General features: G+C 49.1%; 6 protein-coding genes and 4 pseudogenes across 7 annotated transcripts in view; 6 read left to right on the forward strand and 4 right to left on the reverse strand.

Moving 5' to 3' along the window:
* Positions 1 to 1,695, reverse strand: part of NANOG (Nanog homeobox) — a 4,305-nt gene extending 2,610 nt beyond the window's left edge. Inside the window, exon 1 of the mRNA XM_040978969.1 lies at positions 1,555 to 1,695. Coding sequence (XP_040834903.1) covers positions 1,555 to 1,648 — 94 coding nt within the window. The 5' untranslated portion in view covers positions 1,649 to 1,695. The remainder of the gene's footprint in view (positions 1 to 1,554) is intronic.
* Positions 1,696 to 10,249: 8,554 nt separating this feature from the next.
* LOC121155590 lies at positions 10,250 to 10,554 on the forward strand (annotated as a pseudogene).
* A 17,577-nt stretch (positions 10,555 to 28,131) lies between these two features.
* Positions 28,132 to 33,136, forward strand: GDF3 (growth differentiation factor 3). The gene is made up of 2 exons (XM_040978970.1): positions 28,132 to 28,399; positions 32,307 to 33,136. The coding sequence occupies exons 1-2, from the start codon at positions 28,132 to 28,134 to the stop codon at positions 33,134 to 33,136; spliced, it is 1,098 nt and encodes a 365-aa protein (XP_040834904.1).
* A 3,160-nt stretch (positions 33,137 to 36,296) lies between these two features.
* Positions 36,297 to 45,006, forward strand: APOBEC1 (apolipoprotein B mRNA editing enzyme catalytic subunit 1). The gene is made up of 5 exons (XM_040978854.1): positions 36,297 to 36,327; positions 39,261 to 39,288; positions 41,451 to 41,845; positions 42,940 to 43,058; positions 44,415 to 45,006. The coding sequence occupies exons 1-5, from the start codon at positions 36,312 to 36,314 to the stop codon at positions 44,451 to 44,453; spliced, it is 597 nt and encodes a 198-aa protein (XP_040834788.1). The 5' UTR covers positions 36,297 to 36,311; the 3' UTR covers positions 44,454 to 45,006.
* On the reverse strand, positions 37,641 to 38,360 carry LOC121155530 (annotated as a pseudogene).
* Positions 44,749 to 48,877, forward strand: LOC121155541 (annotated as a pseudogene).
* Positions 48,878 to 49,463: 586 nt separating this feature from the next.
* Positions 49,464 to 57,959, forward strand: LOC121155479 (C->U-editing enzyme APOBEC-1-like). The gene is made up of 5 exons (XM_040978852.1): positions 49,464 to 49,731; positions 52,252 to 52,279; positions 54,025 to 54,419; positions 55,860 to 55,978; positions 56,966 to 57,959. The coding sequence occupies exons 1-5, from the start codon at positions 49,716 to 49,718 to the stop codon at positions 57,101 to 57,103; spliced, it is 696 nt and encodes a 231-aa protein (XP_040834786.1). The 5' UTR covers positions 49,464 to 49,715; the 3' UTR covers positions 57,104 to 57,959.
* LOC121155481 lies at positions 57,310 to 57,959 on the forward strand (annotated as a pseudogene).
* A 9,825-nt stretch (positions 57,960 to 67,784) lies between these two features.
* On the reverse strand, positions 67,785 to 78,321 carry AICDA (activation induced cytidine deaminase). Its single transcript, XM_040979030.1, has 5 exons — positions 78,238 to 78,321; positions 72,729 to 72,876; positions 69,812 to 70,082; positions 69,429 to 69,544; positions 67,785 to 68,694 (listed from the first exon to the last, which is right to left on the reverse strand). Exons 1-5 carry the CDS (start codon positions 78,261 to 78,263, stop codon positions 68,641 to 68,643), a joined length of 615 nt encoding a protein of 204 aa, XP_040834964.1. The 5' UTR covers positions 78,264 to 78,321; the 3' UTR covers positions 67,785 to 68,640.
* Positions 78,322 to 90,944: 12,623 nt separating this feature from the next.
* On the reverse strand, positions 90,945 to 105,857 carry MFAP5 (microfibril associated protein 5). Of its 2 annotated transcripts, XM_040978855.1 has the most exons (10): positions 105,720 to 105,857; positions 105,143 to 105,202; positions 104,481 to 104,516; positions 101,028 to 101,078; positions 100,722 to 100,754; positions 100,318 to 100,353; positions 97,402 to 97,431; positions 95,555 to 95,642; positions 94,957 to 95,030; positions 90,945 to 93,002 (listed from the first exon to the last, which is right to left on the reverse strand). In XM_040978855.1, the coding sequence occupies exons 2-10, from the start codon at positions 105,198 to 105,200 to the stop codon at positions 92,890 to 92,892; spliced, it is 519 nt and encodes a 172-aa protein (XP_040834789.1). In that variant the 5' UTR covers positions 105,201 to 105,202; positions 105,720 to 105,857; the 3' UTR covers positions 90,945 to 92,889. The 2 variants fall into 2 exon arrangements, with proteins under 2 accessions (XP_040834789.1, XP_040834790.1); XM_040978856.1 differs by lacking the exon at positions 100,318 to 100,353 and having other exon boundaries at positions 105,720 to 105,854.
* Positions 105,858 to 140,442: the final 34,585 nt, after the last annotated feature.

Below are 140,442 nucleotides of genomic sequence, written 5' to 3' on the forward strand. Positions count from 1 at the left end.
CTTCCCAGGCTGTGACCCAATTCACTACCACTGCCTTGATGCCACAGAGCCTGAAGCTGTAGCCGAGCAGCCACCTCGCCACCAGAGCCCAAACACTAGAAGCTGTAGGAATTGTGAACGAATCCCTGCTCTGACTGTGAACTTCATCGCCAAAGTTACTCCTCCAGCGGCTGAAAGGAGTAGCTGGCTACACCCCTCGAGCACTGGACACGGCACACGAAGACTTAATACCCAAATACGCACCAGATTTGCTCACACCCACAGACTCACCTCAAGTGAACTTCCACACGCCTCCTGTGCAACACTGGAATAGCACTGCAAAAGCTTTCACACAAACTTTGAAAAAAATCAAGATGAGGTGAAAGTGGCTGTTCACACAGGCCAAGTAAGAACTGTGTACCCCTAACTCCCTCTCCACAGCCTACTTTTAAATTGTATAGTCCTACCTTACAAAAATGCAGCTTTTAAACCTTTGTGTGTGTGTGTGTCATAACTATTGAAAATGGTAAGTTGCTCCTTTTAAAAGGAGCTACTGGGCCCGTCGCACTAGCCTAGGGGCTAAAGTTCTTGCCTTGATTGCGCCAGGATCCCTTATGGGTACCGGTTCATGTCCCAGTGGCCCTGCTTCCTATCCAGCTCCCTGCCTGTGGCCTGGGAAAGCAGTCGAGGACGGCCCAAAGCCTTGGGTCCCTGCACCCGCGTGGGAGACCCGGAAGCTCCTGGCTTCAGACCAGCACAGCTCTGGCTATTGCGGTCACTTGGGAAGTGAATCAACGGACAGAAGATCTTCCTCTCTGCCTCTCCTTCTTCTTCTCTGTATATCTAACTTTCCAATAAAAACAAATAAATCTTGAAAATAAAATAAAATGTTTACCTACTGACAAGCTGATTTTCAAAAAATGATGTCTCATTGGCCGGCTAGGTGTTCCCGAGCTTGCCTTACACCCTGCAGCCCATGGAGGTACTGGTGGTACATGTTCTGAAGCCAAGAAAAACTCCAGGTTCGAATCCTACCCATCTCCTGTTTGTTAACAGGTTAAACTTTCTGGAATAATTTTTACCATAAAATCGGGTCAACACGTCCCCTGGCTGGCTCAGGAACCCACACTGCCCAGTCTAGCACCCACCGGCCTCCAAAACAAGCAACTGCAATGTAATGTAATGTATTCATTACATTGATTTGCTGTGCCATTTTCGGCAAATCTGCAAGGTGTCATGGTGGCTCTCTGGGCAAATGAGTAGCAGTAATTGTTTTCACTAGGTTGAGATCTAAAGAAATCCACCCATGTGATCGTCCCAAGATTCCGGAACGCCCTGGTTCTTCAAAGACCCCACCCAAGTCCCCAGAGCCACACTCCCTCAGGCCGCAACTTCTGAGGGCAAACATCACGGAAAGGGTGCGCGCCAGCAAGTTCGGATGGGTAGGGGGGCGTCGAGGGGCTTCCTAGCGAGCACCTGCTCTCGCGAGGGGGCCGTGGCTGCTCAAGAGACCTCGTCACCGTCTTCCTCTCCCTCCCTTCCGGAACTGGCTAACCCAGGACTGTATGCTCTTACCGGGGTCTGTGTGGGGCGTCCCGGCCGATGGCATTCCCAAGGGTGGATGGTTTTGTTCAGGTCCAGGGCTAGCAGGGGTAGGTGAAGAGCCCATCGCATCGGGTCCTTCCAAGGCTGGTAGTCTTTGTGGACAAGCTGCAGCCACACTCATGTTGCTTAAACAGGAGGGTCAAAAACTCAAACAGCTCTCTGTAAGGAAGACCAAGACTTTAGGAAGTGAATTAATCAGATGAAAGATCTTGGAAAAATAGAAAGCTTTCCAGAGGTAAAACTAGCAGAAAATGCCAGGAAAAAGTGTGAAGGCCTTACACAGCAGCACAGGCCGACAGCTCCAAGGCGACGAAAGGGATGCAACTTCCACAACTTCAGCCTGCGCATTTATATGATGGGCTCACCCTTGACCAGCCCCTCCAGGCAGCCTCCCACCCCCACAACACACCCTGGTGAATTTTTAGTTAATCTCGTCTGCCAGCCTTCCCTAGGCCATTGTGATGCAAAAGGAGTTGCTCAGACTAGCTGGGAGAACAGACTACCTGAGCTGGGGAGTCTGCAGACACAAATAACCACTGCCGCCAAATACCAGTGGGCCAACACTTTTGCCACCTTTCAACCCAGGCCACAGCACTGACGTGGAGAAATTCCAACCAGCTCCTTTTCCTCTCTCTCTTGCCCCGAGGTCATGAGGGCTAAGAGTTGATTGGGGATGAAAAACAACGCACTGTCAACTTCCACCTTGGTCACTAAATGCTTTGTAGTTTTCAGAAAGACTGTGGATTGAAAAAAAATGAAGGAAAAAAAAATAGAAAAAACAGGGAATAAGGTTATGGAAGATTTTAAATTAGTTTTTGGAAAAAAAAATAAAGCAAAAACAAAAATAAAAATTGCTTCTGTAGAAGTTACTGAATAGACTCTTGGTGGAACTAATTTAGAGCTAATGTCTCAGTTTCTTTACCCACGTACGGGGGCAAAAGGAACTACACTGTTGGGATATTCAGAATCTGCAAACGGGGACTGTTAGTAGAAATTTTACTTTCTGTAACCTAAACCAACTGGATTCTCATTTCTGTGTTGCTCGGCCTTTTGGCTAAGGCCAACCGCAATTCTCATTTTTCTGTGGTCTCTGCGTCGGAGGCACGCTCCTCGGAGGAGGCGTTGGGTCTCCCGTCTGTCCCTCAGCCCCAGGCAGGCAGCATTTTTTCCCCCTGTGCTCTGGTCGTTTGGTGAACATTTCCCCCTCGGGCCCGGCAGGGTTGTCCTGTCCTCCAACGTCGCTGCATCCTCACTGCACCCACTTGGAGTCCCGGGAGTGACGAGCGTGCGTTTCCCGGAGAGACACCCGGGGAGCTGGGCTTCAGCACTGGTGCTCGTGGACAACGACAGCGACCCACAAGTCTCCATTTTTCCCCCTAGTCTAACGTTCCAAAAACCGTATATTTCTTACTCTTTCCAGTGTTGCTCAAAACCACAGTGAGGGGAGGAGTTTAGGACCCTTAAAAGCCACAGAGGAGGGGAGGAGGAGGGACAGGGAGACAGCAGAACTGAGCTCGCGTAGGATGCGACTCTTGAAGCGGGGGCGGGGGGAGGGCGCGCAGCAAAGTGCAGACTGCCAGCCAGCGGTCTGGGAAGTCAGGGCTGTCAAAGGCACCAGGAACCCCAAGTTCGCTAAACAGCAGGAACCCGGAGTTGTGTCCTTTGCTCAAGGGAATCTTTTGCATAAGCAAAGTCTGGAGCTGCTTCCCCCATCCCTCCCCCCACCCCATCTGAGTCCTTTTGTGCTCAGGGTGCGGCCCCCGGAGGAGCCAGGACCCGAGGGGAGGGGGCTGGCAGCCCGCCCACGGCCTCACTACATTCTTTGCTTGGGAGAACCATTTGAATAAGGATGAGAAGGTGGCGTGAGTGGTTGAAGACTTTGGGTTTGCTGCAAAGGGGACTTTGTGGGAGTGGAGGAGGGGAGCACGGAAACCAGCTCACCATCTCCAGGTCCCAAAGGATTGGAAAGGTTTAAAAAAAAAAAAAAAACACGCTGTGCACTGGGTGCCAAGTGTGAGCTGGGGGAAGACCTCCTGTCACATTGAAGGAAAAATACGGACAAAACAGGCAAGGAAATAGAGAATAGTTTGGGCAAAGGAAGCGCCAAGGTATGAGAAAAAAAAAAAAATAGGGTTTCAGCAAACCCCGTGCCAGAAAACAGGGCACACTTGGTATAGCTCACAGTGCAAGTCCCCTAAAGTTACCTGCAGCTCAGTGCCTGGCCCTGCCACAGCTGAACCTGTGACAAGGCACAACCAGCCAGAACTCTGAGTCCTGGCGCTTCCAGGTCCCCCCAGCCTGCCGTTGCCTGCGAGCTGCAGGGCGGACGCCGTGGGGTCTCTGTATTGCAATAGGTCTGGCAGGTTGTGAAAGGCGGCAGCGACACAGTTTATTGCAAAGAGGAACTGCTGAATGTGACGGAGCTGCAGGGTGTTTTGAACCAGTCATAGCCAGACACAGGAGCTGACTGTTGCCACAGGCAGCGGCTGAAGCGGCGGCAGTGGAGCCCTGCGGCGGGCAGTCAGCTCTAGGCAGCTGGGATGGATTCCCGCCACTCTGTTCCCTTTACTGAGAGTGGTGCCCTGTGGTGCCCTGTGTAGTGTGTATTAGGTTTGAGTCAATACAGCTTCCAGGCGAAAGCAGGGTGGTGAAGTTTGGCAAGAACCAGAACTTGTTTTTTTGTTTTGTTTTTAGATTTATTTATTTATTTAAAAGATTTATTTATTTTTATTGCAAAGTCAGATATACAGAGAGGAGGAGACACAGAAAGATCTTCCGTCCGATGATTCACTCCCCAACTGACCACAACAGTTGCTGCTGCACCTACCTGAAACCAGAAGCCAGGAGCCTTTCTGGGTCCCCACACGGGTACCAGGTCCCAAGGCCTTGGGCCGTCCTCCACTGCTTTTCCAGGCCACTAGCAGGGAGCTGGATGGGAAGTGGGGCTGCCAGGGTTAGAACCGGCGCCCATATGGGATCTGGGCGTGTTCAAGGTGAGGACTTTAGCTACTAGGCTACGGTACCAGGCCCTCTTCCACTGCTTTCTAAACGCCTGTCCCTTGAGGAAGCATTTGATTATCACCTGATCCAGAACTCAGGATACCAACAAAATGTCAGAAATGATTATTCTTTTTAGGAACACATGCTTCATTCTTATCTGAATGCCTGTGTCAAAAGAGCTGACAATTCGAGATGGCCTGCAGCTCCTGGGAAAGAGGAAGTTCACACTTAGCATATGGGTCCTCCTACTTAACCTGTATCCCAAGGCTGTCTTCATGTTCACACATATTTTATCACTTGCATTTTTGATGTTAGTCCTGTTCTCCCGGCCTGAACCCTCACCTTCTTATAATCTAGCACCAATGTATTGATCAGAATGACTTTTTGAAAGATAACTACGTCACACAATTCTGTTGGAAATCTTTACTTAGTCTTCTTGTTTAGGGTCAAGGTCACTGGCAAGAGCCCTCCTTCCCCCTTGGCTGGCTTCTCTCCTGGGATGTCGCCCACCTCCCCGTGGAACCTGCAACAGGCCGGAAGGCTCCCACCTGGGGCCTCTCCTTTGTCTGTCTGTGGTCTGCCCGGAGTCTCCCTGCTTCCAGCCTTGAATCCTGCGGATCCCTCCTCTTGTCCCAGTCATTTTTAGGTAAGCGTCATTGACGGCCTTGTCTTCTCCCACTAGGACAAAAGCTCGGGGAAGGAGATGATTTGGACTCCGTCCCTTTAGTGTCCCGTCACCAGCCCTAAGAGAACGCCCATGCTCTGACATCATCAGACTGGCGTCATTACTCTGGCAGCTATACGGGACCTAGTCCATTTCACCGCAGTCGCCGAGTGGGAACCTTCGGTGCTTGCGACCTCGAATATGTTTTCAAAGTTCTTCGGTGATTCTTTCTGTTTGACAGCTACTAAAACTCCGGGACACATGCCTCGCCTGCCCCTTTCGCCTCCATATTTCTTCCGCCCTGCACGAAGGGGGCCTAGGAGTGGATTTTCCAATAAATCCGTTACAACTATGGACAACTTACTTGCTGGTGTTACTCCATGAGCAGGTGGGCGGTCGGCGGTCATCATCTAACACTGTTCTAGAACAAAACCAGGCAAATCAGGGTAGTCATTTCTTGATCAACGAACACAGTAAAATGAGATCTGGAATTTGGTAAGCTAATAGAGGTTACACATCAATATTTTCTCAATTCAAATATTAAGATATATGTAATGCTTATGGAGATTCATATAAATATTAGCGTTTTCATGTAGTATGTGGGGTTTTTTTTATTGGATATGTAGCAGAGAGCAAGTTCCTCCATCCATTGGTTCCTCCTCAAACGAGCCTAATGGTTGGAGTTGAGCCATTCCGAGCCTGAAGCCAAGAGCCAGGAGCTTCTTCCTGGTCTCCCACATGGGTGCAGGGTCCCATGACTAGCTTGCTGGTGCTTGGAGGAGAAGGATAAGCCAGCTGAGCCAGCACACTGTCCCCTCCCCAGGTTCTCTGTTACTCCACTTTTCAATTATGCAAAATCTTTACAAAATGGTATGAGTGCGGACCTGGCACAGTAGCCTAGTAAAGTCCTCTCTTCAATGTGCTAGGATCCCATAAGGTCACCGGTTCATGTCCCGGCAGCCGTAGTTCCAGGCCTTAACACAGATGGCTTTACCATTGCAACAGCATTAGCCGCTTTGACTCTGTATGTGTGTGTGTTTAGATTCCTGGCTCAATAACCCCTCAAGGACGTCCTTGTACAACCTCTGGTGATGCTATTCAACGTGCAATCGCACTTCCCAGCAACATCAGCATCAGCTGGAAGCTTGTTAGAAATGCAGATTAGTAGGCTGGGTCTATTCCAGGCCTATTGATAAGAATCTCTGGGTTTTGTGTGAAGAATCTTATTTTTAGGGGAGCTGAGCTGTGGCTCACAGCTGGCACGGGCATCCTCTGTGGGCACTGGTTCGTGTCCCGGCAGCTGCACTTCCCATCCTGCTTACGGCCTGGGAAAGCAGCAGATGGTCCAAAGCCATGGGACTCTGCACCCATGTGGGAGACCTGGAGGAAGTTCCTGGCTCTGGGCCGCTGTGGCATCGGTGTATGGAAGCTCTTTGTCTCAGCCTGTCCTTCTTTCTGTAAATCTGACATGCCTTTCCAATAAAAATCAACACATCTTTAAAAAAAAAAAAAACAACAGAATCTGATTTTTTACACCCTAAAGTTGAAGAAGCTGTGTTCAACAAAACTGCATAGCAGTAGAAACATTTTCAAAACATACGTACTATATTAACGAGCCGGCTCCAATAGCTAAAATACGGACTTCTAGAACTAGAAGTGTGCGTGGTCTCAGTTAAGTCTAAGAAGTCTCAACTGAACAAAAAGGAAGAAAAGTTTAAGAACCGAAGTTTTGGACTTGTGGTTTGGTTTTCCGTATGTCAAAGCTTTAAATATTAATGACTGCTTCATTCAGCGTACTCAGTCACAGTGGAGAGTTCGGGACAAAACCTTCAAACTCAGTGGCAAAAACAAACCCGTCCTCACTGCAGCCGAGCCCGCGGCGAACCAGCCGCTCACCGGCGAACCAGCCGCTCACCGCGCCTCTTTTTCCACCCCACCCCCAGGGCATCTTTGACCCAATGTAAAAACAGATTTCTTTTTTCCTCCCAGTTAATCCTGGCCTCCCCAGGGGGCAAGGAACACGGAGCGCGGCTACCTCAGTTCCAAAGCTGCAGAACTGCCTAGCCTGGGAGGACACTGCGGGTGGCACAGGACGTGGACTGCCATTGTCCTTCCAAGGAGCTGCTGTGGCTCCTACTGCAGTGTTTGGGAGACAAAGGAGGGACAGAGAGCACCTTGGGCTAAATCCTTGACCTTTGCTGCTAAAGAACTGTGGACCCGGTCCGGAGCTGTAGCCTAGTGGCAGGGTACCAGTTTGTGTCACAGAGGCCCTGTTTCCCGTTCAGCTCCCTGCCTGTGGCCTGGGAAAGCAGTCCAGGATGGCCCAAAGCCTTGGGACTCTGCACTCATGTGGGAGACCTGGAGGAAGTTCCTGGCTCCTGGCTTCGGATTGGCTCAGCTTCAGCTGTTGCGCTCACTTGGGGAGTGAATCATCAGATAGAAGATCTTCCTCTCTGTCTCTCCTCCTCTCTGTATATGTGCTTTCCAATAAAAATAAATCTTTAAAAATTGTCAGAATGTAAAGAAAATTAGTGTTAAAAAAAGGAACTACAGACCCTAATACCCTGACCCAGCTGCACGCATACAAGGGTTATAGCAATTGCCACAAAGTTGGCGAAAGAGTGGCAGGAGTCACTAGCCCACTGGAGTAAACGCAAAATTCAACAAGTCCGACCAACAGCTTACTGGATTTAGTTAGTTAGTTAAAATGTGTGGGTTTTTTTAAAGATTTATTTATTTTTATTGTAAAGTCAGATATACAGAGAAGGAAGAGACAGAGAGGATGATCTTCCATCTGATGACTCTCCCCAAGTGACCGCAACGGCCAGAGCTGAGTCAATGCGAAGCCAGTAGCCAGGAGCCAGGAGCTTCTTCCAGGTCTCCCACCTGAGTGCAGGAAAATAAAGATTTGGTCCATCCTTGATCACTTTCCCAAGCCTAATCAAGTAGGGAGCTGGATGGAAGTGGAGCATCCATGTACAGACTTGTGCCCGTATGCGATCCTGGTGTGTTTAAGGTGAAGATTTAAGCCACTAGGGTACCGTGCCAGGCCCACAGCATAGATTTTTTTTTAATCGAATAGGTAACTATGCTGGCACACTGGTATAGTTAACATATTAGGCATTAGCCAGGCTGACTGCCAGCCACGGGCTGCCCTTTCCCTGGCACTGTAACACTTGTCTAGGCACAAGACACCTTAGCCAGTTTGCTACAGCTGAATTTCTCTCTGAACCGCCCTGTCCGGGCTTCCTTGCTTTGCTAGTACGGCACCATGGCCTGGCTCACGGAAGCCCCCAGAAGTCACTTCACACTTGTCAAACATGCCTTGGTGGCATTGGCCACTGTTTTGCTACGTGCCTAGAACCGCTTCCCTGGGCAATCCGAAAGCCCTGGTGCTGGAGCCTGCGTGCCTGGATTCATTTAGAGGCGTCGTTACAGACAAGGATTGAGACAGAGAGAGAAGAAATGGATCCCGAAAGGACAGGACCAAAGCCAGGAGCTTGGGTCTCCCACGTAGCTGCTCAATACGTACGCAGCTGTATCATCTTCCCAGAATATTAAAGGGAACAATATCAGAAGTGGAGCAACTGGGACTTGAACCAGTGCTCATGAGACGCCGGCACTGTGAACAGCAGCTTAACTTGCTGCACCACAAAGCTGGCAGTAACAGTTTTTTTTTTTTTCTTATTCTACTTAATTATGTGAGATATGAAGTGACAGGGAGATAGAGATTTCTGTCAGAGGGGGAGCGGGAGAGACCAGGCTCAATCCAGGAATCCAATCGTCCTGGTCTCCCACGTGGGCGGCAGGCATGCAGGTGCTCCGGCCATCCTGTGCCGCCTGCCCAGGGCCGTTGGCAGGAAGCTGGATCGGCAGGGATGTACCAGGGACTTGAAGCGGTGCTCTCCCAACAGTGTGTTAGTCTGCTTCCTCACTGGCCCCCGACGGAAGCATTGCAGATGGTTTCTTGGTTGTCTTGTAAAATTTTATTGACACGCAAGTATGGTCTCTCAAAAGTTAGTGTTTAGATTTAACATATATGACTATGCAGTTAATCTGCAACAATTTCCATTGAGATGCCAAGATGGTTATCCTAAAGCACGTTTAAAATGCTCCAAGAGGCAAGGAAATGATGGAGGTGGGAAAGGTGCAAGAACGCTCCAGACTCGATCGCACTGGTATTTTATTAGAGTTTCTCACTGTACCAATAACAGGATAAAACACTGGGAGAAACAGAGCCTAGCCTGTTCGCCAGGTTAACATGGCATTACCCATTTGTGCCTCAGGCCTTCCCCGTGGCCCCTGGGCACCCCGCAACATGGTCCTCCAGGGGCGGGGCTCCGTCTATTCGTCCAAGCACTACAAGGGTGCGTTGGCGCCACCTGTTGACCACGGGTGACTGCTGCGGTGGCTTCTCCTACGCAAAGCGTCGCTCAGTCCAAGTTACAACGGGAGGAAGTGCTTAGATCTTACAGCTGTGCACGGCCTTGCGTCTCGACGCGCGCCTGTTTCTTGCAGGGAATCCTCTCCTGCGAAGGGGCAACGGCTTTCGTTTCTTTACCAGCCTCGATTTCCTGCATAACAACAACCAGTGGAGATAACACATAAAAAGATGTACATAAATAACCTGCAAAATGTTTTTATAGTCTAGCACAATTAAAAACTTTGGGAAAGGGCACAAGCCTAGCAATTAGGTTGCCTTCCTTTCTTGTACTTCCCACCCACCATTTATTTGTGAAACAGCTACAGGCGCGGAGAAGCAGTGAGCTCTTCCACCTGTTGGCTCACGCCCCCACTGGCTGTGACAGCCGAAGCCGGTCGGGCCCGAAGCCGGTCAGGCCCGAAGCCAGGCTCCCTCAGAGCTTCCTTGGAGTCTTACAAGTGGCTGCAGCCCGCCCAAGCACTTGTGCTAAACTGTGCTGTTTTCCCAGGCCATTAGCAGGGAGCTAGATCAGAAGTGAAAACAGCCTCTCAGCCAGGCCTCAGGTCCAAGCTGCCATCATGGACACCAGTTGGGTTTAGCCCATCAAGCTTGCCAGGTTCCCCAAGGTGCTGGGCAGGACCACTTCCCAGGGACAGTGCACGCAGGTGCGCGTGGAATTCATGGATGACACGAGCCACTGCATCATCCACAAGGTGAAAGGCCCCGTGCAGGAGGGCGACATGCTCACCCTGCCGGAGTGGGGGCGGGAGGCTCGGAGGCTGCGCTGAGCTGATGCCTGGCCCAGGAGGACATCCCACCAGCCCCGCGCCCCCGGAATGGCCTGCAATTGGTAAATAAAAGCGTTTGTATTGTAAAGAAAAAAAAAAAACCCAGCCAGGATTCTAACTAGCACCCATATGGGATGCGGGTGCCACAGTTAGAGGCCTGAATTGCTCTGGCTGTCTCATGTTGGAGCGCATCCCATTAGCGATGGCTCCATAACCGGGTTCCTGCCACTTGGGGGAGATCTAGTTCCTTCTGGCAGTAACTGTGGGCACTCAGGGAGTGAACCAGTGGAAGCAAGTGTTTCTTCTCTCAAATACATTTTAGTATGTTGGTATTAGAGTGGGTGGTTTGCAGGGCGATGAAGTCCCCTCTTGGACACCAACACTCTCTATGGAAGTGTCCGCATCAAATCCTAGCTGTTCTGCTCCGGAGCACCCTGCAAGGCTGAAAGCGTCCCCTCAAGCACTTGGCTCCCTGGAACTCACAGGGGAGACCCAGGCTCTTGGGTGCTAGCGTTGGCCTGGCTCAGGCCTGGCTTTGCAAGCATTTGGCAAGAGAACCAGTGGACTGACGAGCTCTGTCTCTATCTTTCAAACAGAATGAAAAAAAAAAATAAGCAAATATATATATATATATAAGGATTTTTATTGGAAACTCAGATTAATAGAAGGAAAGACACAGAGAAAGATCTTCTATCCTCTGGCTCACTCCCAAAAGGGCCACAAAGGCCAGAGCTGAGCAGATCCGAAACTAGGAGCCAGGAGCCTCTTCTGGGTCTCCGATGCAGGTACAGAGTCCCAAGGCCATCCTTGACTGCTTTCCCAGGCCACAAGCAGGGAGCTGGAAGGGAAGTGGAGCAGCCAGGACACAAACTGGCGCCCATACGGGATCCCAGCAGATCCAAGGTGAGGACTTGAGGCATTAGGCCACTGTGCTAGGTCCAGCAAAAAAAAAAAAAAAAAATTTAAGTTACTATTATTTTAATTTTAATGATATGAGGCTGTTCAGGTAACTAGAGAGGGAAGATAACCAGTAAATCTGTGTAGCCTCTAAGCAACAAAAGACAATTTTTAATAAAAATGTGATGTCTGACCTTGTAACGCATATGGAACTACTGTCTCCAAAAGCCAATGTCTTCCTGTGTCTTTCCTTACAACTTACAAAATGTTTTATATGCAAACGGAGTCTTACCTGTGTTTTTTCTTATAACGCTGCTCAGACATTTCTTTGTTGTATTTCTTCCTCTTTTCATGAAACCATTTAATTATCTGCAAAAACAAAGAAAAAAAAAAAAGAGATGTGGAGACGTTGCAGGCCGGAGTTAGGACATTGCTTTGAGGAACCGTTCACACGTGGCTATCAGGAAGAGAAAGCCGCTCACCTGTTCCTGTGTCATGTTAAACTCAAAGGACAGCGATAAGATGTCTGTCAGAGCGGGGCGTCTGGCTGACTTAAACGTTGCCCAGAGACTGCTCATGAGAGATCTGCTGACGAATCTGGAGTTTGGATCCGGCGCCTCATCTTCCGGCTGCCCTGGGCGCTCCTGCTCCGCTAGCGCCTCTTCCGTCTTTGCTTCCGCTCCTCCTCCTCTCCAGGTCTCTTCTCTCTGTCTCTCCTCTTCGCTGACATTCCTTTGTGGTTGCTCGGGATCCCAATCCCACCGTGCGGCCGGCTGTACTGGGAGGGCAGGATCTGTGGGATTAAAAGCAAGCGGCCGCTCAGTCAGACTTTCAGATCATGGTCAACACGGCAGTGGAAAAACACATCTGGTTTTCATAAGGGCCATGTCATACAAGGAATCGAGGAGATAAAGTCATCCAAATGGCACGCATATGGGATCCTGGTACATGCAAGGCAAGGATTTAGCTGTTGAGCCTCGAACCAGGCATGTCAATGAAAATGTTCACGAAAGGGACAGATCAAAGATGATTTACTTTTGGGTATAAGAATTCATACTAAGGAAGGAAAAAGCGTTAGCTGTTGAAATAAATCCATCTCCATGAAATGTTAACTAACTGATCAGGGCCTGGTGCGGTGGCCAGCGGCTGAAGTCCTTGCCTAGAACACACCGGGATCCCGTATGGGCAGCAGTTCTAATCCCAGCAGCTCCACTTCCCATCCAACTCCCTGCTTGTGGCCTGGGAAAGCAGTGGAGGATGGCCCAAAGCCTTGGGAGCCTGCATCCACGTGGGAGACCTGCAAGAAACTCTGGGATTCTGGCTTCAGATTGGCTCAGCTCCAGCCGGTGCTGTCACTTTGGGGGTGAACCACCGGATGCAAGATCTTCCTCCTTGTCTTCACTCCTCTTTGTATATCTGCCTTTCCAATACAAGCAAATAAATCTCTAAGGAATTAATAGATAAAAAAAAGAAGTTCTTCCAGTGTTTGCTGTGACACAGCATGTTAAGCTGCTCTGAGATAGCTTCCAATCCAGCACCCTGCTAGCATACCCGGAGGGCAGCAAAGGGTGGTCAGGATACTTGGGTCCCTCCCAACCGCTCGGAAGACCCCGAGGGAGCTAAATGCGCCCACTCCAGCTGCTGCCAGCATTTAGGGAGAGAACCAATGATGGCAGATCTCTCTCCTATTTGCCTCAGCCATTCTCTCTCTTTTTTAAGATTTATTTATTTTTATTGGAAAGTCAGATATACAGAGAGGAGGAGAGACAGAGAGTAAGGTCTTCTGTTTGATGATTCACTCCCCAACTGACCACAAGGGCCGGTGCTGCGCCCATCTGAAGCCAGCAGCCAGGAACCTCCTCCAGGTCTCCCACGCGGATGCAGTAAATTCAAATGCACCTATTTTTTAAAATGTTGTAGGATTCAAATTTATGGAATTCACGTCTCATCACAGATTTTCTGTTTTCTATCTTACTGATATCAGCAATGCAAACATGTGTAGATTTTACCATGGCAGGAAAAGTAAAACCCTTTCTTTGAGTTCCTTCTTTGCAGCTCCTGCCTCTGCTCTCCCTTCCTTCCGCAGTGAAACTCCTCCAGGAGCTGAATCCCGGGTGCTGGGAGTGTTGGTGTCAGCTGTTTAGACGTCACAGCTCTTAAGAGTGCCAGGATTCAGCCCGGTGCAGTGGCCTTGCGGCTAAAATCCTCTCCTTGAACGCCCAGGATCCCATATGGGCGCAGGTTCTATTCCCAGCAGCTCCACTTCCCATCCAGCTCACTGCTTGTGGTCTGAGAAAGCAGTGGAGGACGGCCCAAAGCCTTGGGGCCCTGCACCCGTGTGGGAGGCCTGGGGGAGGCTCCTGGCTCCTGGCTTTGGATTGGCAGCACCGGCAGTTGGGGTCATTTAAATCTTTGAAAAAAAAAAAAGTGCCAGGATTCAGGCTTAGTCTGCAAGTCTTGACTTTCCCTCCTGCTAAAGCTAAAGATTGGAGGACTCAGATCCCTACCATGCGCATGGCACCAGTTCCTGGCTCTGGTCAGTCCAGTCCCAGCCCCGACTGTGGTGGTGGGCAGGGAGAGTCAAACAGGAGACTTCTCCCTGCCATTCAATACATAAATGAAATACATAAATGAAAACAAACACAAAACACATTGCTTGCTGTTGCCCGTGGGGCTTTTCCTCCCTGGCTCTCCCTGGAATTGGCTCTAATCAGGCTTCCACATTCACATCAGCCACCCTAACATTGACAAACACACATTCCATCCCACTTACCCGAATCAAGGCTGTCTGAAGTTTCAGGAACGCTCTCCATCTGGAAATGCTGGCTGCTTCCGGCTTCTGGAACCATCCTCCCTGCTGCCAGGCCGCAGCTCCTGCTGCTCACGCCTCTGCCTGGGGCTTCCCATGACTGCAGGCTAACCCCCAGGACCTTTATACCCTTCCCAACCCAGGTAACCCCATCACATGCCTTTAAGCTGGGATCACCTCCTGAATGGATTAGTTACCACCCAGCTGACTCCATAGGCTAGACTGCCTATCCCGTTACAGAGTCATCCCGGGTCCTGCTCCATCTCCAGGCTTCTCCTCGACCAATGCCAACTCCACCGGCCGAGCAGTCAACATCCTTGACTAACCTTTTTCCTATAGATTTTCCAATCTTAGTATTCTACCAATTCTTGCTAATTTTTATTTTTTTCTTATTATTTTTTAAAGATTTATTTTAATTTTTATTGGAAAGGTGGATATACAGAGAGGAGAGACAGAGAGGAAGATCTTCCATCCGATGATTCACTCCCCAGGTGGCCGCAACGGCCAGAGCTGAGCTGATTAGAAGCCAGGAGCCTGGAGCTTATTTTGGGTCTCCACACAGGTGCAGGGTCTCAAGGCTTTGGGCCGTCCTCCACTGCTTTCCCAGGCCACAAGCAGGGAGCTGGATGGAAAGTGGAGCTGTTGGGATTAGAACCTGCGCCCATATGGGATCCAGGCACATTCAAGGCGAGGACTTTAACTACTAGGCCATGCCGCTGGGCCCTGCATGATTAATCTTAAAATCATTCAGTCAGGGTCCAGAGCCAGAGATGGAGCCAGGACCTGAATATTGGTCTCTCAGGGTGTGCAGCAGCAGAAAGCTGAAGTCCAGGGCCCGGGCCAGAAGTTGGAGCATCTAAACCGTGTCCTAAATGTTAGACTAATGTCAGCCACTAGGCCCAACACAATAGCCTCGTGGCTAAATCCTTGCCTTGCATGCGCTGTTGGGATCCCATATGCGTGTCAGTTCATATCCTGGTTGTTCCACGTCTCATCCAGTTCCCTGCTTGTGGCTTGGAAAAGCAATTAGGGCCTGGTGCGGTAGCCTAGTGGCTAAAGTCTATGCACATGCTAGGATCACATATGGGGGTCGGGTCGTGTCCTGATGGCCCCGCTTCCCATCCAGCTCCCTGCCTGTGGCCTGGGAAAGAAGTTGAGGATGGCCCAAAGCCTTGGGACCCTGTACTTGCGTGGGAGACCCAAAATAAGTTCCTGGCTCCTGGCTCAGCTCTGGCCGTTGCGCTCACTTGGGGAGTGAATCATCGGATGGAAAATCTTCCTTTCTGTCTCTCCTGCTCTCTGTATGTCTGACTTTGCAATAAAAAATAAAAAAAGATTCACTGACCACCAGGGAAGGAATACATCAACTGAATATATAACATAACTTAGTTGGCATTTATTGCATGGAACTTTGGTCACGTGCTCTCCTTCCCCATGTCGCAGAAACGAAGCGGGGAGCTGCAGAGGAAGACGGGACGAAGCTGAAGCGGGGGTCGCTTCGGCCCTTGGTTGGGGGGATGGCTAAACATATCGCTGGTACCGCAGTGCACTCGCTGCCTCGGGGGCCTGCCTTCCGGGTTGTAACCTGTGACCAGGCTCAAAGCAAGCGCTGCCCTCCCCCGGTTGCCATGGCAACCGTCATTCACTAATTTTCTTGTGGCATGTGAAAATTTATTTTTGTATATCTTATAGTGAGGTATGGCACTCCTCCCCTCCCCCCCCGGGTGTTCTCTCCTGCCCACCGGTGCCGCTCACGGCTCACCTAGCATCACCTGGAACCTGGGCGGGGGTGGCATTGCACTGCTGTGGGACCACTCCCCTCCAAAACCCCCTAAAGGATCATGCTAAGGAGGGCTCGCCGCTCTGTCCGTGCTTCCAGTGCGCTGGCGCTCCGGCTCTCCCCAGCACCTGCCTGCTCTCCCGCTTCCCACGGACAGACTGACAGCGAGCCCCTGAGCGCGGCCCCGTGCGTCTGTATTCCTCATCCGCTGTTCACTGCGTGGGGGGGGACAATGAAGACGTGAATCCTAAGCTGCTTTGTATTTCTGGTTTGTGTGCTGTCAGGAGTGGCGAGGCCTAGTGGTGATGGAATGTGGGCAGAGAAGCCAGGGAGAGGTGAATGTCTGCAGTTTTGGAAGTGTGTCCAGGTTGTTCATTGCATGGCTCTTAGGATAACTTACATTGCTGGGGAAGCTGGGACATCGGTCTCCCACTTAACGGATGGACTTGAGGGTCATGACCATTTCTTCCTCCTGGGGTTTCAATGCAGTGGATTGCCATATGGATTCGTGATTTGCTATTTCTAGTGGGCCATAATATCACCAAACTTGATTAAGAAAGACTCCTTAATGCACTTTACACTTGTCCGGTGTGATCTCTCGCGCACCCCGCAACGGTCTGCATAGCAGTTTTTAAAAATCCAGTTTTGGGGCCTGGCGGCGTGGCCTAGCAGTAAAGTCCTCGCCTTGAATGCGCTGGGATCCCATATGGGCCCCGGTTCTAATCCCGGCAGCTCCACTTCCAATCGAGCTCCCTGCTTGTGGCCTGGGAAAGCAGTAGGACATGGCCAAAACCCTTGGGACCCTGCACCTGCGTGGGAGACCAAGAGGCTCCTGGCTTCGATTCAGCTCAGCTCCGGCCATTGCGGCCGCCTGGGGATTAAACCAGTGGACAGAAGATTCTCCTCTCTTTTCTTTCTCTGTATATCTGACTTTCCAAAAATAAATAAATACATAAATAAACCTTAAACAAATGAAATGGCACATCAAATTTTATTGCAATCAAAACATTTCAAGACCAAGCTATCTTATTCCCCAAATCATGCAAACAAATGCTTGGACAATGTGCACACTGTAGAGAATTACTGGCAAAGGCAGTATTAAAGGGATTATCCCTCGATGGCCTCTTCATCAGATGACAGTTCCACCTTTGGATGTTCTAACGGCTCCTCCCCTTCACCACCACAGCAGAATGGGCAGCTACCTTCCAGCGGGTCACCCTAGGAGAAAACAGGAAAATAAAAACAATTGACCTCAGACTTGCAGCAGGGTAAGCATCTCGTGGGTACAAATCCTGCCCGGTCTACTTTCAGTCTATTTCCCCACTAGCAGGGCCCGAGATGGCCCACGGACTTGGGTCCCTGCCATCTTTGTCAGAAACCTCGTTATCGTCCCAGGCCCCAAGCCCAGCGCGAGCTACTGGAACCATTTTAGGCAGCAAACCAGATGGAAGATCTGTTTTTCTCCTTTTAGCTCAAATTCTCTAAAGCTCAAAAATCAACTCCCTTTGTCCTCCAGTACCCACCGTCCGTCTCAGGCCAAAGAAAAACCACCAGATACCCACCCACACTTGTGAAGCAAGGCCTTTACCACTTTTTAAAAAATTATTTGTGGGAGAAAAAAAATCAGGAAGTTTAGCCTTTGATGTTAAAATCGTCCCCTCCCCTGCAGACCTGAGCACACACACCGCACCCAAGGCCAGGAACTCACCACGGTGCAGCATTTTCTCAGGGCATCCACTGGTGCACGCGACTTGAACTTGTATGTTAGTAACGCCAAACTCATCGGACCGTTCCTTAGCGAATATGTTTGCTCCGAATATGTTCGCTCCGGAGGGTCAAGCTGAAGAGTCTTCAGATCCAATGACAGCAACTCTGGAGGGGGTTGCAGACAAAGTTCAACAACTTATTCTTCCCTCACTTACCCGAACACTCATACAGCATCCATCCACCCATCCATCCATCCAATCAGCCAGTCACAGTTCGCTATCTCCTTACCTTATGCCAAAGTTACATTATAAACTAAACTCCTTGGGACTTGCACACATGCAAAGTAAAAATCTGTTTGCAACTTCTCAAAACGCTAAAGCAGACTCAATAAAGATTGAAGGGGTGCAGCGCGGTAGCCTAGTGGCTAAAGTCCTTGCCTTGCATTCTCTGGGATCCCATATGGCTGCTGGTCCTAATCCTGGTGGCCCTACTTCCCACCCAGCTCCCTGTTTGTGGCTTGAGAAAGCAGGGGAGGATGGCCCAAAGCCTTGGGAGCCTGCACTTGCGTGGGTGACCTGGAAGAGGCTCCTGGCTTTGGATTGGCTCAGCTCCAGCCCTTGCGGCCGCTTGGGGACGGAAATCATTGGGTGGAAGATCTTTCTCTGTACGTTCAGCTTTCTTATAAAAATAGTGCCCGTGCAGGACACGGGGTATCCCAGGCAAGGAAGTTAGCAGCTGGGATACTGTGCCGGGCCCACTGCATACAATTTCTGAGCAAGCAGCCCTCCTAGCCACCTTCAACTGCTTAACTTGCACAACAGCCATCACCTGGCTCTTACAAACCACCGGGGAAAAAGCCTGTGGCCGGCGCCAGCAACCATCCCAAAGGGTTACAGCTGGCTTGAAAGCCAAGCTCCAACTTTTAAATTCAACCGCAGTTTTTGGTGATTATTATTGCAAAGTCAGATATACAGACAGGAGGCGAGATGGGAAGTGGGGCTGCCAGGATTAGAACCGGTGCTCATGGGATCCCGGAACATTCAAGGTGAGGACTTTAGCCGCTAGGCCCGCTAGCCAGACCCTCAATTGAACTGCAGTTGAACTTCTTGGTATTTGTTCCTGACCTAACAGGACACTTGGAAGAGTACATGGAGGGCCCGGCGTCCCGCAAGGATACTGGTACGTATTCTGGCAGACCCTGCTTCGCATCCAGCTCCCTGCCTGTGGCCTGGGAAAGCAGTGGACAAGGGCCCAAAGCCTGCACCCGCGTGGGAGACCTGGAAGAAGTCCTGGCTCCGGATCGGCTCAGCAGCCTCGGGTTTTGCAGCCAGTGAAGGTGTGAGACAAGTTAGACTGGGTAGTAGGCTGCTAGGGTATTCTGGGTCCCCAAGTCATCTTTCCTCAAATAAAGTATTTTCCCACCATGTCTAGGATTCACCAGAGCACGTCTCTTCCAAGGGACATGGGGTTGATATTAGCATATCAATTCCCCATCTGAAGCGTCAGCCATTATCTCCATTGTGTGGGAGGGCCGCAGGCTGATATCCTTATCAAAGTAGGACTCATGCCCAAGGCCAGGAATGTCCAATGGCTGACACCAGCCTGGTCTTTTGCCCCAAAGCCAGATAGCAGGGGGACCAGGGATTTCCTTTTGTCCTTGGAGAGCCCATTTGAAGTCAACCTTTAGAAGGCGTGTTCCCCACCACTAATAGGGGTCTTTTTCTCCACTTCTCCTCCTGCCACTATGGCAGGGGGTAAGGGTCCTTTCCATCTCAGAGCCCCCTCCCGTCACTGGGACGGGAATCTCCTTTCTCAACATTTCTAATAAATCTTGCTTTAAAACTAAACTGTGTCAGGCCCAGCGCGATGGCGCAGTGGTTAAGGTCCTCGCCTTATGGACGCCGGTTCTAATCCCGGCAGTCCCACTTCCCATCCAGCTCCCTGCCTGTGGCCTGGGAAAGCAGTCGAGAACGGCCCAAAGCTTTGGGATCCTGCACCCGCATGGGAGACCTGGAAGAGGCTCCTGGCTTCGGACTGGCTCAGCTCCAGCGGTTGTGGCCGCCTGGGGAGTGAATCATCGGACAGAAGATCTTCCTCTCCGTCTCTCCTCTCTGTATATCTACCTTTCCAATAAAAATAAAATAAATCTTAAAAAAAAAAATTGAAGTCCACGCGTTGTTGCTTCATGGTGCGCATTTTCCATGACTGCTCGCAGGTGCCCTGATCAATGGCCGGTGGAGGAGACACTGGCCCAGGAGCCTCGGCATCCTGACCTCAAAACGTGTTACACAACACAGACCAGAGACAACAATACAGCAGCTTTCCACCGCCAACCCCTGCTTTCGCTCAGACCCCACTGCAGGAAACTACAGACTCGGCCCTTCCCCGAGAGTCGGTGCGAAATGAAGTCGGGCCTCGACTTCCCCACCAACACCTCTCCAACCCAGAAACGCACGGAGTGTACCTGGCTCGTCAGTGCGGTCTCGCTCAGGTTTCCCGAAAGACTGTGGGTTGCATTCTGACTTGGAGTCCGACGACGGCTCCATAGCAGGTGCGTGGGTCTCGAGCAGAGCAGGGCTGGAGTCCATGGCGACACTTGAGCAAGCCCAAAAGGCACTGAGCCACCCAAGGAGAGGTGAGAGCGGCAGCTGCGGGCGCCGAGGAGGAATGAAAGCTCAGGTCTCCCGCGCTTCCTTTATAAACTCGCTACAAGCTATTTGGATGTTAACGATCCAATGCCTACAGCTGGGTGGGGATGGGTTGGGCCAAAAGTACAAATAAATCTTGAAAAAAAAAAAAAAAAGCAGAAGGATAATAGCCGTTTGATACAGCTCCACCTCTCGAATGTGAAAATTCGATCTGTGCTTTTGTCTGGTTTCCTCGCCTTTGCGTTTAGTTCACGCAGCCTTTGTGAGCACTTGAAATTACCCTCCTCAATTGCTGGCACCTTCCCCCCTCCCCGCAAAGTCCTAGCTGTGTGTTGAGGCAGACAGCCCTCAGGTTCGCCACAGCTGAGCTGCTGCGGGGGACGGCAGGTCGCCAGCTGCCCCGAGTCATTTACCCTTTCCCGATGGCTCCTTTCATTTAAAACTATGCAATACTCAAAAGTGATGCGACGTGGGAATTTGTTTTGTAGTTTATTTGGTTTGTGTTTTTGATAAAAGCCAAGGAACACCAACAAGCTGGCAGGTGAGTATTCTGCCCTGGTGAAGGCAGAGGCAGCCCTGCCTCGTGGCGCTGGAACATTCCAGGGCTTGTTTTCGCTCTTCCCGCGAGATGGGAGAGCGAATATCAACCCGAGGGACAGGGACGTATAGGATTAACAGGCAAGACAGAGAAAAGCACAAAATAGGTTGATGAGAAACTAAGGGAATTGGATGTGGCGGGTAGAGCTTAAACATCAGAGAGTATTCCAGAAAGTTCATCAAAATTGGATTAAGATAACAGCATTTTGGGACCAAAAATGTGGAATCTAAGCCTCTAATGCGTCTTTTAAAAGTGCAGTAAAGGTGTTATAAAGCAACCGCATGGATTGCAAATGTTTTTTGCAACAAAATCTACCTATAATTTTATTTTCTATGAAATTCCTAGCCATAGAAATAGTAATTCCTAGAAATGTCAATTTCTTAGATGCTGTATGGGTCATCGCCTTAGGGATGTTTTTGTCCCTTCCGGAGGACAAAGTAAATCAAGTGTGAGAAGATGGAATACAGAGCAAAAAAGAAAAAAAAAAATCCTTGGGAAAATGGCCAAGGTCAAATCAACGTTTTCTGCATATGCAGGACAAAACTTCCCACCTAAGCCAAAGTCACATTTCCAAGAAATGCAACCCTCAGGACAGCCTGTTTTCCAACACAATGAAGGAGGGGCAAGGTTTTTGAAGGAATGGAATGACCATCTTTTCACCCTCAATCTCCTGCATACTGACCCACCTGCTTCAGTCAGTTGAACGGCTTATCTTTAGATAGGCTAGAGAAAGGATAGCCATTGCTACGCATTCCAACCATAGGAAATGGATCTTCAGGCCAGTTCCACCCTCTATTTATTGGAAATCTGCTCAAATTGGATTGAAATTTTGTCCAGACAAATCTGAAGCTTCTGGGGGCGCCTTTCTGCTGGATGCAAAGATCTAGGTCTGGGGGGGGGGGTGGCAGATCACAGCTGCAAACCCCCTCTAGTTTATCCAGTTTGGCTCTGGCAAGGCGACTGCAGGCCGGACTTCAATCTATAGCAGGCTGGGTTTTTTTTCTCCCTAAACATTTATTCATTGTCATTGAAAAGGCAGATTTGCAGAGACAAAGAGGGACAAAGATTCCAGACCCTGACCCAGATGGCTCCAATGGACAGAGCTGAGCTGATCCGAAGTCAGAAACCAGGAGCCTCTTCTTAGGCTCCCACATGGGTGCTAGGGTCCCAAGGCTTGGGACCATCTCTCTACTGCTTGCTCAGTCCACAGCTAAGCCATTACACTGGGCCCAAGGCTGGATGTACTGGTTAGACACCTGAAGGGTTCACTTCCCATCCAGCGCCCTATTAGCACAGCTGGGGAAACAGTACCACATGGCCTCGGTGCTTGGGCTGTGCACCGATGTAGAAGACCTGGAGAAAGCTCTGGGCTCCTGACTTTGGCCTGGTCCAGCTCTGGGCTCCTGACTTTGGCCTGGTCCAGCTCTGGCCACTGCAGCCTTTTGGGTAAGTAAGCAGATGGGAGATGCTTTCTGTCTCTGCTACCTCCATAACTTTGCCTTTCCAATGTGCGAAAAATAAAAATTATTCTTAAAAAAAAAATAGGTATATTTCAGCTAAATCTAGTGCTCATCTTTAAAATTCTTGCCAGTCAGGGCCAGTGTTGTGGTGTAGTGGTAAAAGCTGTTGGCTTTTTTGCTGGCTCTTATGCTGGCTTCTGCTGCTCTACTTCTGATCCAGCTCCCTGCTGGTGTACCTGGGAAAGCAGTGGAAGAAAGTTGAAAGGATGGGTATGATTAACTGGTTCATCTTCTGCCTGTAAGTGCCAGCATGCCATACAGGCTCCACGTCTTATCCAGCTCTCTGCTTGGTCTGTGTGGAAGACCCGGAAGAAGCTCCTGGCTTCTGATAAATTCAGTTGCAGCCATTGTAGTCACTTGAGGAGTCAACAATCAGATGGAAGATCTTTCTGTCTCTTGGTAAATCTGCCTTTCCAATGAATGAATTCCTTTTTTTTTTTTTGAGTTGAAATCAAAATGGAGCAAACAGGGCCTGGCAAGGTAGCCTAGTGACTATAGTCCTCACCTTGAACATACCAGGATCCCAAGTGGGTACTGATTCTAATCCCGATGGCCCCACTTCCCATCCGGTTCCCTGCCTGTGGCCTGGGAAAGCAGTGGAAGAAGGCCCAAAGCTTTGGGACCCTGCACCTGCGTGGGAGATCCTAGGGAAGACATCTGGCTCCTGGCTACAGATTGGTCCAGCCCAGCTGTTGCAGACACTTGGGAAGTGAACCGTAGGATGGATGTTCTTCCTCTCTGCCTCTCTTCCTCTCTGTATGTTAGCCTTTACAATTAAAAAAAGGAAAATGGCCACAGAAAGAAAGGTTAGGTCTTCTGAAACATTTCTGGGACATAACTTGACCTTTGCCCCAACCTTGGGTTCTTGGAAAGTCCCTAAAGGGGAGAGTGCTTATCACAACATGGGTTCTCAGCAAGGGCGGTAACCGATAACTTTTCCTTTGACAGCTCAGGAACTAAGTGGATTGACCCAAGTTGTTTTCTGTCAATAGAATTGGAAGGACCTGTTTGCCCGGTTCCTTTGTTCCCTATCAGGTCGGCTGTGATTGATGGGATGAAGTACATGATGCATAAACCGGGTATCTGGGATCCTCAGTTGATTGGATTGTACGTACAGTTGACTAATGTAAGTGTGGTTGAAAGATTCGCATATCATGTGCCAGTGCTCTCTTGGTGGATTGGATGGCTTTTGTTTAGGAATGTCTGGTCAGGACTGCTCCCCTCTGTGGTGACATGGGACAGTCTACCAGCCAGAGAATGAAGATTCCTGAGCTTTTACGTGTCTGCCTTTGACTTGTTTCTGGGATAGATCTGGTCAACTTGTAATACCCACTACAAACCTGGTTTTTGTGGGGCTCAGGGGCAAAGGGGTCTCTAAGTCAATAAGATGGTGACCAACAGTCAAGGTCACTGGGTTACAGGTGGTGAGCAAGATGGCAGCCAAGGGCAGAGCCCTGGGCATGAACCAGGGCTCAAGTCATTTCAAAGAAAGACTGATTGACCAGAAGAAGTCCTCGCCTTGAACACACCGGGATCCTATATGGGCACTGGTTCTAATCCCAGCAGCTCTACTTCCCATCCTGGAAGAAGTTTCTGGCTCCTGGCTTCGGATCGGCATAGCATCGGCCATTGTGTTCACTTGGGGAGTGAATCATCGGATGGAAGACATACAGAGTGGAGGAGAGACAGAGAAAAAGATCTTCCATCCAATGATTCACTCCCCAAGTGAGCACAACTTCTTCCAGGTCTCCCACGCGGGTGCAGGGTCCCAAGGCTTTGGGCCGTCCTCCACTGCTTTCCCAGGCCACCAGCAGGGAGCTGGATAGGAAGTGGGGCTGCCGGGATTAGAACCGGCGTCCATATGGGATCCTGGGCGCGTTCAAGGCGAGGACTTTAGCCGCCGAGCCCTAAATAAATAAATCTTTTTTTTTTTTAAGATTTATTTTTATTATTTTTTTTATTGGAAAGGCGGATATACAGAGAGGAGAGACAGAGAGGAAGATCTTCCATCCGATGATTCACTCCCCAAGTGAGCGCAATGGCCAATGCTATGCCAGTCCGAAGCCAGGAGCCTCTTCCAGGCCTCCCACATGGGTGCAGGGTCCCAAGGCTTTGGGCCGTCCTCGACTGCTTTCCCGGGCCACAGGCAGGGAGCTGGAAGGGAAGCAGGGCTGCCGGGATAGAACCGGCGCCCATACAGGATCCCGGGCGTGCAAGGTGAGGACCTTAACCACTGCGCCACCGCGCCGGGCCCTAAATAAATAAATCTTTAAAAAAAAAAAAAGATGCCAGACTCTATGCTTGGTGCATGCTTGCAATGAAGGAATCATGGCTGAATTTGAACTGTAATACTGCAACAAGGTGGAGGAATCCATGATGGGGGCGAGTACGGGGAGGAATTGAGGAGCTGTGAGATGGAGTTTTGAGGCCAGTGGTCCAGACCCTGTCTGCTGGCATGCCCAGGTCTGCAGTCTAAATTTCTTTAAAAAAAATAGCACCTATGTTGGCACACTGGTATAGTAAACACGTGTTTGGCATTAACGAGACCAGAATGCCTGGCAGCTATGGCTGTTTTCCTCCCAACAGTTGAACACTGATCTAGGCACAGCCAGCCTAGGGAGATGCCTACTGCTGGGGTGGGGATTTTTTCAGTTCAGTTCATGAATGCAACCCAAATGCTTGAAACAAGGCTTGGCATAAATAATGAGTGAATGATGAACATGTTAGACGATGCATCAACAGCAACAAAAACAGTCTTGTGGTATAGTGGGTAAAGCTGCCTCCTGCAATCGCCGTCTCCCAGCATTCCAAATGGGCGTCAGTTCGCCTGTGACCGGCTGCTCTCCTTTCAATCCGGCTCCCTGCCAAGGAGCTGCGGAAGCAGCAGAAAATGGTCCCTGCTAGCGTCAGGGAGACCTGGAGGAAGTTTCTGACTAGCCTGTATGAAGTGCTGGCTGCTGTAACCATCTGCGGATTGAACCAGTGCACGAGTGACCGTGCGCTCTTTCTCGCTCTCTCTCTCTCTGGCTTTTAAACAAATAAATAGATAGATAAGTAAGCCCTTTATAATTTTTTTTTTAATTAAAGAAGTCATAGGGCCTGCTGCAGTAGCCTAGTGGTAGCCTAGCAGATAAAGTCCTTGTCTTGTCTTGCACACACTGGAATCTCATATGGCCGCAGGTTCCAATCCTGGCAGCTCTGCTTCCCCTCCAGCTCCCTACTGTGGCCTGGGAAGGCAGTCCAGGACGGCTCCTTTCTCCTGGCTTTGGATCGGCTCAGCTCTGGCTGTTGTGGGCACTTGGGGAGTGAACCAGTGGATGAGAGATCTTCCTCTCTGTTTCCCTTCTCTCCATAAATCTGACTTTCCAATAAAACAAATAAGTCTAAAACAACAACGAAGCAAAATGGAACAGAACATGACTGGCTGGCGTTTTGATTGATGGGGACGGGGATGGGTTAAGGCCAGCAATCGCCTCCGATTGGGAGGTTCTGGCATAGTTCAGAAAACAGACTGTCTCCGAGGAAGGCCGACTTAGTGGGGGAGGGCAGGAGGGGTCTGGCTCTCAAAGACGGAGTCAATAGAATGACTGTGAGCTGAACATACAGTATGCAAGAGACGGCTAGGGGCGGGTCCCAGGCGTTGCCCCAGAAGGGATGAGTTCATGTCAGCTGGGTCAGGCCAACAAGGCGCAGTGATGACGGTACAAGTGGTCAGGGTAGGGCAGAGGCCGCAGGTCAGGAGTGCCATTTGGGGCAATAATAAAGGTTATGTTTTTGTTTCTTTTCACGTGTTCGTCTGTTGCATCCAAACCGAGTGTCTTCCCAGGAAGTGGAGCCCAGACAACTCTGCAAAGTTTATGCAGGAGGCAGGTAAGCAACCGGCGGGGTCAGCTCTCCCGCCCTTCCCTTCAGCGTGACTCCAGCTGAGCCTTACAAGGGTTTTTTTTTTTTAAGATTTATTTTATTTTTATTGGAAAGGCGGATATACAGAGAGGAGGAGAGACAGAGAGGAAGATCTTCCCTCTGATGATTCACTCCCCAGGCGGCCATGACGGCTGGAGCTGAGCCAATCCAAAGCCAGGAGCCTCTTCCAGGTCTCCCACGCGGGTGCAGGGTCCCAAGGCTTTGGGCCGTCCTCCAGGCAGGGAGCTGGATGGGAAGTGGAGCAGCTAGGTCTAGAACCAGTGCCTATATGGGATCCTGGTGTGGGCAAGCGAGGACTTTGCACTAGGCTACCGCGGCGGGCGCAGCAGAAGCTTTCTTAGTGAGCTTGCAGCTTGGTACATCCTGTCCTTGGCATTGCGTTTGCATTATTGCATGGGATCCCCAAGGAGCTCATCAACATATGCTTGAACCTCCCTTCACAGCCAGCAGCTTGCCCAGGACCATGTAGCTGCCATGGTAGCATCACAATCGAAACCTTTTAGAGTGACTTCTGCTTTGAATTCAGAAATGTCAAATGAGGGCCCAGCGTGGTAGCCTAGTGGCTGAAGCCCTCACCGTGCAGGTGCCGGGATCCCAAATGGACGCCAGCTCTAATCCTGGTGGCCCCGCTTCCCATCCAGCTCCCTGCCTGCTTGTGGCCTGGGAAAGCAGTCAAGGACGGTCCAAAGCCTTGGGACCCTGCACTCACATGGGAGACCTGGAAAAGGCTCCTGGCTCCTGGCTTCAGATTAGCTCAGCTCCAGCCATTGCAGCTGCTTGGGGAGTGAACCATCGGATGGAAGATCTTCCTCTCTGTCTCTCCTCCTCTCTGTATATTCACCTCTTCAATAAAAATAAATAAATCTTTTTTGAAAAAATGCTGTGAAGTAGTGTCACATGTGGAAACTATGTTTTGGAGAACTTTGAAAATCACTTTTGTTGGTAAACAAGCACATTAGTCCTTTGCGATGTAACGTGGAGTAGCTGGCCAGAAACAAGCATCAGCTCCAGGGAGGATCTGAGGTCCCCAGCTTTGCAGGAGCCCCTGACGCTTCTCAGGTTCCCCCACCCACCCATGCTGCGGGTCCCCCTGGGGAAGGTCTCCCTGAACCTTGGGGCTGTGTCCGCTGGGAAACCCCGCCGCCTGCTGTGTGGCAGACACTGAGCTGATCTCTTGCAACACGACACTGCATCGCACACGCCGTGCATGTTAGGTCCATTTTTATTCTGTGCAGGGAACAGACATTTAGGAAAAGTTACGGAGTACGCCCAGAGCCATTCAAAAGCAATGGAAGTAGAATTGACCCAATCACTGGACTCGCGACTTCAGGAAGGGCCAAGTGAGATGAATGAAATTTAGTTGCTTTTAGAGCCGAAAATAGATGAGGAAAAACCTCCTAGTTAAGTTTTCTCAAACAAAACAAAACAAAAAACACAAAAAGCCCACAAAATTCTCTCCCTTTGGTTTTGTTTTCCCATATTGTTGTGGATATAACCTGCTAGAAATCTTAGCCCAAAAATTATGTAAACTCGTTCGTGACACATGACAAACTTCAGATGGTTGTAGAATTTACAGGGCTGCCTTGCTGGATTTTTTTTTTTTTTTTTTCTGGAAAAGTAGTGTGGGGTTAAAAAAAGTCTTCTGGCATCCAATGACTTTGCAGGAGCGGGGAAGGGCGCGGTTCGCACTTGATTACATCAGATAAAAGAGCGGCACCTGACTGCAGGTGGATTGCAGGCACGGCTCGCTGCCGCCCAGCCTGCCCGGCTGCTCACACCTCTCCCCGCCATGGATCCTTCCCTGTCAGTCCTGGCTCTCGGCGGCCTGTTAACTCTGGCCTTGGCACAGACATTCCAATTTCAGGAAGATGCGTTTCTCCGGTTTCTGGGTTTGGACAAGACGCCTTCGCCCCTGAAGCTCCAACGCGTGCCTTATATCTTGAAGAAAATTGTCCAGGATCGAGAGGCCGCCGCCGCCAATGAGGTCACCCAAGACTTGTGCTACCTGCGGGAGCTGGGTGTCCCTGGGAACCTCATTCGACTTCTGGCAGACCACGGTAAGCAGGAGATGGGGGGCTTGCAGAGAGAACGCGGGAGGCACGCGGTGTGAAGTGAGCAAAGGACCCGAGCTGTCGCCTCCCTTTTGCTGACATTTTCAAGGATGACTTTGTCTCCCGTCATCCGGCCTGCTAGGAAGGCAAGTGTTCTTGACAATATTTTAATAGCCAGGAAATTAATCGGTAACCTTTGGAAGTCCTATAGCGCCTCGTCAAACGACTCAAACCTTTTTTTTTTTTTTTTTGCGTCACCTGATTGGTGCTTCTGTTTGGATGACAGGATTAAGGACGGATTAGCGCTCCGTCTCCCACTTTTTGACCCACAATACACATATCCTGTGCCCTTTGGGATGCTGAGCAAAGCACGAGAAATGTTGAACTGTGCCCAGGAGTCTCTGCTTATCTCTCTACACCGCCCCACTATTTTTCTGGGGGGAAAAAAGCACTTATTCCGATTCCTGAATAGCAACCTGTAACACAATGGAGCTTCAAAAGTTGGCAGAAAAGTTGAGATAATTTTCAAAATCTATGCCTAGCTCCCCTCACCCATCTTGAACTTTCTGAAGTCTTCCCCAGTGGGTGCCTGCAATGTTTTCCCAAACTGACCACCCACCACATCTCCCAGGGCCTCCATTAAAAGTAGCTTTTTCCTGCCCCTCACTTTCGCACCTAATTCGTATTTAAATCCAAGGATAGGCGTGGAGTATCTGCATTTCTATACAGTCTCCCAGGTAGTTCAGGTGCAAAAGCTAGAGCCAAGGTTAGTTAGTTTTAGAGCTAGCAGAGAGGTTCTTGAATATTTATTCATTCAAGAAGCATTTATTGGATGCCTACCTGGGCCTTGGGAATCCACGGGCTGAGTTTAAAAACAAAGGCAGACAAATAGATTACTTTCTGGCCTTGGGCCGAGTGCCGGCTGGTGATGGAGTCCTGGGCTTGGGGAAGGGACTGGAGAACAAATTCCTGGAGGAAGGGTGAGGGAGAGGCCAATGAAAGGACTTTCCTTGGAGAAAGAAGTGAGCTAAGAAGAAAATCTGGAGAACACATCCTCTCCTTCCTGTGGGAAGGACTTGGATTTTTTTTCCCTGACAATCCTAACTCCTGGAGAGAGTCCAGCAAAAAGACTTAATCTCACCACTGTGGCCTTCGAGAAAAAGCACCATCAATAACGATGTCGATTCTTTTGTAGTTTTTTCTCTTAGGTTGTAGCCTGTACATTTGTAACGTTTTTAACAGTTGCGTAATGTTGTCTTGATGTGTTACACCTACTGTGGCTGATGCCCTGTTATGGCACACAGGTGTAAAATGAAGTGTTGCTTTGTGGACCCCTAACCCCACTTTATTCTACCAGGTTTTAATTTCATTGGAAAGGCAGATGTGCAGAAAGAAGGAGAGACAGAGAGGAAGGTCTTCTGTCTGATGACTTACTCCCCAAGTGATCACAAGGCCAAAGCTGAGCCAATCCGAAGCCAGGAGCTAGGAACTTCCTCCAGGTCTTCCCCCGCGGGTGCAGGGTCCCAACTGCTTTCCGTCCTCGACTGCTTTCCCAGGCCACAGGCAGGGAGCTGGAAGAGAAGTAGAGCAGCTGGGACACAAACCCATGCTCATATGGGATGCCACACTTGGAGGTGGAAGGTTATTCAGTTAAGCCATCATGCCGGCCTGTACTGGGGATTCTTTTTCTGAATGATTTGTAAAGATTCTGTCAGCTGAAACAACTCCTTATAATCTTGGATTTTAACTCTTGTAACATTACGAGTATTTGTAGTTTTATTTTGTAGTTTCAATTTTGCTAAGTTCTTTGCTTCTTTTTTTTTTTTTTAAGAATGATTTATTTTTATTGGAAAGTCAGATATACAGAGAGGAGGAGAGGCAGAGAGGAAGGTCTTCCATCTGATGATTCACTCCCCAAGTGACTGCAATGGCCGGAGCTGCACTGATCCACAGCCAGGAGCCAGGAGCCCTTCTCTGCTTCTAGATTTTCATGCTGACAATCCTGCCCATCTTTTCCTTTGGCTTTTGAGTTTTCGTTTTGTCTAAGAAATGTGATTTAGGGCCCTGCGTGGTGGCCTAGCGGCTAAAGTCCTCTCTTTGAATGCACCGGGATCCCATATGGGCGCCGGTTCTAATCCCGGCAGCTCCACTTCCCATCCAGCTCCCTGCTTGTGGCCTGGGAAAGCAGTGGAGGATGGCCCAAAGCTTTGGGATTCTGCACCTTCATGGAGACCCGGAGGAAGCTGCTGGATCCTGGTTTCGGACTGACTCAGCTCTGGCCATTGTGGCCACTTGAGGAGCGAATCAGCAGATGGAAGATCTTCCCTGTCTCTCCTTCTGTATAGCTGACTTTCCAATAAAAATAAGCAAATTTAAAAAAAAATTACATATTATCTCAGCTGTAGGCAGCTGCCTAGGTTTTCTTGTACTAGGCTAGTGTTACACAGCTGGAAGAATAGCAGCAAATAGCTGGTGGGCAATTTGGGCTGGTTAATGCCAAATTTGTGTTAACTATCCCAGTGTGCCAGCATAGTTGTTATTTTTAAAAAAGCATCTATAGTCTATGACACTGTATTCATCCATATGCAATATGATACTTGATAATATAATAATATAATAAGTATATAATCTGATAATAAATAATGTGATAGGCTTGTAACTGTTACAATTTCAGAGTGACAAAAGTAGGGATGCTCTTTTAGATATTTGGAACTAGGTAATGAAAATATTTGTGCATTTCATTGGCAACAATGTCACGGACCCTACAGGGGAAGGAAAATGTGACTCTTCCTCTCTTAGGAAATCTAGCAGCAGCAGTCATCCACGGAGAGACGGACAACAAGGGAAAGGCTCAGTGGGTTATTTAATCGAAGGCTTCTCTGATGAGGGAAACTTTAGAAACAAAGGCCCGGGTGGGGAACATCATCTGTTTTGATGCTTAGGTTCCGTGAAGAAGGGGCAGGTGTATGGAAATGTGGTTGGACCCAAGGACATGGCCAACCGGTCATAGACCAAGGGGAAGGCCAGCCCGCTCTGTGCAGACCTCCACGCGCTCTTGTGTTGCATTCCTCCTCCCTGCCCCCGAGCTGTGGGCTGGGACCCTTCCGCATTGGGGGTGTTCCAGGGAACCTGGGCTGACCTTTCTGGGTTTTGTGGCTGTCTGCTTTCTGGGGCCCACGTTGGGGAAGAGGCTTTGTGGGTTGTGTGACTCACTGTGGAGGAGAATGACAGGCAGGGGACCGTCCAGCAGTCCCTGTGTGTGAGATCTTCCAGTGCCCTCCAGGTCCAAGTTCTCTGTCCCTGCCAGGACACCATTTGGGGGGCATCTTCTGGAGAGCCCCAGGAGTGCTGACGTATTACTGAGATCTGTTTATAACTGAAATTCATGGGCTCTTTAATTCCTCCAAAGGGCCAGCACTGTGGTACAGTGGGTAAACACCCTTGCCTGCAGCATCAGCATCGCGTATGGGCGCTGGTTCAAGTCCTGGCTGCTCCGCTTCCCATCTAGCTCCCTGCTTGTGGTACGAGAAAGCAATAGGGAATAGCCCACAGCCTTGGGAACCTGCAGTTGTCTGGGAGACCCAGAGAAGTTCCTGGCTCTCGGCTTCTGATCGGCTCAGCTCCAGCCATCTTGGCCATTTAGGGAATGAATCAGTGGATGGAAATCTTTCTCTCTGTCTTTCCTTCTCTCTGGAAATCTTCCTTTCCAATAAAAACAGATCTTCCCAAATGACAGGATCTTGCCACTCGATACTCCTCCACACTTACTCAAGTATATGGACTTTTAATGCTTACATTATATAGGTGGATGTGAATTAAACACAGCATCACGCTTGCTCTTGGCCAGAAGGCCGAGAGGCGATGATTAATCACAGCATCAATGTGATACTCACACGTCTCTTTTCCCTTTCAGGTTTCTATTTTTACTCCAATAAAATATCCCAAGACAATGTTTGTCTGCAAAAGGCTCTCTTCTTTAACCTGTCTGCCGTGCATGAAAAGGAGCAGCTCACCATGGCCCAGCTGGGCCTGGACTTGGGGCCCAACTCATATTTCCACCTGGGCCCCGCCCTGGAGTTGTCTCTGTCTATGGTTCAGGAGCCTTACAGGTGGGGCCGGTCCACACCTAAGCCCGGTAGAAGCCTAGCCTTGCAGTCAGTGCCGTGGCCTCAGGGGACCCTCCGCTTCAACCTGCTGGATGTGGCCCAGCACTGGAAGAACAACCCCGGGAAGAACTTGGGCTTGCTTCTGGAGATACTGGTCAAGGACGACAGGGATTCCGGGGTTCACGTTCCCCTGGAGGACACCTGTGCCAGACTGAGACGGTCGCTTCACGCTTCCCTGCTTGTGGTGACCCTCGATCCTCAGCAGTGCCACCTCCCTCCCCGACAAAGGCGGGCAGCCATCCCCGTCCCCAGTCCTTCCTGCAGGAACCTCTGCCACCGCCACCAGCTGTTCATCCACTTCCGGGACCTGGGCTGGCATAAGTGGATCATTGCGCCCAAGGGGTTCATGGCAAATTACTGCCATGGGGACTGTCCTTTCTCACTGACCACCTCCCTCAACAGCTCCAGCTATGCCTTCATGCAAGCTCTGATGCACACAGTGGACCCGCAGGTGCCCCAAGCCGTCTGCATCCCCACCAAGCTGTCTCCCATTTCCATGCTGTACCAGGACAACGATGACAACGTCATCCTTCGCCATTATGAAGACATGGTAGTTGATGAATGCGGGTGTGGGTAGGATGTCAAAATTTGGAGAAGAAGGAGTGCTCTTGATGGCAAATCTTCTAATAAAACAACCTAGATGGCTTCTGGCTTCTTAGATCTGGAGTGTCGATTCGCCATAATTAATGGTGACCCTGGTAGAGAGCAGGTGCAGCAGTGGTTAATGGAAGTCCTACATTATGTCATTTCCCTACTCCAGCTTCCTGCTAATGTGAACGCTAGGGGGCAGCAGAGGATGCTTGGGTAGCTGGACTGCCTCCTACGGTGAGATCCAAATATTCTACCTCTTCTGTTGGGAGAGACAACTAAAATAATCATTTAGTTTCTCCTCTAATTCCAGTTGTCATCGCCTTAATCATCCTACTATTGCCTGGATTATTTTTATGATTTTTTTTATCCAGATTTGTTTATTCATTTGAAAGGCAGAGTTCAGAGGGGACACACACACAGAGGGAGAGAGATTCCATTCGTTGATTCATTCCCCCAGTGACTGCAGGGACCAGGCCTGGGCCAGGCTGAATCCACAAGCCAGGAACTTCATCCGTGTCTCCCACATGGTGCAGGGGTCCCAGGGCATGGGCCATCCTCTGCTGCCTTTCCAGCACGTTGATTAACGGGAGCTGGATGCAAGCCAGCACCCATGTGACATACCACTGTCACAGGCAGTGGCAAAGCTCATCATATGACAATGCTGACTTGAGCTTTGTTTTTTAACGATTTATTTTTCTTGGGCCTGGTGCGATAGTGTAGTGGTTAAGGTCCTCGCCTTGCACGCCCGGGATCCCATATGGGCTCTGGTTCTAATCCCGGTGGCCCCACTTCCCATACAGCTCCCTGCCTGTAGCCTGGGAAAGCAGTCGAGGACAGCCCAAAGCTTTGGGACCCTGCTCCCATGTGGGAGACCCAGAAGAGCTCCTGGCTTTGGATGGGCTCAGCTCCAACCGTTGCAGCCGCTTGGGGAGTGAACCATTGGAAGGAAGATCTGTCTCTCTGTGTCTCCTCCTCTCTGTATATCTGACTTACATTTCATACTAAGCTCATGTGTATGGCCCAGGAGGCTTTGAGGGTCAGAGTTCTGGGGCTCTAGCTTCGAGACCCTAAGGGGAGACTTGGGTCTTGAGAAGGTGACCTCAAATCGGAAGTGCATGTTGAGCCTTATGAATGTAAGGCTGGAACGTGATCCAAAGTTCAGGCAACAGAGGATCAGTGGCAGAAGGGAAGCAGAGCACTTACTTCTTTCAAGGAAGAGTAAAAAAAGTGGAGGAGTACTTGGGCATTTCCTTATCTGAGGCTTCTAGGAGGAAGAGAGAGCACAAAGCATCTGTGTGGCGACTCCCTGACTCACAGTTCCAGGCACAGTGCCGCTCCCATGTCAAACAGGGAGTAAGTGCTGAAGACTTGGCAGGTTACAGTGAGCAAAGGGCCACGACCCTGGTGTGGCGCGTGAAGCTACTGCCTGCCGTGCCAGCGGGCTGAAACGGCATCGAGTCCTGGCTTGCTCTATTTATTTATTTTTTTTGAAAGTCAGCTATACGGAGAGGAGGAGAGACAGAGGAAGATCTTCCATCTGATGATTCACTCCCCAAATGATACAAAGGGAGAGGAGACGCAGATCTTGTATCCACTGCTTCACTCCCCAAACGCCCAAAAGGGCAGAACTGGAGCAATGTGAAGCCAGGAGCGAAGAACTTTTTCCAAGTGTCTCACGTGGGTTTCTCCACAGCTTCCCCAGGAGCATTAGCAGGAAGCTGGATCTGAAATGGAGCAGCCGGGACATGAGCTGCTGCCCATATGGGCACCCACTGGCACCAGTGTGAGCTGGATAGTGGGGCTGGTTGGGTTGAACTAGGCTTCAATGCCCATTGACATGTATGAGAACTGAATGGGATGTGGGACAGACTGGAGCAGTCTGCTGTATATACTGGCAAGCATGGGAACCAGGGCAAGGATTGGGCCTGGTGTGGGTTATTGCGGGTCACTCCAATTGGGCTGCAGCTCCCACTGGTTTGTGTAAGGGCCGAGTGTGTGGTGGGCGGGATTGGGCTGGGCTCCAACACCCATTGGCTCGTGTAGAAGATAGGGCTGGGGCAGAACTAATCCAGCAATTACAACCACCAGTATATGCATAAGCTGGTTGGGGCAACAGACTGTGCTGGCCCCTGTACTGGCAAGCACACAAGAATCAGGTCTGCGATCACCTCAGACGAAGTTTCTTTGGGAATTTTCCCATCTGAACTGCTGAACTCAGAACCCCAAGCATGAAGAGAAGTGCAGGTTCCATGGTCTGACCGGGGAATGCATGTGTCAGAGCCGAGCCTCCTCAGTGGCTCAGACAGAGCAGTGGACAGCATATCCAGGTGCACAGGCAGGATATGGCAGTACACTGGACCCTGCAGAGGACACCTGGTACCATGACAGAGCTAATCACACAACTACCCCAGCCAAGTGATGGCAGTGAATACCTGGGCAAACGGAGACTCCAGAGTGGACTATGCCAGCCAGCGGTTTCTGGAGAGATTTCACCGTGCTTGGAATGGCAAGATCGGCAGCAATTCAGAACTGCTGACAGTTGAAGCTGCTTCAGCATGCCCTCGGAGCATGCCCCACATCGGGGACCCTGGGGTAGTTGGGAGGCTGGGTGTGGCTTCTCTCCTAGTCTCCCTCCTTCCACTAGATACAGAAAGGAAAAAACAGAATGTGGAAACAATGGTCTTACCCATTTTCTTGAAGCCCTTGACCCTTTGTACCCTAATCAACTATGCAAAGATCATCAAAATAATTAATAATAAGAATAAATTAATAATTATAGAAAAAAGTTGGCAAAAAACAGAAGCAAAAATATCTTTAAAAAGTAAAATAAAAAATAATGCTTTTTCAATTCTGATGTCACCATAGACAGGATTTGGAACTTGGCATTCCCAGGGATCTACTGTACAGGCTTCCTGTTGCTGATACCATCAGCCTGTGATCGCCACTGATGGAGATCGCACACTTTCCTTGAGTTCTGCTAGCTGTCTGCACGGCTCGGATACCCGCTTCTGTTGCCTGATAGTCAGGAATGAGTCAGTCTCGTTCCTTAGCCTCGTGGAAGCAGTTGATAAGGGCCACACCCAAGAAACAAAGTCCAGGCGCCTGCTGGGAGATGCCAGCACGACTGCAGCTCCCGAGGAAGGAGCCCGGAGACGCACGGCATGGCTTCAGAGAGAGGTAAACTCGACCTGCTGCATGGTTTGGTGTTCTAGAACAGTGTCTGTGTGTGTCTGTGCGTGTGCCCTGCTTACGCTTGGGCCTTTGGGCATTTCCCAACTTTCCTATCACTAATCAGCATTAATGATAATATCATTAAACAAACTGTATGACGATGGCAAAGGATTCATATTTGTAAATAATGTTGACTACCTGAGTGCTTATCATACCAAAATAAGTAAAGGCACAGCAGCTAAAATTGAAGTGGTTGCACAGGAACAGTGTGCTAATTGGTAATTCATCTGAACAGGATTAATTGACTGGGTATTGTAAAGTTATTTAGTGTTAGAAAAATGAATGAGAGAAAGGGGAATGCTTGAAGCCATGGAAGGAAGTGACTTTAGTTAAGGTGGAGTTTGAACTGATCCTAAAGGAAGGGTAGAATTTATGTTCATCAAGAGGAGCAGGCAATGGAGGGCTCCTTTCCCTGAGGCCCTATGTATTACAAACCTTCATAAAATCACGCAGCTGGGGCTCAGTGCTGGGATCCTCTGTAGCATCAGTTTGTGTGCCGACTGCCTCACTTCCCATCCAGCTCCCTGCCTGTGGCCTGGGAAAGCAGCTGAAGACTATCCAAAGCCTTGGGCACCGTGCGCTTTTATGGGAGACCCAGAAGAAGCTCCTGGCTCCTGGCTTTAAGATCAACTCAGTTCTGGCCTTTACAGCCATTTTGGGAATAACCAACAGATGAAGGATCTTCCTCTCTGTCTCTCCTCTTTGTAAATTTGCCTTTCTAGTAAGAAAAAACCTTAAAAAAAAAGAAAAGCCACACAGGTATAGGTGCACACCACTTTAGGAGTGTGTGTTTAGTTATTCTGGGAGGTTCGTAAGAGTTAATTTGCATTTCCCTCTCAAACACCTCTTTTTACCATTCAAACATTTATTAAGCAGCAAAGGATACAAAGGTGATTTACAGTTAAAGAGATTGGCCATATGCACATGTAATAGAAAGCAATGTGCAAAGTTCACTGAGTGAGTGATCATTGCTCTGCCGTTGTCCACGCCCACAATGATGGACGTATGACTGTGTATAGGGGAACACGGTGAGGGGCAGGGAATTGGGGAGGGGATGAGGGAAATGTCACGATCTATGGAGCTGTATCATAACATGATGATGATGATAATAATAAAACCGGCAGCTGCTTCCAGCCTAGAAGGGGCAGCTCATGAAAGGGGGCTGGGCTGGGAAGAGAAGGCTTGGGAGTGCATTGCTGACGCTGCTCAGAAGCCACCATATTTGTTTCTCCTTTCCTCTCCCAATCTTTGGGCTTAATTTACCAGGGGTGCCCAGGACTGTTCAATTCGCTTTTTTTAGACTTGCATGTATTTTCTTTTGCTTTAATGTCTTCTACAGAACTGGGTCCTTCTGGTGTCTTTGGAGTTTTTTTCTGTTTTTTTTTTTTTGTATTTCAATGATTCTTGCCCTTTTGATCTTGGTGTCGATGGTTTGGAGTTTTCTCCATTCTGGTTTGATTTCTGCGCATCCTTGGCTGGCGTAGCTCGTACAGATGTCTTCACTGGAGTTTTTTCTTCATCTTCCTCATCAGCAAGCTTTATTTTTTTTCTGGGGCACCTGGCTGCCACTGTTAGGAGCACATCGCTTTCCAGACATGGTTAGTAACTTCACATCCTCCTCCTCTTCCTCCACAGCTGCTAAGTGTTGTCCACTAACGTGCACAGGTTCCAACCACACTTCAGTCTCAGGACCACAGGTGTTGTTATGTCAAAGCCCCCAGGGAAACTGTTGGCTGTGCAGACGTCTTCAAGGCTGCCAGTGTGGCTTGAATTGAACTGCCCTCATCACGCCTGCCTCTGCTTTACCAATGTGCAGCTCGTCCCTGGCACCGGCATCCGAGCTGACCATTCTCAAACAGGACCGGTGCTCATCTGCATCACTGTCCACTTCACAGCGATGATCTTTGTCAGCCTTTAGTTCCCAACCGAGGAGATAGCCCTGGGTCCTCGGGGGGGCTCATGTCCATCGAATCTTCCATGGGAAGTGGGATGAACTTGGGTGGGAGAGAAGGCAGACAGAGAGAGGACGCCCACTGCTGCAAAGAACAGCCGCACAGGATGGAATCACGCCAGGGAAATGCCTCTTTTTCAAAAATAGATCTTTAAAAAATATATGAAAGGTAGAACTAAAGATGGATCTTCACTTCCCTCACTGGCACATTGGCCAGAGCTGGGCCAGGCCGAAGCCAGATGCCGGGTACTCCGTCTGGGTCTCCCAAGGAGGCCAAGGACTTGGCCCACTTCGTGTTGCTTTTCCAGGTGCATTGGCAGAGAGCTGGATTGGAAGTGGGCAGCTGGAACCTGAGCTGGCGCTCATAGAGCAGACCAGGGTACCAGGAAGCAGCGTTACCCACTGTGCCACAACACCCGTCACCTCAAATACTTTTCTAAAAAAGATTTATTTATTTTTATTGGAAAGTCATATATACAGAGAGGAGGAGAGACAGAGAGGAAGATCTTCTATCCATTGATTCACTCCCCAAGTAACCGCAATGACTAGTGCTTTTGGGTCTTCCATGTGGGTGCAGGGTCCCAAGGCTTTGGGCCGTCCTCCACTGCTTTCCCAGGCCACAGGCAGGGAGCTGGAAGGGAAGTGGAGCAGCTGGATTACTCCCATAGGAGATCCTGGTGCAAACAAGGCGAGAGTTTTAGCCACTAGGCTGCTGTGCCAGGCGAGGAATTGAATCTCTTTAAAAAAAAGTTTTAGCATAGTTTTGCTTTATTGCAACAAACTAATCAAATACAATTAACATGAGATAACTTTCTAACTTTAGAAAGTTTTCTATTGTGATTGCAGGGTTGAAGCTATTGAATACCTTTTTTTAAAAAAATACACTTGTATTTGGGTGTTATTTGACATGTCACGTTTTGGTCAACAGGTCCTTCACACGGCGATGAAACACTGAGGTAAGCAGGGCACGCCAGCAGTTCCAACAGAATCCGTCCGGAATCGATGGGGATTTAGAGGCTGCAGGATGAAAGTCTGTGGTGTGGCTTCTTTTTTTTGGTTTCTCATTCCTTCTTACTTTTGCCTATTCCAATTTCATTCTCTTTTACTATTTCCTGTGTGTTCGCTGTTGCATCCTTTGGTTAAGCGCTAACTTGACTCAGATCTTGTCCGTTTCTTGTCCCGTTAAGTCATGTATTTTTTATAGCGTTGAGTGAGAAGTCCAGGGAACTGTTTAGTTACTCCAATTTCATCTTCCTCTGTTGTGCTATCTGGGCATTTTCCAGGCTTCCTAGCGCCAGAAGATCCTGTCAAGAAACGTATTATCACATGAGGGGTGGCAGGGCTGGTCTGAATCATATCTGAGTAATACCCACGAACACGAGTGGAGATCTAGAGGTAATTAACCTGTGCCTTCTCTATAGTCTAGAGGAACCCTTGAGAACATCTTGAGTTTCCCTGAAGTCGTGCTTTCAGACATGCAGAATTAAGTACAATGAGGCCTTTGAGAACAATTTTTAAAAAGATTTACTTATTTTTATTGGAAAGGCAGAATACAGAGAGGAGGAGAGACAGAGAGGAAGATCTTCCATCCGATGATTCACTCCCAAAGTAGCTGCAATGGCTGGAGCTGAGTCAATCTGAAGCCAGGAGCCTTGAGCCTCTTTCGGGTCTCCCACGCGGGTTTATGGTCCCAAGGCTTTGGGCCATCCTGCACAACTTCCCAGGCCACAAGCAGGCAGCTGGATGAGAAGCAGGGCTTCTGGAATTAGAACTGGCTCCCATATGGGATCCCAGTGCTTTCAAGGCGAGGGCTTTAGCTGCTAGGCTAATGTGCCAGGCTCTGATTTTTCAATCTTTTTGTTATTTGTTTATGAGAAAGAGAAATACAGACAGCCCCCTCTGCTGGCTCACTCCCCATACATGCCCACAAAGGCTGGCGTTGAGCCTGCTAAAGCCAGGAGTTAGAAACTGAATCCAGATCTTGTAGGTGAGTGACAGAGACGCAACTGCTTGAGCCATGAGCTGCTGCCTCCCAAGTTTGCATTGGCAGGAAGCTGGAGGCAGGAGCCAGAGCTTGGGCCCAACCCAAACAATCTAATCAGGGAAGTGAGCACCTTTCACTTTTGCTTTAGTTTTAACGTACTTATGGATTGATTTTGGAAGGCAGAGTTTCACAAAGAGAGAGGAACAGACAGAGAAATAGTGAGTGATCTCACCTGCTGGTTCTTGACCCATTTGGCCACAACAGCTAGTGCCAGCCAAGGCCGAATCCGGAAGCTGCAAGCTGCTTCTAGGTCTGTGTGTGGGTGCCAGTGGCCATCTTCTACTGCTTCCCGTTTCATTAGCAGGAAGCAGCAGAATAGGCGCAGTCGGGATTATAACCTGGTGCCCACATGGGAAATGGTGTCACAGGCCGCAGCTTAACCCAACGCAGTCCCACAATGGACCTTCCACACGGGGGCCTCTTAAACACTAGGTCAATTGCCTGCTCCTGTTTTTTCAGACTTTAACTTCAGCAGCTTGTAGCAAATTTAAGCTTCAACACTTGAGAAAATGCACTGAAGATGCAAAAAGCTAAAGAGCTTGGCTCCTCCATAGATGAGTTATAAAATAAAAAGATGAGACACAAAGCGAGAGTGTAGTCACCAGAGAGCATGAGTGAGAAATAAAACCTTCAACACATGTAAAAGGAATGATCCTTTGGGTCTGTGGGCGCCGGTTCTAATCCTGGCAGCCCCACTTCCGATCAGCTCCCTGCTTGTTGCCTGGGGAAGCAGCTGAGGATGGCCCAAGGCCTTGGGACGCTGCACCCACCTGGGAGACCTGAAAGAGGCTCAGGGCTCCTGACTTCAGATTGACTCAGCTCCAGCCACTACAGCCACCTGGGGAGTGAATCATCAGATGGATGATCTTCCTCCCTGTCTCTCCTCCTCTCTGTTTATCTGACTGTCCAATAAAAATAGATCTTTAAAGAAAAGAAAAAAAGAAAGCGATCATTTACATAGACCTCCCCTAAGAAGTCATGTGTCCGAGGTGACTCAGAGCAGAGGGAAACGGGACACGATGTCTCAGCTCCTTCTAGAAGGCAAAGCCGCATGAGGATACTCATACATTACAGGAGGAGAATCGAACCCTGGGACTTTGTGGAAACCTTTAATCCCAGAGCCCTCCGTAAAGAGACCTACCTACTCTATGAAATCCGGTGGACAAGCAGCAAGATCTGGCGAAACTCCAACAGAAACACCACCCACCACGCAGAGGTTAATTTTATAGAGAAGCACACTTCTGAAGGACGCATCCGCCCACGCACCAGCTGCTGCATCACCTGGTTCTTGTCCTGGAGTCCCTGCTGGGAATGTGCCAGGGTCATTAAGGAATTTCTAAGTCAACACCCAAGGGTGACACTGGTTATTTATGCAGCCCGGCTCTTTTATCACATGGATCCCCAGAACCGGCAAGGACTCAGAGATCTGGTCGCCAGTGGTGTCACAATCAAGATCATGGGCATGGCAGGTAATGTCAACAATGAGGTCATGGTCATGTGCTTCCTGGTGAGGAGACGGCGTATGGTGGCCTGGAAATCTCAGAAATGGAAGTCCAAAGTAGGAAGGAATGTCCCCCAAACACAGCTTATTTCTCCCCTCCTTTTGTAAGGATTTATTTTGTTATTTTAAAAATTTATTTGGAAGTCTGAATGACAGAGAAGAGACATAAACATAAAGAAGGATTTTCCCGTCTGTTGGCCGATTCCTGAGATGGCTGCACTAGCCAAGTCTGAGCAAAGCAGCATGGGCTCAAGTGCTTGTTCTGCTTTCCCAGCTGCATTAACAATGGCTTGTGTTAATGGAACAGCTGGGTCTTGATGAAAGCTTATATCTTATCATGATGTTGCAGGGATGGCTTAACTTGCTGGCACTCATTGCTTGTCCCTTCTTTCTCCATTCTTACTGCCAGAGCTCTCGGCCATGTTCACAGGCACTAAATGTGTCTGTTTAGGGAGTCTAGTTCATCTTTCCCAACAAAAAGATCAAAGCCATTACATAGCGTTTATGAAAGGACATGAAAAGTTTTGTGAGGGGATGTGCTGGGGAGTGGGAGTTGAGTGTGGCTCCTCTGCTTGCAACCAGCCCTTGTTAATGCATCCTGCGAGCAGAGGGTGCTGCTCAGGTGCTCAGATCCTTGCCATCCCGAGGGAGACCTGGATGGAGTGCCAGGTTGCTGGCTGTGGCCTGGCCCAACCCTGACCGTTCTAGGCATTTGGGGAGGGAATCAGCAGACGGAAGAGAATTTGTTGTTCTGTTTCTGTGTTGCTTTGCCTTTCAAGTAAATGAAAATAAAAGAATAAACTGTTAAAAAAAAAAAGTTTTGTGGAACAATGGAATTACAGGATAATTTCAGTTTTTTTGTATAAAATTGAAACTTATGCATAACTTTTCTCCAGAAAGCTTCAATGAAGACCCTTCTAGTGTCTAGATTTCAAATTGATTTGCACCCAAATACGTTTATTTTATAGTCCATGATGCTTTTGACATATCGTTGTACTTTAAAGTCTATTCCAGTAATTGATCATTGTTTTTGCTGAATGAACAAAAATTCTTTTTCCTTAGAGTACCGTTACTGCTGGGAGCAATTTGTCAACTACCCACCAGGGGAAGAAGGTTTCTGGCCAAGGTACACACCTGGCCCCATGATGATGTGTGCCCTGGAACTACTGTGCATAATTGAAGTAAGTTCTCTAGAGGACAGACGTCTGATGTAAAAGCAAGTGTGCTTCTTCAAACTTCTCATCATCTCTTTGCTACTTACTTTGAGATTTAGCTATTTCACTAATTCATTCTTCTTAAGATAACATGAATAGGGCCCGGCGCGGTGGCGCAAGTGGTTAAGTCCTCGCCTTGCACGCCCGGGATCCCATATGGGCGCTGGTTCTAATCCCGGCGGCCCCGCTTCCCTTCCAGCTCCCTGCCTGTGGCCTGGGAAGGCAGTCGAGGACGGCCCAAAGCTTTGGGAACCTGCACCCGTGTGGGAGACCCGGAAGAGGCTCCTGGCTTCGGATTGGCTTAGTATCGGCCTGTTGCGCTCACTTGGGGAGTGAATCATCGGACGGAGGATCTTCCTCTCTGTCTCTCCTCTCTGTATATCCGCCTTTCCAATAAAAAAATAATAAAAATAAATCTTTAAAAAAAAAAGATAACATGAATAACAGATGAGTAAGTGGAGAGCAAGTGCTCTAAGATACATTTGGACCCATGTAAATTCTACTTTTCATTATTGTTACTGTGCCACCTACTGGCCTTGCAGAGTTTAAATGGTTCTTCTTTCCCGTATTGGTCTATTTCATCTAAATAAAGACAATGTAGATGTCTCCTTTGGATGCCTCTTGACATTGGTCTTCCAGTTCACATATTTATTTAATATATTTTAAAAATGATCTACTTACATGTTGAAAGGAAGATTTTAATGGGAGTGGATGGAAGTTGGAAAAAGTGAGAGAAAATGTTCCACTCACTGGTTCATTCCCCAATTGGCTGTAATGTAAGGGACAGAGCAGGTTGAAGCTGGGAGCCTGGAATGTCACCCAGGTCTCCCACATGGGTGCAGGAGCCCAGGGACTTAGGCCATTTTCTGCTGGGCCAGACTGAATCAGGAGTCTGGAATTCCCTCTGGGTCTCCCATGTGAGTGCAGGCTAAGGACTCGGGCCATCTCTCACTGCTTTCCCAGGCTCATGAGCAGGGAGCAGGATCAGAACCAGAATGGCCATAACTGAGCTGGTGCCCCTATGGGATGCTGGCATCGCAGGAGGGCGCTAGCCTCCTGCACCACAAAGCCGGCCTTGTGGCACAGCCAGTTAAACAGGCATTCTACATGAGTGACAGCTGGAATCTTCACTGCTCCGTCTGATCCACTTGGAGCAGAGCTGGGACTGCAGCCCAAGGATTGCAGTATGAGATGTGGCATGTCACAATCCTTGAACTAAAGGCCGGCTGAAATGACATTTCAAAGCGTTCATTGCAATAAGTTGGTTTTAATATAGTCATTGTAAGGATTAAGTATAATTTTGTGCGTTTTTTTTTTTTCTAGAATCTCCCACCCTGTTTAAAGGTTTCAAAGAGTCATTAAAATCAGCTTGCATTTTTCAACCTTACTCTTCAAAACTGCCATTACCAAAGGATTCCACCTGACTTCCTTTTAGCTCTAGGACTGATACGGCCTTTTGTGGTTTGGAGATGAATAGAATGATTCTTTCTGTTCACACTATTTCAAGAACAAACCACTCATTGCCAAGTGCATGTTCTTAAGAATCTAGAAATTGGAGTTGCTGGGATCAGTTGGTCCAAGTCTTCCGAGCACCTCCAATGGAAGGACAGTCACCAAGGATTTGGCAACAAGGCCCAAAAGGTCGTTGTCCAAGACAATGAATGTTGACATGGACAGAGTTGATGTTGAAAATCGGATGGAACTGAGGGAAAGTCATGGCCTATTAATCAAGTGTCACAAGTTCTACATACACTCGAAGATCTCTCTGCAAGAGCAGATGCAGTTAAGGAAGAAAATCTGAAGATCAAAATCAAAAAACCATGTTCTTCTTGGACAACAGATAGAAGACCTCATGTCAGATTCTAGTATATTTCAAGTAACGGAAACAAACAGAAAGAGAAATAAAGGGATTAATTTAGCCCACTTCCTCTCCTGGCATGAACAACATCCTTGCCTGATTAGCACACGCCATTCTGGTTCTTACTGTTGGGAGCTACAACCCAGCCATGCCTGGCATCTCTGCAGACCAGCTCTCATAGGGCTCAGTGGGTACAGAGACCCAGCCCAGCCTGTCCTACACCCACCCTGGCTCTTGTGAGCACCAACAGGCACTGGAAGATAGCCCAGGCTAGCATACCCCAGACTTATTGCACACCATGCCGAGGGATATCGCAGTCATGTGCAGCCCTGTTTGTTGCCTCCATTACAGCTCTCACTCACTAGTAGGAACCACAGCCCAGCTAACACATCCCCTTAGCCACCTGACCAAATCTGCTCCCAGCCACACATCTTGTGCATGCCAGTTATTTCTCTGACCCTGCTTGGCATAATCCATCACCTGGCTTGGTCTTTGCCATCAGATGCTGAAGCCTGGCCTGACCTGACCCACTCTTAATCCCAACTCTCACCTAGTCTTTCCCAGCTTATCCCCATCCCCCATCCCTGGCTTTCATTCCAATCAGCAGGTGTGATAGCCTAGCCTACACATGCCAGTGTGTTATTTTTGGTCTGGTGCTTCCTATCTGCCCTCCCATTGCCACTACACACCCAATGACAAGTACAGCAGCTCTGCCCAGCATGACTAACACCATGCCTACTTGCATACTCATCAGTAGGAGCTATGGCCCACCAGGGCCACTCCCAGACCAAGTTCCCCCACCAGGCCAGCTCCCAGACCCAGATCTCACGCATGCCAGTGGGTACTAGGCCCTTACCTATAGAGCCTGCCCCATTTGTTTTGATCTTTGTGTGTGCTGGTGGATGTTACAGCCTGGCCCTCCATATACCTTCTTCTTGGGTGCTCCTGTGGGTGCTACAACCTGGTCCAGCCCAGCCTGTTCCCAATCCCAGTGCCCATGAGTGTTGATGTGTTTGATTGTTCTTGCCTTAGCGCAGCCCATCAGCACTTCCAGTCTCAAGGAAACCAGCTGGAATGGCAGTCCCACAGGGTGAACCTACCTATGCCCCTCAGAACCTCCTCCCAGACCCTGTTTTGTGCATGCTGGTTAGTGTCATGAGCCAGCTACATGTGGTTTATCCCTGTCCCAACACACTCACCAGCAGGTACTGTGGTTGAACCCAGGCGAGCAGGCTCCCCAGTCATGGCTTTCGTGTGTGGTGGTAGATGGTGGTTGATACCAATAAATCCAGCTCAGGTCTCTCATGTGGGAAGATGTATTGATTTGGCCCTGAAAGATCCTTTGGTTTCCATCCTCCAAACCACATAGTGTCATCCCTCTTAAATGGCTACTGAAGGTGCGGTAGCCAGGTTGGTGGCAGAAGTCACTCCTCATCTGTCATGCTCTCCCCTCTCACACATCTCCAGACCCGCTTCACTGAGCAATCCACAGTCCTCCATGCTCATGAGTGTGGAAATCCCCTAGCCTAGCTCTCAGTGGTGTGTCCTGCCCCTTTAGGCTCCTTCTTACCTGCCAGCTCAGGTGTGGTCCCCAGATCCCATTTGCCGGCAGGCCAGCATCTGACCCCCCAGATATTTTTTAAAAAATAAGAAGAATTAAAAACTAAAATAAGAATAAATGTGTAGCTATGTTTGCACACTGGTATAGTCAACACTATTTGTCAGGAGCCAGGTCCAGAAGGCCTGCCTGTTGGTAGATGCTCTTGTAGCAGTGAAACACTTGGCTAGGAGCAATGCAACCTAGGCAGGTGCCTGCAGCTGGGGCCTTATTTATCCTTTGACAATAAAAATTATAAAGACTTCTTTATTTTTATTTGAAATGTAATTTTTTATAGGGGAAGAGAGAGAGAAGGTGAGATCCTTCACCCATTGGTTCACTCCTCAAAAGGCCACAATGGCTGGAACTGGACCAAAGGCACGAGTCAGGAGTTTTATTATTTTTTTAGAATTTATTTACTTTTATTGGAAAGGCAGATCAGATTTCCAAGAGAAGGAGAGACAGAGAGAGAGACTTTTTATTCGCTGGTTTACTCCCCAAATTCTGCAATGGTTAGAGCTGAGCCAATTGAAGCCAAGAGCCTGGAGCTTCTTCCAGGTCTCCCAAGTGGGTGCAGGATCCCAATGCTTTAGGCTGTCCTTTCCAGGGCACAAGCAGGAAGCTGGATGGGAAGTTGGGCAATCAGGATGTGAACTAGCACCCGTATGGAATCCTTTGCACTGGCAATGTGAGCATTTAGTTGGTGAGCCTTTGCCCCAGGGCCCAGGAGCTTCTTTAAAGTTTCACATGTGGGCATTAGGGACCCAAACACCAAGACCATCTTTTGATGGTTTTTCCGGGAACATTAGTAGGGAAGTGGATTGGAAGTGGATCAGCTGGAACTACCATATGTGATGTGAGTGCTTCAGACAGGGGTCTAATCTGTCATACCACAATGCCAGTCCTTGTATTAGCTGTTTCTCTTCCTCCTCACAAATATGTCACAAGCTGTGATTATGGCTGCCCTTCAACCTATTCCTGGCTCTGCAGCTATATTCACTCTTCTGAAACTCAAATGTTTTTTCCTGCAGGGTTTACTTGTCTATTTATGAGAGTTCCTCTTCCCCTGCTATATTCTTTAAAGGCCTGGAGCTGGGCCAGGCTGAAGGCAGGATTCAGGAGCTTCACCTGGGTCTCCCAGGTGGATGATACGGGTCCATGCACTCGGCTTTTCTTCATTGCTTTCCCAGTCACATTAGCAGAGAACTGGATTAAAAGTGGAGTGGCTGGGATTTGAACCGGTGCACCAGTATGGGATGATACAGCTGGCACAATGCTGGGAGATTATTCACATGCTGTAAAACGTGCCATTTTCAAGTGTACAATTCAGTGCTTTGTAAAGTAGTGTTTACAAAATATGAAACCACTGGGCGTGGTAGTCTAGTGACTAATGTGCTTGCCTTGCATGTGTCAGGATCCCATGTGGGCATTGGCTCCTGACCCAGGTGCCTCACTTCCCTTCCAGCTCCCTGCCTGTAGCTTGGGAAAGCAATCAAAATGGCCCAGAGCCTTGGGATACTGCACCCATGTGGGAGACCTGGAAGATGCTTCTGGTTCCTGGCTTTCAGATTGGCTTAGCTTTGGCTATTGCTACCACTTGGGGAGTGAATCAGCAAATGGAATATCTTTCTCTCTGTCTCTCCTTCTCTCTGTAAATCTGACTTTCCAATAAAAACAAGTACATCTTAAAAACCACCACAACAACAATAAAACAAAATATGAAACTAACTCCAACATCTAATTCCAGAACATTTCATCACCCTAAAAATAACCCCCCTTAGCCCCATTCCATATCTCTTTGCACTACTGTCCCCTCCTCAGTCTCTGGATCTGGGACTTGAACCCATGACCACATAAGATGCTGGCATTAGAAGCAGCTGTTTAACACATTTTGTTCTATAATGCCAGCCTGTGTGTATACACATTTTTCAGAATTCATACATGTCCAGGCCCAGGACACTGACGTAAAGCAAGCAGTTACATTGAGCAGTTCACTACCTTTGACCTCCTTAACAAATAATGTCTTGGTAGTCTACAGATCTCAATGCTCCAAGCTTTCTTAAACCAAAGAGAAGATGGCATGCAATACTCCTACAATTCTAGTGACGTAAAACCCCAAATTGCACAGTGCCTTAACTACTGGCACATGTGCCTCTTGTGAGTACAGCTCATGGAGCTTCCTGCTTCTGTGTGGGACCAGTTACCGTAAGGTGCATAATGCAAGATGGGGGGACTTGCAGTTCTGGAAGTCAGCAGGACCAAATGGGCCTCAGTGATGCAATGTCAAGGTGTCGTCAGGGGAGTGCTCTTTCTGTGTGTCCTAGGGCGTAGCCCACTTCCTCGCATTGGTCACCTTCTAAGGCCCTTCTTCCTCGAGTCATGGGCTCTTCGGAGCCAGCAAGCATACTGCCTCGTCTCAGTCTCAAATCGGAAGTGCATGTTGAGCCTTATGAATGTAAGGCTGGAACGTGATCCAAAGTTCAGGCAACAGAGGATCAGTGGCAGAAGGGAAGCAGAGCACTTACTTCTTTCAAGGAAGAGTAAAAAAAAGTGGAGGAGTACTTGGGCATTTCCTTATCTGAGGCTTCTAGGAGGAAGAGAGAGCACAAAGCATCTGTGTGGCGACTCCCTGACTCACAGTTCCAGGCACAGTGCCGCTCCCATGTCAAACAGGGTTTGGGGGCAAAGAGCAAAATGAGCGGAAGTAAGTGCTGGAGACTTGGCAGGTTACAGTGCAAATGTTTAGTTTAATTTCTTCTCACTTTTGTGCTTCCCTTCTGGTTACAAGAGCTGAAGCTGTCAGTTGATGACAGCGAACACTTTCAGTTTCGTTTCCTCTCACTTAGTGCTTCTCACGTCATTACGAAGGACGGTTGGTCACCCTTGCCTTCATACTTAAAGGAAGTGAGAGGGGCCAGTACTGTGTTTGTAGCGGGTGAAGCTGCTGACTGCTATACCAGCATCCTAGAACGGCAGCATTTCGAGTCCTGGCTTGCTCCACTTCTGATCCACTACTCTGCTAATGTGTCTGGGGAAACAGTAAAAAATATTGTTTCCAGGCCCAAATTCCACGCACATAGAAGACCCAGAAGAAGTTCCTGGTTCCTGGTTTCAGATTAGCCCAGCCATCACTGCCACAGCACTCTAAGAAGGAGCCCAGACACACAGAATGGCTTCGGAGCAAGGTAGAGTTGATTTGGGACCTGGCAGGTTTGGTGTTCTAGAACAGTGTGCTTGTGCGTGTGTGCATGCTCTGCTTATGCTTGGGCATTTGGGGCATTTCCCAACTTTTCTATGATTAATTGGTATTAACTAACTGGCATTAGCAAACTGTATGAGGATAGCAAAATATTTATATTTGTAAATAATTTTGACTACCTGAGTGCTTATCGTGCCAAAATAAATAAAAACACAACAGTTAAAATTGAAGTGAATGTACCTTCTGGTAGACTTGTGGCCTTGTGGCTAAAGTCCTTGCTTTGCATGCGCCGGGATCCCATATGGGTACCAGCTTGTGTCTCCGTAGCCCTGCTTCCCATCCAGCTCTCTGCCTGTGGCTTGGGAAAGCAGTGGAGGACGGCCCAAAACCTTGGGACCCTGCACCTGCATGGGAGAGCTGGAGGAGGCTCCAGGCTCCTGGCTTTGGATCAGCTCATCGCTGATCATTGTGTCCACCTTGTAAGTGAACCAGCTCTCACTTGTTCTCCCTGCATTGAGTTTTGTTTTAAATCATAAATTCATTGCATTTTTGATGATGTTTGCATAGTTGAGAGGGATGCATGCCTGTGTTGATCTCCCGTTAGGTTGGGGTGGTCAAAGAAAGGGAGAAAGTGAATGAGAAAATTGCCTGCAATCTCCTTTTTTTCTTTCTGTATCTGAGAAAAGTGGGAAGGGAAGGAGAGAGGGCCATTGTTAGCAACTCAACTGCATCAGTACCCAGGCATGGGGGAAGACCATCCGATGGCATGCCAGGGTCTGCCATGCAGAGCATGTTCTGAGGATACTGCATAAGTGGTTTTGGTAGTTCTGAGGTGCTGTTGATTTCATTACTCCAAGGTTGAGGAGATCCCGCCAAGGTCCATTGGCTGACATAGTCCACCTTAGAGTCTCGATTTGTACAGATACGAATAGGTCCTTCTCAGGCTTCAATGAACCAGTTGTCATGTCCCCCATGAGCATCTGGGAATACCATTCACTACACAGGCTCAGCAGCAGAGCAGACCCGGTTTTGACACACGAATGACATGGTCATCAGACCTCAGATCTTGTGTTATTATCTGTGGTTGGAGTTCTGAGTCCAGTGATGCAGTTAAGAGCTTGCCCAAAGAAACCTCACCAGAGGTGACCCCAACCTGATTCCTGTGTGTGCTGGCCAGTGTGGGATTCAGTTTAGGCCATCACCCACATTGACCTATACACACACTGGTGCTTGCATTCTTTTGGTCAGTTCTGTCTCTGTCCTCATCTCTTAGGCAAACCAATGGATGCTGCGGCCCAGACCAACCCTGTCCATCACACACACAGCCCTCATGTACACCAGTGGGAACTGTAGTTAATCAGAGAGACCCCAATCACCCCGACTAGACCTACCCACAGGCTTGATTCTTGTTCATACGCAGCAGACTGGTCCAGTTTATCCCACAACCCATTCAGCTCTCATACACATCAGTGGGCATTGGTGCCTAGTTGAACCCCACCAATCCCACTATCCAGCCCACATTCATGTCGGTGGGTGCCAACACCTGTCTAGCTTCTCTAGGCCTGCCCCCAGCCCTGCTTGTATATTGCTCACCATTGTGAGTTGCAGCCCATGAGAAAGGTGCTCATGGTTTCCCTACTGGGTCCATTCCCATCCCTGGATCTTGTACTTTCCAGGTGGTTCTACAGTCTACTATGAAAGGACTTGCTCCCAGTCCCAGCAATTGCCAGCTGATGCTGAGGCAAAGCCTGCCCAGCCAACATTTACTCTGGCTCATGCCTTCACTAGGTGATATGGTTGCTTAGCCCAGCCTGGCTCTCCTCTAACTCAGCTCACATGCAAGCTTTCCCAGGTCACAAGCAGGGAGCTGGAAGGGAAGTAGAACAGTTAGAGTACAAATCAGCATCCATACAGGATCCTGGTGCATGAAAGGCTAGGATTTAGCCAGTAGACTCCCAGGCTGGGCCTGGAATTGAACCTGTGAACACATAAGGTTTTTTTGTTTTTTTTTTTTAAGATTTATTTATTTATTGGAAAGGCAGATATACAGAGAGGAAGATCTTCCGTCTGATGATTCACTCCCCAACTGACCGTGATGGCCGGTGCTTCGCCGATCCAAAGCTAGGAGTCAGGAGCTCTTCTGGGTCTTCCACTTGGGTGCAGGATCCCAAGGTTTTGGATCATTCTCACCTGCTTTCCCAGGCCACAAGCAGGGAGCTGGATGGAAAGTGGGGCAACCGGGATTAGAACCAGCACCCATGTGGGATCCTGGCGCATTCAAGGCAAGGACTTTAACCATTACACTATTGCACCGGGCCCTGAAAGCCTAAGTTTTAACATAAATTGTCCTCATTGCAATGAGCTGATCGAATACAATTAACCTATGAGACAATGGCCTAACTCCATTTTCTGTTGTGATTGGCAGATTGGTAGCTATTGAGCATCTTGCTCTTTGCAAATAAGTTGTATTTGGGTTTTATTTGACATACCATTTTTTGTTCAACAGGTTCTTCACAAATGGATGCCACTTTGGGGTAAGAATGACACTCTCCTGGTGCCAGCTTAATTCCATCCTGAATTGGTGGGTGTGGACAACTGTAGGATGACAGTCTGATGTGTCTCCTTCCTTTGGTTTCTCGTTCTTTCTTAATTTTACCTTTTCCAATATCATTCTCTGTTATTAAGCACTGTCTTGCATTCTAACTTGCCTCCCAGTTATTGTCTGTTTCTGGTCTCACTTAAATAATCACACATTTTTGTAACTTTGAGTGAAAAATCCAGGGAACCGTTTTGTTACTCTGATTTCATCTTCCTCTGTTGTTCTATCTGGGCATTTTCCAGGCTTCCTATCCCAGAAGGGTGGCAGGGCTGGTCTGAATCATAACTGAGTGTGATACCCATGAGAATGAGTGGAGACACTAGGGCTACATGAAGGTTATACCTTGTCTATACTGTGGAGGAACCCTTGAGCACATCCTTGAGTTTCCCTGAAGCCATGCCTTTCAGACATGCAGAATGGGTGTAATGAGGCCTCTGAGAACAGCTTGGGCTGCTTCTGTGACAGTAGAGTATACAGGTTTCTAATATAGAAGAATCTGGAGAACAAATCACTGATTTTTCATGCTTTTATTATAAGACAGAGAAATAGGGAGAGCCCTCTCTGCTGCCTCACTCCCCATACATGCCCACAAAGGCTGGCATTGAGCCTGCCAAAGCCAGGAGTTAGAAATTGAATCCAGATCTTGTAGGTGAGTGACAGAGACGCAGCTGCTTGAGCCGTGAGCTGCTGCCTCCCAAGTTTGCATTGGCAGGAAGCTGGAGGCAGGAGCCAGAGCTTGGGACCCAACCCAAACAATCTAATCAGGGAAGTGAGCACCTTTCACTTTTGCTTTAGTTTTAACGTACTTATGGATTAATTTTGAAAGGCAGAGTTTCAGAATAGGAGCAGTCTGTAATATAACCTGTTGCCCACATGGGAAATGGTGTCACAGACCACAGCTTAACCCAATGCAGTCCCACAATGGATCTTACACACGGGGGATTGGGGGCTCTTTTTTTTTTTTTTTTTTAAGATTTATTTGTTTTTATTGGAAAGGCAGATCTACCATCCGATGGTTCACTACCCAAGTGGCTACAACTGCTGGAGTTGATTCAATCTGAAGCCAGGAGCTTCGTCTGGGTCTCCCACGCAGGAACAGGGTCCCAAGGCTTTGGGCCATCCTTGACTGCATCCACAGGCCACAGGCAGGGAGCTGGATGGGCAGTGTGGCTGCTGGGATTAGAACTGTCGCCCATATGGGATTCCAGTGTGTTCAACGCAAGGACTATAACCACTATGCTATCACGCCGGGTCCTCATGGTGGGCTTCTAAAGCACTAGGTCAACCACCTGCCCCGTTTTCTCAGACGTTAACTACAGAAGCTTGTAGCAAATTTAAGCTTCAACACTTGAGAAAATGCACTGAAGGACCATAATGGTAACAATTAGAGCACAGAACCTCCAAGGCAAGATAGACAAGTTAGAAAATAGGAAGACTGAAATATAAAACTACAGTGTGTAGTCACCAGAGAGCTTGAGTGGAGAAGAAAAACATTTTCATTACTTACTGTGAAAGAAACTGATCATTCACATATGCCTCCCCAGGGACCCAGGAGACATAGCTTAGAAACAAAGACTTCCTAAGAAGTCATGTGTGCGAGGTGTCTCACAGGGAAACGAGACACGATGTCTCAGCTCCTTCTAGAAGGCAAAGCCGCATGAGGATACTCATACATTACAGGAGGAGAATCGAACCCCGGGACTTTGTGGAAACCTTTAATCCCAGAGCCCTCCGTAAGGAGACCTACCTGCTCTATGAAATCCGGTGGACAAGCAGCAAGATCTGGCGAAACTCCAACAGAAACACCACCCACCACGCAGAGGTTAATTTTATAGAGAAGCACACTTCTGAAGGACGCATCCGCCCACGCACCAGCTGCTGCATCACCTGGTTCTTGTCCTGGAGTCCCTGCTGGGAATGTGCCAGGGTCATTAAGGAATTTCTAAGTCAACACCCAAAAGTGAAACTTGTTATTAATGCAGCCCGGCTCTTCCATCACACGGATCCCCAGAACCGGCAAGGACTCAGAGATCTGGTTGCCAGCGGTGTCACAATCAAGATCATGGGCATGTCAGGTAATGTCAACAATGAGGTCATGGTCATGTGCTTCTTGGTGAGGAGATGGCGTATGGTGGCCTGGAAATCTCAGAAATGGAAGTCCAAAGTAGGAAGGAATGTCCCCCAAACACAGCTTATTTCTCCCCTCCTTTTGTAAGGATTTATTTTGTTATTTTAAAAATTTATTTGGAAGTCTGAATGACAGAGAACACACACACGCATAAAAACACAGAGAAAGGCTTTTCCATCTATGGACTGATTCCTGAAACAGTTGCAATACCAAGTCTGAGCAAAGCACCGTAGACCCAAGTATTTGGGCCATCTTCTACTGCTTTCCCAGCTTCATTAACAGGGATTTGGGTAAATGGAATAGTTGGGATTTGAACCAGGGCTTATATGTGATGCTAGCACTGCAGGTGGTGTCTTAACCTGTTGGTCTGCAGTGCTGGTTCCTTTCTCGATTCATATTACCAGGGCTCTTGGGCATCTCCTCCTGGATGGATTCAAGGAGTCTGATTTATCACCCACAGCAAATAGGTCAAAAATATTACATAGCGTTTATGAAAGGAAATGAAAAGTTTTGTGAGGGGATGTGCTGGGGAGTGGGAGTTGAGTATGGCTCCTCTGCTTGCAACCAGCTTCTTGTTAATGCATCCTGCGAGCAGAGGGTGCTGCTCAGGTATTCAGATCCTTGCCATCCCGAGGGAGACCTGGATGGAGTGCCAGGTTGCTGGCTGTGGCCTGGCCCAACCCTGACCGTTCTAGGCATTTGGGGAGGGAATCAGCAGACAGAAGAGAATTTGTTGTTCTGTTTCTGTGTTGCTTTGCCTTTCAAGTAAATGAAAATAAAAGAATGAACTGTTAAAAAAAGTTTTGTGGAGGGCCCAGCGCGGTGGCGCAAGTGGTTAAAAGGTCCTCGCCTTGCACGCCCGGGATCCCATATGGGCGCCGGTTCTAATCCCGGCAGCCCCGCTTCCCTTCCAGCTCCCTGCCTGTGGCCTGGGAAAGCAGTCGAGGACGGCCCAAAGCTTTGGGAACCTGCACCCGCGTGGGAGACCCGGAAGAGGCTCCTGGCTTCGGATCGGCATAGTATCGGCCTGTTGCGCTCACTTGGGGAGTGAATCATCGGACGGAAGACCTTCCTCTCTGTCTCTCCTCTCTGTATATCCGCCTTTCCAATGAAAAAATAATAAAAATAAATCTTTATAAAAAAGTTTTGTGGAACAATGGAATTACAGGATAATTTCAGTTTCTTGTAAAAAATGGAAACTTATGCATAATTTTTCTCCAGAAAGCTTCAGTGAAGACCCTTCTAGTGTCTAGATTTCAAATTGATTTGCACCCAAATACGTTTATTTTATAGTCCATGACGCTTTTGACATATCGTTGTACTTTAAAGTCTATTCCAGTAATTGATCATTGTTTTTGCTGAATGAACAAAAATTCTTTTTCCTTAGAGTACTGTTACTGCTGGGAGCAATTCGTCAACTACCTACCAGGGGAAGAAGCTTTCTGGCCAAGGTACACACCTGATCCCATGATGATGTTTGCCCTGGAACTCCAGTGTATAATTCTAGTAAGTTTCTGTGATACACAATGAAGTGTGTTCTTCAAGCTTCTCTCCTCACTATCTCTTTCCATTTATATTGAGATTGAACTATTTTACTAACTCATTCTTCTTAAGAAATCATGAAAGTAGCAGGTGACTGAGTGACAGAGAAAATGCAGTCAGGTGCATAAAGCTCTACATTTTCATTATTGTTACTGTGCCGCCTACTGGCCTTGCAGAGTTTAAATGGTTCTTCTTTCCCGTATTGGTATATTTCATCTAAATAAAGACAATGTAGATGTCTCCTTTGGATGCCTCTTGACATTGGTCTTCCAGTTCACATATTTATTTAATATATTTTAAAAATGATCTACTTACATGTTGAAAGGAAGATTTCAATGGGAGTGGATGGAAGTTGGAAAAAGTGAGAGAAAATGTTCCACTCACTGGTTCATTCCCCAATTGGCTGTAATGTAAGGGACAGAGCAGGTTGAAGCTGGGAGCCTGGAATGTCACCCAGGTCTCCCACATGGGTGCAGGAGCCCAAGGACTTAGGCCATCTTCTGCTGGGCCAGACTGAATCAGGAGTCTGGAATTCATTCTGGGTCTCCCATGTGAGTGCAGGCTAAGGACTCGGGCCATCTCTCACTGCTTTCCCAGGCTCATGAGCAGGGAGCAGGATCAGAACCAGAACAGCCATAACTGAGCTGGTGCCCCTATGGGATGCTGGCATCGCAGGAGGGGGCTAGCCTCCTGCACCACAAAGCCGGCCTTGTGGCACAGCCAGTTAAACAAGCATTCTACATGAGTGACAGCTGGAATCTTCACTGCTCTGTCTGATCCACTTGGAGCAGAGCTGGGACTGCAACCCAAGGATTGCAGTATGAGATGTGGCATATCACAATCCTTGAACCAAAGGCCGGCTGAAATGACATTTCAAAGCGTTCATTGCAATAATTTGGTTTTAATATATTCATTGTAAGGATTAAGTATAATTTTGTGTTTTTTTTCTAGAATCTCCCACCCTGCTTAAAGATTTCAAACAGTCATCAAAATCAGCCTGCATTTTTCAACCTTACTCTTCAAAATTGCCATTATGAAGCCTTCTACCTTTTAGCTCTAGGACTGTTAACGGTTTTTTGTCGTAATTGATGATGAATAGAATGATTCTTTCTGTTCACACTATTTCAAGAACAAACTACGTACGGAAGAATGTAGAAATTGGAGTTGCTGGGATCAGTTGGTCCAAGTCTGCTGGGCTGAGCATGCTTCTGACCCCTCCCTCTCCTGGCACAGCAAACGGAAGGACAGTCATCGAGAATTTGGTATCCAAGGCCCTATAGGTCGTTATCTAGAAAATGAATGTTAACAGGAATTCTGTTGATGCTCCAAATCAGGTGGGACTAGTGGAAAATCATGGCCTGTTATTCAAGTGTCACAAGTCCAACACACACTCGAAGATCTCTCTGCAAGAGCGGATGCAGTTAAGGAAGAAAATCTGAAGCTACAATCAAAATTTGTTGTTCTTCTTGGACAATAAATAGAAGATTTCATGTCAGATTCTAGTATACTTCAAATAATTGATACAAGAAACCAAACAAATTAAGGGATTAATATCCCTTCTGTTTCATGATGTTGCTGACTTGTTTTTTTGTTTTTTTGTTTTTTTTTATAAAACATCAATAGACTGCAAAACTTCCAGTGCTTGTTTTCACGGCTTCACTGAATGTTTATGAAGATAATGTCAGATTTAGACATAATTTTCTGCTTAAGATTCTACACGTTGTGTATTAGTCTATGAAAAGTGTGAATGAATTCTAGAGACTTTATAACCTGACTTGCATAGATTATGACACTTGAAGATGAATGCTTTATTGAATTTACCTTCGTGCATAGGCTTAGTGCTGTCTTGTGTTATAGGCTTGGTAAGATACCCAAGAAAGATGTGCCATTTTGTGAAAAAGTGACCAAATCATGTGTTGAATACACAGCTTTATGTCCCTGTCTACCACGTGGTGTCTCCTCTCCACTTGCCTCTTCCTTCCCATTTCTTTCCCCAAAGAAAAGTTTTATGTTTACAAAAAGTGTTATTATTAATCTTCTTGGTAACAATGAGAGTTCTAAGTGCTGACACCTAACCAAAACACACTATTTTTTCAGCTAGGATTTGCCGTTTGTGATAATTAGTAGAGAAGAGAGCATTGCTGGTTTCTCTTGAATGAATCAAAATCAGATGCAAGCTGTAAGAAAGAAAAAGGATTTTTGCTTGAAAGTCAATTGTCAAAGGTATAAAAATTGCTTTGCACAAGAGAATCTGCTTGGTATCCTTAAAGAGTTCTAGTCACATCTGTGTTTAGAAATAGAAAACCTTAACGAAAAATAAACTAGGGTACAGAACTACTAGGAAAACAGTGGTAAATCACCTTCAGCAGGTTTCACCGCAGCCATGTTGCTTGTGTTGCAGAACAGAGGTTTGGGGCGTGTCTATGAAGATGGATTGTCTCACCTCACATCACCCACCGCTGGAAGGAAACAGTCACGCAGAGTTTGGTTTTGAGGTTGATTTGTAGTTCCCAGCAGGCCAAATCCCTTGAGTGTATCAGTAGCAGAATCATGAACACACTGGGGTGTTTTACACGTGGACTGGTTGATGATCTTGCTCAGTGTTTCACCCCACTTGTTCCTCCAGAATTTTGTAAGCTTACCTTGGTTTTCAGAGTTCGTCATCCTTTAAAAATTTTTAAAAATTTAGTTTGTAGTTTGGTAAGGGAATGATCATTTTCTGAAGCAATAAAATATTCTGGGACAAGAGACCAATGCATATAGCTTATGATTATTAGGTCGCTTTTAATGATGGAATAATCTGTGTTGCTAAAGGTTTCATGAATTATGAATTAGCTGCATGATAGCTATACTGCAAACATTGTGCATCCCTTTGGTGATCTGTAATTGACAAATATTTAGGTTGTGTTCGAGTTCTGCTTTGCTGTTTAATAAAAAGTTGTTTTGGTAAAACAAAAGGAATCTAGAAATTTGCACAAGCAGCAATACCACGGATTGTGTTATCTTTGACCATGTCCCATCTTACCTTAACATTTTGTTACTAAAAACAATAGTAAATATACTGGTAAGTTTTATTTTAGGTGGAGTCTATGTAAGTCACAGCCACGTGGCTGTGCCGGGGGAGCCCATGCCAGGCCAGGCTTCCTGCTGGGGATCACAGCTGGCCATCCATGGCTGCTGGGCAGGGGGAGGGTCCTGGGCTTGTGGGCAGCCAGAGCACCAACTGGCACTGCTTGGCTCTCCAGCAGCCCCACGGTGAGCTCTGGGGTCTTGGGCTATGGAATTGCTCCATAAGGACATCTATGGGTAACGCCACCGTACATGTTAAGTGAGGGAAATCCCGAGGGACACCCAAGGACAAGGCCACTGTACTTGCAGGTGAGCAAGGGGTTTGCAGAGGAGATACCTAAAGATCTTTATGGGTCAGATTGGTGCATCAACCACATGGGAGTCCCAGATTGGGCTTCTAAGCATGCAACATGGCTGACCACCACACACCAGCCCATACGAAGGCTAGGGCTGGGAGCCTGTCTAGCAGGGATAGTTCCCAGTATCTGACAAATGAGTGTGTCGAATCAGGGGATGGGTCACATTAGATTGAGCCATGACAGGAACCAGCACACGAGAGAACCAGGTCAGGGTGGATTCTGTGGGGTATATGTGGGCCCGACCGTATGGAAGTATAAATCTTGCTGGTTAGCTTGAGTTGGGATAGTGATCTGCTGAGCTAGGCATACCATGGAACTCACTGACACGGGTACTGCGGCTGGAAACAGGTGGGCAGGTCCAGGCTGCAGCACCCTCAGGAGCACCTAAAAGCAGGGTACGGGTGGGCTGGGCCACACCAGCTCGTACAAAGGCCAGGACAAATGGGGTAGGCCATGTCCAGTAAGGGTCAAGCACCTGCTAGCATGCATGAGCTCTGGGTCTGGGAGTGGACTGAGCTGCAGAACCTGGGAAACTCCCCTAGTAGGTCATAGCTACCACTGATGAGCACGTGTTCCAGGCCTGGATATTGGGCAGACTGCAGTCTAGCCCTGCCCAGTATGTTCCCATCCCTGACTTTCATGCAAACAAGGTGGTGTTATAATTTAGCCCAGCATAGCCTGTAGTCCATCTTGGCTCCTGCACACGCCAGGGTGCTATGGTTTGTTCCGGCATTGCCCAGTCCGTCCCCTCCAGAACCAACCCACAACTTTCCAGCAGGTGGAACAGCCTTGCTTGGCCTGGTCCCCACCCAGGCCTGACTCACATGCTCAACAGCAGAACCTTAACCCACCAAGGGAGTTTCCCAAGTTTCCCCACCAGACCCACTCCCAGACTCAGATTTCACGTGTGCCAGTGACTGCTGGACTCTTACCTGGCACTGTCTGTCCCCTCTGCCTCAGTCTTTGTGTATGCTGGTGGATGTTGCAACACAGCCCGCCACACACACTATTCTTGTGTGTGCCCACGGGCACAGCAGCCTGAACCCATGTGGCCTGCTTCCAATCCCAGTACCATGAGTGTTGAGAGGTTCCGTGATCATGCCTAGTTCTGCCCAATGCCACCCCAAGTCTTAGGCAAACCAGTTGGGTATTGCAGTTCTACAAACTGATCCCACATATGGCCCACAGAATCTGCTTGTTCTCTCTTGTGCTGGTTAGTGTCATGACCCAACCCGATGCTACCCATGTCCTGTTCCAACACTCGCTGTGATCTAGCCCTGCTGGGTAGGCCCCCAGCCTTAGCTTTCGTGTGTGCTAGTGGGTGGTAGTCAGTGGTGGTGGATGCTAACTAGCCCAACTCGGGTCTGCCACCTGAGTGGGTGCTTCAGTCTGACCCAGAAAGGTCCTCCAAGCCACCCGGTCTCAGCCCCCTCACTTACCTGCAAGAACAGAGGCCTTGTCTGTGGAGATACCCCACAAGTCATTCCTGTAACGTACTCCCTCGAGTGGTCCTCCCTCCCACACATCCTGCATTCCCTCTCCTGAGCAATCCACAACCCCTGCATCCCAGAGTGCATGTGTTCCCCAACCCGGTCTTCCCAAGCTCCGTCTTCTGGTGGGGTGATATGCTCCCTGGAGCTCCGTCCTCCAGGAACCCAAGCCCCTAGGCTGGTCCCCTGACCTCTCGGTTAAGCATGCTGACCTGGGACCTTACCCCTCTGCCCGTCTATGATACAAGTGCGTGCATGAGACACCAGGCCTGGCCTACCTTCACACCACACTGGCATGGGGCCTTTCCCTCCCCTTCCCCCAGCTGCCCTTGGGACCAAATCACCTACTGGATCTCAGGTCTGCTAAAACAGCCTTGAGTGCAAGTCTTTAGACCCCAGAGATCATGGAACGGAGTGAAGCCTCAGCAGCTCTGTCTCCCAAAATAAAGTCATTCTTAAAGAACTTTGGCTTCTTTTTTTAATTTGTAAAGATTTATTGGAAGCAATATAGAACAACTAAATAGTTAATTCCATGTTTTTTCTGTCCTGTCCACAGCACAGAGCCTTACCCCTCCAGAACCCCCAAGGACGGCTTGCTTGTCGGGATGACCTTGGGAACTCTCCCAAGTCACTTTCCCATGAGGCATTCCAAGGATGACATGACCACGTGCTCTAGTGGGAACACACGCATCCTCCAGCTGTGTTCAGGAAGGATACAGAAGAGCGAGAAGAGCTGTGATCCAGCTGCAGAGAGTACCCATTCTACTGCCAGATTTGAAAGCATCATGCACTAAGAACCTTCTCTGCTCTCCCCAGCAGCAAGGAAGGCGAGCAGGGCATGAAAGGGCCCAGCCTCACAGCTTCCCCGGGTGGACAGCAAGGGCTTCAGCCTGTCTTTTAGCTCATCTACCCTTTACTCAGGTCCTCTGCCGAAACCAGGCCTCACATCGGGCTTCCCACCTGCTTCCCATCCGCAGCTAACCCACAGTGTTTGGGTCCACACTTTGTTGGTCTTGCATAGCATTGTCAGCATCTGTGGCTCCCGGGGGAGCCCTGTTCTCTCTTGACAATGCAGGGGGGCCTTGGCTATGGACACGCTCACCTCTGCTCTGGTATGTGCCATTCTAACTAGACCTCCCTGCGGTGCCAGGGACCAACCAACCCCGCCCCTCTGTGCCTATGAAACTGTGTGCCTTTCATTCCCCCACCCCAGCCTCTGGGACCCATTCGGGTCTGGAGTCCGCAGGTGGCGATGGGGCAGTCTTTCTGTGGTGCTCCCCCTGCTGTCAACTCCACTGAACTTTGCAAAGGTGTACACAGGGACCCTAACACCACCCGGGAGCCAATCCATGCTCACAGCTGTGTTTTTTATTCATGAGAAACATTTGCAAAAGCCTCAAGAAGAGAAAAATCTAAGGTGGAGATCAGCGTGGGGACCCCTCCTTTCGACCTGCTCCAAGTTAGGCTACAGGTGGGACGGGGCGGGGAGGCACTTTTTGGCAGCTGATGCTGTGATTGGCTGCTGGGAGCCTGAGGAGCTTAAGGATCCTCCTGTTGACCCCATCCCCCCGTCGGCTTTTGCGGTGGTGAGGGGGATGGAGAGTGTCCGGGGGTGGGAGGGAGGCGAAGTCTGTGATCCCAGCCTCCTCAGGCTTGCTTGTTGTCGACACGGCTTCTGCACCACTCCTGGCACTGAGGGTGGAAGGGGAGCTCGCTGGGACTGGCTGGGGATGGGCTGGGTCTAGAACTCCTCTCCTGCAGTTGACCAGGTAGAGGAGAGACTCACGTGTGGGTGCACCATGTCGAGTCTTGGGTGGGGTGCTGGCTCTGGGGAGTTTTGTCCAAGTGCCAGGGCGTGGGCAGCCAGAAGGAAAGACTCACTCGAAACCTCCTTAGAATGAGCGTGTACGGATAAGCTTGCCAGGAAGGCAAGGCTGGGATGGGAGGCCGAGGCTCAGGTGAAGATGTGCTTGTAGGTGTTGGCAAGGAAATCGGCTGCAGGGCCACAGTGGAGTTTGAGAACTTGGCATCTTGTGGTCAGGTGCCTGGCAGCAGACTGAGGCCGGACGGAGGACTGCGTGGCTTCTGGGTCCTCGGGAAGCCCCAGGGCCTGCGCAAAGTTGACCTCGTTCTCCTCAGCTTCTTCTTGGCCGGGGCTGAACCACAGGTAGGTCCTTGCGGGCTGCACTTGCCGGGGGGCCTCTGCACCTCGTCCCCACGCGGCGGTTGCGCTGCGGGCGGCTGCTCTGGGGCGGGGCAGACTGGACACCGAGCTGGTAGCGCCCGGCACCTCGTCCGTGCTCCTCCCACGCAAGGGTGACTTTGCTGCCGTCATGATGAACAAGATCACCCTAGGACTCCAGGTGGCTTTTTTTTTTTTTTTCTTTTTTCCAGAGAAGTCAAACTCTTATTTTCACTGTCCACACATCAGTCAACATACTGGGAGAGCCAGCGGAAACTCCTCGCTGCAGCCTTGCTTCTTGAGACACCAGACATGAATACTTCCATAGGGCGATCTTTGAGCTCCTTAAGGGTCACATTTCCAGTTTTTTTTTTTTTTTAAGGCTGTCCTACGTCTCCTGGAGTCTCTCCTTTGGTACCCAAGTCAGCCAGTTTGCTGTTCATGTGCGAGTCCAGCGGCAGGCCGCCCAGCTTCGGGTTGTCGTGCGCCCTCCTGTTTGCGTGCCGTTACTCGGCCCATGATGTCTGACTGAACAAGGTGCCAGCTCAGGACACGGCTTGGCCGTGTGCCTTGCACCCAGGAGCTGGGTGATGTTCTTGTGCAGCAGACTATTTGGGAGAGCAGCTTCTGCGTCCCCTTTGGCAAGCCGGAGGGCTTGTGGCGGTTTGGCCGTTTGGCGGCAGAACGTCCGCGGCCACGTTCTTATTCGTTGCAGAAACGGTGGGCGAGCTTCCCCAGGCGCGAGGGGCCCTGGCCCACGGCGTCCAGGAAGTAGAACCCATCAAGACCCACCTCTCTCCTACCTGCCCTGGCAACAAATGTGAACCAATCCCTGACTCTGATAATTTCAGAAAACAAATAGCAAGCGGACCAACTAAGTGCTAGCGTGACTAATGCACACGAGAGAAACCGTTAGCTCCCGGAAGCAGTAAGACAATTTAAAACTGAAACGGCAAAGGAGAAAACTGCCCCAACATTAACTACACTAATGCTAGCAAATCCAACAGTGTTACCCAGCTAAGGGGGGGGCGGGGGTGGGGGAGGGGAAGCAAAAACTTAAAAACTGCACAAAGTAAGTAGGTGAGAAAAACTCAAACAAAAGGGAGGAAAAGAATAGACAAAATAGACTAAGAAACAAACGTAAACTCCACCAATGCCAGTAAGCGTGAATGCTGCCTGAGGTGGGCCTGTGACAGGCGGAAGGCTAGGCTCGGGCAGCAGGGGTGTGAGCCTGTGTCTGTACACTTTTTGGTACGACCTAACAGTGATTCCTTAGGAAGAAGACACGGGCTGATCCCAGCCCTGCCAGGAACTTGCACGCGTGTATAATTTGTATCAATTTGTGAAGTTACAGCGAGATCTAGCAGAGCCAGAAATCCTCATTTTTTTCCAGAACTTTCCACTTAAATAAAAACGAGGACCTTGAGGGTTTTTCACTTAGGTTGGTGATAGAAACGGATGAGTTTTTTGGGAGGGTAGATTAACAGATTAACACTTGTTGAACATTTCAATGGCTTTTTGTCATCTCTTCTTCTTCTTTTTTTAAGTGATAATAACTTTGGTCTTTGGTCTCGACTTCTCTGGCCTCGCGATAGCATGGACCAAAAGCCGGGTTGTCCGGGATGCTCTCAGCTGCAGCTACAGCGGCGAGACGAAGGCGTCTCTCTCAACCACTTCTCCCCAAGGTTATGAGAATCCTACTCAGAAACCCCGGAGGACCAGAAGGCAGTGGGGTTGATCGAGTTCGGCTCTGAAAGGCCAAAAATAAAGACCAGTCGAGACAGTCATATTCTCCAAAATTGTCCTTCAAGTAGTACGGAGAAAGTGAGGCGTTTCCTCATGTCTTGAACAAAACACTGTAACTCCCTCGGGGGTGATTGAAAAACAACAAAAGCGTGTTCCTCAGTGTTTTGGAGGTCAAGGCACCGAGCAGCCTTGGTGTTCGGAAAGAACTCCCTGCCTGCCCCTGAGGCACTGTGCGCTGCTTCTGCACGGAAAGCAAGGGGGGCTGAGGGCCTGATATGGCCGGTGCAAGCTACAGTGCTGGCAAGTTGCACTGCAGCCCTCTGAAAATGTGCATGTACTACATCTTAACCCAAAACCCAGGAGGAAACTTTTAAAAATGCTTAAAAAAAAATCTGAAAGACAGCTATACAGAGAGAGAGAGAGAGATGGGAAGAGATCTTCCATCAGCTGGTTTACACCTCAAATGATTACAACTGTCAGAGCTGAGCTGATCCAAAACTGGGAGCCAAGGGCTTCTGGTTCTCTCACATGGGCACAGCATCCCAAGAACTTGAGCTATCCTCTGCTGATTCCCCAGGCCATTAGCAGGTGGATCAGAGGTGGAGCAGCTGGGACTCCAGCTAGCGCACCTGTGGGGTATCAGTGCTGCTGGTGGAGGATTCAACTTTATTTGGAAAAAGTGAAAGTTTGCAGTAAATGATCACCACAGCTTCCTTTTGAATTTTCTTGTTCTGCCATTGGCTGATTTTTGTGTTGTGAAGACTCTTAACATTACAGATCTTTTTAAGAGTTTGAAAACTTCTATGCTTCACTGATTTCGCCCCTCTTGGCTTAATTTCTTCTCCAGATCTCATCTATGATCAAAGGGGACGTGAGGCGCCTGCGGGATTTACATGGGAAGGGGAAGGGAACCGAATGTCAGAGACGATGACAGCTTCAAACTCCCAGGGACAGAGTTCATTTGATTAATGCTCCAAGGTGGTTATTTGTGATGTGCAGATTTCATGGTCCAGAGATTAGAACAGCTCGCTGTCATCACACAGTCAGCCTTGCTGTTCCTCTCTCACAGCAGACATTGTCCCCGCAAGGTGGCCTCTCACTGCTCGTCCCGCTGGGCCCTGCTAAGCATGGTGACTGGTCCCACCACACCTACCCCGCCGCCCAGATGCACCTTTGTGGATTATTCTTTTATTATTAGACCCTGCACAAGATCCCTCTATTCCTGCTGGGATTCTGTTTTCAAGAAATCAATAGGACATGCATTCATGCTTCTCCTGGGCTTTGTGAACAGCCCGCGTAGGCCACAATGTGACTGCCTTAGTAGTGAGTTGTGAAGGGTTTGCAGTGCCAGGAATAAGGCAGGTACCAACCTTCAGCTTGGATTACCACATGAGATAGACCCCAAGCAGGCTCTTCTTCTTTTTAAGATTTATTTTTATTGGAAAAGGAGTTCTACAGAAAGGAGAGACAGAGAAAAAAAAAGTCTTGCATCTTCTGGTTCACTCTCCAAATGGCCACAAGTATCAGAGCTGAGCCGATCAGAAGTCAGGAGCCAGGAGCCAGAAGCTTCTTGTGGGTCTCTCATATAGGGGCAGGCATCCAAGGCCTTGGTTAAGCTCCCTTGCTTTCCCAGGGCATTCGCAGGGAGCTGAATGGGAAACAGAGCAGCCAGTACATGAACCAGAACCCGTATGGGATGCTGGTGCTTGCAAGGTAAGGGTTTAGCCATTGAACCATTGTTCCAGGCCCAAACCCCTGCACCAGGCAGGACTGGGCCAGGCCAAAGCCAAGGGCCTGGGACTCCATCTGGGCCTTAATCTGAGTCTCCCACATCAGTAGCAGGGACTCAAACACCTGAGCCATCACCTGTCCGTCAGGGAAGAGAAGGCGGATCGGAAGCAGAGTAGCAGAGACTCAAATCAAGCCCTCCTCCCAACGCTGCACTCAGTAATACCCAACACTGATCTAGAACCCAAATTGCTGCCATAAAATTTACTGAAAACCCAGACAAGCACTTCCTAACCATGCCATAACACTGTCAGACTATACTACGATTTTGCACTCTGTTAATAGGATCTAAAGTTATAATCTATGTGACCCCAAGAGCTCATTTCAATATATCAAAGAAGAAAATTAGGATGAAAAAAAATGAGACATTATATAACATAATACAAGGTAAGAATGAATACATGAAATGACAATTTATAATAGTTACTTTTCACAAAGGTATACACAGTAAGATGAATATGATACAATTTGTATACAAATTGCGCAAGGCTTCTGTTTATCTGCATAGCAAGGGTTGCTAGGTAACAAGCTCAAGGGGAGTATGACCATCTTGATATTTTTGTCTCTGTCAAGGATTGTTGCAACGGACTCATATGAAGCCCACTTTGGCTCCCTCCACTTTCCTGGAGAGAGTAGGATTTCCTTGCAATACTCATCTCTTTGGTCACACTCACGCATAGCTGTATATTTGGGAGAAGCACCACACAGACATAAGCGGTAGAAAACCTTGACCTGCTTGTCATGGCTAAGGTTAAAAACCCCATCAGAGTCAACAGATCTTATGATCTTTCCCTTTAAAGTGTCCATTAGCCATGGTATGTGAAGTTTATGGGTGTGTTTCTTCCTCTTTTTTAAAGGACTTCTTTATTTTTATGGAAAAGCAGGTCTATAGAGAGAAGGAGATACAGAGAGAAAGCTCTTCCATCCACTGGTTCACTCCCCCAAATGGCCACAATGGCTGGAGTTGAGCCAATCCGAAGCCAGGAGCCAGGAGTTTCTTCTGGGTCTCCCGTGTAGCTGCAAGGTCCTGAGGTCTTGGGCCATCCTCCACTGCTTTCGCAGGCAGGGAGCTGGATGGGAAGTGGAGCACCTGGGACACAAACTGGTGCCCATATGGGATCCCAGTGCACGCAAGGCGAGGATTTAGCCACTGAGTCATCATGCTGGGCCCATGGGTGTTTCTCATAGAGGGACTTGTTCTAAAACGTTTGTGTTTTCCAAGGATTTGGTCCAAGGAGTCAACTGCACATCCGGCTGCCTTCTCCACAGTCCCCAGATAACATGTGAAGCTCCTTGATTAGCATAATCTGCAAGTGACCACATAGAATACACAGCTCCTTCCACCACCCCCAAATCCTCTAGCATACACACGTGAAAACGCGCGCCAACCAGGCTCTTAAAACACAGCACAAGCTTGGATGCTAATGCTCGGGAAAGGTGGCTTGGGGTTTCAGTCGCCCAGATTCTCTCATTCGGAGGTTCTCTAAGTCACAGCCTGATGGAAGAGTTTGGGTTACCTGAAGGCTAATCTCAGAGGGAAAGTAAAACAAACAAACAAACAAACACAGGACTAACACCACTGACAAGTCCAGGGAATCAGGAAGGAGGCTTGCAGGAAAGCACGCGATCCTCCCAGCACACCTGTTAGGAGCTGCTTTCTGCTTTCATTCTGCCTCAAAGTCATAGGACTTTGTCACTTTAGGATGTCTACTCTCCCAAACCCAGGACTTTTGCTTTTCTCTTGCCCACAGCGGGGAAAGATGGTCACCTTCAAAACAGCAACGGGTGTAGCTTTTACCCCAGTAAACTGTTTCTTCTCTGTTTTCAAGAATCCATGTTTTTAGAGTCATACATAATTGTGTATGGTTTCTCCCCTAAGCTTGAAGACAATGAGAGCAGGAATAGAAATGCGAGAGGACTTCAAGAATTTTCCTTCTATGCCCCGGCTGCGGCAGAGGGGTCCCGTGGTGTGCGGACGCCTGGAGGTTGCAGTCAGAGGCCCAAGGTGCGAAATGCGTCCCGTAAGTCATCAACCTCGTAAAGGGGCTGCGGGAAAAGAGAGGTGAGTTGGGCAAGTGATTTCAATATTGAGTCGGTGGGCTGGGGTTCTAAAACTGCACAAATGCCTGTGCAGCATTTTTGCAAGGAAAGTAAACACTGGAGGGAGTAAGAAAAAGAGATGGGAAATGCTTTAAAATCTTAAAATTTTATATACTCGAGAGGCAATTTTTAAAAGAGCAGAGACAGAGACCTTCCACTGGCTGGACCACTCTCCCAATGCCCACGGTGGCGGGGTTGGGTCAGGTCCAAGCCAGGAGCTTAGAACTCTGTCCAGGTCTCCCACATAGCTAGGCAGCAGGCACCCAACCACTGAGCTGTCCACCTGCCGCCTCCCATGGCGTCCAGCTGGAAGCTGGGGTTAGGAGAGGCAGGATTTAAACCCAAGTCACTCTGCTACAAGAGTCAGGCATCCCAGATGACATCTGAACTGCTGTGCAGGAAAGAATTCAGACTTGGGAAGAAATAGAATCCAAGGAGAGAGAGATAGACACAGACACCAATATGAAGGGAGGAGCCAAACGAGCAAGAGCTCCTAGCCGATGGCCCCGAAGTGGGAACCAACAGAATTATTCAAGTCCAAGTGCAATTAGGCTTTCATTGGATAATTTGTGAGAGTCACCCCACCCCCTCTGCCTCCCTCCTACCCCCACCTCCAAAAAAAAAAAAAGGAAAAAAGAAAAGCAAAGCAGCCTGGAGGAAGAACCCCGACAGACGCTTACCAAGAGAATGCGCCGGAGCTGTCTGGACAGACGCACCGAGTTCTCATGCAGTCCTTCCCAGCCCTTGAAAGTTTTTTCACGATTCTCCACAAAAGTATTCCAGCAGTAAAAGTAATCTGGAGAGAGAAAGAGAGAGGATATAAGTTAGGGTCAGGTCCCCAACTGTAGGGAGAGAAGAGGAATTCCAGCCCCGTTTCCTCACTTCTCTAGGGTCACGTCTTCAAGCTACCGAATCTCATCATTGACTTCTAGCCAAGCATTTGATCCCCGGAGTGATCCCCGCTCCCTCCTGCCCTGTCTGCGAGGCGCACCCCCCTTCTCACACTGACTTCACCCCGGCCCTGCGAGGTGGAGGCCCCAGCCATGCCCACTGCCCTAGGTACCTTTGAAGGTCATGATGCCCAGCTGGACCCCTGCGCGATGCAGCCGCCGCAGCCCCTCGGGCTCGGCTTTGCGATCCTCGCAGAAGTAAAGGCGGGCGGTGAAGATCCTGAGGGTGAGGTTGGGGTTGCCTTGGAGAAAGTCAGCCACGTGCCGGGCACATTCGTAGCAGGGGCTCCAGGAGGTGAACCAGGTGACGCGGTAGCAACGGCCAGGGTCCAGGTCCCAGTGGGAGATGAAGCGTAGGAAGACCATTTCCACGTGGCATCCATTCTGGAGGACAGAGAGAGAGAGAGAAAGAGAGAGAGATTGGAGGGAGTGAGCTGTGGCAGCCTGATGGTGGTCTACACACGCCTCCCATCCTCTTTTTCATTCCCCAAGTCTCTGAATCTGCCCGGGCCTGGGGGAAGCCAGGAGAGGAGCGTGGAATTCAGTCGGCATGTCCCGGATAGTAAGGGACGCAGCCACCTGAGCCACCACGTGCAGTTTCCGAGAGTGCCGCTGGGAGGAAGGTGCATGCAGGAGTGGAGCTGGGGCTAGAGCTCTGTGCTGTGCGACGTAACCAGCAGATGCACCTTGTCTTGCTCTAGTCACTAATGCCAGAGTAAGAGATCATTCCCCAGCTACACTATTCATAAGACGTAGAGAAGTTGCCCAATTCGCGTTGGTTTCACATTCCCGTGAGTGAAACAGGCTGGTGTGGTGGGTGGGGTGTTGAACTGGAGATAAATGGATGTGCTTGGTGACGCTTCCAGCACGCTGTTCCATAAATAGCTACAGCAATTCACCAAACAAGGAAGAGATTAGAGAATCAAGTCATGATGGCAAGGGAAGTGACTCGGTACAAATACAGACACGGTGCACAGGAAAACACAAGCGCTCTTCAGTGCGTCTGCAGAGCCTGACTTAAAAGCGAGGTTCATCTGGGTGCAAAAATCCACGCGTAGCTGCTTTCCAAAATCTATATTTTTCGTAATTTTTTAAAGATTCCCTTGTTTACCTGGGAATCTACAAATTGTTTTTATAGAAAAATAAGCTTTTAATCTCCTTTCCATGAACTTCTTAAAATATCCTTGCAACCGCCAGGTGACAACATGTCGCCCAAATGGATTCTTCCCTGGGGTTCCTTCTGTCACAGAGTTCTCAGTGGTGGAGGAGACAGCCGCAGGGAAGCTTTGTCCGCCTAGCTGGACTTGGAGGAAATATTATTTTAAAATGCAGTTGACTCTGGTAGCTGAATGTTTCAGTCCACTTGGGGCCTGGTGCAGTAGCTTCATTGGCTAATCCTTCCCTTGCAAGCACCGGGATCCCATGTGGGCACTGGTTCATGTCCTGGCTGCTCCAGTTCCCATCCAGCTCCTTGCTTATGGTCTGGGAAAGCAGAGGAGGACGGCCCCAAAACTTTGGGCTCTTAGTACCCATGTGGGAGTCCCAGAAGAGGCTCTTGGCTCCTGACTTTGAATTAGCTCAGCGCTGGCTGTTACTGCACTTGGGGAGTGAACCAGCGGATGAGAGATCTTTCTCTTTGTCTCTCAAGCTCCGTGTAAATCTGCCTTTCCAATAAAAATAAAGAAAACTTAAAAAAAAAAAAAGACTGAGTTAATTCATCAGACAGCCAGGAACAGAAGTCATTTGGAAAGCCAAGTTAAGTCACAGTTAATTTTTCCCAGCTTTTTCTTCTGTTAATTTTCAAAAATCCTAAAGACAAGCTTTGGTGATCACTTTTCAAATCTTGCCTGGGGTGGATGTCTTGGTCAGATGCTCCTTGGGACACCCATGTGCCATAGCTGAGTGCCCCTGGGTTTTGAGGGAACAGGTGATGACGCAATGATTGGAACTCTGCTACCCCCATGGGTGCCCCAGGTGCAGTTCTGGGGTCCCGGCTTCAACCTGACCCAGCTCAGCTGCCGCAGCCTTTGAGAGTGAACTGGAGGAAGGATGATCGCTGCCTCTCTGATTTTAGAAGAAGCAAGTACAATTTAAAAAAATTGAGAAGTCAGCATATAGCTTAGTGGGTTAAGCCCATGCAACGTTAGCATCCTATGTTGCCAGTTCAAGTCCCAGCCGCTCCAGTTCTGATCCAGCTCCCCTGCTGATGGCCTGGAAAGCAGGGGCAGATGACCCAAGCCTCTGGGCCCCAGCACCCATGGGGCAGACTCCGAAGAAGCTCGGGCCTCCTGGCTCTGGCCTGGCCCAGCCCTGACTGTTGGAGAGTGAACCAGTGGATGGAGAATCAACCTCTCTCTCTCTTTCTCTCAGCTAATGACATTCCCCCTAGATAAAAATACTCTTACCTTAATCTCTTCTTTTTTATTTTTATTTATTTTTATTACAAAGTCAGATATACAGAGAGGAGGAGAGAAAGAGGGGAAGATCTTCCGTCTTATGATTCTCTCCCCAAGTGAGCACAATAGCCGGTATTGCGCCGATCCAAAGCCAGGAACCAGGAACCTTTTCTGGGTTTAGGGTCCCAAAGCTTTGGGCCATCCTCAACTGCTTTCCCAGGCCACAAGCAGGGAGCTGGATGGGAAGTGGAGCTGCGGGAATTAGAACCGACGCCCATATGGGATCCCGGCGCATTCAAGACAAGGACTTTAGCCGTTAGGCCATGCCGCCAGGCCCTCTTACCTTAATCTCAAAAAACTTAGGCCGGGGGGGGGGGGGGGGGCGGGAAGGGAGGTAGGCTTTTGTTTTGGCTCCACGGGAAGCGTTAGAGGGCCCGGCATGCCTGAGCCCTCATCATAGGACATGCTTTGGGATAGATCTGCTCTGGATGTAGGTACATGTGAAAGTGAAGAGAGGACTTGCAGCGCGTAGTGGGGGTGCGGATGTAAGTGCAGGTGGTCTAAGACCTGTGGCAGTGGCCTACAGCGGCCACGGGTCAGCGTTGAACTGTGGGAGGCAAGAGCTCACGCCTACCTGGTTGCGAAGGTGCCCAAAGTCCAGCGAAAAGGACGTGGCGCTGTCCCGCCGCTTGACCACGTAGCACAGGTAAGTCTCGTGCCGTCCCCTGGCCCAGCGGACGTTTTTGAAGTGGTAAAGAAACTTCTTCTGCTTCATCCAGAGGCTGCAGGCAGGAGAGACAACAAACATGGGCGGGCCGGCCATTCTCTCGTCCTTCCCGGCTCTCCTTCCGCTGCCCCGGCTTCAGTTACACCGGAGAACGCGTTCTTGATACCTGTGCTGGGTGCGAGACCTTCTGAACCTGAAATCTGCCGCACATTTCTCCTGCTTCTATTTAAGACCAACACTGGGGGACATCCAGGAGGAACCCCCCCTGCCCTGTCTTCTAAATGCTGAAGACTTGGAATGACAAACACATTCCACGTTGTGAGCGCAGGGGCCCAAGGACGCGGGCCACCCTCTGCTGCTTTTCCAGGCCATTTCCAGGGAACTGGATTGGAAGGGGAGCGGCTGGGACATGAATGGTGCCCATGTGGGAGACCGGCACCGCAGCAGAGTCTTAATGTGTTATACCACAGCTTTGGCCCACTCGGGCGGCGTTCTCGCACTAACAACAACCGCTTTCCTGTTTGTCAATGGCTGGCATCTCTGATATCCCAGTTAGATTCTCTGTGCTTGGGGGGCGGGGGTAGCAGAAAACAGAGTTTTATAAATGTGCTTTTCATGTGTCGTTATTGTCAAATGTGAATGCCACAGAAAAACGCAAAGTTTTGATTTTGAAGTATTAACTAATCTTTTTGTTGGGACTGGCATTTGGCGTAGCAGTTCAGCTGCCTGTTGGACCACTTGAATCCCATATTAGAATACTGGTTCAGGTCCTGGTTTCTTGGCTTTTGATCCAGCCTCTGCTGGCGTTTCTGGAAAGGCAGTGGAAGACGGCCCAAGTACTTGCACCCCAGCCGCCCCGATGGAGGAGCTGGCTTCAGCCTGACCCAGGAGTGAACCAGCAAATGCAAGCATGGGTCTGTCTCTCCCGCTCTGTCACACTTTTCAGTAAATAAATAACTGTTTTTAAAACTGTATGTTTTCCCTAGTTTTTCGCATACCTGTTGCGTGCTTTGGATTATGCTAACTTTGTGTGTAAATGTGGACTGCGCCCCATGCCAAGCTCAGTACTATCAATATTTTGACATATGTTTTGCAAGCAGAACTGATTGCGTCTTTTTGTTTTCAAGATCTCAGTGGTGTCATTCATGTCTTATAAATTGAATTGAACGCTTGGGAATACGCTCAAGTAACCCAGACGTCTTCCCAGAAATTAAGAGCTGCGGTTACAGCTGAGGACACAGTAACAAACTGTGCAGCGTGTCTTCAAGCTGAAGTGGGATCTGGAGGTTAACCCTCGTCCTTTCCACAAATACTGTTTTTTCCAATTTGTGGCGGCAGTGCCGCCACCTACTGGTCATAATCAGACGTTCAGAGGACTTGGAAAGTAAAGGCCTTGGCAAGAATTTGAATACCGTTTGCTGGCAGAATTGAAACCTTTTTCACCTTCTCTCTCTCTCTCTCTCTCTCTCTCTCTCTTTTTAAAATACTGAGGTTTAATTTGCATATGGCAAACTTCATTGATTTAGAACATGCGATTGCATGAATGCTGGCATACACAAACATCCTGCAACGTTCCGGCCAGCTGGGTGCAGGGCACTCATCCCCGCCCCCCACTCGCCGGATCTTCACCACCCAGGGCCTCTAGTGCTGCCCCCTCCACCTGGGAACGTTGATTGGCTCTCTGCAACGTGACTTTTCCTGTTCTAGAATGCGACAGACATCCCACAAGGTCTCCTCCTCCTGTCAGACCTCCTGGATTTGGCAAGGACAGACACTCAGCCAGGCCTCTGCAGCCCAGTCCTTCGTCCTGCCGCGCATGCCCTGCTGCCACTGCACAGCGCGCTGGACTCACCCGCTGTGAACATTTGAACAGGTCCACTTTGGGGCTATCGTGTACAAAGGTACTATGAAATTAGAGCATGGGCTGATTTTGATACAAAAAAAAAAACCTTGAAATCTATGCATATTTTTTCCTAATGCACATTTTCCATGAATTTTGTGAAAATGCTGTATAGTCCAAGAAGCCACATTTTGCTGATGTAATGGTCTCTAAAAGTTAACGACCATGCGGGCCAGCATTGTGGCCAGCAGGTCATGCCGCTGCCTGCACCACCAGCATCCTGTACAAGCACTGGTGTGTATCAGCTGCTCCACTTCTCATCCAGTTTCCCACTTACGGCCTGGGAAGAACAGCAGCACATGAGCCAAGTGCTTGCATCCCTGGTACCCACACGGGAGATGAGAGAAGTTTGCGGCTTCAACCTGGCCCATTGCTGGCCATTGTGGGTGACTGGGGGGCATGAACCAGTGAAAGGAAGATCTCTTCCCCACACCGCTCCACCCCTCATATGTGTCTGTGTCTCCCTCTCTCTCTCCGTAACTCTGACTTACAAAAATTCAAAATAAATCTTAAAAGTTAACTATTGTGGGACCTGGCGCGGTAGCATAGTGGTTAAAGTCCTCGCCTTAAACATGCCGGGATCCCATATGGGCACCAGTTCTAATTCCAGCGGCTCCACTTCCCATTCAGCTCCCTGCTTGTGACCTGGGAAAGCAGAGGACGGTCCAAAGCCTTGCTTGGGACCCTGCACCTGCATGGGAGACCTAGAAGAGGCTCCTGGTCCTGACTTCAGATTGGCTCACTTGAGGCCACTTGGGATGTGAATCAGCACACAGAAGATCTTTCTCTCTGTGTGTCTCTCCTCCTGTATGTAGATCTGACTTTCCAATTAAAAAAAATAATAATAAAAATAAAATCTGTTAACTATGGTGGGCAGCATAGCAGTGCAGTGGATGAAGCTGCCACTTGCTGTGCTGGCATCCCATATCGGAGCATTGCTGCTGCTCCGGCTTTTGGCCTCCTTCCAGACCTCATCCTCGCCAGCGCCCCTTGGGAAGGCAGCAGAGGATGGCTTCACTGCTCAGCCATGGGCCAGCCACGAGGGAGCAAGGGACTTCCTTCTTCCTGGCCCCCCCTGCGCCCCTCCCAGCTTCCCTGGCTGGCGCAGCCATTTGCAGAGTGAACCAGCAGCTGGGGAGTTGTCTCGGTCTCTCGGTCACTCTGCCTTTCAGATAAATACATCTTTTCTAAAAATCTAAAGATAAATAAGTTAGCTAAAAATGATCAGCCTTATCAAGTGCCTTAGCTAGGACGACAGCGCATTCCAGCTGTTTCTATGTCTCCCTCTGCACACATGAAAAGCGCCTTGAGGCCAAGAATTAGATTTTCACTGTATACATGTTAGCTATATCGGAAGATAGGGGAATTAGTCAACCGTGTTACTTTTAAAACTAAAATGTATAACTGACAGGAATCCCAAGTAGCTACTTAGCAATTCCCAGGAATTATTGATTTTATTTATAATTGGTAATGATTTGTTATTCAGCCACTGTAATAGCGCATAGCCTATAGGAGAATATTTCAAAAAGCTTATGGAAATTAGCATGGGATAAGCCTACTTTGGTGCAAAAAAAAAAAAAAAACTTTAAAATCCACGCAGATGAGCAGTCTTTAACGAGTTCATGCCCGCCTGTAATGAATAAGACTGGTCCCAGATATCAACACATTTTACAGGAAGTAAATATATCTCTTAATTTCATTTTCCATGAAAATGGAATTTTTTTTTGAAGCACCATCACATCAGCCCAGCCTGAGAGATGTTTAATTTTAATACAGAAAGCAAACAAACAAACAAACAACCCTCTCTTTGTGGCCCAGTCAGGTTTAAACACAGTTAACCCACCGTGCCGGTCTGTGCAGACGATGAGGCCAAGGAAGGCATTATTGTAGTTTTTTTCTCTGGATTAGGGAAAGGGGAGGAGGAATGGCTGTCTGGTCATTCTGGGACAGGCACGTGTTCCCGGGAATAGACAAGGGGATGATGACACAGGCAGAGAATTCATGTGCGCTGTTGTGTGCAAGTCGGTGGGAACGTTAGCCGAGCTCTCCCGTTGGCTGCCGCGAGCCGCCACTTGGAGTGCAGGCGGCTGCGTGCTTGTGCCCACTCCTCATCTCCTCCAGCTGTAGCCGGGCCCCCCACCCCCGTCTCCGACACCCTGTTCTGGCTGCCCGGGCAGGCTTTTCTGGCCTGCGTGTTGACAGCTGCGCTGGACAGCTGTGCCTCCCGAGGCAGAACCTTGGTTGCGTCCCCAAGCATCACCACGCAGAAGTAATGGGTTAAAAATAAACCCACGAGGGCCATCATCTGTGCCCTCGGCTCAGGAGCTCTGCTGGCACCGCCTTCCTCAACCCCGAAGGCCCTTTTCCTCCCGTTGGACTGCATCCCTGCCACCTGCTCTTTCTCTGAATTTCAGCCACTGCCTTGCCTTTCGCGCTGCAGACTGTCCTCGGAGCCATTTCCATGGGCCCCTCTCTGGGCCCAAAACCAGGGTATTCAGGAAGTTCATAGAAAATGAAGTTAATCGTTAAGTTGACTTTCATGCAACTTTTTTTTTTTTTTTTAATTTTTGCACAGGATGCAGTCTCCAAAAAGGTTTTGGGAGAATGTACACTTACGAAAAATTGCCTGGATTTAGTTTTCAAGATCTCACTGTCAGCTGAGGAGACATTGGACAACTTTCTGTTTCCAAGAGGAATTTTCTTAAGGGTATTTCATCTGCTCTGAAAAATCTTCACTCTGTACTCTAAATTCTTTGTAAAAGTACATGCTCGTCGCCTGTCAATAGCAATCATGCAAGGAGCCATCGAGTACGGGCTGTGATAATAAGGGACCACAAACAGCACTTGAAAATGATTTGAATACTGTACAGTGTCCCCATTTAGGAAGTGACTAAGTCATATCTGAACAAGTGAAAAGATTGATTATACAGAAAAAAGTCACTAACTTCCTAACATAGATCTGTCCCATTAAGCAACTTACCTGAGTGAAACTTTCTCTTTATAATCAACATAATCGTAATGACTTTCAAGCACTTAATTTAAAAATTCTGATGTTCTTTTAAAAAGTACACAGCTCCATACTATGGCTGCATTGTTGCAATGCCTCTCCTAGGAAAGTTTTGGCTACAAGAAAATATTTACAAAATCATGATGAAAATTGCCACTCTTGATTTTAGTCTGTTATTGCTATGACCATCTCCTGGTTTGAGTCCCTAAGGCTTAGGTCTGGTCACCTGGTGACCATAAACTGAGTCTGACTGTGGCAGCAATTTCAGGGCAAGTCAGTACATGATGACTTTGTTACCAGCAAGGCATGGAACAGAAGTAGGCTGAGAACACAAGAAAGCTATACAGGAGACATAAAGAATCAGATCCAGACAAAAACAAATTTGGCCACAGATCCAGCAGATGCTGTGAGTAGAGAGAGACAGGAGAGAGGGGCAGCCACCCTCCTGGACTCAGATCTGCAGAGACGAAAAGACAGTGCAGCCACCCGCGAAGACGCTGCCCCAGTACCTGAAGGGCTCCTCCACGGCTGCCATCGCTGCTCTTGGGAGTCTTCTAGAACAAGGGAATCTTGCCTCAAGCCGCACTGTGCTGTTGCCTTGGTCTGACAGTGCACTGGTCCCTGACATTCAAATTTCAACTTGCCCTTCTGGGCTCCTCCCCCAGCAGCATCGTCACCATCAGGGACCCCAACAGCCTTCCTCCCCGATTGGGTCCAGTGAAGGTGGGTGCGGCTGTCATGGGCAGGGGCGCTGGATGCCTAGCTTCTTTCAGGGTTGTAACTCTGAAGATCCAGGCTGCGATCCACAGAAACCCATGTGGGGGACCCAGAAGAAGCTTCTGATCCTTGGCTTCCGACCAGCACAGCTGTGGCTGTTGTGGCCGTCTGAGGAGTGAGCCAGCAGTTAGAAGACCTGCCTCCCTGCCTTTCCTTCTTAACTTTGTCAATTAAAATAAGTAAATTTTAAATAGAAAATGTTCAAAAAAGAATCATTTGTGCATATTGATTTCTTTCCTTTTCATAAACTATATTTGAGGTGGGGCTGGCAAATTCCAAACGCAACATATTCATTATGTATTTTGTTTGTTTGTTGTGAGAGCTCCCTCTGTCTTGAAACGCTTGCTTTTCAGTGCACATACAGTATTAATAAAATTCCCCCCCCCTCCAGCTTACACAGATCCGTGAGAGTCCGGTGAGAAATCGCTCGTCTGCTGGTTCTTTAGCAAATGTCCATAACAGAGTTGAGCCAGGTGAAAGCAGCATTCCCGGGGGAGGGGCGGGGGGGAGCAGAGATCAAGCACGGGAGCTGTTTCGTCTGTTGCCTCCCAAGGGGCACACTGACAAGAAGCTGGACTTGGAAGTGGAGCCAGCACTCAAACCCAGGCACTCGGGTGAGGTGCAGGTGCCGCCGCGCCCCACACTGGCCCTGCACTGCATACATTTTAAAGGTGAAATATAGATTCCACCAGTGCAGGTGGAGGCTGATGTGGGTGACAGACTGAGCCAGACTCCACACTGGCTGTCACACATAGAAGTCAGGTCTGGGGTGACCTCTGGTGAGGTTTTATTGGGAACCCCCACTCCGGGGGACCACTGGACTCAGAACTGCCACCCAGGTGAGAGTCACAGGACTGTCTCAGCTCCTGCATGCGAATGTGGAAGCCTGGCGCTGTCACGCACCACATCTGCCTGCTGGGATCTCTCGTCCTGCTCCCAGGTGATGGACACAGCACGAGCCAGAGCAGAGCAGTAAGGATTTGCTTTGTTTCCACAAAAAGGAGCAGTCTGGTTGATTTGAGTGATGGTTCGCGGCTAAGCAATGAGGACAGATAAAATGGAGATGTCGCTTCAATCTTATATAAGCATCTGGAGGATGCTGAGACATGACTGTACAGAAAAGACTTCACTTCTTAGGAAACCACCCTCCCTCTCTACCCTTCTTTTTCTAAAGGACAGAAAGGATTCTCAGAGTGACCAAAGCACTTTTCAATTCCTGGGGGGATTTGGAGCTCCTGAGATTAGAAAGCAACTGCGTAGCGATTGTAGCAAGCGAGTGTCACTTTCCTTTCTGCCTGCCCTCTTTCCTCACCAGCTTCTATTGAAAAACCACAGCTCAGCCTGGTGCGTTGATGTTTCACAAAAACAACGTGACTTGGAAAGCGGGCTGCTGGCGGACACCTGGACTCGCACCACTTCATCACCACGAAAAACCCAAGGTGAAGTTTCGTTCTGGTCAGCGTGTGGGGCCGAGTTCTCCCTGGGAAGTCTCAGGGCGTGCGCTGCTGAGAGCCGCGGTGGGGAGACAGTGATCCCGCAGGCTGCTATTTTGAGCCGCCCAGGGGATTGTTCAATACGATACTTGGTTGTTTTTAAAAGAACCCTAAAAGGGGTGAGCGTGGGTAACACTGTGGGTTTTGGAGTGCTGCAACTTCTGCATTCCACCATTTTTGTTTTTCTCAGTTCACTGCTAGCCCCCATCACTGAATTCTTCTGGGGTGTGAAGAGGTGGAGGAATAGGTTTGACACACAGACAGGAATTACTCACTCAACTCCTGCAGGGCAGCACCTGCCCAGGACTCTTCGAGGATGAGAGAACAGTAAACAAGCGCTTATCAAAAGCCCAGAACTAGACCAGGAACTAAAGCAGCAAGAATTATTTTTGGTGGGAAAAAAAAATGAACTTCCTATATTTTATGCATATGTGATCAAGCACATAAAAAGATGGCATGAGTGATGGGAACGGGTTATACAATCAGTGTACATCTTTTTATTTCATTTCACTTGGCGTGAAGGGTGGAGGAACAGACACAGGCATTGCTCATTGGATTACTCTCACATACCTGCAGCAGGCACAGCTGGGTTAGGCCGAACTCGGGATCTTCCTCGCAGCGGGCAGGAACCCAAGAACTCGAGGTGCTGTCGGCTGCCTCCCAGCGTGTGCATCCCAAGAAGCTGGATCAGAAGCAGAACGTAGCCTGGAACCCAGAGCCGTGTGGGTGTCCCAAGCGGCTACCCCGCTGCTGCGCCCAGCGCTCCCCGCCCCGCGCGTGCAGGATTGTGCTTTGTGCCTTCTCTGTTGTCCTCCTCCGCGTGCCTTTGCATTATTTGACATTGTGTTAACTGTTTCTCTGTGCATAACAGGTGAACGAATAACAATACTGATAACAGCTAACTTCTCTTGTAAATGTACTTTGTGGCAAGGTTCTGTGTTAGGCACACTGCACGTATTATCTCATTTAAGCCTACGAGATGGGACCTGCTGTTATTTCTGTTTTCAGACATGAACACTGGGGCTCAGCAAATGGAAAAAAGACTCTCTTGCTGAAGAGTTAGCAATAACATAAACAATATCTTGGGATAGCTGATGTATTTAAAAGACAAGGTGATTCAAGAATACAAACTGTAGGGCCCTGTGTGATAGCCTAGCAGCTAAAGTCCTCACTTTGAACGTGCCAGGATCCAATATGGGCACTGGTTCTAATCCTAGCAGCCCCACTTCCCTTCCACCTTCCTGCTTATGACTTGCATGGGAGACCCAGAAGAGGCTCCTGGCTCCTGGCTTCGGATTGGCACAGGTACAGCCGTTGCGCTCACTTGGAGAGTGAATCATCAGATGGAAGATTTTCCTCTCTGTCTCTCCTCCTCTCCATATATCTGACTTTCCAATAAAAAAAATAAAATAAAATCTTACAGAAAAAAAGAATATAAACTATGACTATCACAAAGTTCTTGGGGGAGAGGGGTAGATGTTTAGACAAGTGAGTTAAGACACCCACGTTTGGAGTGCCTGGGTTCAAGGCTGTCTCCAGTTTCAAAGCAGATCACGGGAGGAGAGGGCTCAGATGATGGGGTTCTTGCTAGCACCCCGCTCCCGCCCTCGCCCAGCGCATGCTCTGGCTCCTGCGGCCCTGGAGGAGTGAACTAGCAAATGCGAAGTTTTTGCGAAGGAGAAAGGACAGAGGAAAGGAAAGAGAAAGGGACAAAGAAGAACTGAGATTTTCATCTGCTGGTTCACTCCCCAGCTGCCCTCGCTGACCAGGACCGTGTCAGGCAGCAGCTTGGCTCTGAGAGCTGAATCCTGGGCTCCCTGGGAGGGGGGGTGGATCAGACACACTGTGTGAGCACGTAGTATGCACTTTCAGGAAGCTGGGACTTGGAGCAGAGCCTGATCTTGAACCCAGGGACTCAGATGCAGGGTGTGGGCATCTGAAGGGTTTCCTAGCAGGTGTTTCACTGTTAGTTCATGCGACACCCCTTGTAGGACTGCGTTTTGGATGAGTATTCTGAAAAACCCCAAGTGGGTGGTCTGTTTAAAGTTAAGTTTGGGTAACTATGGAGACCAGAGATCGTCAAAGATTCTCAGATCCAAGTTCTGTGAGTCTGTGGCTTGATGTCCTTGCAGGCACCGGGTTGGGTCGCCCTGCTTTAGGCAGCCTGGGAACCACACGAGCAGCCTCTCCTCCTTGGTTTGCTTTTTCAGAACCTGTGCTGGTTCTCCTTTGGCTTTCTTTTCTTTTCTTTTTAAAAGAGATTTATTTAATTGGAAAGGCAGATTTACAAACAGAAGGAGAGACTGAGATAAAGATCTTCCATTCTCTGCTTCACTTTCCAAGTGGCTATAACAGCCAGAGCTGAGCCGATCTGAAGCCAGGAGCCAGGAGCCTCTTCCAGGTCTCCCACACAGGTACAGGGTCCCAAGGACTTGGACTGTCCTCAACCGCTTTCCCAGGGCACAAGCAGGGAGCTGGATGGGAAGCAGAGCTGCCAGAATTAGAACTGGGGCCCATATGAGATTCTGACACATGCAAGACAAGATTTTAACCACTGAGCTGTCATACTGGGCTCTGGTCATTGCTGCTCTCTGTCTTTTTTTTTTTTTTCCTAAGATTTATTTTATTTTTATTGGAAAGTCAGATATACTGAGAGGAAGAGAAATAGAGAGGAAGATCTTCCATCCATTGATTCACTCCCCAAGTAGCTGCTACAGCCAGAGCTGCACTAATACTAAGCCAGGAGCCAGGAGCTTCTTCCGGCTCTCCCACGCGGGTGCAGGGTCCCAAGGCTTTGAGCCGTCCTCAACTGCTTACCCAGGCCACAGACAGGGAGCTGGATGGGAAGTGGAGCTGCCGGGGTTAGAACTGGCGCCCATATGGGATCCCGGGGTGTGCAAGGCGAGGACTTCGGCCACTATGCTACCATGCCGTGCCCATTGTTTCTCTTTTATAATGTTTAGATGCTACTACATCAACTCGTAATCCTTATTGATTTGTTTACATGCAGAATCCTTGAGGGAACCAGCACTGCGGCACGGTCAGTTACGCATCCCTTAGGGATGCCAGTTCCAGTCCCTGCTAATGATCTTGAGAATTCATCCCCCACCCGTGCAGTGTACCCTTGCAGGAGACCTGGATGAGTTTCAGATTCCAGGCTTTGGCTTGCTTCACCCAGGGGCCTTTGAGTCATCCGGGGTCTCTCTCTCTCTGCACCTCTCTCCTTTTCTTTGTAACTGTCTCTTAAATGCCTGTATTTCATACCAAAGTGCCTGGGATAGAGTCCTGGCTCTTGCCCGTGTATGCCATGGGAGGCAGCGGACGATGCCCATGGTTCACACACTTGAGTTCAGGCTCCTGCCTTGGGCCTGGCCCAGCTGGCTCCTGTGGGCATCTGGGCAATGAACCATCAGATGGAAGATGTTTTCTCTGTCTCTCCTTCTCTCTCTATTGGTCCCCTTTGAAAGAAATCAAATAATCTATTTTTAAAAATCTTGATTAAGCCAGATACAAAGATTGCAAAATGTCTTCTGCGTCCATTTATCTGAAATATCAAGAATTGTCAGTTCAGGAGAGCAGGACATTTTTTCAGACTGAGGCCACGAGGAGGATGGAATGAGAAGTGATTGCATTAGAGATGGGTTATTTTTTAGGGTGAGGAATTGTGTGAGTAAAGCGCCATGGCGCCTGTGCGTGTAATGAACACCACTAGGATGCCTAAACATGTTAGTTTCATGGTATCTCAGTGCCACCTCGATTTTTTCTTTTCAATTCTGATTAACTCTGAGACTTCTAGGAACTGAACAGCCAGAAAAAGGCTGCAAATGATGACAGGGTGCTCTTCCTGCAGGTCTCTGCCTGCCCTAAAGTCCGTAGAGAAAGGGGGCAGAGGAGAGAAGCGGCCAGGGCATAGAAGAGAAAGAACAGAAACCAGAAGCGGAGGAAAGAACCTGAGCTCTCAGTGGGAAGTCCCAGAGGCCCATGCCCAACAACATGTATTTGGGGAACAGAAGGCTACAGGTGTGTGTGCGACTAAAGGATGGTTCTCGCTGTCCCCGAACAAGAGGAAACACAAGGCATTTTCAGTGTCATTTAAAGCACTACGCGCATGCTGATAATTTTCTGGAAATGACAACAATAACAAAAAAATCTATGTCACTGTAGGGAAAAAAGATATCAAAAAGGCCCAGCACAGTAGTCTAGCAGCTAAAGTCCTCACCTTGCATGCGCTTGGGATGCCAGCTCTAATCCCTGCGGCTCCACTTTCCATCCAGCTCCCTGCTTGTAGCCTGGGAAGGCAATTGAGGATGGCCCAAAGCCTTGGGACACTACACCTGCATGGGAGACCTGTGTGTGGGCTGAGTCTGAGGGTGGGCCAGACTGGGCTAGGCTTCAGCACCGGCTGGCATTCATGGAGCAAGAATGGGTATGGGACAGTTTAGACTAGGCTACAGCGCCAGACAGACCATATGAGCGCTGCAGCTGGGGGTGGGCCAGGCTATAATACCTGTTGATGAAAGCCGAGACCAGAGGCAAGCCATCTCAGACTGGGCCACAGCACCTGCTGGCCTGCACAAGATTTGGGGCTGGGAGCAAGCTAGGCTGGGCTAGGCTGCCATACTGGCTGGCGCCCCCAAGAACCAGAATGGGTGTGGGCTAGCTGGACTAGGGCGCAGTACCACCTGGCAGGTGCTAGGATTGGGTGCGGATCATGTTGGGTTGGACCACAGTACACCCTAACAGCTGCAAAATTCAGAGGTAGGAGCATGCCTAGCAGGAGAACTGTGGGCACTCTCCTCCTGGGCTGTACCTACTTGTGAGCACAAGATCGGGTCTGGGGGTGGTCAGGCTGAGCTAAGCTGCTGCACCCCCGGGCGTTCATGAGAGCCATGAGATGCCAACTGGATTGGATTTGGGCACAGTAGAGGCTGGCATGGGCCAAAACTGGGGCTGTGGGGGCCTGGTGGAGGGGTTGTTGCATGAAGACTGAGTCTGTGGCAGGCTGGCTGGGCTGGACCAAAGCATCCATTGGTTCATGTGAAATATGGAACTGGGGTAGAACTGTCTAGGCAGCTGCATCCACCAGTATGTGCGTTGGTTGGTGAAGGTGAGAGACCGCACTTGACCCTGTACTGGTTGGCTCTCATAAGAGTCAAATCTGAGGTCACCCTAGGTGAGGTTTCTCGGGGAACTCCCCGACTTGACCACTGGACTCAAACCCCGGCCACAGGGATTTGAGTGTATGCATCAGGACTGAGCCTTCTCAGTTGCTGGGGCCTGTGCAATGGCCAGTATGTCCAGCTGCACATGACAGCCAGCTATCCAGATCGGCAGTTTGGACAATTCTCCTGGCCAAGCTTTGCAGCATGTTCCTGGCCCAGTGGATGCACTGAGGTGGACTTTGTCAATCAATAAACCTTGCAAAGATCTCCTCAGCTCTGGAGCAATGAAACCAACAACTTCACAGAACTATCAAAGACACTCTTTCCCACATCAGGGTCTCCAGGGCGTCATCAAATGACTGTCCCCCACCCCTGGGTGCTGGTGTAGCTTGATGGCAAGGTGCCGCCCTCTCCTTCTCTGTGGACATTGGAGAAAAACTAAAACAGAAGCATTTGTCTCACCCCCTTCCTCCATGCCTGACCCTCTGAACCTTATGGAAGCACGGGTATAAATCCCTCTCAACTATGCAAACAATATTTAAAATATGATACAAATTATTTTAAAATAATTAATAAATATGAATTATTGTATTATGTCAGATCTTTGTATCTCCATTTCTGGCAACTGGTGGCAACATAGAAGGGCAAGTTTGTTGGACTGTCTCAGGTTACAGGTTCCCTCCCAACATGCGAAATTTTAACTAATCAAGGAATTGCCATTCACGATTTTAAATGAACATGCTGAGGGAATTTTTATGTTAATGTTAATATTATGCCTTTCATAAACTTGCATCCATATATGTTATTACATTTTCTGTGAAATCTCATTCATTTTTAAAAAATTTACGTATTGGACAGTCAGAGTTACAAAGACAGAGAGGAGAGGTAGGAGATTCCATTCACCAATTCATTCTCCAGACAGTCACACGGCCGACACTGGGCCAGGCCCCTCCAGGCTGAGGCCACGGCTCAGGAGCTCCTTCTGCGTCATCCCCACGGGCACGAGGCTCCAAGCACTTGGACCATGCTCTGCTGCTTTCCCAGGCCACAAGCAGGAGGCTGCATCGGAAGTGGAGCAGCTGAGACTTGATCTGACACCCAGCACTGCGGGCAGCTTCTCAACCCACTATGTCTCGATGTTGGCCCCTGTCTCATCCATTTCAAAAAGAAGGGTATTTGCATATAATTTTATTCAAATGAGGGAAATGTTTACCGTGCAGTTTTTATTACCTTCCATTGTAACTCCTGATGTTTGGCAATTTGGGACAGAATAACATAGTCAGGAAATAGTATACAATGTTGTTTGCGATGTGTTACTCTCCACCAATTTCTTCAATATTATTTCTTCAGATTATTTTCCACGCAGAAATTTTTCTTACTTGTCGAAACTCTTTTTGGTGCTATGTGTTAGACTGACACTTGGCAATGCTGACGACCAAATGAATATTGGTTGGAGTCCCAGCTGCTCGGCTTCCAGTCCGGCTCCCTGCTAATGTACCTGGCAAACCAACACAAGATGGCCCAAGTCTTTGGGCCCCTGACACCCACGTGGGAAACCAGAATGGAGTTTCCTGGATCTGGCCTGGCCCAGCATCGATGATAGTGCCATTTGGGAATGAGAGGTCTTTGTGGGCTCCCTCACTCTGTGACTCTGCCTTTCGCAGTGCCAGCACTGTGGCATAACAGGCTAAGTGTTTGCCTGCGGCACCAACGTTCTGCTGTCACCGCTCAAGTCCTAGCAGTCCCCCCTTTGCGAATGCCTGGGAAGGTAGCAGGAAGGGCCCAAGTTCCTTGGTTTCTGAAACGGTGGAGGAAAGTTTGCTCTCTCTCTTTTTGTCTCTTATTCTCTGTAACTCTGCCATACGAATAAAAATACATCTTTTTTTAAAAAAAATTAAAAATTGGGACCTAGCACAATAGCTTAGTGGCTAAATTCTCACCTTTCATGGTCCGGGATTCCATATGGGTGCCAGTTTGTATCCTGAGTGCTCCACTTCCCATCCAGCTCCCTGCGTGGGGACTGGGAAAGCACTGCAGGGCGGCCCAAAGCCTTGGGACCCTGCTCCCGCGTGGGAGACCCGGAAGAGGCTCCTGGCTACTGGCTTTGGACTGTCTCAGCTCTGGCCATTGTGGCCAGTTTGGGAGTGAACCATTGGACAGATCTTCCTCTCTGCCTCTTCTTCTTTCTGTATATCTGATTTCTCAATACAAAGAAATAAATCTTTTTTTAAAAAAATTAAAAATTGATAAATCTCCCACATCCGTCATTTATTACTTTTCAGGGAGAAGGGAGAAGGTGAACCTCACACAAATTTCTGAGATCTTCTTGAATGAACTCTCTGCACATTACTGCATGGATTTAATAATATATTCCCCAAAGCTGCACAGCACGGATATAAGTTCAGATAAACGCACAGAAGAAATAAAAAAGGAGAGAAGAAAGAACAGAGAAAAAGAAGTGCAGACTCAAGGCTGAGGAAAAAACTGGAACTTTACTCAACCTGATTAGACCAATTGAAAAACAACACAAAACCACTCTCGGTTATTTAAAAAAAAACAACAAGGTGAAGGTTAGAGGTAGATTGGGGCTGCATCTGCGAACAGGAAGCCCTGGGCTCCTCAGCAGCTATTTATATAAACATTTGCTTTTTCCGTCTTGGGTTCTGCCCAGAAGTCTCCGTCTGACTGCTGCTTCTGGCTCTGCTTGACTGGTTTGTAAAGAGAAAAGAAAGGAAGAAAACAAGTGTGGCCACCTGTTCCTCTCCGCATGACCACAGAGGACTCAACTTTCCCTACTGCTGCGTGAGGATGCTAAAGACACCGGGACCTGGGGCTTCACCAGCCAAGGCCTCCCGAGGCTGCTCCCCTGCTGTGCTCCCAAGCAGACATCTCAGGACTTTCTTAATCCCCTTTGGGGTCTAAATTCGAGAAGCCTCTTCAGCAAGTGGCTGGGCTCTGCTGGGCTTGTGTGAACCTGTGTCTCTGGCAGCCTCATTATCCGCTTGCCTGGTGTTTTTCTGCTGTTTCTCATATTGTTTTTAAGATTAATTTTCTTTTTATTGGAAAGGCAGATTTACATAGAGCTGGAGAGACAGAGAGAAAGATTCTCCATCTGCTGGTTCATTCCCCAAAATGACCACAATGGCTGGAGCTGAGCCATTCCAAAGCTAGGAGAAAGGAGCCTCTTCCAAGTCTCCTACATGGGTGCTGGGTCCCAAGGCTTTAGTCTATGCTCCACTGCTTTCCCAGGCCCCAAGCAGGGAGCTGGATGGGAAGGGGAGCAAACAGGGCATGAACCAGTGCCCAAATGGGATGCTAGCACTTCTAGAAAGAGGATTAGCAAATTAAGCCATCACGCCAGCCCCTCCTTCCCCGATTTCTTTCTTTTGTCACTTTGCTGCAGCTGCTTCAGTACCAAAAGAACAGCTACCTTAAGAGATGGCAAATTGCTGGTGCCTTCGGACCAGGTGTAAAATATTTGGCTAAACATTCAACATGGACCACAAAGAAGCTGGGAGGAGCTGGTGGCTGCCCATGCTGACTGCTTGATGTCATCAGAAGCAAGGCCCAGGAGGGGGCTGACCGGCTGTGCTTTGAAGCCACCACCTGTGAGTCAAAGGAAAACCAAAAGAAAGTGTGTGAGATGATTTCCTGAGTACCGTGCACGGTTGAATTTCCAGAATGCATTCCCTTCACAGGGGAAAGGAGAGTTTTCTTAGATTATAAGGAAACGTTAGGTTCAAAGTCAGACCGCCCAGGCTGGGGAGGGAAAATACAAGTAAGCTTTGTGTTGACCCAAGGAGGCTGCTGGGTGTCCAAGCATCCAGGAAGACACTCCTTTCATGATATGCTACCAAAGCCTTTAATTTCCATATTTCAAATAATCTATAGTTGACTTGAATAATTGCATCACATTAAAATATAGATTTCAGGCCTGTCGTGGTGGCCTAGCAGCCAAAGTCTTCACTTTGCACATGCCAGGATCCCACATGGGTGCCAGTTCATGTTCCAGCTGCTCCACTTCCCATCCAGCACCCTGCTTGTGGCCTGGGAAAGCAGTCGAGGACAGCCCAAAGCCTTGGGACCCTGCACCCACGTGGGAGACCCGGAGAAAGTTCCTGGATCCTGGCTTCAGCTCCTCTGCAGCCGTTGGAGCCACTTGGGGAGTGAATCATCGGACGGGAGATCTTCCTCTCTGTCTCTCCTCTCTGTATATCTGACTTTGCAATAAAAATAAATAAATCTTTAAAAACAAAAAAGGAAGCAAGTTAGAAATGTTGAGCTACATAGTAAGAAGAGTTGGAAAGAATGTAAAATGTTTTTGTGTGTGTGTGTGTAAAAACAAAAGTTATTTATTTGAAAGAAAGAGAATGAATGTCCCATTTGCTAATGGGCGTAACATCCAGGGCCGGGCCGAGTAGAGCCGGAAGCCAGCAGCTTGGTCTGGGCCTCCCTGCAGGTGGAGGTACCCAAGTACTCGAGCGTGACAGGATGTCCCTCAGGAAGTTCTTCAGCTGGAACTGGGACAGAGATGAAATTCAAGGCCAGGTACCCCAACATGGGATCTGATCATCCCACATGGTGTCTAAACAACTAGGCTTGAATACCCACTCTGAGAACACTTTGGAATGAAAAATGTTGAAACAGGAATTTGGGAGATGACCTATGCCACGGTGGATTAGAATTGGGGTCCCAGCATCCCATATTAGAGTGTCTGGGATCAAGTTTCAATTCCATTTCTTTTTTTTTTTTCTTTTTATTTTTTTAAGATTTATTTATTATTAGAAAGGCAGATTTATGGAAAGGACAGAAAAAAATTTTCATTTGCTGGTTCATTCTCCAAACGTGTGCAATGGCTAGCTAAGCTAGTCCAAAGCCAGGAACCAGGAACTTCTCCCAGTTCTCCCATGTAGGTGCGCAGGGTCCCAAGACTTGAGAGCATCCTCCACTGCTTTCACAGGTCATCAGCACGCACATGGGATGCTGGGGCTTGCAGTGGTAGGATTAACTAATTGAGCCATTGTGCCAGCTTCAGTACTTGGGACCATGCCATCTTTGTGGGAGACCTGGGTAGAACTCTGGGCTCTTGGCTTTGGTCTGGCCAAACCCTTGTTGTTGCTGACGTTCGGAAACTGAACCAGCAGATGGAAATTCTCATCTCTATCATTCTTCTGGATGAATAAACATAAAAAGAGAGAAATTTGATCATTCAAAAGAGAAGTGAGAATCATGTGAAAGTTCACCAGGACTGTTGGACCTGAAAGGGGCAGGAGACGGGAACCGCGAGTGAAGGAGAGTAAACAAACCCGCAGTGTGGGAAGAGCAGAGGAGAAAACATGTGACCAACACTGGTACTCAATGCTTAAAGTGGAATTATAAAAGAGCACAAATTAAGAACTTCCTTGTAGGGCCCGGTGGCGTGGCCTAGCGGCTAAAGTCCTCGCCTCGAATGTGCTGGACCCCATATGGGCGCCGGTTCTGATCCTGGCAGCTCCACTTCCCATCCAGCTCCCTGCTTCTGGCCTGGGAAAGCAGTCGAGGACGGCCCAAAGCTTTGGGACACTGCACCAGTGTGGGAGACCTGGGGGGTGGGTTCCTGGCTCCTGGCTTCGGATCGGTGCAACACCGGCTATTGTGCTCACTTGGGGAGTGAATCACCAGATGGAAGATCTTCCTCTCTGTCTCTGCTCCTCTCTGTATAGCTGACTTTGTAATGAAAATAAATCTTAAAAAAAAAAAAAAAAAAAACTTCCTTGTAAACACATAAAAGGACAAAAGAAGTAACTGGATGGAAACCACTTTATTTAGAGAAGGAAGTTGGAAATTTTTATCTTGAAATATTTAATTTCCAATCCACACACTCATGGGATTCAGCGTGTTGCCTGTTTGCAATGACACATCACGTTCCATGTGCAGTAGGAAGGTCAGGTTCATGACTTACGAACTGAAATTCTGTGCCTATGAGGTTTCCCCACAGCGGTTACAATCTACATTGAGTACATCTATGCGTGAATACATATAATTCTAGAAACAGCAGGGAGTGCTGAGGACTTCCTCTCAGACTTTTCGTAGCCTGTCTCTTTAATCAGTTATGTAAATCCTATGAGACTGACCTGTTACTTAACAGTAGGAATCCAACACATATTTAGCTAGTTTTCTCAGCAAGATGGAATAGAGCCAGTTCCCACTCTCAGCCGTGTCTTGCCCCTTAATTTCGATTGAATTCCCCTGATATTTTGTAGGAAGTTGTCGAGTTATTCTGAGGAAAGGGTTGTAATTTGTCACTGTGCTAGGATTTTGTTCCATTGCATTGTGGACTGCGTTGTCATCTAGTCTGTTTGAATTAGACTGCAATTAAGCATCAAGAAATATGACTAATGCATTTAAATCCAGAGAATCTTAGAATTAAAAACAACTTAAACATAAATGTAACCTTTTCATTTCATTTAAATGAGACAAGTTAGAGCAGCACCCAATGAGGGGACATGACGCATCCAGAGCTGCCAGCTTCCTCCTGGGGCCAGGACACCTGAATATGCCATTTTCTGCTACTATTAGGTAAGCTTTCTATCTGCCTGTTAAAATTTAGGTCCCAAATGAGAATATTCCAGAAATCATTCGCACAAATATCTCTATTTGCATCCTTGGTAAGTGGTCAAAGTGAGCAAATTGGAGCAATTCGAGGACACGCTGACCAAGGGTGTGGTTTCATAGCGGTCTGATTTGGTTTTGGAGACGGGCTAGTCCATTCATCCTGCAGAATCCTTGGAGGATTCCTTCCAAGACCTACATCTCACATCGGAAGGTTCAAATCTCAAAGAAGATGGTATAACATTTGCATATCTACCCCTCCACATCCTCCTGTATGTTTAAATAATCTCCAGCTTACTTTTGATGATACCTAAAATAAATGCTGTATCAGTAACTTTTGGTTGTGTTGACGGGAATCAAAAAGCGCATCCATCTTTGGTACAGATGCAATTTTGTTTTCAAATATTTTGAGTTCATAACTGGTTGCATCTGTGGATGTGGAACTCAAGGGTTTGGAGTGCCAATTACACTGCCATAAACTTGTAAGAAAACAGGAGTTAACTTACCTGCCCTACTTCCTCACTGGACAACTGCGTGAAAAAAATTGAACAGGGCTCCTGTGAGTCCAAGTTCTCCACCCAGCGTGGCCCTTGCCTCTGTGCTCAGCAGAGAGATTTTGGCCGTGTTGAAAAACTGCAAAAGCCACAGGTCCCTTTCCCAGGCAACTCTCAGACACTCTGACAACTTTGTAAAGAATAAAGAGAAATATATACATGATGGGGCAGCTAATTTAGAAAAACCTTCCAAGAAAATAAGTGAAGGTCTGTGGTCAGCCAGAACAGACAGGGACAGATATCTTAAGCTGTCTTTACCACATCCAACTGTAGAGACCACGAAAGTCTAGTCTCTCCTGAAATTGTGTGTAGAGTGTTTGTATAGAAACCAGATGGTCATTATTAATCCACTATGCCCGCCATAAGGGGAAGCTACAAAACCACGCAATGATATGTGTTGTATCTTAAGTATTGAAAAAAATAATGAGATAATGTTAGCTGACTGGGTGAAAAATTAAGGAGTAGAGGCAAAAGCTGGACATTGGCTTAAGGAATACTAATGCGTATGAGTTAGCTGGCGATGATTGGAGAGGAAGGCATTCCTGCTTCCTCTCACCCATGGATTCGTCCCTCTTCCGTGATGGTCACAGACCACCGGGTCTCTGCAAATTCACATTGTCGCAGGGAGGAAGCCGGAAGTAGTTGGAGCGGCGGAGTCGCCGTGGGGGCAGACCAGCCATCTGACGGCAAAGCTCATCTAGAAGGGAAGTGGAACACAACGGGAAGAGAGTGAGGGGACAGAGCCAGGGCCCTGAGGGAGGGGGAGACTCCATCCCGAGACAGCGCAAAGGAGGAAGAGAAAAAGCTCTCTGTGCAAAGCTCAGCTCCCCCACCTCTCAGGGACTTCTCACTTACTAGAAAGTTTCTTAACTGTTGTGAACTTCATTATCCCTAACCAGGGTATTTGTGAGTATTAAAATGAAATCATGTATGCAAAGGGACTAGAACAGGTGGTCAGTAAATGGTAGCTTCCTATAGGTACCTAGCTCCCGATTCTTCTAATCATGGATCTAGAAAAATGAAGTCCAGTCATTCAGGACATATTGAGGTGTTTGCTACAGGCAAACAGCTAACTTTAGCAAGTCCCCTGGGTCACTCTGCAAGAGCCTAGAGTCCCAAACACTCATCCTAAATCTCAAGGTGTTTCCCTTGCAGGTGGCTTGCACAAGACAATGGGGACAAGCAGCAAGTTTCCTTCTGTGAAGTTGACTTCAGCTCTTACTCACGGGCTTGGTGCAAAGCAGGCTGCTGAGTCATAAAGGCCAGTGTCTGTGGTGTTGTCACCAACCACAGCCATCATCTGGGGCTGCCCAGGGGGAAGGTGAGAAGCATGGCTTCTTCCCACCACGCACAGACTACAACCACACATTCTGGACCCTTGTAAGAATTCTCTTCACAACTTTCTTCTACCTCTGAAATTCACAGTAAGCATTGTAAATGGTTCCTAGGGTCGGTGACTGGCTTACAGCATAGTTGATTTCTATCATTTTTATTATTATGAATTTTAAAGGCAGTGAGAGAGACACAGAGAGATAAACATCATCCATCTGCTGGATTGCTCCCCAAATGCTTGCAGCAGTTGATGCTGAGCCAGGCTGAAGCCAGGAGCCCCAAAATCCAAAGATGGTCTCCCATATGGGCGGACAGGGACCCATCCGTCTGAGCTGTCACCTGTAGCTTCCCAAGGTGTGCATTGGCAGGAAGCTGAAATCAGAAGCAGAGCTCCACTCCAACGTGGGTCACAAGCATCCCAGCCAACATCTTAACTGCTGCCCCAAAACACCTGCCCCACTGCAGCTGATTTCTGAATGTCTTGTCATTTGTTTTAATTCACAGGCCTTATCCAAACCTTACTGCCCCCAAATTAGTGTGTCCATGTGTGTGAGTGTCTCAGAGTTACTAGCATTCTGTTGTCTCTGATGGACTTTTCCTTAGAACCCCAGTGGGTGATCTTCAAACTGCTTCATGGGGTGAACATTGTGGAGCAGCGAGTTAATCCACAGCTTGGAAGACCCACATTCTGTACTGGAGTGCAGTTCAAGTCACAGCTATTCCGCTTCTGATCCGGCTCCCTGCTAAGGTCCTGGAAGCCACAGATGATGGCTCAAGTGCCTGAGTTCCTGTCACTCAGCTGAGAGACACAGCTCGTGGCTTTGGCTGAGCCCCGGCTAGTGCCGCCATGTGGAGGTAAAACAGCAGATGAAACATTCTCGTTTTCTCACTTTAGGAGCGTGCACTTGTCAAGGCATCCAGGAATGCTTCACTCAGGACTGGATTAGTACAGCAAGAACACTACGTGGATTGCATTTAGGATGCACCTGCAGGAGCTCCAGCCTCTTCTAAAACAGACCTTGCGTTCATGAGCATCGCACCCATACATCTCTCTCCCACCCCCTTAAATTCGAACAAAACCCTGTTACAGAAACAATAACCGTATATTTTCTTTAAACAGCGACCAAGGTCTATTTGGTTATGACACCAGGCAAAACCCACATTTCACATCAGAATGCCTGGGTTTGCTGCCTCGCCGCCTCCTGCTTTTCCTTTTTTTGATTTTATTTTTCAGGATACAGTTCCTTAAGCTCAGGGATCCCCTTTGCCTTCGTTTGTATTTTTCAGATAACTGCGCCCACTAAAGCGCATCCTCCTACCTTTCATGGCCTCATGTTCCTTACAGACGAGACGGGAGCAGATCTCATTGTTGATGACGTACATACGCCGTAAGCTGTCCCAACGTCACAGCCGAAAAAAGAGAAAGAGAAAAGTGCCTTGAGAGGCAGGATTAGCCTAGGTGGAGGGAGCCTCTTCAACTGGTGTTTCTCCAACTCTTCCCTTTATGCTTTATCCTTTATCTGTATGTCCTTAAGTACCTCAGATTCCCCAGTGCAATACGGAGGGTGGAACAGCACTAAGTGCTCTCCTTTGCGACACTTTGCAGCCCCACCTAGAGTCACACCCACGCTTCCGCGATGTTCTACCTTCAGAGTTGGGTCTTTTTGTTGCAACCTCTTCTTCTTAGGGAATAAAGTCAACACACCATGTTTCCGTCCTAGTCCACTGCTTCCAGCCCTCACCTCCACTTACCTACTGGAGTCTATTGGCTTAGCGCCTTTGTACCGCAACCCACAATCCCTGCTCTAGCCAACGCCTCCAGAAGTAGCCGAGAAGGTCATACTGAAAGCCATTTCCCTGTGGGCTCTCGTGTACCGGCGTGAACCCAGGAACCCTGGCCGCTCTGGGATCCCATACCTGGTGAAGCACAGCTGGTGAACGCACTGCTTGATCGGGCGATGCACGGAGTACAGCCTGGTGCAAGCAAATTTCTCATCCCGGCACTCTGTCCAAGAAAACAGGGAAATCCGAAGCGGGGCAGTGTAAGCAGAGAATGATGGAACAGAACATTGTAAACTGGGACGCGTTCCTCTCTCTTCAAAAGCAGAGCAAGAGGAAGGCGTTGACAAGGAAAGTTGAGTGCTTTTGTACCTGCAAGCACAAGTAGATAAAATAATTTCTGAAGGCTCTTTTAGGGGAAAAAAATCTTGATAGCCTTATCCAGGTGGCAATGTGAAATATGAAGTGAACTTAGGAAACTCCATACTAATCAATGGGGATTCTTAGCATCACTGTTTCTTTGATGTAGGATGCCAGCACCTCAAACAGGAGCTTCACGCGTTGTGCCACCGTGCTCAGCCACAGGTCCTTGTTTCTCTGTTCAATCTCTTCTCAACCCTTGCTGCACATCAGAATCATCAGCATATTTTACATATACATGTTATAGTGAGAACCAGAGAGAGAGAAAGAGCGATAAGACAGAGAGAGAGACCCCAACTCCTGGTTCACGCCTCAAATGCCCAGAGTGATGAGCTGGAATCAGGCTGGGAGCAAAGCCAGGAGTCAGGTACTGCATCAGATGTCCCTGTGCGTCAGAGACTCTGCCACCTGAGCAGTGCACCTGCTTCCGTGACTTGCTGCCATGGTGGCTGGAAGCGGGACTCGGGAGCCAGAGCCAGGATTTGAACCCAAGTACTCTGATACGGGTACTCAAGCACCCTGATACTCTGATAGGAGAGGAGGGCAAGTTGTGGGAGAAAACACAAGTAGTGGCTTAAGTACTAAGTTAGACATCGGCCCTGGAGACACGATTCCAACCATGAAGTCCATGGTCATGTCGTCCCAGAAATCACGTGATCTGACTTGCCCAACACAGTCATCACTGAACGAGGAAACAAAATGTTTCAGGGAGATAGTTGTTTGGGGCTCATTCAGCAGAAAGAGGGGCCGGAGGCTCCAGACTCGGCCATGCAATGCTGACACGCCACATTGCGGTGAAGACTGGAGCCCTGGCTGCTCTGCTTCCAATTCAGCTCTCTGCTAACGCATCTAGGAAGGCAGTGGAGACTGGATCAAGTACACAAGCCCTTTTCACTCGTGTGGGAGACCCAGATGGAGTTCTGAGCTGCTGGCTTGGGCTTTGTCCAGCCCTAGCTGCAGTCATTTAGGGAATGAACCGAAGAATGAAAGATTTTCCTGTCTCTCTCAACTAAGTTAATGAATTTTGAAAGCAGAAAAGAATAAGCGATGGGTGTTATGATGTGGCAGGTTAAACCTCATCTTGGGATTACACACATCCTCTGACAGAGTTTAAATCTTCTAAAAAAAAAAAAAGGTCTGGCGTGATAGCCTAGTGGCTAACGTCCTCGCCTTGCACACACCGGGATCCCATATGAGCGCCGGTTCTGATCCCGGCAGCTCCACTTCCCATCCAGCTCCCTGCTTGTGGCCTGGGAAAGCAGTGGAGGATGGCACAAAGCCTTGGGACCCTGCACCCGCATGGGAGACCTGGAAGAGGCTCCTGGCTGCTGACTTGGGATTGACTGCGCTCCGGCCATTGTGGCCTCTTGGGGAGTGAATCAACAGACAGAAGATCTTCCTCTCGGTTTGTCCTCCTCTCCAATAAAAATAAATCTTTAAAAAAATAAAGAAGAACATAAGGAAGAGAGTTAAGAGCACCTGAAATATCCGTCGCGCCGAATGAAGGGATGAGGGAGACAGCAACAGGAAGAAAGAAAACAGGGAGTGGCGCAGCGAGGGCATACCTGTGCTGGTGTTTCTGTCCGCCGGTGGAGCTGGAAGGCAGAAATCGCACTCAGTTACAGTCAATTCTAGACGTCACGACCCCTGTCACCGTCCTGTCACACAGGGCTCCTGCCCTCGGGCGGGGGGAGAGAACACGTGAGGTCATCACTGTCCTAGGAGCTTGCATTGGCTGATGCGACACACGTGAAGGACGAGATTCAGGCGCTGGCGGGCACACTGGTTTCTCCTGTCTCTCTTAGGAAGTGCATTGTGTCACAAGCATCTTCAGTGTGGCTGATAAGTGAATGTATTAAGAACACAAGGCAAAGAGCCATGGGGCCAGAAGGGCTTCATTCTACAGCCAAGGAGAGAAAAGAGTGTCTGCTAGACCAGCCTGCTCATAGGTAAAAGTTGTTCTCTTGGGCCCAGCGTGGTAGCCTAGTAGCTAAACTCCTCCCCTTGCACACCCAGAATCTCATATGGGAGCCGGTTCTAATCCCAGAGGCCCCACTTCCCATCCAGCTCCCTGCTTGTGGCCTGAGAAAGCAGTTGAGGACGGCCCAAAGCCTTGAGACCCTGTGCCTGCGAGGGAGACCTGGAAGAGGCTCCTGGCTCCTGGCTTTGGATTGGCTCAACTCCAGCCAATGAGGCCGCTTGGGAAGTGAATCAGCAGACCGAAGATCTCTCTGTCTCTCCTCTTCTCTGTATATCTGACTTTCCAATAAAATAAAATAAAATAAAATAAAATAAAATAAAATAAAATAAAATAAAATAAAATAAAATAAAATAAAATAAAATAAAATAAAATAAGCCATATCCACAGCCAAGTGCAACCCAGAGGCAAGCTATACACATGCCTGCTTTGTAGAATGGGGAACTGGTTGTGGAGTCACACGACTATTGAGGCAGTGAACTGGCTGGGGGGTTACACAGGAAAACACCGCTAGGAGGATAACGGGGTTTATGACAGGTGATCTCATGGAGTCATAGTTTCAAGGCAAAGCCACAGGGGACCTTAGAGTGCGGGAAATGGAATTAAAGCAAAGAATTATTTTGGTGCCAAAAATAATGGGAGCCTATACACGCTTTTTAATAACGTGATTTTCTTTTCAAGGTCCCTTATATACATTCGATTTCAAATTTGTACCCAAGTACAGGCAGCAGTTGGCATGGCAGTTAAGGCGCCACTTGGAATGCCTGCAGCTGCATCAGAGTACCCTGTAATTGGGTCCAGCTGTGCGTTCTGCAGCTTGCTGCCAATGCATACCTGAGGAGGCAGCAGGTGACGGTTTTTACCCTAAGGACATGGGTTTTTGTTTTGTTTTTTGAAAAGCAGAGTTAGACAGAGAGGTTTTCCTCCATGGCTAAGGCTGGGCCAGACCAGCGCTAGGGGCCAGGAGCTTCCCCCAGGGTTCCCACACGGGTGGCAGGGACTCGAGCCCTTGGGTCATCCTTTGCTGCTTTTCTCAGGCCTTTTTTGGCAAGGAACTGGATCAGAAGTGGAGCAACTGGGACGCTAACTGGTGCCCAAATGGGATGCTGGCATTGTCAGTGGTTACTCTATGCCACTCAGACAGTCGCATGGTTCCTGGCTTTGCCCTGGTCTAACATTGACCATTATGGGCACTTGGGGAGTAAGCCAGCAGATGGCAGATCTGTTTCTTGTTTCTATAACCTCTCAAATCAGTCAATCACTAATTTTTGCACCAAAAATAATTAATCTTTTAATTCCATCTTCCAAGGAATTTTAAAGTACTCTCCCGTACGTTAATATGTCTATATATAGAGAGGCATATATGTATGTACCTATATGTCTAGCCTGGATTTTCCACCTAAACTCCAGATCTAGAAATCCAGCTGCCTTTCCGTGGAGGTCCTTGTGAATTTTCCAAAGATCCTTCACTTCTTCATGAACAGTATCACTGTCTGCCCAATGGACACATCGGAGAATCTTGACATCACGCCCAATCTTACTACCCCCACCTCCATTCAGCCCGCCGTCTCTAACGGGCACTGACTGGCTTTCCAAGTTCCAGGCTGCTCACAATCAAATGAATTCTCCACATGGCCCTAGGGGTTGAGCAGGAGGGGTGGAGGGATGGGAAGCAGGCGTGGCCTTTTCAAGGCACAGATATGATCAAAACCTTCCTTTTCACAAAGCTCTCTCTGGATGGCTTCCGTTTACATTTGTCCAGATTTTTCTTTTTAACCCTCAAAGTTGGTCCCTATTTTTATCACTTGGTCCACTTGCATTTGTCTTCCAGGGAGTGTCATGCTATGCTTTCCATAGCAGCTGCTTGTCATCCCCAGTGCTGAACAAATCCATCAGCTCTTGATGCCTCTTTAAGCTTATTTTGATTGATCCATTTGATGGAACTAAACAAATTTATCTATTTCTCTACCTTGTTTGTTGGACTCCCTCTCCAAAAATATATATATATATATTAGAGAGGTAAGTAAGTTTTAGGGGTCAGCATCGTGGCCCAGCAGGTTGCACACTGCTTGCAATCCCAGCACTCCCTGTGAGTGCAGGTTCAAGTCCCGTCTGCTCTGCTTCTGCTCTGGGTGCGTACTGATGGCATAGCAGGGTAAGATGGCCTATGTGCTTGGGTCCTGCCACCCACATGGGAGACCCAGCTGGAGTTCCTGGATTCTGGCTTCCAGTTTTCCCAGCATAAGCCACTGCAGCTGGCGAGGGAACCAGCCAGTGGAAGATCTTTTACCGTCACCCTGTCTTTCAGCATCTTTAGAAAAATCAATCAATCAATTGAAGCTCTGCTCTGAAATCTGACTTCTGGCTAATGTGTACTCTGGGAGGCAGTGGCTTAGGCAGCTAGGTCCCTGCTGCCCCTGTAGGAGGTTTGGATTCAGACAACTTGATCCCTGAGTAAAGCCTGAGATGGCCCTGGTGGCCTGGGTCCCGGATCTGAACTCACCCAGGTCATCTGTGGAAGGTTCAATATCAGCCAGAACTGAAAAGGCACAAAACAGCAGGTGTGAGGCGGGCTTCGGATTGCAACGGGGAAAGGCAGAGGAGGAAAAGGGAGAACGGAGGTGCCAGGGCAAGACCAAGTGCATGGCCGGGTTGGTGCATTGTGTCTGAGGGTATCGGATGAATTGAAGGAATTGTCAATATTTCCTTCCCTCCACCCCGCCCCAGGAATGTGAGTTCTATTGATATTAAACTAATGTCTAGAAGCTCTTGTTACCCATGCCTTGTTTTAGCTAGAAATGCATTTTCCCCTCTCTCTTTTTGTCCCACTGTGCCTTAACACTCCCAGAGCCCTTCTCTCCATCGTGTTTGTCAGGCCGCCTTCGGAAGAACAGCAGGAAAACCCACCTGTTTCATCGGTAGCAGGGTCATTCACCAGATCTGAAAAAGGTACATGACAGGCTATGAGCAGAGAGGAGGTGACCGAGCAAGCGTCAAGGTGACCTAAGGGGAGACCGGCCAGGAAGCTGGATGAGAGCATGTGGTGCTGGGACGACCACAGGGTGTCGGAGGAGACGGCCGCCCAGGGCGCGCTGACACGGACCGCGGCCAAGGACCGTGGGACGCCTCGTGAACTCACAGCCCCCGACGACCCGCTGCCAGGCTATCTATGACCTTGTCATCTTTTCAAAGGAGCAAAGAGGGGTCACTTACTGGGGTCATCGGTGAAGGTTTCCGGAGTCACTTGAGTCGCATCATCATCATCTGAAAAAAAAATAGTAAAACTAAGTTATCAGCTCTCCCTCCCGAGGATTCCCAACAGGGGCAACGGACAGCACCAGCTCCTGGTTAAGGCTCTCACAGGGCTTTGTCCATGCTGGCTCGTAACATCTCCAGGGGCTGGCAGGATCCTGTTTAACATGCAAATTGTTGCAAAGATGCTGTGACGTCAAGAGTTACAATTTCGATTCACTTGGATGTGAACTTGCTAATGTGCTTGCTCGTAGGAAGGGTCACAGAGGGTGTGTTGGTTAGTAGAGAAGGCTTTGCATTTGATTATTAGAAAATAAAACAGGGGCCCGGTGCGGTGGCCTAGCAGCTAAGGTCCTGGCCTTGAATACGTCGGGATCCCATATGGGCGCCGGTTCTAATCCCAGCGGTCCTGCTTCTCAGCCAGCTCCCTGCTTGTGGCCTGGGTAAGCAGTTAAGGACGGCCCAAAGCCTTGAGACCCTGCACCCGTGTGGGAGACCTGGAAGAAATTCCTGGAAGAGGTTCCTGGTTCCTGGACTCGGATCGGTGTAGGACCGACCATTGCGGTCGCTTGGGAAATGAACCATCGGATGGAAGTCTTTCTCTCTGTCTCTCCTCCTCTCTGTATATCTGACTTTCCAATAAAAAATAAAATAAATCTTAAAAAGAAAATAAAATAAATCAGAGGAGAAGGAATAAAAATGGTCCAAGTCTTAAAGAGGTAAGCCATTTGGATAAGGCTTTTGTTTTAAAGATTTGTTTATTTCAGAGGTATAGTTACAGAGAGAGAGGGAGAAATCTCCCATTTGTTAGTTCATTCCAGAAATGGCCACCACAGCCAGGGCTGGGCCAGGCTGGGACCAGGAGCCCAGTGCTCCTTCCGGGCTCCTTACCTAGGTGGCAAGGGTTCAAGCACATGCCAGGTACATTGATGTTGCCAGCCGCATCTGTATGCACTGGCCACATGCCGTACCCAAAATGGCGCCGGCCAGAGAAGCCACACCTTCGTGCCTGGTGGAGAGTCACGTAGCTTTCGCAGTACTGCGCAGGCGCCTAGCGCATGCGCAGTGAGCTGCGGCGTGGCCGGCACGTGAACACTGGGGACTGACGAATCCGGTCACCCAGGACCCTGCGTGATCATGACGCAGACCTATCATCGGCGGAGGCGGGGCCAGTCAGCACATAAGAGCAGACAGCCTGCCGGGGTCGCCCCCCCTTCCTCCTCATCTTGGTGCGCACAATAAATTTTACCGCAGAGGACTTCACTCGCGTCTGCGTCTTATTGCTGGGCGGTAAGACACGTGGGCGCGACACATTAGCAGGGAGCTGGGTTGGCGGTGGACCAGTCAGAACTCACACCATATCCGCATGCGATGCCAGAGAGATGGACAGCTGTACGACCAGTTATGCTACAATGTGAGATTCCCTACTGGGATAAAGTTTTTTTAAACTACCTGAAATTATAAACACCAGTACATTTTAAGGCAGATTATCTCTGCTTTAAAAAGAAAAATAACAAAGCAGTGATAACATTTGCTCTAATTTTTTAGAAAAAAATATTTATTTATTTTTCTTGGAAAGTCAGATATACAGAAGGAGAAACAGAGAGGAAGGTCTTCCATCCATTGATTCACTTCCCAAGTGACCGCAATAGCCAGAGCTGTGCCAATTTGAGGCCAGGAGCCCGGAGCTGCTTCTAGGTCTCCCATGAGGGTTCAGGGTCCCGAGGCTTTGGACTATCCTCCACTGCTTTCCCAGGCCCCAAGCAGGGAGCTGGATGGGACGTGGGGCTGCTGGGTTGTGTACCGGTGCCCATATAGGATCCTGACGCGTTCAAGGCAAGCACTTTAGCCGCTAAGCTACCGCACTGGGCCCTGCTCTGATTTTTAAAACTTACTTGTGAGTGTATTTCCGTTTGTATATGTTTAAGGTGCAACGTGGTTTCTCCCAGTGTCCTGTTTTAATGCTTTGTGACAGAATGCCAACCAAGAATATCATTGTAAATATTCAGACATACAAAGGAAGAGCCAGATCTTTTGTTTTAGAGAACTATTTAACACAACTCCAATCCCACAAGTGGAACACGATGTTTTTTACACGTGTATAAAATGACACAATCAAGCAAATTAACATATTTAAACCTAACGTTACTGTCTTATAAACAGGGATTATGTGTTTGTCTTTAGTTATCTGAAAGAGGACAGAGACAAATATTCTGTTAAGTGGCTCACTTTCTGCCTGGCACAGCTTGAAGCATCTAGTGTCGGGCTGATCTGAAGTGAGAAGCCAAAAGTTTCACCTGGGTTTCCCATGTGGATGGAGTCCAAGCTCTTGGGCTACCTTCTACTGGTTGACCAGGAGAGCTGGGCCTCGAACAAGCACCCCTCTGGGATGCTGGCTCCACAGGCAGTGGAGTTAAGCTCTATGACGCAGTGCTTTTGCTAATAAACCTATTTTCTTAGCAAATAACATTTCAATATTTATTTAGCAAATGGTCCATCTCCAGGTGTGCGGCAGCGTGGCTTATCGTCATAATCTATCCTGGCCACTAGGGGTCAGCAAACTCACAGGGTTTGCATTGCCTTCATTACACTTCAGCTTTAAATTCAACTTTTAAGCATTATTTTTAAAAGTGTATTAGAGGGGCCCGCGCGGTGGCGCAGTGGTTAAAGGTCCTCGCCTTGCACGCCCGGGATCCCATATGGGCGCCGGTTCTATCCCGGCAGCCCCGCTTCCCTTCCGGAAGAGGCTCCTGGCTTCGGACCGGCATAGCATCGGCCGTTGCGCTCACTTGGGGAGTGAACCATCGGACGGAAGATCTTCCTCTCTGTATATCTGACTTTCTAATAAAAATAAAAATAAACTTTCAAAAAAAAATCATTTCAAAAAATAAAAACCAAAGAAAGAGAAAAGATTCCAGCTGTGACCCATTGGTTGATTACACCACCCACTGCTGGGTGGGAGACCACAGTGCTCTCTCCCTGAGTCTCACGGGAGCGACGGTTTTGCACACGCCTCAAGCAGGGTGGAGTGCTTTAGTCAGGCTGGGGGAGCCAGAAGGTTTGGGCGCTGTCCAGATGCACCGCAGTCACTCAGCGTTTTAGTTTCCCGTAAGGACCTCTGGGCGTTGCTGAGCAAGAGGAGCAACATCTGGAGGCAGGTGCAAAAGCAGCAGCCGGGCACGGAGGAGGACTTGTGGGAAGGGTTCTCATTAGTGTGGATGAAAGTCCAGGAGGTTTTACTGTGTTTCCTAACGTGGTAACTCTGCTGCCCACTCTAGGACCGGCTGTTAACCGCGCTCTCCCGCATCAGCCCCGCTCAGCCCAAGCTCAGCCCAGCTCAGCCCAGCTCAGCCCAGCTCAGCCCAGCTCAGCCCAGCTCAGCCCAGCTCAGCCCAGCTCCAGGGATGTGCCTACCTCCTCGCTGGCCGTCAGCCCCTAGCGGCGTCCAGTCTGTAGTGAAGGAAGCAGAAAAGAGATGTGAGTATTCCAGCTCCATACCTCAGAACCCTCGCGTGAGGCCAGCTAGAAAACCGCACAAGGGTCGGGTTTTCTCTGCGCGTTTCATTCCTGGAGAGCTCAGCTCAGAACTGCTCAGTTCCTCGGCAGGAATAGAAACAGTCACGGAGCACACGTCCTGGAGGATGAAGACCCTGACTCAGGCTAAGTCTCAGTTCCCAGCAAGCACGGGGTGCTGCTCCACTGGCGGGTCCGGTAGCATTGTTAGTGGGTTTAGTCCTGCTAACCCACAGGCTAGGGTGCTGAACCAGGCACAAGAATTAGTCTCTTAGCCTGCACTCTGGCAGAGAAATCATCAGGTACAGTCATGTTCAAGTCCAGGGCTCCATTGCTGGGGCCAATATTCACATTAGATTCTATGAATTCTGTGAAGATTGCTTCTCTGTGGTGACCAGAGGTCATCTGAACACAGCGGTGTGCCATCGCTCCTCCCGCTCCACTCCTTGCTCCGTTCCGCCTTCTAACACATCCCTACACACACACACACACACACACACACACGGACGTGCAGCTCAGGAGCTTGGTGTCCAAGGGAGAAAAGAATCAAAGAAAGGACTCACCAGAGGGGATGATGAGAGCGGCGACCAGCAGGAGCACCTTAGGTCCCAAGAGCAGCATGTCTGCCGGGGACAGAGGGAGAGCAGAGTGGACACCAGAGGTCAGCATCCTCACCTCCAGCCTCAGGGTCCCCCGTCTTTCATTTTCGGCAACTTTCTGAGTTTCCCCTTATAACTCAAATTCTCTCTCTCTTTTTCATCTTTCTCTTGAAGTTTACTGCTTCCCCAAATCTAGTCTTACTCACTTATTCTCAGTCTTATTATTCCACCCTACCAAGCCAGAGGGAATGAGCCATCCTCAGCCTGGACCTCTTGCCCTGAGTGTGTCATCTTCCTACCTTGCCAGGTCCAGGTCTCAACTATGTCATCTTGGCGTCTCCACGTATTTAAACTGCGCACGTAACACGGTGAGAGGTGTGGGTGAAAGGGTTCATCCTATTCAATTCTAAGTTCAGTGACATTCCCGGGGCCCCTCTACGGTTCTTCAGTGCGTACACACACACACACACACACACACACACACACAGATGCGTGCACACTTAATCCTGTCTGACCAGTTTTCTGCAATCCAGTAACTCACCGTGGTGCTCTGCTTTTTCGGCTCCTCTCTGTTCAATGTGTCTCTCTCCTTCTCGCCCTGTTCCACGCTGGCTGGAGAGAAAGAGCAACTAAGCCACTCCCTGGAATGGACTCTGGATTCAGCCTCTTTCGAAACAATGAGATGAGGAAGAGCAAGAGAGAGAGAGGGAAAGCCAGGCGGGAAGTGTAGGATGCAGTGTTCAGCTAAGGCTGGAATGAGAAGGGAGGTGGGGACTTGCATCATTCACACCCTCATTCCAGAGGTTATGACCACACTGGTGAGAGACGCTGCTGCTCCCTAGAAGGGTTGGCCCAAGTTCACGGCTGTCGCTCCACCATCAGCCTATTTTCTGCTCAGTCGGTCTCCACACGTTTTGTTTTTTTTTTCTCTTGCCTTGGGTTTGCTCGTAAGTAAATGGTCTTGTCTCATGCATGGGGTATTTTGCCATACGTTATCAAACTTTCCCCCTCTTCCATTCAGCTGACCTTTGAATCGCTCTTGCAGCTCCCATTCCCACCTTCTTCCTTTTCAACTACTGATTTCAACACCAACAAATTTCTTTGTCTCTCCACATTTATTTTTCTTCTTTGCATCTCTTTTGACCTGCATATTTAGATTCTTTTTTTTTTCCTCCTTCTTCTTCATGGAATATTGTACTTATTCAAGCAAACACAGACAACAATTTAGTTTTGTCCAAGAGAAAGGCTGGATGTTTTTGGATTATAAAATGTTGATGTATTCATTTTTTAAAAAAGATTTATTTTTACTATTTTTCATTGGAAAGGCGGATATACAGAGAGGAAAGACAGAGAGGAAGATCTTTCGTCCGATGATTCACTCCCCAAGTGAGCGCAATGGTCGATGCTATGCCGATCCGAAGCCAGGAGCCTCTTCCGGGTCTCCCACGCGGGTGCAGGGTCCCAAAGCCTTGGACTGTCCTCCACTGCTTTCCCAGGCCACAAGCAGGGAGCTGGAAGGGAAGCGGGGCTGCCAGGATTAGAACCGGCGCCCATATGGGATCCCGGGCATGCAAGGCAAGGACCTTAACCACTTGCACCACCGCGCTGGGCCCCTAAAATTCTTTCAAGTAAATAAATAATAATGAATAATTTAGTCTTTTTTTTTTTAAAGTTGAGTTATACCTGCTGCTGCTGTTGTGGAAGCCTGACCTTCCTGACGCCATCTGCTTCCCTTATTATCCCCAGTTAATAAAGCTTTCTTATGAGCAACTAAAACAAAGCAACAACAAGTTGAATTAAAGAAATCCAAGACTGAGCAATGGCTAACTTTTTACACAATAAATGTGTACAAGGTTCAAATTGTCTGTTAGGTCCTTTCGTCTACATTAGATCGAAGGAATTGAATTAGAGAACGTATGGATAGGCAGAGAGCAGATTATATTAATAAATTATGGGCCTGGCTTAATGACTCAGTGGCTAAATCCTCATCTTGCAACTACCAGAATTCTACATGGGTGCCAGTTCGTGTCCTGGCTGCTCCACTTTCCATCCATCTCCCAGCTGGTGACCTGGGAAAGAACAGCCTAAAGCTTTGGAACCCTGCACCTGTGTGGGAGATCCAGAAGCAGCTCCTAGTTCCTGGCTTCAGATCAGCTCAGCTCTTGCCATTGTGGCCATTTAGGGAGTGAGCCAGTTGATGAAAGATGTGTGTGTGTGTGTGTGTGTGTGTGTGTGTGTGTGTGTGTGTGTATGTGTGTTTGTCTTCTTTCTGTAAATCTGCCTTTCCAATGAAAATAAAAATAAAATTTTAAAAATCATACACTAGAAGAAATAAAATGTTAATGAGGATGGGATTGGAATTTTGGAACAGATGATGGGGTGGGATGTACGGTTTAAGCTGCTGCTTGGGAAAGCCACATGCCAGATGGGCATGCTAAGATCATGTCCCATCTCTACTTTTCCTAATGCACCTGGGAGGCCAAGGATTATGGCCCAAGTGCTTGCCGTACACATGGGACATCCTATGGAGTCCTGGGCCTCTGGCTTTAGCTTGATACAGCACTGGTAATGTGGGGACTGGAAGAATAAACCAGCAGATAGAAGATTCCTCTCTTTCTCTTCTGCCTTCCAAATATATAAATGCATCTGTAAAAAAAGAAGAGAAGGAAGGGAAGAAAAGAGAAAAGGAAAGAAAGAAAGAAAGAAAGAAAGAGAGAAAGAAAGAAAGAAAGAAAGAGAGAAAGAAAGAAAGAAAGAAAGAGAGAAAGAAAGAAAAGGAATGAATGTCAGAAGGAAAGGGCCTAATTAAGAGGAGGGGGCAGCAAGGGATGAAGTCAAATAGAAGCAAATGGCATCCACAGAGGCACCTCTGGAGGCATTGAGGTGGTTCCGTTTCCAAGGCACAAGAGCTCCCCGCTTCCAGAACCAAAGCGAGGAGCAGAGCCAGCTCTTCCTTAGCCCACAACTTGCCCTTGTCCTATCTTCTCCTTAGTGAGGGGATAGAGGCTAGAATACAGATGTGACTCTGGTCTGGGCAGGGAGAGGCGGGGGTGGGGGGGCTGGAGCAGAAGGCAGATGCAAAGCAGAGCTATGGCAGGAGAGGGAACAGAGAGCCTGGAGCAACACTCATGTTTTCCATGAAGCCCAGACAGATGGAGAGACTGAACTCGGGCCAGTCATTTGGCAGGGACAGCGATGACCTCAACGTGCTGGCCTAGTTTGAGATGATAGCTTAGCAAAGCCTCCCCAGGCGGTAGGAGGTGGCACTCTCTAGGGGCCGCAGGAGGGAGCCTGAAGCTGGGGTAGTGAAAATAGGAACAGAATGTTCAGGGCAAGGTGGAAGGGAGTCAAAGATGGAAGAAGTGCGGAAGCCGGCAGAAGAGCAGTGACAATCACAGGGCAGTAAGCTTTGTGGATTGTCAAGGAGGCAACTTCAGATATCCGCATTGTCTCTGGATAGACTGCCTAGTCCCGGCCTTACAGGTGTGTCCATCTCTCCTACTAGACCCACAGCTTCTACTGCAGATACCACCAGATCATGGGTCAGGCCAAGGCACATCCAAACAAGATGCCTTGCGGCGTGGTTATTAGACAGGAAGTGCTGGAGTTACACTACAGGCCATGCATCCAGCATTATCCAATCCAGATGTCAGCAGGGACAGAACAAAGTTCTTGGCTGGTGAACATGAGAACCGAGGCTGGGGCAGTGCAGACCCGGCTAGGATATGATACTCATCGGCACACATGTGGGTCATGTCCAGGGGTGGGCCAGGTTGGGCCAGTTTTCAACAGTTACTGGCAGGTATGAAAATCAGCACAGGGTACAAGGACAAGCCAGGATGGGATGTAACACCAGCCAATTTATATTAGGGCCAGGACTGGGGGATGGCTGGGCTGGACCTGGTTATAGCAGCGACCAGCATGAGCTAGGAGTGGGCCAGGCCTGGTGGAACCAGGCTGTAGAACCTATCAGCAAATGCAAAAGTGAGACAGGCCATGCCAGATTGGGCAGCAACATTCACCAGCATACGCAAGACCCCAGGCTGGGAGTAAGCCTGTTGAAGGAGTTGTGGAGGAGCCCTCTTGTACCCCTGTTCTCCCGGGGATGGACATTGGAGCTGAGACTGGCGGAAGTTCAGCTGGGTAGGGCAGCAGAAATCACCAGCCTGCATGCAAGGTGGGTTTGGGGGACAGGCAGGCAAAGCCAGGCCACTGCATCCACTGGCTTATGCAAGTGCCAGGATAAGTGCCAACTGGCCGAGTCTTGCCTGCAGCATCTGCTGGCTAGTGCCAGGATAGGGTACAAGTCATGTCAGACTGGACTACGTGGCCTGGAAACTGCAAGATCCAGAGCGGGAGTAAGTCTAGCAGGGAAACTGTGGGTACTCCCCTGCTGGGTCATAGCTCCTACGAGTGTGTGAGAGCCAGCGCAGGGGGTGGGCCAGCCCTGTTGGCACCTGTGGACTGGGTGTGGGGTGGGATTGGCAGAGCTAAACTGCAACTCCCATAGGTGTCGCTGTCCCGCAGCGATGGACTTGGTGCACGGAGCCAAAGGTCGAAGCTGAAGTTTTTGTTTTGTTTTTTGTTTTTAGAGCCTGAAACTTCTTCTTCTTCTTTTTTTTTCTTAAGATTTATTTATGTTTTATTACAAAGTCAGATATACAGAGAGGAGAAGAGACAGAGGGCAAGATCTTCCGTCCGATGATTCTCTCCCCAACTGAGCAGCCGGTGCTGTGCCGATCTGCAGCCGGGAACCAGGAACCTCCTCCGGGTCTCCCTCACAGGTGCAGGGTCCCAAAGCTTTGAGCTGTCCTTCACTGCTTTCCCAGGCCACAAGCAGGGAGCTGGATGGGAAGTGGAGCCACCGGGACCAGAACCGGTATCCATATGTGATCTGGCAGGTTCAAGAAGAGGACTTTTGCCACTAGGCCATGCTGCCCCTCCGGGCCCAAAGTGGAAGTTTATTAGTTTATTTATACACTGAGGGTCATATAGGCAAAGGGAGGAGGTATTGAGCTTATCAACACAACCCTTCAACTGTTTCTATGCTTTTGTTTGGAACTCCTTTTGTCTTGTATATTCCACCAAATGTTCTCATATACGTGCTGTCCACTCAACTGTTCTCATACAAATGACATCCAATCAGGTATACAAAAGGTGGCCATTTGGTTGTTCTCATGCAAATACTATTCGATCAACTGTAATCCTGTGCTCGCTGGCCTTCTAGGGTGGCAATGTCCTCCTACACATAGGTGTGTAGGAGATCCTGATTGGGATGTGGCATGGACCAGACTAGTCCATTGCACATACTGGCACACGCAGGAACTGGGACTGGGAGCAGGCTGGGTGGGGTTTATTGGGGATCGCCCAAGCTAGGCTATATTGTCCACTGGTGTGCACAAGGGCCAGATCTGTGACAGGCTGGGTTGAGCTGGGCTGCCACACCCATCAGTTTGCACAAGATGTAAGGCTGAGGATGGAACTGACCAGGCAACTACACTCACCAGTGTGTGCCTAGGCTGGTGCGGGTAACAGACTGAAGCAGACCATGTACTAGCTGGCACATGCATGAGTCAGGTCTGGGGTCACCCCACGTGAGGCTTCTTGGGGAACTCTCCAACTGGGCCACTGGACTCAAACTCCAACCACAGGTTACAGGGAGAATCATAGAATTAGTGATCCGATCTTGGAAGGCATCTATCAGAACTGGGCCTCCTCCATTGCTGATCCCGGTGCAGTGGACATGTCCAAGAGCATATGGGGGACAAGACAACCAGTTCACTTAGGGCTGCAGAGGATGTCAAGTGCCATTTCAGAAAATAGAAAGCAGGATGGGTTGGACAACTCTCCCGGCTGAGCTTTGGCAGCAAGTGTCTGGGTGAGTGGATGCACTAGTGTAGACTCTGTCTGCTAATGGACCTTGGAAGGATTTTCTCAGCCTTGGAGCAATAAAACCAACAGCATCTCAGAGCTAGTAAAACCACTCAGCAGGGCCTGGCGTGGTAGCCTAGCAGCTAAAGTCCTCACCTTGAATGCACCAGGATCCCATACAGGTTCCCCAAGAAGGCTGCAATGGCCAGATCCAGAGCTGAGCAGATCCAAAGCCAGGAACCAGGTGCCTCTTCTGGGTCTCCCATGTGGGTGCAGGGTCCCAAGGCTTTAGGCTGTTCTCTATTGCTTTCCCAGGCCACAGGCAGGAATTGGAATCAGTGCCCACATGAAATCCTGGTGCATGCAAGGCATGGAGTTTAGCCGGGCCCAAGGTTGATTTATTCCTGACAGCTGTGGTGGGCCCTTCCTGGTAGCACAGGTTCCACGTGTTGTGCAGCCCAGATGTGCATCCCACGCGTGATCTAGTCAGCCTCTGCTCTCTTACGCTGTCCGTTTACCACATCACTGCAGGCAAGTCGAGGCCACACAGTGGTGTGAGCGCGCAGAAACCATCCAGGGCTGTGAGCCCACTGTGTGCCCAGGTGCTCCCTGCACCGGGAGGGCACCGTCCCACCCAGGCTGGGCCCCAGGTAGTGAGCACATTTGTTCCTTGGTGCAGGCAGGACCTAGCGGAAGGATCTCCAAATATCTCCAGGCAAATTTTTGTTTTCAACTCTCATCTGTGGCAGGTGGGTGAAAGTGAACAGAACAGGGAAGCAGGGAGTGTGAGCTAGCAAGATGGCTTTATTCATCTATCCATTGGCCTGTAAAGAATGCGTCCATTAGCCAAAGCCTCTGGGCAAATATACAGAAATGTTACTCTGTTCAATCCCAGGGCTGGACACCAACAAAAGCCTCCCATAAAGGGAAGGGAGGGGGAGACGGGGCGAGAGGCGAAACAGCCGTGAATGGAGGAATGAGGGAGGCAGTGAGGGCCAACACAAGAGACGGCCGCGGAGGCCAGCAGACGCGAGTCCGCAGAAACGTGGCCCAGGACAAGCCCCAGCCTGTGAGCGCCCAGCCAAAGCTGCCGTGTCCTCCAAGGAACCCTTCTGATCCGGGCTGTCTTTGAAGAGTTCCTCGTTCCCTCTCTGGAGCTGCCACTCTGTTTATTTTTGTAATTATGTCATCAGCTTCATTTAAGCTCTTTTGCATATCTTGAATCTGATTTGGCTGAGGAAGTTCTTTGGTGGCAAGAGGCTCAGTCTGAACTCATCTCTGGCCGACAGCAGGGATGGCAAGCGCTTCGTTCCAAAGCTGCCTCAACTGGATTAAGTTGACACGGAAACTTGGAACGCTGGAGTAACAGTTCACATCTGACACGAAGTTCAAAAACTTGATTTGATGCGAAGGGGAGAAGGACAATGTTTAAAAGGAGTGCATAGTTTGACACCAGAAAGAGAATTCAGCAAATGGAGTGAGGAACCAGCACAGTGAAGTCATAGGAGAGAATTAGAGAAAAGGAAGTGGACTCTTTCCCCAATAAAAAAAATGTAGAGAAATTGTGTAATAGCTTTTCTCGAAGCAATGGAATTTTGGCAGAAAAGTTGAAAAATCATTGCATGCAAAAACATACATAATTTTGGAGCTAGAGCTGTTGGGCACAGGGTTAAGTCACTGCTTGCAACATGAACTTCCCCAGTTGGAGCCGGGCTAGTCTGCTTCTGACCTGAACTCTAAGAAGGCAGCAAAGATGCTTCAAGTCCCTGGGGCCCCGCCACTCACGTGGGAGATTCAGAAGGAGCTCCTGGCTCCTGACTCTGACCTGACCCAGCCCTAGCTGTGTCACCTTTTGGGGAATGAACGAGAAAAGATCTCGCTGTCTCTTTTACCTCAGCTCTCTTAAATGAATAAATAATTTGTTGTTGTTTTTTAAAGATTTATTTATTTTTATTGGAAAGTCAGATATACAGAGAGGAGGAGAGACAGAGAGGAAGATCTTCCGTCTGATGATTCACTCCCCAAGTGACAGCAATGGCCGGTGCTGTGCTGATCTGAAGCCAGGAGCCAGAACCACCTCCAGGTCTCCCACATGGGTGCAGGGTCCCAAGGCTTTGGGCCGTCCTTCACTGCTTTCCCAGGCCACAAGCAGGGAGCTGGAAGGGAAGTGGAGCCACCAGGATTAGAACCGGCGCCCATATGTGATCTGGCAGGTTCAAGGTGAGGACGTTAGCCGCTAGACCACCACGCCCACCCTCTCATAACTTTCATATTTGGCCCTTTCATAGTGTCTTTCAGTTCCTGAATACTTTTTTTTAGCTTGACCCAGCTCTGCTTCCAGCTTTTTGTTTGTTTCTTCCTGGTGACAGAAAATATCTTCCGGTTAGTCCTTGCCTTGAATGCACCAGGATCCCATATGGATGCCAGTTCTAATCCCGGCAGCCCCACTTCCCATCCAGATCTCTGCTTGGGCTCTGGGAAAGCAGTCAGGAAGGCTCAAAGCTTTGGGGCCCTGCACTCACTGGGAGACCTGGAGGAGGCTCCTGGCTCCTGGCTTTGGCTTCTGGTTGGCTCAGCTCCAGGCGTTGCAGTCACTTGGGGAGTGAACCATCGGAGGGAAGATCTCCCCCTCTGTCTCTCCTCTTCTCTGTATATCCATCTTTCCAATAAAAATAAATAAATAAATCTTTTAAAATTTGTTTAATTTTTTTTTCTAATCTGTAGTTTTCAAGGGCCTTCATGTGCCAAAGTGAGTGAAGGCACCATCTGTTATAGAGGGATCCCATTTAGGATCAGCTGTTCGAGTCCTGGCTGTTCTGTTTCTGATCCTATTCCCTGCTGATTTGCCCAGGAAAGCAATGGAAAATGGCCCCAATACTTGCATCTCTACCACTTATGTGGTAGACTCAGATGGAATTCCTCGACTCCTGGCTGTGGCCAGGCACAACTCCTGCAGTTCCTGGACATCTGGGGAGTGAACCAGCAGATCGGTCACCTCTCTGTCACTCTGCCTTTCAGATCAATAAAAGTGTTTGAAAAATGTTGATTCCACCTGTGCCTGTGGGAACAGGCTGGGCTGCAGCACCCACCAGAAATGCAAGAGAACCTAAACCAGGGAGCAGATTCTGCAGGGGAATTGTGGGCTCCCCTCTGTAGGACCACAGAGCCGATCTATGCGGAGAGCTGTGGGTGGTGATGGTTGAGCCAGGCTGGACCACAAAACTTACCTGATACTTGAGGGAGGTGAAGCTGGGAGGAGGTTAGGCAGGGCCAGGACAGAATGTGGGCTGCCCGTGAGAGCTGAGACTGTGGGCAGGCAATACCAGGCTGGACCGAAGCACCTGCCAGTACATATAAGGACTAGGGACGGGTCTGGTTGGGAATTCTGGGAATTCCTCCACTGGACTGCACCTCCTACTGGTGCTTGTGAGAGCCAGGGCTGTGGGCAGACCAAGATGGGCAAGGCTGCAGCACCCATGTGTATGCATGTGGGCTGGGTCTGGGGGTAGGCCAGATTGGGCTAGGCTCCAGCACCTGCTGGCACTCTTGAAAACCAGAATAGGTGTGGGACAGGACAGGCTAGGCAATGGCACCCACCGGGTCACAGGAGAACCAAGTCTAGGGGTAGACCAGGCTGGGTTAGGCTGTAGCACCCATTGGTAAGAGCCAGAGTGGGTGTTGAGCTAGGCTGTATTGCCCGTCAATGAGTGCCAGGACTGGGAGCTGCACCTGCGGGCACATGTGAGATCCATTGCTGGGATCAGGCCTTGTAGGGGAACTTGGGGGACTCCCCTGCTAGGCTGCAGCTCCAGGTGGCGAACACAAGAGCTGGGGTTATGAGCAGTCTAGACTAGGCTGGGCTGCATATGTGTGAGCCAGGCATTGGCATATGTGTAAGCCAGGTCTAGGAGTGGGCCAACCAGGGTAAGACCATGGCACGTACAGGCACAGTGAGAGCCAAAACAGAATGCAGGTTGGGTTGGATTGGACTGCAACATCCACCAGTCACTTGAGGGATGGGGTTGGGCCAGGTTGGGCTAGGCTGCTGTACCTGCCAGGAGAGCTGGGACTGGAGGTGGGCTGGGCAGAGACAGGCTGTAATACCTCCTGGTGAATGCCGAGACTGGGGACAGACCATCTCGGACTGGGCCACAGCACCTGCTGGTGCACACAAGACCCAGGAATGGGAGTGGGCAGGTTGGGGGACTTCAGTGACTCCCTTGCTGGACTGCTGCTTCCACAGTGCGCGTGAGGACTGGGACTGGGGGCGGGTTATGCTGGGCTAGACTGTTGTACCGACTGGCATACACAGGAGCCAGAATGGCTGTGGTGGACCAGCTAGTCAGATATACATAGAGGAGAGACATCAGAAATACATAGAAGAGGAGAGACAGAGGAAGACCTTCCATCCAATGATTCACTCCCCAAGTGAGCCGCAACGGCCGGTGCTGCGCCAATCCGAAGCCAGGAGCCTCTACTGGATCTCCCACGCAGGTGCAGGGCCCCAAGGCTTTGGACCTATGCTCTACTGCTTTCCCAGGCCACAGTCAGGGCGGGATTGAGGGCAGGCTCCAGGGGATTGGTGCCTGCAGGTGAATGCCTAGCGAGGTGATTGGGCGGGGCTGGGAGATTGGGGTGGGATTCTCAGGTGAAATGCCAGGTTTCATCTGATTGGTGGATGGCTAGTCTGGCGTGAATTTTGTGAGCTGTGAGGAAGAGGAAATGGCGCTGGGTCAAGGGTGGGATATTCGAATAACTTCTTACACATATGGGATCTTGGCGCAATCAAGGCGAGGACTTTAGCTGGTAGGCCACTGCGCCGGGCCCATGATGTTATGTTTTAAAAAGCAGCTTCACTAGGAGCCAGGGGCCCTAACTTTCTCTTAGCCTGTCTGACTCCTCACACTCTTACTCAGCTTGGGTGTGTGCTTAAATTTATGATTTATTTATTTGAAAGACGAAGGGACAGAAAGTGAGAGACCTGCCACCTGCTGGTTCATTTCACAAATGGCTGCAACAAGAGCCAGGAGCCGTGGCCTCCATCAGGGGCTCTCATGGCAGGGCCATCTTGGACCATCTGCTGCTTTGCCATGTATATTTTCGGGGAGCAGTCGGGTCTTGAATCGCTATTTTGCTATGAAATGCTAGAACTGTAAGACAAAGGTGTAACCAGTCATGCCACAATGCCAGGGTTTTCTTTTTTCTTTCTCTTCCTTCTTCCCTCTTTATTGGGGATGCTGCGGCATAGCAAGTAAGTCCACTGCCTACAGTGCCAGCGCCCCATGCGGGCACTGGTTCAAGTCACTGCTGTTTGTTAGGAATTTTCGTAACAAATCCAATATGCCAGCCTGAGCAAGTCATACAGAAAGGCTTTGTTCCAGAGGGAGAGGCAGCTAGCGTGAGGAGAGAGAGAGAGAGAGAGAAGATGGTATTGGGAAGGGAGAGAAGGCAGAGAGAGGACGAGAGAGAGGTGTCCTGCCATAGTGACAAGGGGGGCTCCAAGGGAGGAACAGAGACAGATCCCAGAGGGCACACATGTGTGAGTGTGTCCTTATGGTCTGGGGGTGGGTCCTGGGAGTGGGGGGCCACGAGGGATGGGTGAATGGAGCCCTCAGATGGGGCGCCGTGAGGTCACAGTGGATTGGTGGGAACAGGGTTACGACCTTAGAGCAGATGTTCACAGAGCAAAATTTGAACATAAAAGGGTGAGAACTTTAAGAAAACCCGGCCTAGGGGAAGCAGGTTTTTAACGTGGCACCGAATCGAAGCTGGCCATGTTCTAGTCTCCCCTCTGCTCTTCCCACCCAGCTCCCTGCTAACGTGCCCACGCAAGCAGCAGGAGATGGCTCAGGTTCTCGGGGCCCCCTGCCGCCCGTGTGGGAGACCCAGACGAAGCTCCTGTTTCCTGGAGTCTGCAGGACGCCAGTCAGTGCCCAGACTACGGGACAGCATGGGCCCAAGTGTGCAGTCCTTTAAAACGCAAGCATCAAGGAATACTTCATGAAAGTGGTGCAAATGGAAGATGTGTTTGTTCTTTGACCTGATTCCTGGCGTGGCGGGAATTCCTTTTGTTATTCATAACAAGCCCTGGGTCTTGAATTAGCATCACGAGGTTAGTTTCTGCTGCTGAAAGGCTCTGGGGCGGGCCTGACACCGCCTCAGGTGAGGCTTCTTACCTGACGCACCTGCCTCGGTCAACTCCAAGCTCCACCCTCTGACGGGGGGGGAGGGGACTGGAGAGAAAGTCCTATAAAAATCCTCCCAAGGCAAGCCTGGTGAGTTTGAGGCCTGGTTACATGCGTCCAGTTTCCGGGAAGGGTCCTCTCCTCAGCTCGGCTGGGACAGACTGCTCCGGAGTCCTGCCCTGTTGCTCCAGCATCCAGCATCCCTCCTCCGCCGGAACCTCGTGAGTACCGTGTTCCACTTCTGTGAGCCGGCCGGGCTAATTACGGGCCGGGAGGAGGCTTGTAGCAGCCTCCAGGTTACCGATAACCAGTTGGGAGCACCAGGAGGCCTGGCCTTTTAGTTAGCATCTGAAGCGGGGGCCAGTCTTTGTGCAGCTTTGAACTTGTGGGATCCGACCTTAAGAATGTTAACATTAGGTTCGGCCCGGTAGCCTAGCCACTAAAGTCCTCGCCTTGCACACACCAGGATCTCATATGGGTGCTGCTTTGTGTCCCGGCTGCTGCACTTCCCATCCAGCTCCCTGCCTGTGGCCTGGGAAAGCAGTCAATGAGGGTCCAAAGCCTTGGGACCCTTCACCTGCGTGGGAGACCCGGAAGAGGCACCTGGCTTCTGGTTTCGGCCGTTGCAACTGAGTGAATCAGCGGATGGAAGATCTTCCTCTCTGTCTCTCTTTTTCTCTGTATATTTGACTTTACAATTTCCACTAAATGGTGGGGCACCAATTGATGTCAGAGTGAATCAGTTTTAGTGAGAAATCGCCTATTTGACGTCTTGAGTGCTTTGTGTGTGGAGGTGGGTGTTTGGTTTTAGGATAATATTGTCACACTGGCGCATCTGAGCCCCAGTTCCTCTGGTTCCTATCCGCCTTGCCGCTTCTGGGCCTCTAGGAAGCAAACCATTGGTAGCCTAGGTGCTTGGGTGCGGGGGGTGTCCCTGATGCCTACGTGGGTGGCCTGGATTGAACGTCAGGCTTTTAGCTTCTGTGCCTGGCTGAAGCCGGCGTTTGTGAGTGAATCACAGTGACCGTGGTCTCGCTGCTGGTCTTTCCCTACCTTACGAATAAAGTGAAAATTCAGTAAGTAAAAATTGAACGAAAGTGTTCTGTGAAAGCAGTGCACTTTTCTTTGAGGAGGCCGTAGTTCCTAAAACTAGACACCAGAGGGCAGCAAATCACTTCTCCAGATTGGTCTTGCTTTTGTCTTCAGCTCATTTTTGGTTCTAGTTGATAGTTTCATGTAGTTTGCCCAGACCTGTGTCGTCACGTTTCCTGCCCAGGGCCAGGTGTGTCATTAAGTACTAGTAGTTTTCAGACGCATCTGTCCACGTTGCCTTCACTCCCAGGAGTGAAGCACTTAATGGGAAAGAAACGTGTGATTCATCCTCTGCGTCCCAGACAGCTGTGGAAATGAGTTGTGTAACTTCGGTTTCGCCACTGACAGGGGCAGGTGAGGATGGCGGGCAGGGAACTCCCAGGCTGGAGTAGAGTTGGCTGTCAGGAACAGCATCTGCGTGCTGGGCGTGTGAAGGCCTGTCATCACTAACCTGTGCCCTGGAGGATTCTGGGAAGGTGGAAAACAAATGTTACATCTGAAATACATTCCCCTCCCTTTTTAGATCGACACATTGTAACGCTGTTGTTTGTTCACAGCAAGAGGGAAAACGGGGACAGAGGCACCCTCCCCCAGCGGCTAAGTCCCCATTCAAGCGGCTCATTTCACTGAAGTGTTTGGCTCAGAGGTCAAGCCTGCACGTTGCAGGCCCCCATCCTGTATCCCATTTGGAGACTTGCGCATTTTTTAAGGAGAGACAGAGACAGATCCTCCATCTACTGGTTCACTCCTCAGATAGCTGCCATGGCCAGAATTGAGCTGAATTGGAGTCCAGGGCCTCTTCTGGGTCTCCCACGTGGGTGCAGGAAGCTGGATGGGAAGTGGGGCTGCCAGAATTAGAACCGGTGCCCATATGGGATTCCAGTGGTGCATTCAAGGCACCGCCGACTTCAGGCGCTAGGCTACCGCACCGGGCCCCAATGATTTTTTAAAATTTGTATTTGTTATTCAAAGAGTTGCAGAGTGATCTTCCATCCACTGGTTCATTCCTTAAATGGCCACAAATGCCCAAGGGTGGGCCAGACTGAAGCAGGCGCTTCCTTCAGTCTTTCATGTGGGTGCAGGAGCCCAAGGAGTTGGTCCGCCTTCTGCTGCTTTCTGGGCACATTAGCTCGGGAGCTGGGTTGGAAGACAAGCCACCAGGGCTGGAACCAGCGTCTGGATGAAGTGCTCCCGCTAGAGGCAGAGTCGTGACTTGCTGCACAGCAGCGTCAGGGCCTGCATCAAGACACTTGTCAATATGCACCTGTCGTGCTGTATAATGTTAAGGCACATACTGACACGCACACAGCCATGTAGTAGTGGTCCACCCTGAGATGATTTGGGGAGGACTTCACTGAGGGACTGCCAAGAAATCAAATTTCAGTTACAAAACGGCAGCACCTGCAGTGTGGATTGTAGTGCAGGGATTAAAGTGTAGTGAGGACAAGACTGCACGCCTGGGGGCGTGGCCTAGCGGCTAAGGTCCTGGCCTTGAATGCATCGGGATCCCATATGGGCTCCGGTTCTAATCCCGGCAGCTCCACTTCCCATCCAGCTCCCTGCTTGTGGCCTGGGAAAGCGATCAAGGACGGCCCAAAGCTTTGGGACCCTGCACCCGCGTGGGAGACGTGGGAGACGCAGAAGAAGCTCTGGGCTCCTGGCTTCGGACTGGCACAGCTCTGGCCATTGCAGCTGCTTGGGGAGTGAATCATCAGTTGGAAGATCTGTCTCTCATCCTCTTTGTATATCTGATTTTGCAATTAAAATAAATGTTTTAAAAAGAATTATTTTGTTTCAGATACTGATATTTGGGGCACGTCATCTGCTTAGCTGGAATCCCAGGGCATTTTCCCGCCGAGCACCAGTAAACAAGGTCTAGCTGGGTGATGGTGATGATGAGTTAGTTTATGTTTTCATCAGTAGGTTCTTCATGTGGCACTGATCCTCCCCCCAAGTCTAAGAATCTGTACTCTTTCTGGGGCCCCTTCTGGAACAAAAAACTCAAGAGAATATTCTAAGTAATCAGCACCCTTTTAACCCTCTTTTTTCTTTTCCTTTCTCACCTCTGGCTCTGTCCTTTTGAGGAATGTGCTTCTGCTATTTCCCGAGTTGCCTCCCTCACACGCGCACAAAAGAATACATTCCTGCCGGAGCTGTTTCTCCTCCTTCCTCCTGTTTTCCTCATTTGTCTCTTCCTCCTTGCCTTCCACTGACAAAAGAAATCTCTGCCGAAGCCAAGCCGGGGTCCTGAGGAGCCTGGCTCCCCACCTTGTGTTCCAGGAGCAGTCCTTTCTGGCGAGAACAAATTCCCAGTCAGAGCTTCTAGAAGGCTCGAGGATCTGACTGGGAAAGTGATGGATGATCCTGCAGACTGGGAGAAGTGCAGGGGAAGGGAGGGGGCGCCTGGCAGAGCCAGCCAGTCGGGAGGAGCTTCTGCAGGGGTGGGCGATCCGACCCTGCTCTCGGCAGACCCCTGCCTTTGTGAGCGCCTGCGGCGGCGGCCACGTGCACGCACAATGTATGTGAACATATGTGTTGCTCGTTTCAAATCACGGGTCTGTGTGAGCCGCTGATTAGTAGAAACGGGGTGGACTGTCAGAAGATTTTGCAGTCAGAGGGCTTGTTTGGTGGTGTGGTATGTGCGACTGACTTTGCCAAAGGCGCTGGTCTCGGTCCAGCTCTGAAAGTTTCGTGGGGCCTCTTGCACACTCAACCCAGACACAACAAAGTCGGAATTTAGAAGAACTATGCGGCAGCAACATCAGATGGAAACAAAGAGAAACTGTTGCAATCACAGAAAAGGGACAGAGAGGCAAATGAGACAACAGGAGAAAACAATAGAAATTCCTTTCTTAGGAGGAGATTGCAGAGGAGGAAAGAAGACAAAGCAACACATTCTTTGAGATAGGGGCTCTGGTCTGCCCTCCTCCTGTGCCTGTTTCTGGGCTTGAAATACACAATTGCAGGTGTATTTTGGATCTATCAGGAGGAATGTAAATGTTTACCATATTATCGGATGAGTTAAAGAAAACGATCATAGGGAGGCAACTGGGCAAAATGGAAAGACTTGGCAGTTTCGTTCCTTGCATTAATCGGACAGGATTAGAGAATTACTTCTTCCGGTTACAAAGTGGGAAGCACATGATGGGTTTAAAACCAGAGATGTTGAAATACACCCTATTGGTTTTACTTTATTAGCGAAATAAAGTTCTATGCCTAGAATGAGATATTTAGCAAAACCATGAGCTTTTCTGCTAGGTAAGCAGATCACTTAATAGCTAACGGGCTGTGAGCTGGGCAGGAGGGTCCTGGCTGAGGGAAGCCTAGTTTGCTTTGTTACCAAAACACTAGCTTCTATATTTTTAAATTCAAATTATAGCCATTCTGGTGTCTTTTCTCCCAGCTTTTCACTGGCTTCTTTTTTAAAACCAAGGTAATCAAGATTTCTATTTCCGAGACTCCTTTTGTTTCATTTTGGCTGCCTTGTCCTCTTCATTTTTTCTGTCCACATTTGTATTTTAATGTGCCTCTCTCGTTTGTTATTTCTTGTTCCCCATTGTTTTTGGCTTGTGTTGGCGTAGGAGGTCAGGAAGGGGGCTGCTCCTTGCTGTCAAACTTCATCGGCAGCTGGGATGAGGGCAATCATTTGATGATCCATTAGAGATCCTGACTCACATAGTGAAGAGTGTTTAGAGGGTGTTACTTGAGTGATTTTGATAGCTCTGCAGAATTGTTGATTTCATTGCTCTAGGGTTGAGAAAAACCAAGGCCTTGGTTAACCAAGTCCACCTTAGTGCATCCACAGCCCCAGGAACCTGCTGCAAAGCTTGGCCAGGTGTCCAACCTGCTCTGCTTTATGCTCTGACAAGCCAGTCCATCTCCCCTGCTGGCCCAGACGAGCTGGCCATAATGTCCCCCATGTATATCTGGTTATGCTGTCCATGGCACAGGCGTCAGCAGCTGAGGAGGCCCAGTCCTGCTACATGCCCTCCAGGGTTGGACCATGTATTTTGTGATTTTCCCTGTGGCCACGGTCTGAGTCCAGCAATCTAGTTAGACAGTCCCTTAAGAGACCTCACTTAAGTCGACCTCAGACTTGACTCTTGTGTGTGCCAGGCAATGTAGGGTGAAGTTCCATGTGTCAACTGCACCAGCCAGTGCACACACTGGTGAACGCAGCTGCAGGGTCAGTTTGATCCTAGTCCCATACCTCACATGAACGATAAATGCTGTGGCCCAGCCTAGGCAGCCCGCCACAGGCCTGGTCCTCAGGCATACCACAGGGTACAGAGGCCTAGCTGTGGTGACCCCCAATGGCCCCCACCATGCCCTTCCTTACACCCGCTTTTTGCATTTTGCCAACTTCTGTGACCTAGCCCATTCCAGTATATATTCCCTGTGGCTTTCGTGCACACCCATGGGTGTTACAGCTTAGCTCGGCTTGGCCCATCCCAGCTCTGGTTCTTGTGCTCACTAGCAGTAAGTACAACCTAACAAAGGAGTTCCCATAGTTCCTCTGCCAGGTGTATTCCCAACCCTGGATCTTGTACCTGCCAGGGTGTACTGCAGTCCAGCAGCCCAGCTAGGGAGTCCCTGAAGTTGCCCTACAGGGCCCACTCCTGGACCTGGGTATTGTGTGTGCCAGAAGGTGCTGCAGTCCAGTCTGAGAAGGCCAGCCCCCAGCCACAGCATTTGCTATACAACCCGGCTTTACTGGCCCACCCCGCCAGTCCCAGGTCTTGCTGGCGGATGCAGCAGGCTAGCCCAGACTAGCTTATGCCTAGCCCTTACGTGAACTAATGGTTATTACAGCTCAGCCCAGTGTGGCCCAATCTCATACCTGGCTCTAATGTGAACCAGAGGCTGTGACCTACCCATGCCTGTCATACACCCATTCTGGCTTTCATGATCACCAGTGGGTGCTGTAGCCTTGCCCAGCCTGGTGTGCCCAAAGCTGCGGCTCTTGTAATCTCATTGATGGGAGTTACAGCACAGTAGAGGAGTCGAGTCCCCAGAGTTCCTCTACCAGGTTTGTTCCCAGCCCTGTGTCTTACACATGTTGGCAGGTGCTTCAACCCAGCCTGGCCTGGCCGGCCCACAGTCCCAGCTCTTAATGGCAGGTGTTGCAACCAAGATCAGCTGAGCTCAGTCCACACCCTGTTCTTGCTCTCCTGAGTGCCAGTGGGTGCTGAGGTCTGGCCCAATCTGGCCTGTCCCCAGACCCAGTCCATACGAATGACACGTGCTGCAGCTTTGGCTGGCCTGGCCCACCCACCCCCAGCCCCAGCTCTTGTGCTCCTCAGTGGGAGCTGTGGCCTGGTAGGGGAGTTTCCCAAGTTCCCCTACCAGGACTGTGCCCAGCCGTGGTTCACATGTGTGCGAGTACAGCTACCCTGCTTGGCATGATCTGCTCTCAGTCCCAGGTTTTGCATGTGTCAGCAGATGCAGAGCCTGGCAGCCTAGCCTCCTCCCAGCCCCAGTTCCTGTGAGTGTCATGTGGGTTCCTGTCAGATGAGTTCTGTGGTCCAGCGTGATTTGGCCCATCATCACCCCAGCTCTCCATAAACTGGAGGATGCTGCAGTCCCACAGAGGTGAGCCCATAATTCCCTTATAGAATCTGCCTCCAGATCCAATTCTCTGTTCTGGTAGGTGCTGTGGTCCAGCCTGACATGGCCACCCAATGCCCCAACAGTCTATCCTAGCCAGGCATGACCCCAGCCCCAGCTTTTGTGTGTGCCAGAGGCAGTGGGTGATCCCAGCCCAGATCTCCCACATGGGCGGGTTCCTGGTGTGACCCAGACGTATCTTCTGTTTATCCCCTCTAACCCACTCAGTCTCAGTTCGTGTCTACCAGAAGTCATTTCTTCCATGTCAAACATGCCCTTAGCGGCTCCTCCCTAGCAAGTTCCCCGACCCATTTCCCCCGGGCAGTCTGCAGCTCCTCTGCTTGCAGGCTTGGGTGGCATGACCCAGCCCGGAGTCCCCTGCCTTCCCCAGTTTCCCACATACCTTTCTCTTTTCTTGCTGCCACATTGGTATAGTTAACACAAATTTGGCATTAAGCAGATCCAGAATGCTGACCAGCTACTGGCTGCTTTTATCCCAGCAGTTGCCTGCAGCTGAGGTGGAGATGGTATATTAGAAGTGCTCTGGAACAAAGCCATAAACAGCAAGTAATTTGATACTTGGCTCCAAATTAAGGCTCTGTTATTAGCTGTGTGACTTGGTGCAAAGCGCTTAACCTGTCTGTGCTTTAGCTTGATTGCATGAAAAGGGGTGCTAAGAAAAATTAATTGGCTTATGATGTAAAATCCCGTGGAGCATTCCATTAAAAAAAAAAAACGAAAGTGATGAAAGAGCAAGACATTGACAGATCTGTCCTCCACTGGTTGACTCCCCCAGTGCGAGCAGCAGCTGGGGCTGGGCCAAGTCAAAGCCAGGAGCCAGGAGCTCTGTGTGCTTGCATCATTGTTGGCTGCCTCCCAGGTGCAGGCTGGCAGGGGCTGTGTGGAAAGCAGAGGCACCTGGCATATCCTAGGCACCTGGGTATATGGGACGTAGGGCATCCCAACTGGCAAGTTAACACAGCACCTGCCCCTAAGATACTTTAGTGTTTTTTTTGTTGTTGTTGTTGTTTACGAGTCTGGTGACAGAAATAAGCCAACGTGCCAGTCCCAAGACTGATACACTCTTGGAAGTAATCCCCTGGACAGGACATCAAAGGACCAGGAAATGTACCTGATGATTTAATCCGGCTGTCTCAATTTCCCCTTTTCTTCAGAGGGTCTAATACTTGCTCAGCCTTACAAGGTTGCTTGATGAGTACTAAGGGTTTAAACAATATTTTACAAATGATTATTATTTGTCTCTTAAACACAATCTCAAACTTTCTGGTGTCTAAGAATCCCTTGGTGTGCTTATTTAAAAAGCAAACCTTGGATGGATTTTAGAAACCTTGACTGGCTCTAGAAATGCAGCCACAGAGGTTTATTCCAAAGGTCAAAAATGGGAGCTATGGAATCTGCATTTTTAAAAACATTTTGAGTCTTTTTTTAGGCCTTGTGGTTTTAAAAAGCAGAGAGATTCCATCCCCTGGGTGACACCCCAAATGCCACAAGAGCTAAGAGCTGGAGCAGGCTGTATCCAGGAATCTCCCAGTTGGGTGGCAGGGACCTAAGTAGTTGAACCAATTGCTGCTGCTGCCCCGCCCCACCCCCAGGACACACATTCATGAGCAGCTGGAGTTGGGAGCAGAGTCCCCGACTTTGAGACCCTGGCAGCACGATGTGGAATGTGGGTGTCCCGACCAGCTCTACTGCTAGGTCAAATACCTGCCCCAGGAAGGACTCTGCGTTTTAAACAAGCATCTTGGGTGATTCCAAGGCCTTAGAGAAAATGAATCTGGCAACCAGATACAATTAAAGGAGAAAAAGCTACATCATTCCTCTTCCAAAGACTTTTCTTTCAGCCCTTTCCTCCTCCTAGTCAGCTGGGTTCCTGGCCTTTCCCAGCCAAGACTCCCTTTGTGTCTGGCATGAGCAATGCTGGCGCAGAGGGAGGCACTCTGTTGAATGTGCAGAAATGGAGTGGAGGAAAAGGGAGGAGGGGAGGGGGTGGAGAAAGGCTAGATCGGTGTTTAGCTATTCTAACTGCGAAGGCCGTTGTTGTCGGGCTGGTTCTAGCCGGCTGGCTCCGGGAGAGGAAGCAGTGGGGAGAGATAGATTTACTGCAGCTGCTGTTACTGTTCCTTGTTTGCGAGTGCAGGTTCTGCTATCGGACGTCCACCTTTTCTCTAGCCACGCAAGTTTCGCTGTGGTATTCCATAAAGAACAGTTTTAGACACTGACAGCTAGCCTACATTTCAGGATGAATTCCTGTTTACAATTTTCCTTACTGCTTGGGAAGATGTTAGTTTGGGTGAAATCACAGCTTGTCCTGTCCCGAAACCAACAAGGGAAAAATTTGCAACAGATGGTGTCTACCAGGCTCTTAAAGATTTTTGCTTGACCTGCAATCTACAAAGAACTTACCTTTGCTCTGTGTGACTTCTGTTCTGGCGGAAGTAGACACACACTTTCGCACTGTACCATCAGAAAAATGGGTGAGTTGGACCTAGGGCAGTTTGTATTTTCATTCAACCCTTGCTTTTCTCCTAGTGTCTCCCTAGTGTCTCAACATTCAACAAGAACTTTGAAAAAGTCTTTGTCATGTCAACTTAACTGTCATATTCTAACTAGCTAATCTGACTATTGGCTAAGCAAGCTGTGCATTTCAATACAGTCAAATGTACTTAATTTTAACTTCTGTTTAAGTCTGTTTACTGGGGCCGGTGTTGGCACAGTGGATTAAACCACCACTTGAAACTCGTAGATCCCATGGCGGAGTGTCTGGGTCTGACGCCTGTCCGCTTCCCGCCTTGGTTCCCACTCTGCCTGGGTGGCAGAAGAGGATAGTGCAAGCACGTGGATTCTTTTTTCCTTTTTTTAAGATTTGTTTATTTTTATTGGAAAGGCAGATTTACAGAGAGGAGAGACAGGAAAAGATCCTCTACCCGCTGTTTCACTTCCCAAATCACTACTATGGTCACAGTTGAGCCACTGGGAAGCCAGGAGCTAGGCTACTGCGCTGGGCCCATAAAAACAGATTTTTTTTTTTAAGATTTATTTATTTTTATTACAAAGTCAGATATACAGAGAGGAGGAGAGATAGAGAGGAAGATCTCCCGTCCGATGATTCACTCCCCAAGTGAGCGCAACAGCCGGTGCTGTGCCAATCCGAAGCCAGGAGCCAGGAACCTCCTCCAGGTCTCCCACACGAGTGCAGGGTCCCAAAGCTCTGCGCCGTCCTTGACTGCTTTCCCAGGCCACAGGCAGGGAGCTGGATGGGAAGTGGAGCTGCCGGGATTAGAATCGGCGCCCATATGGGATCCTGATGTGTTCAATACGAGGACTTTAGCTGCTAGGCCACGCCGCCGGGCTGCATAAAAACAGATTTTAAAATTAATTTGTATGACTGCAAAGACGCTAGGCTAGTTATGTCTTCCCAGAGGATTCAGTTGGCCTTTGGATCTCCTAAGGAACATGACCTCAGGGGCCGATACTTGTGACAGGCCAACAATAGAAACAGGCGACAGTAAGGCTAGGTCTTCTGAAACATTTCTGGGACATGCCCTTGACCTGACCTTTGTCATAACCTTGGGTTCTTGGAAGGTCCTGAAAGGGGAGAGTGCATATTACAACATGGTATCTCATTGCAAGATGGGATCTTGCCTTTGCTTTTCAGCTCAGGCAGTAAGCCGTTTGGTCCAAATTGTTTCCTGTCAATAGAATTGGAAGGTCTTATTTGGTTCCACTGTTTCCTATCATGTGGAATGCGACTCTGATTGGATAAAGTGCATGATACTTTTTAAAACTGGGTATCTGTGCTCCATGCCACACTTGATTGGATCCTTTGTATCACTCATGGCTGTAAGCTTGGTTGGTTGAATCACTGACATCCTGTGTGACTGGATGATCACTGCTTAAGGATTCCTCAACAGGCTGATCAGGGCTGCTCCCCTCTTCCACAAGTGGTGGAATGGACAGTCCACCAGTCAGCGCCGGCTGGTGAGTAGACTCTTGAGCTTCTAAGAGTCCTGGCTCATTTCTGGTTTAGATTTATTCAATTCATAACAATACTGTGGCAATAGTGGGTAACACACCCTATATGTGTTACCCCCTAATGTACCCTGGGAAAAGCAGTGGAGGAGGACCCAACTACTTGGGCTTTTGCACTCGCAAGGGAAACCTTGAACAATCTGGACTAGCTTCGTCCCAGCCGATTTGGCCCTTTGGGGAGTGAACCAGCAAATGGAGGGTCTCTGTATCTCTCCCTTTTTCCAACTTTGCCTTTCAAGTAAACAAAACTGATTTTAAAAAATAATTCACTGGTTTGACATGAGTAGAACATAATTAGGCTAAGACAATTCTTCAGATACTTGAACACATGAGGCTACATGTTAGGGCTTGAATATGACTTTGTTCCCCAAAGTCATGCAGATTGTTTAAAGTATCAACCCTCAGGAATGGGTTGCTGGATCAAGGAAGGAGAACTGAACTAATTAGGGCATCCTTGAGGTGGGGCATCAGTAGGGAGTCTTTGGGTCATGGGGGCTTGCTCTTTGAAGGAAATGTTTGAGAGTGCCTTGGTTATATAAGTGTGCTGCCTGCTCTAGAATAACGACCTCACCACATGACCCTCCCTCCTCACCTGCTCCTCCATCTGATGCCAGATGAATGCAGCTGCCTGCTCTGGCAGTGTGAACCTTGAGATTTGAGCTGAACGAAGCCTTCTCCCTTTATGACATTCCTCAGAAATCGTACTGGAAAACCGGCTGAAGCTAGCTAATACACTGTACAAAAATATATAAATCTAAACATGTTAATCATGAAGACTCAAAGATTACCATTGAATCTATGAATATCCTTTCTAGACCTTTAGTTTCCCAGTGTTGAAAATTGTTAATTTATGCAATCTCAGGGCTTCATACAAAAAATATGAATTTGTTAATGATTCATGCAGACAGTATTTGCTGATAATAATCTCAAAATGAGTCATGCCACTGGCTTTTATTTTTTAAAAAGGTTTATTTTTATTGGAAAGTCAGATATACAGATAGGAGAAAAGACAGGAATATTTTTTTTTCTCCAATGATTCACTCTCCAAGTGGCCACAACTGTCGGAGCTGAACTGATCCAAAGCCAGGAGTCAGGAGCTTCTCATCTCAGTTGCTTAGCATCCCCTTCCAACCTGTTCATGCCGTACTTCTTGCCCTTCTCAGCATGAAGCAGCCAGAGCTTGATTAAGTTTTCTGCTAATGCAGACCTGGGATGGGTGGTGACAGCTCAAGTAATCAGGTGCCTGCCACCTATGTGGGAGACCTAGATTCAACTCCTGGCTCCCAGCTTTGACTCCGGTCCAGCCCTGGTCATTGAAGGCATTTGGAGAGAGAACCAGGAGTTTCTCAAATGTAAGTGGGGGTGGGAGGGAAGCAGCTGAAGCTTTCCTTTTTTATTAGTTTCATTCAAAAACAACGTTTACATACATTAGGAATATTCTAGCCAATTTAAGTCTCATACTTTTACAGCAGTACCATGAAAGATAGGTATTTAAGTAGCACAAGAATGTGTGTGTGTGTGTGTGTGTGTGTGTGTGTGTGTGTGAGTGAGTGGTGGTAGTGGTAGTGTGGTGGTCCAGCAAGTTAAGCTGCCACCTCCACAACAGGTATCTCATAGATGCCAGTTGAATTCTGGCTGGTCCATTGCCTTTCTAGCTTCCTTCTATGCACCTAGAAAGCAGGTGGAAGCTGACCTCAGTACCTGGTCATCTTGAAGAGACCAGGAAGAAGCTCCAGGTAGGAGAGGGAACCAGTGGGTGGCAGGCCTGTCTCTCCTCTCTGTAACTCTGCCTTTCAAATAAATATCTTAAAAAAACTAAACAAAAATACCCATCACTTGGAAACTGAGCTAATAGTTTAATATTACCTATGCACAATTTCACTAGTCAACTCCTGTAACAGGGAGTTTGAAAAAATAGGATAAAGGTGATTACAAGGTTTTCTTCATGTCAATTTCCCCATGTATCCCTTGCTAGATTTTCAGTTTTAAGGTTTCAAGCTTACATTGATCACAAAATGTTTCTTTTCAATCCTTTTTCTTAGACACATTTCCTAAGCAATGAAGTTCAATGACTAAGTAATCTAGAGACGATTTAAAAAGCTTACGGGATGGTGGGCTTGTATTCAAGAGGTTCTTAGAATCAGTGCCTGGCAGACTGGGGGGACAATGGTTTTAACAGACTCGTTTACACCTTATGATGACTCAATGAAATGTGTGGTTGCTCTTGTTCTCACTTTTACAGCTGGGCCGATAAAGATGTAGGGAGGTTAGGTTACTGTAGATGATGCAGTGTGGAACCAGAAGCCCCATCCAAGCAGTCTGGCTTGAGGAGTTGTCACCCCAGGTTTTGTGACATCTCTGAAAGAGGTCAGAAAAAACAAGAGAAGCCAGACTCATTGGCACTATTTAGACAATAGATTGGGAGTACTGAGGAAGCCACTGCAGCATTGGAGTCCAGGATATTACTGAATCTCAAATCTGGAAATTTTTGAACTTGCGTAAAATTGGGGCCCAGTGGCTAAATCCTCGCCTTACAAGTGCTTGTCCCAGCTGCTCCACTTCCCTTCTAGCTCCCTGCTGTGGCTTGGGACAGAGTATTCAAACCACGCACTGAGAACAGCATGTTCTGGCTTTTGTGGGAGTTCCCAGGCAAAGACAAGTTGGAGCCTCCAGAGACGGCCGCATCTGTGGAGGTGGGTCTGGTCTGAAGCTACCCAACCCTCCTCGCCTCCACTGATAGGCTGGCTCCAGTTCAGTGGCCCAGGATGAGGTCCTGGTCACTCAACCAGTCATGCCACCTCCATTTCATACGCCTGCTCACAACCCAAGATGGCTTGCCACTCTGCTGGGTGATTTTCCAGCTCTGCCCCCCCCCCCCCCCCGGTATTTTGACAGCTATTTTCCTCATCATCGCGCGATTCTGCACCGGCTGGCCTACAGGGTCCAAGGGGTTCGAGAAGGGTGTCTTTCTTTTCCGGGAGCTGTCTTCCCCATAAAAGCTCCTGAAGCCTCCTGCTTTTCGAGTAGGGTTCGAGGCCTCTCTCCCATCGCGAGCAGGTTCCTGCCAGATGTGGCAGCCTTCAACCCCTGTCCAGCACCGCGGGGCGGACGCTTCCGGTGAACGTTGTAACCGAACTTCTCCCTCAGCCGCTGCCCTTGTCCTCCCGCCGTCGCGGGTCCCCAGGGCTCCCTCGCGGCGCATCCCACGAGCTGATGGGGTCCCCGTGCCTGTCCTTAAAAAGCCTGCTTTATAAACCCTAGAGAATTGGTGGTGTGTGGCTTGAAATTGTCTCCCCGAGTGCCAAGGCTTTGTGTGTCCTAGCTACGGGGACTGAGGTTAGCCGCATTAAGGCTCTTTGTCTCACTCCATCCTCTCCCCCACGCCCCACACGTCCCTTCCGCTCCCAAATCTCTGCCTCCTGGGGAGGGGAGATCACGGCGAAGGTTCTAGGCGGAGAGACGCCGCGCCCGGGGAGGCTCGCAGGCTCGCGTCAGGGTTACAAAGTGCGGAGAGGCGCCTGGTGGCGGAGCCCGCGGAGGGAATGTGAGGCGGCGGGGAGCGTACAACCGCAGGGTCTTCTCGCGTGGGTTTCTAGAATGGAGCAAACCTCGCCGCCCCCACACGCCGCCGCCCCCCTCCCCGTGTCCCAGTCTTCTGTGAAGACGGTTTGGCGGCGGGGTGGGGGCGGGGGCGGTGGGCTAGCGCGTCCTCGGGGGCGCCCTGGCGCTCCCTCTTCGCCTCGCGCCGCACATCACCTCTGCGGCCGCGGGAGAGGCCGGCGACGACCATGGCTGCGAGGGCGGGTCTGGAGGCAGGTGTCAGATCCGCTCGGCGGGGTTCGGCGGGGTTCGGCGGAGTTCGGCGAGGTCCGGCGGAGTTCGGCGAGGTCGCTCGCCCCCCAGGAGGGCGGGGCCGGGGCGCGCGGCTCCCTCAGCGCTTGGAGGGAGCACGGGGCGGCCTTCGGCGTCCTCGGGCGGTGGGTGTGTGTGAGAAAGAGTGTGAGTGTGTGTGAGAGAGAGAGAGTGTGTGTGTGTGTGTGAGTGTGTGAGTGTGTGAGTGTGTGTGTGTGTGTGTGTGTGTGTGTGTGTGTGAGAGAGAGAGAGAGCGCGAGTGAACGAGCACGGGGTCGCGCGTGCGCGCGCTCGCGCGGCAGGCGAGTGAGGGAACCAGGAGCGGCCGGGTGGGAGTGTGTGTGTGCGTGTGTGTGTGTGTGTGTGTGTGTGTGTGTTGTGTGTGGTGTGGACGAGGAGGGGGTGAGCGGCGGCGGAGGAGGGGAAAGCAGGCCGACCGCGAGGCAAGTGGGCGAGCGAGCGAAGGGCGGCCGAGCGGGCCCGGGCAGCCGCGGTGGGCTGCGGAGAAAGGAGAGGCGGCTGCCGGCATCCCGACCCCCTCCCCCTCCGCTCCTTCCCCGCCTGCCAGCCGGCCCCGCGGGCCCGCGCTCCTTTTTTCCCTGCCTCCCCGAGGCCCCAGCCGGGCTCGGCGGGCCGAGAGCGAGGGAGGAGCCGCCCGCCCGAGCCAGGTACGCGGGGACCGGTCGGCTTTTCTCTTCTTCCCCGGGAGTGGGAGGGAAGGGGCGGAGACGCGCCCCCCGCGAGGAGTTAGGCCCGAAGGATCCCGCTGCCGCTGGGGGGGCTCGGCCGGGCGGCCCGAGGGGTTGGGGGGTCCCGGGGCTTGTTGATGCTGGTGGAGGAGGCCGGCAGAAGCTGGCCTTGTTGGCCTGTGCCGATTGGGGGGGTCGGTGGGGAGGACGGGGTGGCAGGGGGGCGCGACCTCGGCATGTGGCAGGACTGTGGATCCCGGGCTGGTTTTGGGGGGGGTGTGGTAGCCCCCAGGAAGACGCCGCCATCCCCACTGTCCCTGCTCCCTTGCCTCAGCCACGCCGCCTGTGAGCGAGGGAAGGAAGGACGGACATTGTGGCTGGACCCGCACTCAGTATGTTTTAAAACTCTTATTTCTTTCTTTCTGTTAAGGGGAGGGGGAGTAGCGTGACAGTCGCCCCCCCCACCCCCCGACAGCCCTCTGAAGAACAAGGGGCGACCCCATGATTGCTAGTCGTGTTTGATATTCTAAGCAGATGAGCATGATCTAAACACTCCTTGGGGGGCGGGAGTGGAGAGGGGTGTGTGAAAGACAAACCCAGACCACATCATGATGACCGGAGTCCTGCCTCCGTCGTGGCTGCGTGGTCGCAGGCGTGCGTGGCCACTCTGAGATGGGGCGGGCGTTCATTCGGTGCTGGCAGGAACTTCATGTAAATGCTTCCGATGGGATGCTATTTTCCCGTTAATTATCAATGCGTTCTCGCATCTGTCTTTGTCGAGTTGGGTTAAATTTTGAATCTGTGGCAAGTATTGAGTGCCTTGATATGGAAGTTTCTTTGATATGTATGAATGTTTTTAATGATTAACTGTAGCCATGAAAATCTATGTCATTTCTATACAAATCATTTTTTTTCTTTCACAATATTGAATACCTTAAAGGTCACTTTTAAAAATGATTTCCTAAACGGTTTGTGAGCACTTTCTAAAAATTCAGGAAATAAGACAACTGGCGTTCTATGAAGGGAGGTGGAACATTGACACCTTTTTAATATGTAAAGTTCTAATCTTAAAAGCAAATTTTGGATAGTTTGTGTCGCCTGGTTAGTGAATCAGCATTACATTATTTTCTTCCACCATAGTAGTGCTTGGTGCTTTTCATCTTCATGTCACTGAGTTGGCAACAAGGCTGTTTTTTTGTGGGAGGGTGGCTTTAATTTTTATTATTTTATTGGAAAGTCATAGTTACAGAGAGGAGAGAAAAGGCGAGAGAAGGATCTTCCATTCGCTGGTTCACTCCTCCAGTAGTGGCAGTGGCCAGAGCTGTGTTGAAGCCAGGAGCTTCTTCAGGGTCTCCTGCAGGTGCAGGCCCAAGGCTTTGGGCCATCCTTGACTGCTTTTATGTCCTTGCCTTGCATGCGCCGGGCTGCTTTATTTTTGATCTTTCTGTCTCCCCATTTTCTGTCTTACCCCTACTAGTACTGGAGTCTGCGTGTCTGGGAGAGAGGCAGCCAGCCTGTGATTCTAAGAGCCAAGAAGGGGAACAGCAAGTTCAGTCACATGCCAGCCTCTACTCAATTAAGAGCCCCTTTTCTTGTCCTGCCTTTCCCCCTGCGGGGCCTAAGGAGCTGAGGATGTAGTTCACTGGCTACCGGCTAAATTTCCACCTTTCCAATTTTTTACAGGGGGTAGTTTCTCTCTCCTCTGCTTCCTTAGAATCCTTGTTGAGTGCATTCACTTAATGGCAGCATCTGGTTGTTTAATAGGGCTCTTTTTCTTTTTTTATTAAGATTTATTTTATTTTTATTGGAAAGGCGGATATACAGAGAGGAGAGACAGAGAGGAAGATCTTCCGTCTGATGATTCACTCCCCAAGTGAGCGCAACGGGCCGATACTATGCCAATCCGAAGCCAGGAGCCTCTTCCGGGTCTCCCACATGGGTGCAGGGTCCCAAAGCTTTGGGCCGTCCTCGACTGCTTTCCCAGGCCACAGGCAGGGAGCTGGATGGAAGTGGGGCTGCCGGGATTAGAACTGGCGGCCCATATGGGATCCCGGGCGTGCAAGGCCAGGAACTTAACCACTATGCCACTGCGCTAGGTCCGCCCTTTTTTCTTTCTCCTCATGTGGTTCCCTTTTCCTCTCTAATGGGAAATAACCAGCAAAATCTCTTGAAATCCTCTATTCTCTCTTTGGCACACTGGGAAGAAACAAAGTGAATGTTCTCTGACCAGTGAACATGAACCCGGCCTCAGATAGCAGCTTGGGCTACATGGACAAATATGTCTTTTAAAAAGCTCCCCAAGTCTCCCACCTGTACACATTGTGTACTGGCCTGGGACCAGGTGCTAGTATATACCACTCAGTTTAGTTCTCACTCTTGATTTGCTGAACGACCAGTGGCCTGTGAGCTTGTAGAGGCTGAAGGAAGAGGACAGAGCAGAGCAAGGTTTCCAGACCTGGGCGGCAGGCAAGAAGTCACAGTTGGGGGAGGAAGAACTTCCGTATTTGTGCATAGCATGAGTAAAGCAGGCCTAAGTAAGGAGAATGAGTTTTATTGTAAGTTGCCTGCTAATCACTACTGAGCTGTAGTTTTAAGGAAGGTTGAGTAGAAAGATTAGGTATAGATGTTTGGGAAATTGTCTTTTGTTAACCATTGTTAAAGTACCTCAGAAAAGATGTGCATGATACATTGTGGATTCATACACTTTAGGTGTCTGCAGAAAAGAACTAATTTTTCTGGCTCCAAAGTGGCTAATGCCGTAGTGTTATTTTTAATGTTTTAGTGGTTTTTTTTTTGTTTTTGTTTTTGTTTTGCTTTGTTTTTTCTCTGAATTGGGTTTGAGGACATAGCCACAGAGCTAGCCAGCTCGGCTCCCTTGGGACTGACTGGTCTGCAGGAATCCCATCTGCTTATCTTTTCCATAATGAAATTATCATTTTATTTTTCTCCCCTTGTAACTTTAGCAGTTAACAAAGCTAATTATTTCTGGATCATTTGTCTGATGATGATGGAAGGTACATTACACTTAAGCTTTTTAAAGAGAAACTGATTTCCATCTTATGGGGCTATACGTGTTGCCTGGTATTTCATATTGAGAATTGTGTTTATGTTTTTTTGTGATTCAGGTTCACGCACTTTGCATACTGGACCTCCCACTGTCTTCATGGGGCTGGCAGTCTGAGCTCCTCCAACTTAATGCTGCTTAGCCAGACAGTCATTTCTCCAGTGTCTGGGCACGTCCACTAGATTCTGATGAAATGTGTACCAAATTGTGAATTACTGAGTTCTCCAAACAGAAATCTGTGGATATTTGTCATTTATATGCCGATTACATTTTACTGCCTCTCCCACCACACAAAGAAGACATGGTAGCACGTCAGCTTTGACCGGAAATGTCAAGGCTGCTGTGCCCCATGTTCAGATTCTCATTTTCTTTCTTTCTCTTCCCTTGGTGGTGATCCTGTAAATTTAAAACGTGCCGATTTTTGACACTTTTTCAGAAAAATTCGTCTTAAATTCATGCAGGTTTGCCCAAAAAGGAGTGTTAGAATTCTCTGATTGTCTTGGGGTTTTGAGATGTTAACCTACTCCTTTGACTGGTGATAAAGTTATCAATAAGGCTGTGAGCTTGAGGAAATCAATGGCTTTTTCTAGCTCCTTTTTCAAAGTAGTGTAGTCAGTCTGGAAAATAGTTTGGGCAGAAGGCCCGGCATGTGAAATGTGAGGAACTTCAGCTAACTTCTGCATCTACAGCAGCTTTACTGCCACAGGAGAACAGCTCCGAGGGATGGGTGGGAGGGTTAAGTGTAAAATCAGGTGAGTAGTGTGTTTGTTTCATATTATCACAGATAATTTGAATTTGTTTTCTTGATTCAGCTTGCCTGTGATGATATCTTTTAGTAGGAAAAGAGATCAGAAAATCTTCTCATTTCTGGCTCATAGTATCTTGGGCAGGTGTTTCTTTAGAATGGGAAATAATATACGCCTCTCCACGTAACTGCTCTTTGTACATTGAATGACAAAACTGTGTGAGGAGAGGACTGGTGATTGTTGTGTTCTTGTCACTGTTAAAGTGGTCCATGGTGAACACTGGTTTAACCTCCTGTTCTGAACATTCTGTCTTCCTTCAAATAAATGAAAGAAAAATTTCGTTTTAAAAACCCAGAACATCTAAACTGGGTATTGTAAGAGACAATAAGGTTATATAGGCATACCTGAGTTTCAGAGGAACTTTTGTTGGAATCATTTATTGGTAAACTACCTTTGTAGGTGTTGGGATTGCTGGACTATAATGCCCAATCATTTAGGTGTTTCTCAGACTCATATTTTTGTTACCGTACCTTTATTTAAAAATTTTTATTTTTATTTGAGGGGCAGATTTGCAGAGATAAGGTGTGAAACACACAGGGAAAGATCTTCCTTCTGTTGGTTCACTCCTGCAGTAGTTAGTAGTTTGCTCCTCAGGAGCTGAGCTGATAGAAAGCCAGGATCCAGGAGCTTCTTCCAGGTCTCCCATGCAGGTGCAGGGTCCCAAGGCTTTGGGCCGCCCTCTGCTGCCTTTCCAGGCCACAAGCAGGGAGCTGGATAGGAAGTGGAGCAGCTGGGACATGAACCGGTGCCCACATGGGATGCTGGTGCTTGAAGGGAGAAGATTTGCCTGTGGATCCACAGTGCTGGTTCCAGTGTTAGTGTACCTTTAATAAGATTGCCAGAAGTCCATTCCAGCCTTTATCCTTGTTAATGCTTTGGTCCCTCTACCATTTATTCTCCTTTCTGATTTTCTAATGATAATTGAGATATACTAATGATGACTTTTGGGTAAAGAAACATAAAATTTCATGCATATTCCAAATTATTTTTGTGGTTGTAATGAATTGGCAACAGATGAGTCTTTGGCCAAAACCTAAAATGTCAAATGTTAAATTTTATTTGTTGGTGAATAAACACATTGTATGATCTGGAGGGATACTGTTGGAATCAGAAAGCCAGGTGAAATCCAGGTTGTGTGTCTCAATATGAAAGTATTCTTACTAGTTCTTTCCCTAAATACCTGAATTCACAATGACTAGTCTAGGCAGAAGTCTGACCTCCATCAAGGCCCCACGTTGCTGGTGGAAACCCAAGCACTGGACACATTAACAAGAAACCAGGTTGGAAACAGGAGCCACAACTTGAATTGGCCTTGTGATACAGGGCACAGTAACATAAGTACACACTTAAGCCGTGGTGCTACAATGCCTGTTCCTCGGTAACACCTGAGGTTGAAATAGAAGTGCTCTGTATATTAGCCTAGAATCTGAGCTTTGGCATGGTATGCTGTTTAGCTTCAAATAATGTACTTATAGGATGATTGCAGTTCTAGATTTTCCTGTAAATGATAAATTATTTTGGTAGTAAATAGGATGATTTACATGACCATTTACATGAAATTATAAACTTCAAAAGAGGTGTTTTGGGGCCAGCAACGTGGCATAGCAGGTGATACTGCTACATGGGCACCAGTTATAGCCGTTCCACCGTCAGTCAGCTCCCTGCTAATGGCCTGGGACGAGCAGCAGAAGATGGCTCAAGTGTGTAGGCCCCTGTCATCCACATGGGATCCATGGAGGAAATTCCTGGCTGCTGCTTTGGCCTGCCTCAGCCCTGGGCTTTGGAGCTACTTGGGAAGTGAAGTAGCAGATGGAAAATATCTGTCTGTCCCTGTCTCTATAACTCCTTCCAGCAAATAAATAGATCTGAGAAACCTTAGAAAAGAAAAAAAATCATTGAATTACTATAATGTCTAGAATGTGTATTATAACATCAGTGTATTTTTGATAAGCCATTGTTTGCCCTTGTGATATGTTTTACCTGTTGCTATTTCGTTCTTTCTCCATACTCTCCCTTACCCATGCTTCTTATATAATATGTCTGTCCTTCATGGTTTCTGTCAGTGGACAATGAGGGGTCCATCCTGTGGTATAGTGGGTAAAGCCTCTACCTGTGGCACTGGCATGTCATGTGGGTGCTGGTTTGAGTCTTCGCTGCTCCATGCTGATGTACCTGGGAAAACAGAGAATGACCCAAGTGCTGGGCTCCTGCACCCGTATGGGAGACCTGGAAGAAGCTCTAGGTGTTGCGGTCATTTGGGGAGTGAACCAGTAGATGGAAGATGGCCCTCTGTCCCTCCCTCTCTCTGTAACTGTGCCTTTCAAATAAGTAACTTAAAAAAAATAGTGGACGATAAGAAATACATGAAGATTTTATACTTTCTGAACACTTAATTCAGGCATTTATTATGAGACATTTTTTATTGATAAAACTCATTACAAATATTCTTTCTCACTAGTTCCTTAACCTTTCCTTTATCCTTCCTGTCCATCTCATCTATGATAATGTAGACACAAGGAGGAAGGAGGAAGAAATTCAGCCCTCAAGCCTTGTGTCAGTTTATTTAGTCTTCCTTTTAATATTGTTTATATAGTTGAGAAGGATGCATGCCCATATGAGCTTCTGGTTAGGGTGGGGAGGATCAGGTATGGAGGAAGGTAGGTGGGCCACATGTTTGTCCTTTTTGTTTTTCCTTCTGTGTCCACAGGGGAGGAGGGGGAGAGGACCACTGCTTTCTGTCAGACTGTATCAGCACCCCAGGATGGGAGATTGCAATTTGGGGAAGAGTATTCTGAGCATGTTACTTGAGTGGCTTTGCTGGCCCTGAGACCTTGTCGGTTTCATTGCTCCAGGGTCTAGAAAATCTTTCCAAGGGCTATTGGCTAAGTCTACCTCAGTGCATCCACAGATCCAGACACTCGATGTAAAACTTGGCAGGGAGAGTTGTCCAACCTGTTCTGCTTTCCATCCTCTGACATGGCAGTTAGCGTCCCCTGCTGGCCTAGATGAGCTGGCCACCATGTCTTTCATGTGCAGCTGGATGAGCTATCCACTACACAGGCATCAACAACTGAGGAGACTTGGTCTCCAAGGTTGGGCTACACGTCCTGTGCTTTCCCCATGGCTAGGGTCTCAGTCCAGTGTTCCTTGAGGAAGTTTTCCAAGATGCCTCCTCTGGTGTAACCTCAGACTTGACACTTAAGTGCTCCAGCTTGTGTAGTGTCAGGTGTGGTCTGCACAGATACTGGTGTAGCTGCCTGGTCAGTTCTGCCTCAGGCCCATACCTCATGGAAACTGAGGTTGAATGGCCCAGTCCAACCAGCCTGCCACAGACCCAATAATCAGCCGTACCAGCTGGTGCCATGACCTAGCTAGGGTGACCTCCAGTAACTCCCAGCTCCAGTTTCAATGTATGCCAGGCTCTGCTGTGGCCTATCCTGGCCCAGCCTGGCCCAACCCACATCCTCTCTAGTTCTTGCATAAACCCATGGGTTCTGCAGCTTAGTTCAGCCTGACCTGCCTGTCTCTAGACCTGGCTTAAATATGTCAACAAGTACTGCAACCCACCTGGCTTAGCCTGCTCCCAGTCCTCATCAGCGCCCTCATTAGTAGATATGCCTAGCAGGGAGTTTCCCAAGTCCCCCTGCCAGGCCTGCACCCAGCCCTAGATACCAGATGTCAAACGGGGCAGCAACCCTTCCTAGCACAGTCTACTCTCAGTCCTGGCCCTTGCACGCACCGGTGGGAGCCACAGCTTGGCCTCACCAGGCCTTCTCCCAACCCCTGTCCCCAGCCCCAGGAATGCCAAGTGGGTTCCTGTCAGATGAATTCTAAGGTCTAACCTGGCTAGGCCTGTCACTGCCCCAGCTCCCCATGTAAACTGGAAGGTGCTGCATTCTCACAGCTGTCCTACAGAATCTGCCCTCAGATCTAGTTCTTTTGTGTTCTGGTGGGTGTCGCAGTCCTATTTGTATAATGGTAATTCAAGTGCAAGGTGGGGTGACCTCCCCCCGCCAGTCCCCAAGGTTCTGCCCTTTTTTCCCACCAC

The sequence above is a fragment of the Ochotona curzoniae genome, unplaced genomic scaffold (assembly GCF_017591425.1).
Source record: "Ochotona curzoniae isolate NIBS_2020 unplaced genomic scaffold, NIBS_Ocur_1.0 contig_2927, whole genome shotgun sequence".
NCBI classification, from domain to species: domain Eukaryota; kingdom Metazoa; phylum Chordata; class Mammalia; order Lagomorpha; family Ochotonidae; genus Ochotona; species Ochotona curzoniae.

Bases quoted from the DNA above. Each gene is read 5' to 3' on its own strand.
- GDF3 (XM_040978970.1), top strand. From the start codon at position 28,132: ATGGATCCTTCCCTGTCAGTCCTGGCTCTCGGCGGCCTGTTAACTCTG. The intron at 28,400-32,306 runs GTAAGCAGGAGA...TTTCCCTTTCAG, and splicing joins TCGACTTCTGGCAGACCACG to GTTTCTATTTTTACTCCAAT.
- APOBEC1 (XM_040978854.1), top strand. The intron at 41,846-42,939 runs GTAATGTCAACA...CTTTTTCCTTAG, and splicing joins CAAGATCATGGGCATGGCAG to AGTACCGTTACTGCTGGGAG. The intron at 43,059-44,414 runs GTAAGTTCTCTA...TTTTTTTTCTAG, and splicing joins AACTACTGTGCATAATTGAA to AATCTCCCACCCTGTTTAAA.
- LOC121155479 (XM_040978852.1), top strand. The intron at 52,280-54,024 runs GTAAGAATGACA...CATACATTACAG, and splicing joins CAAATGGATGCCACTTTGGG to GAGGAGAATCGAACCCCGGG. The intron at 55,979-56,965 runs GTAAGTTTCTGT...TTTTTTTTCTAG, and splicing joins AACTCCAGTGTATAATTCTA to AATCTCCCACCCTGCTTAAA.
- AICDA (XM_040979030.1), bottom strand. From the start codon at position 78,263: ATGGCAGCCGTGGAGGAGCCCTTCAG. The intron at 72,877-78,237 runs GTACTGGGGCAG...TCCTGCCTGCAG, and splicing joins GCCGTGGAGGAGCCCTTCAG to CCTCTGGATGAAGCAGAAGA. The intron at 69,545-69,811 runs GTACCTAGGGCA...TTCTCTCTCCAG, and splicing joins GGGCATCATGACCTTCAAAG to ATTACTTTTACTGCTGGAAT.
- MFAP5 (XM_040978855.1), bottom strand. From the start codon at position 105,200: ATGCTGCTCTTGGGACCTAAGGTGCTCCTGCTGGTCGCCGCTCTCATC. The intron at 95,643-97,401 runs GTATGCCCTCGC...TTTCTTGGACAG, and splicing joins GGACAGAAACACCAGCACAG to AGTGCCGGGATGAGAAATTT. The intron at 93,003-94,956 runs GTAGGAGGATGC...CTTCCCTTCTAG, and splicing joins GGAACATGAGGCCATGAAAG to ATGAGCTTTGCCGTCAGATG.